The sequence below is a fragment of the Salvelinus namaycush genome, chromosome 40 (genome assembly GCF_016432855.1).
Source record: "Salvelinus namaycush isolate Seneca chromosome 40, SaNama_1.0, whole genome shotgun sequence".
NCBI classification, from domain to species: domain Eukaryota; kingdom Metazoa; phylum Chordata; class Actinopteri; order Salmoniformes; family Salmonidae; genus Salvelinus; species Salvelinus namaycush.
Genome location: NC_052346.1, coordinates 19,715,435 through 19,841,565, shown reverse-complemented (window position 1 = coordinate 19,841,565; position 126,131 = coordinate 19,715,435). Strand labels below are relative to the sequence as shown.

Here is a 126,131-nt window from a genome sequence, read left to right as displayed (position 1 = left end):
GCTCTAAATGACATCACATTATATAACACTACTGCCTGGAGTGGTAGTCACAGTCAGCCTGTCTCTGGGTGGCAGCTCTAAATGACATCACATTATATAACACTACTGCCTGGAGTGCTAGTCACAGTCAGCCTGTCTCTGGGTGGCAGCTCTAAATGACATCACATTATATAACACTACTGCCTGGAGTGGTAGTCACAGTCAGCCTGTCTCTGGGTGGCAGCTCTAAATGACATCACATTATATAACACTACTGCCTGGAGTGCTAGTCACAGTCAGCCTGTCTCTGGGTGGCAGCTCTAAATGACATCACATTATATAACACTACTGCCTGGAGTGGTAGTCACAGTCAGCCTGTCTCTGGGTGGCAGCTCTAAATGACATCACATTATATAACACTACTGCCTGGAGTGGTAGTTCGCAGTCAGCCTGTCTCTGGGTGGCAGCTCTAAATGACATCACATTATATAACACTACTGCCTGGAGTGGTAGTTGCAGTCAGCCTGTCTCTGGGTGGCAGCTCTAAATGACATCACATTATATAACACTACTGCCTGGAGTGGTAGTCGCAGTCAGCCTGTCTCTGGGTGGCAGCTCTAAATGACATCACATTATATAACACTACTGCCTGGAGTGGTAGTTGCAGTCAGCCTGTCTCTGGGTGGCAGCTCTAAATGACATCACATTATATAACACTACTGCCTGGAGTGCTAGTTCGCAGTCAGCCTGTCTCTGGGTGGCAGCTCTAAATGACATCACATTATATAACACTACTGCCTGGAGTGGTAGTTCGCAGTCAGCCTGTCTCTGGGTGGCAGCTCTAAATGACATCACATTATATAACACTACTGCCTGGAGTGCTAGTCACAGTCAGCCTGTCTCTGGGTGGCAGCTCTAAATGACATCACATTATATAACACTACTGCCTGGAGTGGTAGTCACAGTCAGCCTGTCTCTGGGTGGCAGCTCTAAATGACATCACATTATATAACACTACTGACTGGAGTGCTAGTTGCAGTCAGCCTGTCTCTGGGTGGCAGCTCTAAATGACATCACATTATATAACACTACTGCCTGGAGTGGTAGTTGCAGTCAGCCTGTCTCTGGGTGGCAGCTCTAAATGACATCACATTATATAACACTACTGACTGGAGTGCTAGTTGCAGTCAGCCTGTCTCTGGGTGGCAGCTCTAAATGACATCACATTATATAACACTACTGCCTGGAGTGCTAGTTGCAGTCAGCCTGTCTCTGGGTGGCAGCTCTAAATGACATCACATTATATAACACTACTGCCTGGAGTGGTAGTTGCAGTCAGCCTGTCTCTGGGTGGCAGCTCTAAATGACATCACATTATATAACACTACTGCCTGGAGTGGTAGTTGCAGTCAGCCTGTCTCTGGGTGGCAGCTCTAAATGACATCACATTATATAACACTACTGCCTGGAGTGGTAGTTGCAGTCAGCCTGTCTCTGGGTGGCAGCTCTAAATGACATCACATTATATAACACTACTGCCTGGAGTGGTAGTCACAGTCAGCCTGTCTCTGGGTGGCAGCTCTAAATGACATCACATTATATAACACTACTGCCTGGAGTGCTAGTTGCAGTCAGCCTGTCTCTGGGTGGCAGCTCTAAATGACATCACATTATATAACACTACTGCCTGGAGTGGTAGTCACAGTCAGCCTGTCTCTGGGTGGCAGCTCTAAATGACATCACATTATATAACACTACTGCCTGGAGTGGTAGTCACAGTCAGCCTGTCTCTGGGTGGCAGGCTCTAAATGACATCACATTATATAACACTACTGCCTGGAGTGGTAGTCACAGTCAGCCTGTCTCTGGGTGGCAGCTCTAAATGACATCACATTATATAACACTACTGACTGGAGTGGTAGTTGCAGTCAGCCTGTCTCTGGGTGGCAGCTCTAAATGACATCACATTATATAACACTACTGCCTGGAGTGCTAGTCGCAGTCAGCCTGTCTCTGGGTGGCAGCTCTAAATGACATCACATTATATAACACTACTGCCTGGAGTGGTAGTCACAGTCAGCCTGTCTCTGGGTGGCAGCTCTAAATGACATCACATTATATAACACTACTGCCTGGAGTGGTAGTCACAGTCAGCCTGTCTCTGGGTGGCAGCTCTAAATGACATCACATTATATAACACTACTGCCTGGAGTGCTAGTCACAGTCAGCCTGTCTCTGGGTGGCAGCTCTAAATGACATCACATTATATAACACTACTGCCTGGAGTGGTAGTTGCAGTCAGCCTGTCTCTGGGTGGCAGCTCTAAATGACATCACATTATATAACACTACTGCCTGGAGTGGTAGTTGCAGTCAGCCTGTCTCTGGGTGGCAGCTCTAAATGACATCACATTATATAACACTACTGCCTGGAGTGGTAGTTGCAGTCAGCCTGTCTCTGGGTGGCAGCTCTAAATGACATCACATTATATAACACTACTGCCTGGAGTGCTAGTCACAGTCAGCCTGTCTCTGGGTGGCAGCTCTAAATGACATCACATTATATAACACTACTGCCTGGAGTGCTAGTCACAGTCAGCCTGTCTCTGGGTGGCAGCTCTAAATGACATCACATTATATAACACTACTGCCTGGAGTGCTAGTCACAGTCAGCCTGTCTCTGGGTGGCAGCTCTAAATGACATCACATTATATAACACTACTGCCTGGAGTGGTAGTTGCAGTCAGCCTGTCTCTGGGTGGCAGCTCTAAATGACATCACATTATATAACACTACTGCCTGGAGTGGTAGTTGCAGTCAGCCTGTCTCTGGGTGGCAGCTCTAAATGACATCACATTATATAACACTACTGCCTGGAGTGGTAGTTGCAGTCAGCCTGTCTCTGGGTGGCAGCTCTAAATGACATCACATTATATAACACTACTGCCTGGAGTGCTAGTCACAGTCAGCCTGTCTCTGGGTGGCAGCTCTAAATGACATCACATTATATAACACTACTGCCTGGAGTGCTAGTCACAGTCAGCCTGTCTCTGGGTGGCAGCTCTAAATGACATCACATTATATAACACTACTGCCTGGAGTGGCTAGTTGCAGTCAGCCTGTCTCTGGGTGGCAGGCTCTAAATGACATCACATTATATAACACTACTGCCTGGAGTGCTAGTCACAGTCAGCCTGTCTCTGGGTGGCAGCTCTAAATGACATCACATTATATAACACTACTGCCTGGAGTGGTAGTTGCAGTCAGCCTGTCTCTGGGTGGCAGCTCTAAATGACATCACATTATATAACACTACTGCCTGGAGTGCTAGTCACAGTCAGCCTGTCTCTGGGTGGCAGCTCTAAATGACATCACATTATATAACACTACTGCCTGGAGTGGTAGTTGCAGTCAGCCTGTCTCTGGGTGGCAGCTCTAAATGACATCACATTATATAACACTACTGCCTGGAGTGGTAGTTGCAGTCAGCCTGTCTCTGGGTGGCAGCTCTAAATGACATCACATTATATAACACTACTGCCTGGAGTGGTAGTCACAGTCAGCCTGTCTCTGGGTGGCAGCTCTAAATGACATCACATTATATAACACTACTGCCTGGAGTGCTAGTTGCAGTCAGCCTGTCTCTGGGTGGCAGCTCTAAATGACATCACATTATATAATCACTACTGCCTGGAGTGGTAGTCACAGTCAGCCTGTCTCTGGGTGGCAGCTCTAAATGACATCACATTATATAACACTACTGACTGGAGTGGTAGTTGCAGTCAGCCTGTCTCTGGGTGGCAGCTCTAAATGACATCACATTATATAACACTACTGCCTGGAGTGCTAGTCGCAGTCAGCCTGTCTCTGGGTGGCAGCTCTAAATGACATCACATTATATAACACTACTGCCTGGAGTGCTAGTCGCAGTCAGCCTGTCTCTGGGTGGCAGGTCTAAATGACATCACATTATATAACACTACTGCCTGGAGTGGTAGTCACAGTCAGCCTGTCTCTGGGTGGCAGCTCTAAATGACATCACATTATATAACACTACTGCCTGGAGTGGTAGTCACAGTCAGCCTGTCTCTGGGTGGCAGCTCTAAATGACATCACATTATATAACACTACTGCCTGGAGTGCTAGTCGCAGTCAGCCTGTCTCTGGGTGGCAGCTCTAAATGACATCACATTATATAACACTACTGCCTGGAGTGGTAGTTGCAGTCAGCCTGTCTCTGGGTGGCAGCTCTAAATGACATCACATTATATAACACTACTGCCTGGAGTGGTAGTTGCAGTCAGCCTGTCTCTGGGTGGCAGCTCTAAATGACATCACATTATATAACACTACTGCCTGGAGTGGTAGTTGCAGTCAGCCTGTCTCTGGGTGGCAGCTCTAAATGACATCACATTATATAACACTACTGCCTGGAGTGCTAGTCACAGTCAGCCTGTCTCTGGGTGGCAGCTCTAAATGACATCACATTATATAACACTACTGCCTGGAGTGGTAGTTGCAGTCAGCCTGTCTCTGGGTGGCAGCTCTAAATGACATCACATTATATAACACTACTGCCTGGAGTGGTAGTTGCAGTCAGCCTGTCTCTGGGTGGCAGCTCTAAATGACATCACATTATATAACACTACTGCCTGGAGTGGTAGTCGCAGTCAGCCTGTCTCTGGGTGGCAGCTCTAAATGACATCACATTATATAACACTACTGCCTGGAGTGCTAGTCACAGTCAGCCTGTCTCTGGGTGGCAGCTCTAAATGACATCACATTATATAACACTACTGCCTGGAGTGCTAGTCACAGTCAGCCTGTCTCTGGGTGGCAGCTCTAAATGACATCACATTATATAACACTACTGCCTGGAGTGCTAGTTGCAGTCAGCCTGTCTCTGGGTGGCAGGCTCTAAATGACATCACATTATATAACACTACTGCCTGGAGTGCTAGTCACAGTCAGCCTGTCTCTGGGTGGCAGCTCTAAATGACATCACATTATATAACACTACTGCCTGGAGTGGTAGTTGCAGTCAGCCTGTCTCTGGGTGGCAGCTCTAAATGACATCACATTATATAACACTACTGCCTGGAGTGCTAGTCACAGTCAGCCTGTCTCTGGGTGGCAGCTCTAAATGACATCACATTATATAACACTACTGCCTGGAGTGCTAGTTGCAGTCAGCCTGTCTCTGGGTGGCAGCTCTAAATGACATCACATTATATAACACTACTGCCTGGAGTGGTAGTTGCAGTCAGCCTGTCTCTGGGTGGCAGCTCTAAATGACATCACATTATATAACACTACTGCCTGGAGTGGTAGTCACAGTCAGCCTGTCTCTGGGTGGCAGCTCTAAATGACATCACATTATATAACACTACTGCCTGGAGTGCTAGTCACAGTCAGCCTGTCTCTGGGTGGCAGCTCTAAATGACATCACATTATATAACACTACTGCCTGGAGTGGTAGTCACAGTCAGCCTGTCTCTGGGTGGCAGCTCTAAATGACATCACATTATATAACACTACTGCCTGGAGTGGTAGTTGCAGTCAGCCTGTCTCTGGGTGGCAGCTCTAAATGACATCACATTATATAACACTACTGCCTGGAGTGCTAGTCACAGTCAGCCTGTCTCTGGGTGGCAGCTCTAAATGACATCACATTATATAACACTACTGCCTGGAGTGCTAGTTACAGTCAGCCTGTCTCTGGGTGGCAGGTCTAAATGACATCACATTATATAACACTACTGCCTGGAGTGCTAGTCACAGTCAGCCTGTCTCTGGGTGGCAGCTCTAAATGACATCACATTATATAACACTACTGCCTGGAGTGGTAGTCGCAGTCAGCCTGTCTCTGGGTGGCAGCTCTAAATGACATCACATTATATAACACTACTGCCTGGAGTGCTAGTCACAGTTAGCCTGTCTCTGGGTGGCAGCTCTAAATGACATCACATTATATAACACTACTGCCTGGAGTGCTAGTCGCAGTCAGCCTGTCTCTGGGTGGCAGCTCTAAATGACATCACATTATATAACACTACTGCCTGGAGTGGTAGTTGCAGTCAGCCTGTCTCTGGGTGGCAGCTCTAAATGACATCACATTATATAACACTACTGCCTGGAGTGGTAGTCACAGTCAGCCTGTCTCTGGGTGGCAGCTCTAAATGACATCACATTATATAACACTACTGCCTGGAGTGCTAGTCACAGTCAGCCTGTCTCTGGGTGGCAGCTCTAAATGACATCACATTATATAACACTACTGCCTGGAGTGGTAGTCACAGTCAGCCTGTCTCTGGGTGGCAGCTCTAAATGACATCACATTATATAACACTACTGCCTGGAGTGGTAGTCACAGTCAGCCTGTCTCTGGGTGGCAGCTCTAAATGACATCACATTATATAACACTACTGCCTGGAGTGCTAGTCACAGTCAGCCTGTCTCTGGGTGGCAGCTCTAAATGACATCACATTATATAACACTACTGCCTGGAGTGCTAGTCACAGTCAGCCTGTCTCTGGGTGGCAGCTCTAAATGACATCACATTATATAACACTACTGCCTGGAGTGCTAGTCACAGTCAGCCTGTCTCTGGGTGGCAGCTCTAAATGACATCACATTATATAACACTACTGCCTGGAGTGCTAGTCACAGTCAGCCTGTCTCTGGGTGGCAGCTCTAAATGACATCACATTATATAACACTACTGCCTGGAGTGCTAGTTGCAGTCAGCCTGTCTCTGGGTGGCAGGTCTAAATGACATCACATTATATAACACTACTGCCTGGAGTGGTAGTTGCAGTCAGCCTGTCTCTGGGTGGCAGGTCTAAATGACATCACATTATATAACACTACTGCCTGGAGTGGTAGTTGCAGTCAGCCTGTCTCTGGGTGGCAGCTCTAAATGACATCACATTATATAACACTACTGCCTGGAGTGGTAGTTGCAGTCAGCCTGTCTCTGGGTGGCAGCTCTAAATGACATCACATTATATAACACTACTGCCTGGAGTGGTAGTTGCAGTCAGCCTGTCTCTGGGTGGCAGCTCTAAATGACATCACATTATATAACACTACTGCCTGGAGTGGTAGTCGCAGTCAGCCTGTCTCTGGGTGGCAGCTCTAAATGACATCACATTATATAACACTACTGCCTGGAGTGGTAGTTGCAGTCAGCCTGTCTCTGGGTGGCAGCTCTAAATGACATCACATTATATAACACTACTGCCTGGAGTGCTAGTCACAGTCAGCCTGTCTCTGGGTGGCAGCTCTAAATGACATCACATTATATAACACTACTGCCTGGAGTGGTAGTCACAGTCAGCCTGTCTCTGGGTGGCAGCTCTAAATGACATCACATTATATAACACTACTGCCTGGAGTGCTAGTCACAGTCAGCCTGTCTCTGGGTGGCAGCTCTAAATGACATCACATTATATAACACTACTGCCTGGAGTGGTAGTCACAGTCAGCCTGTCTCTGGGTGGCAGCTCTAAATGACATCACATTATATAACACTACTGACTGGAGTGGTAGTCACAGTCAGCCTGTCTCTGGGTGGCAGCTCTAAATGACATCACATTATATAACACTACTGCCTGGAGTGGTAGTCACAGTCAGCCTGTCTCTGGGTGGCAGCTCTAAATGACATCACATTATATAACACTACTGACTGGAGTGGTAGTCACAGTCAGCCTGTCTCTGGGTGGCAGCTCTAAATGACATCACATTATATAACACTACTGCCTGGAGTGCTAGTCACAGTCAGCCTGTCTCTGGGTGGCAGCTCTAAATGACATCACATTATATAACACTACTGACTGGAGTGCTAGTTGCAGTCAGCCTGTCTCTGGGTGGCAGGTCTAAATGACATCACATTATATAACACTACTGCCTGGAGTGGTAGTTGCAGTCAGCCTGTCTCTGGGTGGCAGCTCTAAATGACATCACATTATATAACACTACTGACTGGAGTGCTAGTTGCAGTCAGCCTGTCTCTGGGTGGCAGGTCTAAATGACATCACATTATATAACACTACTGCCTGGAGTGGTAGTCGCAGTCAGCCTGTCTCTGGGTGGCAGGTCTAAATGACATCACATTATATAACACTACTGCCTGGAGTGCTAGTCACAGTCAGCCTGTCTCTGGGTGGCAGCTCTAAATGACATCACATTATATAACACTACTGCCTGGAGTGCTAGTCACAGTCAGCCTGTCTCTGGGTGGCAGCTCTAAATGACATCACATTATATAACACTACTGCCTGGAGTGGTAGTCACAGTCAGCCTGTCTCTGGGTGGCAGCTCTAAATGACATCACATTATATAACACTACTGCCTGGAGTGGTAGTCACAGTCAGCCTGTCTCTGGGTGGCAGCTCTAAATGACATCACATTATATAACACTACTGCCTGGAGTGGTAGTCACAGTCAGCCTGTCTCTGGGTGGCAGCTCTAAATGACATCACATTATATAACACTACTGCCTGGAGTGGTAGTCGCAGTCAGCCTGTCTCTGGGTGGCAGCTCTAAATGACATCACATTATATAACACTACTGACTGGAGTGCTAGTTGCAGTCAGCCTGTCTCTGGGTGGCAGCTCTAAATGACATCACATTATATAACACTACTGACTGGAGTGGTAGTCACAGTCAGCCTGTCTCTGGGTGGCAGCTCTAAATGACATCACATTATATAACACTACTGCCTGGAGTGGTAGTTGCAGTCAGCCTGTCTCTGGGTGGCAGCTCTAAATGACATCACATTATATAACACTACTGCCTGGAGTGCTAGTTGCAGTCAGCCTGTCTCTGGGTGGCAGGTCTAAATGACATCACATTATATAACACTACTGCCTGGAGTGGTAGTCACAGTCAGCCTGTCTCTGGGTGGCAAGCTCTAAATGACATCACATTATATAACACTACTGCCTGGAGTGGTAGTCGCAGTCAGCCTGTCTCTGGGTGGCAGCTCTAAATGACATCACATTATATAACACTACTGCCTGGAGTGCTAGTTGCAGTCAGCCTGTCTCTGGGTGGCAGCTCTAAATGACATCACATTATATAACACTACTGCCTGGAGTGGTAGTCACAGTCAGCCTGTCTCTGGGTGGCAGCTCTAAATGACATCACATTATATAACACTACTGCCTGGAGTGGTAGTCACAGTCAGCCTGTCTCTGGGTGGCAGGTCTAAATGACATCACATTATATAACACTACTGCCTGGAGTGCTAGTCACAGTCAGCCTGTCTCTGGGTGGCAGGTCTAAATGACATCACATTATATAACACTACTGCCTGGAGTGGTAGTCACAGTCAGCCTGTCTCTGGGTGGCAGGTCTAAATGACATCACATTATATAACACTAATGCCTGGAGTGGTAGTCACAGTCAGCCTGTCTCTGGGTGGCAGGTCTAAATGACATCACATTATATAACACTACTGCCTGGAGTGCTAGTCGCAGTCAGCCTGTCTCTGGGTGGCAGCTCTAAATGACATCACATTATATAACACTACTGCCTGGAGTGGTAGTCACAGTCAGCCTGTCTCTGGGTGGCAGCTCTAAATGACATCACATTATATAACACTACTGACTGGAGTGCTAGTTGCAGTCAGCCTGTCTCTGGGTGGCAGGTCTAAATGACATCACATTATATAACACTACTGCCTGGAGTGGTAGTCACAGTCAGCCTGTCTCTGGGTGGCAGCTCTAAATGACATCACATTATATAACACTACTGACTGGAGTGCTAGTCACAGTCAGCCTGTCTCTGGGTGGCAGGTCTAAATGACATCACATTATATAACACTACTGCCTGGAGTGGTAGTTGCAGTCAGCCTGTCTCTGGGTGGCAGCTCTAAATGACATCACATTATATAACACTACTGCCTGGAGTGGTAGTTGCAGTCAGCCTGTCTCTGGGTGGCAGCTCTAAATGACATCACATTATATAACACTACTGCCTGGAGTGCTAGTTGCAGTCAGCCTGTCTCTGGTTGGCAGGCGCTGAGGATAAATTAACGTGTCCCAAATGGCACCCTAATCCCTATCTAGCACTACTTTAGACCAGGGCCCTAGTCCCTATCTAGTGCACTACTTTAGACCAGGGCCCTAGTCCCTATCTAGTGCACTACTTTAGACCAGGGCCCATAAGGTGGCCCCTAGGGTGCCAGTTGAGCGGCATCCTCAGTATAAAGAGTCTGTGTTAAAGCTTTGGCTCAGTCTGGGAGCAGGAAATAAAACACATTCAGGAGAACCAGTGTTGTTAATGCTGCCTGATGCTGTCTGTCAATCTGAAAGGTCCCCTATTCATTCATACTCACTCTCTCCCCTCTCTCTCTCTCTCTCGCTCTCTCTCCCCCTCTCTCTCTCTCTCTCCCCCCTCTCTCTCTCTCCCCCCCTCTCTCTCTCTCACTCTCTCTCCCCCCCCCCCCTCTCTCTCTCTCTCTCTCTCTCTCTCCCCCCCTCTCTCACTCAGCCTAGTCTAATATGTTATTGAATGTAAACCCTGTTTCAGACTCTTGTTGAACCTACTCTGCTAGTCTGACTCTTGTCACAGACAGTACAGGACAGTTGGTTCCCCGGGTGGTATAGGTTGAATTAGGTTGGATAACCAACGTACCAGTTCAGACCTTGTTTAAACTCATGTTGTTGCAGCCTAACTAGCAGACAGCAGGCTGCACTGGGTACACATAGTTATCTGCCAGCCAGGGCATCTTTTCTCTGTCTTTATTGTGTAGTATCCACCTGTTTGTATTACATAGATAGTGTGAAATTGAGTCTAGATAATTGCCTGTCTTTCTCTGAAGAAAGGAACAGGAGAGATGTCATTATAGATGTTTGGTTTTAGAAAAGTGCTCTTCTGGGTGTTTGTGTTAACAACTGAAACATGAAAGCAAGAGAATGACCTTCTTGAAAGTTTCCTCTCTGTCTGTCTCGCTCTGTGTCTCTCTCTCTTTGTGTCTCTTTCTCTCTGTGTCTCTTTCTCTCTGTGTCTCTCTCTCTATGTCTCTTTCTCTCTGTGTCTCTCTCTCTCTCTCTGTGTCTCTCTGTGTCTCTCTCTCTCTCTCTCTGTCTCTCTCTCTGTGTCTCACTCTCTCTGTGTCTCACTCTCTCTGTGTCTCACTCTCTCTGTGTCTCACTCTCTCTGTGTCTCTCTCGCTCTGTGTCTCTCTCGCTCTGTGTCTCTCTCGCTCTGTGTCTCTCTCGCTCTGTGTCTCTCTCGCTCTGTGTCTCTCTCGCTCTGTGTCTCTGTGTGTCTCTCTAATAAAAGAGGTTGCATTGTCCTTAGTAAAAATAACATTTGAGCCTGGATATGGTGTGCCTGGCAGATTCAAGGCTACCCAGCATCCCTGCTGACCCTTTATATAGATGCACCTGGTTCTTATTAGAGAAGACCCTGGTAAAGGATTCATCTGACCAGAGCACTAACCAGAGAGGATGTGGCCTGGTCATGATAACCATGATAACTGTGAGATGTCTGGAACCAGAGAGGATGTGGCCTGGTCATGATAACCATGGTAACTGTGAGATGTCTGGAACCAGAGAGGATGTGGCCTGGTCATGATAACCATGGTAACTGTGAGATGTCTGGAACCAGAGAGGATGTGGCCTGGTCATGATAACCATGCTAGCTGTGAGATGTCTGGAACCAGAATAAATACATTATATTGGTAATACTGATGATAAAAATACACTTTTTAATGTGTCACACGCTAACGTGTCATCTCACTCTCTCTCACTGAGCTGATAAATCTCTCTCTATCACTCTCTCTGAGAGGATTATAAATGACAAGTTCATGGTAGAACGCACTGATGTGAGAATCACACATAACAAGATAAGAGCGTTAAGGATTCATCTCTGAGGTCTCTGTTCAAACAGATTACATGAGCTTTGGGAGGTAAGCAGAAACCCCAGCTCTGTCTGTCTGTCTGTCTGTCTGTCTGTCTGTCTGTCTGTCTGTCTGTCTGTCTGTCTGTCTGTCTGTCTGTCTGTCTGTCTGTCTGTCTGTCTGTCTGTCTGTCTGTCTGTCTGTCTGTCTGTCTGTCTGTCTGTCTGTCTGTCTGTCTGTCTGTCTGTCTGTCTGTCTGTCTGTCTGTCTGTCTGTCTGTCTGTCTGTCTGTCTGTCTGTCTGTCTGTCTGTCTGTCTGTCTGTCTGTCTGTCTGTCTGTCTGTCTGTCTGTCTGTCTGTCTGTCTGTCTGTCTGTCTGTCTGTCTGTCTGTCTGTCTGTCTGTCTGTCTGGAGGAAACACGCTGTAGAATCCTGTGACAGATACAGTTAGAGTCAGTGAGGACCTATAGGTGCAGAACTGAAGGGCACGTTACTGGTAACTAGAGACAAGGCTTCAGATGGACCGTTCTCCAGACCTGTAGGTGCAGAACTGAAGGGCACGTTACTGGTAACTAGAGACAAGGCTTCAGATGGACCGTTCTCCAGACCTGTAGGTGCAGAACTGAAGGGCACGTTACTGGTAACTAGAGACAAGGCTTCAGATGGACCGTTCTCCAGACCTGTAGGTGCAGAACTGAAGGGCACGTTACTGGTAACTCTAGAGACAAGGCTTCAGATGGACCGTTCTCCAGACCTGTAGGTGCAGAACTGAAGGGCACGTTACTGGTAACTAGAGACAAGGCTTCAGATGGACCGTTCTCCAGACCTGTAGGTGCAGAACTGAAGGGCACGTTACTGGTAACTAGAGACAAGGCTTCAGATGGACCGTTCTCCAGACCTGTAGGTGCAGAACTGAAGGGCACGTTACTGGTAACTAGAGACAAGGCTTCAGATGGACCGTTCTCCAGACCTGTAGGTGCAGAACTGAAGGGCACGTTACTGGTAACTCTAGAGACAAGGCTTCAGATGGACCGTTCTCCAGACCTGTAGGTGCAGAACTGAAGGGCACGTTACTGGTAACTAGAGACAAGGCTTCAGATGGACCGTTCTCCAGACCTGTAGGTGCAGAACTGAAGGGCACGTTACTGGTAACTAGAGACAAGGCTTCAGATGGACCGTTCTCCAGACCTGTAGGTGCAGAACTGAAGGGCACGTTACTGGTAACTAGAGACAAGGCTTCAGATGGACCGTTCTCCAGACCTGTAGGTGCAGAACTGAAGGGCACGTTACTGGTAACTAGAGACAAGGCTTCAGATGGACCGTTCTCCAGACCTGTAGGTGCAGAACTGAAGGGCACGTTACTGGTAACTCTAGAGACAAGGCTTCAGATGGACCGTTCTCCAGACCTGTAGGTGCAGAACTGAAGGGCACGTTACTGGTAACTAGAGACAAGGCTTCAGATGGACCGTTCTCCAGACCTGTAGGTGCAGAACTGAAGGGCACGTTACTGGTAACTAGAGACAAGGCTTCAGATGGACCGTTCTCCAGACCTGTAGGTGCAGAACTGAAGGGCACGTTACTGGTAACTAGAGACAAGGCTTCAGAACGACCGTTCTCCAGACCTGTAGGTGCAGAACTGAAGGGCACGTTACTGGTAACTAGAGACAAGGCTTCAGAACGACCGTTCTCCAGAGCTGTGGGCATATAGGACATGTAGAGAGAATGTGGCTTGGTCCAAAATGGCTCCCTATTCCCTACATTTTGCACTACTCCTGCTCTGGCTAAAAGTGATGCACTATATAGAGAATAGGGTGCCAGATTAACCCTGTGGCAGCACCAATTATGTATATAAACCCTGGATTGCTGATGCTATGTATTGGCCAATGAGAGGCCTTGAAGCCATGTGTCGGCCATATTGGTACTCCCCAGTAGGAACAGACGTCCATAGGAATGAATGGAATTATACAGTATTTCAATGAAATGTTTCAAGGACAAAATTACATGTATTTAAGTATTTTTTGTTTTAGTGTGGACAGTAACATTAGTAATGTAACAAATATATACTTTAAGGAAAATGTTTTTATATATAATATGTTTATCTCACATAATATCATTTAAAAGTATGCATTAAGGTGTCTGCAATAGAATAAACGTGGCAAAAACAAAGACAAATGTAGACATTAATAAATGCATTTCTTTAGCTTCCAAAATATTTTGTACACCGGTGTAGGAGTGTCAAGATGGAGGGCGATGGCTTCAACACAGCGTCCCCTGTCAGTCATCCAGCGTAAATATAAATCACTGGTCAGCGTCCCCTGTCAGTCATCCAGCGTGTATATATAAATCACTGGTCAGCGTCCCCTGTCAGTCATCCAGCGTATATATAAATCATTGGTCAGCGTCCCCTGTCAGTCATCCAGCGTAAATATAAATCATTGGTCAGCGTCCCCTATCAGTCATCCAGCGTATATATAAATCATTGGTCAGCGTCCCCTGTCAGTCATCCAGCGTAAATATAAATCATTGGTCAGCGTCCCCTGTCAGTCATCCAGCGTATATATAAATCATTGGTCAGCGTCCCCTGTCAGTCATCCAGCGTATATATAAATCATTGGTCAGCGTCCCCTGTCAGTCATCCAGCGTATATATAAATCATTGGTCAGCACCCTGGCCGACACTCAGCCGGCTCACTGTAAGACAAACCAATAGCAGCGTTTTCCTTTGTGTCCCAAAGGGGGAGCTGCTGAGCCCGTGTCGCTGCAGTGGGTCGGTCCGCTGTACCCATGAGCCCTGCCTCATCAAGTGGATCAGTGAAAGGGGCTCCTGGAGCTGTGAGCTCTGCTACTACAAGTACCACGTGGTAGCCATCAGCACCAACAACCCGCTCCAGGTAGGGACAGTTGGGATGGGAGTCACCAGCTCTTGGACTTGAGTCAAGGGGGAGGGTCTTAGGGGATGAAGAGGAGAGCTCTAATTGGGTGCATATCACACAGCACTGCAGAGAGAGAGAGAGGGTTAATACTAGTGTATAGTGTGTATGAACAGTATGGGATGATGATGTACTCTCTCTCCCCACAGTGGCAGGCCATCTCTCTGACAGTGATAGAGAAGGTCCAGATCGCTGCGGCCGTGCTGGGCAGCCTGTTCCTCATGTCCTCTATCTCCTGGCTGGTGTGGTCCTCCCTCAGCCCCTCGGCCAAGTGGCAGCGCCAGGACCTGCTCTTCCAGATCTGCTATGCCATGTACGGATTCATGGACCTCGTCTGCATCGGTGAGGCCGGCACACAGAGGAACTCCTCCTCCTCCTCTTCTTCTTCCTTGATTTATTGGGGGAAAAAGATACACAACCGAGGGGATCACATGATAAATCAATTCTACTTGTTTGCAACGTAGTCCCCTATGGAATACACCTCCCTCCTCCTCTCCTCCTCCTCTCTTCCATCCCCTCTTCTCCAATCAGGACACTAGAGGTGGGACATATATGACTCCCCAGACAGAGCTCTGGATGACTCCCTGTATGATTTATGAACACTACCAGCGCATGTTGGATTCAGGATGTATTCATGTGTAACTGACAACTTCCCCCTCTTCTTCTCTCTCGTTCAAGCGCTGATCGTCCATGAAGGCCCCTCAGTGTTCAGGATCTTTAACCGCTGGCAGGCAGTGAACCAGCAGTGGAAGGTGCTCAACTACGACAAGATCAAAGACACTGAGGACCACCAGAAATCCAGGCTCACGCCCAGGCACCTGGCCCTGCCCAACCCCAGGACGCGTGCTCCTCCCGGGGCAGAGCCGGGGGATGACATGGTCTCCCCCTCCACCTCCTCCCTCATGGCCGCGGTGGCCGCCTCCGCGCCTGGCTACACCGTGGCAACGGCCGCAACCGCCAGCCTGACGACGGTGACGACGCAGGACTCAATGTCGGAGCAGAGCAACGGGGGGCCACCATCCCTGCCGGACCACCACTGTGCGTACAACATCCTCCACCTGCTCACCCAGCACCTCTGGACAACGCAGCAAGAGCCCCGCCCCACTCAAGTCCAACCCCAGCCTCCGCAGCCCAGCAACAGCAGCCGGGAGCTGGTCATGAGAGTCACTACGGTCTGAGGCTTCAACTGAGGCCAGACACAACAAGAGACAGACATAAGAGAGAGAGAGAGGGGTGTGTGGCCTCGTTTTGGGAGCTTGAATGGAGGACTGGGAGACGTTGCTGCTGCTTCACAGAGATTTACATGAAGTTACTCAATGCTGCCTGGGACATAAAGATGAAGGAGCGAGAGGGAGCGTGTGGGTGAGGGGGGGAGAATGTGGGTGAGGGGTAGAGTGTGGGTGAGGGGGAGAGTGTGGGTGAGGGGGAGAGTGTGGGTGAGGGGGGAGAGTGTGGGTGAGGGGGAGACGATGGAGAGGCGGAGGGCAGAGAGAGAGAGAGATTTGCCAGTTTCCTGTGTTTTGACAGCCTTGATGTAATAAAACGGGATTTACAGATCTGTGTGTGGTGGTCTGATGTAGCAGCAAGGATGTGTGAGGTGGTCTGATGTAGCAGGAAGGATGTGTGAGGTGGTCTGATGTAGCAGGAAGGATGTGTGTGGTGGTCTGATGTAGCAGGAAGGATGTGTGATGTGGTCTGATGTAGCAGGAAGGATGTGTGTGGTGGTCTGATGTAGCAGGAAGGATGTGTGAGGTGGTCTGATGTAGCAGGAAGGATGTGTGAGGTGGTCTGATGTAGCAGGAAGGATGTGTGAGGTGGTCTGATGTAGCAGGAAGGATGTGTGTGGTGGTCTGATGTAGCAGGAAGGATGTGTGTGGTGGTCTGATGTAGCAGGAAGGATGTGTGAGGTGGTCTGATGTAGCAGGAAGGATGTGTGTGGTGGTCTGATGTAGCAGGAAGGATGTGTGTGGTGGTCTGATGTAGCAGGAAGGATGTGTGAGGTGGTCTGATGTAGCAGGAAGGATGTGTGTGGTGGTCTGATGTAGCAGGAAGGATGTGTGAGGTGGTCTGATGTAGCAGGAAGGATGTGTGAGGTGGTCTGATGTAGCAGGAAGGATGTGTGAGGTGGTCTGATGTAGCAGGAAGGATGTGTGTGGTGGTCTGATGTAGCAGGAAGGATGTGTGAGGTGGTCTGATGTAGCAGGAAGGATGTGTGAGGTGGTCTGATGTAGCAGGAAGGATGTGTGAGGTGGTCTGATGTAGCAGGAAGGATGTGTGTGGTGGTCTGATGTAGCAGGAAGGATGTGTGAGGTGGTCTGATGTAGCAGGAAGGATGTGTGTGGTGGTCTGATGTAGCAGGAAGGATGTGTGAGGTGGTCTGATGTAGCAGGAAGGATGTGTGAGGTGGTCTGATGTAGCAGGAAGGATGTGTGAGGTGGTCTGATGTAGCAGGAAGGATGTGTGAGGTGGTCTGATGTAGCAGGAAGGATGTGTGTGGTGGTCTGATGTAGCAGGAAGGATGTGTGAGGTGGTCTGATGTAGCAGGAAGGATGTGTGAGATGGTCTGATGTAGCAGGAAGGATGTGTGAGGTGGTCTGATGTAGCAGGAAGGATGTGTGTGGTGGTCTGATGTAGCAGGAAGGATGTGTGAGGCAGAGCCATTTCTCTCTATATAGGACTCTGCTTAGAGGGAGCTGTGATAGATGGCACTGATCTGATGTGATCTACTATGTAGCCTGGAGCAACACTCCTGTCAGGAAGCTGCAGTCCTCACAGATAAATAGACCTTTCTAATTACTATGATGACAGACAGGAGCACAGTTCAGTACAGTGACAGTCCATAACACTAATACCTTCTTACATTAGCTGTTCACAATGACAATTCAGCTTGCATTCCAAATGGCACCCTATTCCCTACAGAGTGCACTACTTTTGACCAGAACCCGATGGGACCTGGTCAAAACTAGTGGACTGTACAGGGGAACAGGTTGCTATTTGGGATGCAGACTGAGATGAAGTTTCAATACAAAACACAAGCGGTCTCCTTATGAAGAGCTTGAATAGTACGCCACTGACCCGAGGTTAGTTTGGAGTAGCCTAAAGTATGTGGTAACGCATTAACAGTTGAATTATTCATATTGGAATATGATTCCTTCCTGTCAACGATGAGACATGGCAGAGACATCACAGACAGCGTTACGTCTTCCCAGAGTAATTTATATCCAGCTTTACGTCTTCCCAGAGTAATTTATATCCAGCTTTACGTCTTCCCAGAGTAATTTATATCCAGCTTTACGTCTTCCCAGAGTAATTTATATCCAGCTTTACGTCTTCCCAGAGTAATTTATATCCAGCTTTACGTCTTCCCAGAGTAATTTATATCCAGCATTACGTCTTCCCAGAGTAATTTATATCCAGCTTTACGTCTTCCCAGAGTAATTTATATCCAGCTTTACGTCTTCCCAGAGTAATTTATATCCAGCTTTACGTCTTCCCAGAGTAATTTATATCCAGCTTTACGTCTTCCCAGAGTAATTTATATCCAGCATTACGTCTTCCCAGAGTAATTTATATCCAGCTTTACGTCTTCCCAGAGTAATTTATATCCAGCTTTACGTCTTCCCAGAGTAATTTATATCCAGCTTTACGTCTTCCCAGAGTAATTTATATCCAGCATTACGTCTTCCCAGAGTAATTTATATCCAGCATTACGTCTTCCCAGAGTAATTTATATCCAGCATTACGTCTTCCCAGAGTAATTTATATCCAGCTTTACGTCTTCCCAGAGTAATTTATATCCAGCTTACGTCTTCCCAGAGTAATTTATATACAGCATTACGTCTTCCCAGAGTAATTTATATACAGCATTACGTCTTCCCAGAGTAATTTATATCCAGCTTTACGTCTTCCCAGAGTAATTTATATCCAGCTTTACGTCTTCCCAGAGTAATTTATATCCAGCTTTACGTCTTCCCAGAGTAATTTATATCCAGCATTACGTCTTCCCAGAGTAATTTATATCCAGCTTTACGTCTTCCCAGAGTAATTTATATCCAGCTTTACGTCTTCCCAGAGTAATTTATATCCAGCTTTACGTCTTCCCAGAGTAATTTATATCCAGCTTTACGTCTTCCCAGAGTAATTTATATCCAGCATTACGTCTTCCCAGAGTAATTTATATCCAGCTTTACGTCTTCCCAGAGTAATTTATATCCAGCTTTACGTCTTCCCAGAGTAATTTATATCCAGCTTTACGTCTTCCCAGAGTAATTTATATCCAGCATTACGTCTTCCCAGAGTAATTTATATCCAGCATTACGTCTTCCCAGAGTAATTTATATCCAGCTTTACGTCTTCCCAGAGTAATTTATATCCAGCTTTACGTCTTCCCAGAGTAATTTATATCCAGCTTACGTCTTCCCAGAGTAATTTATATACAGCATTACGTCTTCCCAGAGTAATTTATATACAGCATTACGTCTTCCCAGAGTAATTTATATCCAGCTTTACGTCTTCCCAGAGTAATTTATATCCAGCTTTACGTCTTCCCAGAGTAATTTATATCCAGCTTTACGTCTTCCCAGAGTAATTTATATCCAGCTTTACGTCTTCCCAGAGTAATTTATATCCAGCATTACGTCTTCCCAGAGTAATTTATATCCAGCATTACGTCTTCCCAGAGTAATTTATATACAGCTTTACGTCTTCCCAGAGTAATTTATATCCAGCTTTACGTCTTCCCAGAGTAATTTATATCCAGCTTTACGTCTTCCCAGAGTAATTTATATCCAGCTTTACGTCTTCCCAGAGTAATTTATATCCAGCTTTACGTCTTCCCAGAGTAATTTATATCCAGCATTACGTCTTCCCAGAGTAATTTATATCCAGCATTACGTCTTCCCAGAGTAATTTATATACAGCTTTACGTCTTCCCAGAGTAATTTATATCCAGCTTTACGTCTTCCCAGAGTAATTTATATCCAGCTTTACGTCTTCCCAGAGTAATTTATATACATCTTTATATACATCTTCCCAGCATAAGAAACACAAAGGTTAAATCATGATGTGTCTCTAGTAGAACACAGTGAGCAGGTTGAAATGGATTTGACTCAAAACCTGTCTCTTCTGTCAGGTCCATCCATCTTAGTACAGGTTGAAATGGATTTGACTCAAAACCTGTCTCTTCTGTCAGGTCCATCCATCTTAGTACAGGTTGGCATCTCTATGAGAAGTGAATCCATATGATCTTTGATAACACCACCGATGGCAGTAAAAGGGTTTCATGTGTGACATGGACTGCAGCAAGTAGCCTGAGTGAAAACTGAAGAGCAGCAGACGGTGTTGTCTGAGTGAAAACTGAAGAGCAGCAGAGGGTGTTGTCTGAGTGAAAACTGAAGAGCAGCAGAGGGTGTTGTTTGAGTGAAAACTGAAGAGCAGCAGAGGGTGTTGTTTGAGTGAAAACTGAAGAGCAGCAGAGGGTGTTGTCTGAGTGAAAACTGAAGAGCAGCAGAGGGTGTTGTCTGAGTGAAAACTGAAGAGCAGCAGAGGGTGTTGTCTGAGTGAAAACTGAAGAGCAGCAGAGGGTGTTGTCTGAGTGAAAACTGAAGAGCAGCAGAGGGTGTTGTCTGAGTGAAAACTGAAGAGCAGCAGAGGGTGTTGTCTGAGTGAAAACTGAAGAGCAGCAGAGGGTGTTGTTTGAGTGAAAACTGAAGAGCAGCAGAGGGTGTTGTTTGAGTGAAAACTGAAGAGCAGCAGAGGGTGTTGTCTGAGTGAAAACTGAAGAGCAGCAGAGGGTGTTGTCTGAGTGAAAACTGAAGAGCAGCAGAGGGTGTTGTCTGAGTGAAAACTGAAGAGCAGCAGAGGGTGTTGTCTGAGTGAAAACTGAAGAGCAGCAGAGGGTGTTGTCTGAGTGAAAACTGAAGAGCAGCAGAGGGTGTTGTTTGAGTGAAAACTGAAGAGCAGCAGAGGGTGTTGTCTGAGTGAAAACTGAAGAGCAGCAGAGGGTGTTGTCTGAGTGAAAACTGAAGAGCAGCAGAGGGTGTTGTTTGAATGGAACATAACGAGCTAAGAGACAGCTTTTCAGATGCTTCCTGATGTTTTTGGTTCTGAGTGAAGTACCTCCAATAAAAACAGTGTGCATCTGGTAACCATGACGATGACCCCCAGCACCTACCTGACCCCCGAGTTAAGCCAACCACAGTGCTCTGTGAAAAGGACATCGCATGCCTTCAGTCACTGAATACATTGTTCCGTGGGGAAATATTTTGTTCATGATTAGTATAAATATGTTAAAGAAAACTGTTGATATATAAAACAAGGAATTCTATTCTGTGTCAAGCTCTTCTGCCTTCAACAGGAGGTCATCAGTAGACTGAGTCCCAGATCTGTTTAGTCAACTACACATGACATGATGCCAATAGTAGCTGGCTTTACAGCACAAAACAGATCTGGGACTCAGGCTAGGTAAATCAGATAAAATACACATTTTACACTCGAAAGCAATCAAGTCTTAACAGGCGACACAACGCACAGGATATATAAAAAGGTAGGCTTCCTCTAGAGTAACCCCTGGGTAATGATGATGTCACAGAACCATAGGTCCTGTTCTGGTCGGGGGTTTCACCATTACAGTACATGCAGCATCCTCAGTATGGGATGGAAGCACCACACACTGACAAGCAGCATCCTATGAAGTGCACTACTTTTGACCAGGGCCCATAGAGTGCCATTTGGGACATAAGCACAGGCAATATAGAACCAAAACCGATCTATAAAGGTCCACTGGGGTGTATGAGGGAGAGTGAGTGTGTGGGGAGAGAGATCGATACGTCCAGCCCCTCTACCAGTCCCTACAGTACGTCCAACCCCTCTACCAGTCCCTACAGTACGCCCAACCCCTCTACCAGTCCCTACAGTACGCCCAACCCCTCTACCAGTCCCTACAGTACGTCCAGCCCCTCTACCAGTCCCTACAGTACCTACAACCCCTCTACCAGTCCCTACAGTACGTCCAACCCCTCTACCAGTCCCTACAGTACCTCCAACCCCTCTACCAGTCCCTACAGTACGTCCAACCCCTCTACCAGTCCCTACAGTACGTCCAACCCCTCTACCAGTCCCTACAGTACGTCCAACCCCTCTACCAGTCCCTACAGTACGTCCAACCCCTCTACCAGTCCCTACAGTACGTCCAACCCCTCTACCAGTCCCTACAGTACGTCCAGCCCCTCTACCAGTCCCTACAGTACGTCCAACCCCTCTACCAGTCCCTACAGCACGTCCAGCCCCTCTACCAGTCCCTACAGTACCTCCAACCCCTCTACCAGTCCCTACAGTACCTCCAACCCCTCTACCAGTCCCTACAGTACGTCCAACCCCTCTACCAGTCCCTACAGTACCTCCAACCCCTCTACCAGTCCCTACAGTACCTCCAACCCCTCTACCAGTCCCTACAGCACGTCCAGCCCCTCTACCAGTCCCTACAGTACGTCCAACCCCTCTACCAGTCCCTACAGTACGTCCAGCCCCTCTACCAGTCCCTACAGTACGTCCAACCCCTCTACCAGTCCCTACAGCACGTCCAGCCCCTCTACCAGTCCCTACAGTACCTCCAACCCCTCTACCAGTCCCTACAGTACCTCCAACCCCTCTACCAGTCCCTACAGTACGTCCAACCCCTCTACCAGTCCCTACAGTACGTCCAACCCCTCTACCAGTCCCTACAGTACGTCCAGCCCCTCTACCAGTCCCTACAGTACCTCCAACCCCTCTACCAGTCCCTACAGTACGTCCAACCCCTCTACCAGTCCCTACAGTACGTCCAACCCCTCTACCAGTCCCTACAGTACGTCCAACCCCTCTACCAGTCCCTACAGTACGTCCAACCTCTCTACCAGTCCCTACAGTACGTCCAACCCCTCTACCAGTCCCTACAGTACGTCCAACCCCTCTACCAGTCCCTACAGTACGTCCAACCCCTCTACCAGTCCCTACAGCACGTCCAGCCCCTCTACCAGTCCCTACAGTACCTCCAACCCCTCTACCAGTCCCTACAGTACCTCCAACCCCTCTACCAGTCCCTACAGTACGTCCAACCCCTCTACCAGTCCCTACAGTACGTCCAGCCCCTCTACCAGTCCCTACAGTACCTCCAACCCCTCTACCAGTCCCTACAGTACCTCCAACCCCTCTACCAGTCCCTACAGTACGTCCAACCCCTCTACCAGTCCCTACAGTACGTCCAACCCCTCTACCAGTCCCTACAGTACGTCCAACCCCTCTACCAGTCCCTACAGTACGTCCAACCCCTCTACCAGTCCCTACAGTACGTCCAACCCCTCTACCAGTCCCTACAGTACGTCCAACCCCTCTACCAGTCCCTACAGTACGTCCAACCCCTCTACCAGTCCCTACAGTACGTCCAGCCCCTCTACCAGTCCCTACAGTACGTCCAGCCCCTCTACCAGTCCCTACAGTACCTCTACCAGTCCCTACAGTACGTCCAGCCCCTCTACCAGTCCCTACAGTACGTCCAGCCCCTCTACCAGTCCCTACAGTACGTCCAACCCCTCTACCAGTCCCTACAGTACGTCCAGCCCCTCTACCAGTCCCTACAGTACCTCCAACCCCTCTACCAGTCCCTACAGTACCTCCAACCCCTCTACCAGTCCCTACAGTACCTCCAACCCCTCTACCAGTCCCTACAGTACGTCCAACCCCTCTACCAGTCCCTACAGTACCTCCAACCCCTCTACCAGTCCCTACAGTACGTCCAGCCCCTCTACCAGTCCCTACAGTACGTCCAGCCCCTCTACCAGTCCCTACAGTACGTCCAGCCCCTCTACCAGTCCCTACAGTACGTCCAACCCCTCTACCAGTCCCTACAGTACGTCCAACCCCTCTACCAGTCCCTACAGTACCTCCAACCCCTCTACCAGTCCCTACAGTACCTCCAACCCCTCTACCAGTCCCTACAGTACGTCCAACCCCTCTACCAGTCCCTACAGTACCTCCAACCCCTCTACCAGTCCCTACAGTACCTCCAACCCCTCTACCAGTCCCTACAGTACGTCCAACCCCTCTACCAGTCCCTACAGTACCTCCAACCCCTCTACCAGTCCCTACAGTACCTCCAACCCCTCTACCAGTCCCTACAGTACGTCCAACCCCTCTACCAGTCCCTACAGTACCTCCAACCCCTCTACCAGTCCCTACAGTACCTCCAACCCCTCTACCAGTCCCTACAGTACCTCCAACCCCTCTACCAGTCCCTACAGTACGTCCAGCCCCTCTACCAGTCCCTACAGTACGTCCAACCCCTCTACCAGTCCCTACAGTACGTCCAACCCCTCTACCAGTCCCTACAGTACGTCCAACCCCTCTACCAGTCCCTACAGTACGTCCAACCCCTCTACCAGTCCCTACAGTACGTCCAACCCCTCTACCAGTCCCTACAGTACCTCCAACCCCTCTACCAGTCCCTACAGTACGTCCAACCCCTCTACCAGTCCCTACAGTACGTCCAATCCCTCTACCAGTCCCTACAGTACCTCCAACCCCTCTACCAGTCCCTACAGTACGTCCAACCCCTCTACCAGTCCCTACAGTACGTCCAACCCCTCTACCAGTCCCTACAGTACCTCCAACCCCTCTACCAGTCCCTACAGTACGTCCAACCCCTCTACCAGTCCCTACAGTACGCCCAACCCCTCTACCAGTCCCTACAGTACGTCCAACCCCTCTACCAGTCCCTACAGTACGTCCAACCCCTCTACCAGTCCCTACAGTACGTCCAACCCCTCTACCAGTCCCTACAGTACGTCCAACCCCTCTACCAGTCCCTACAGTACGTCCAACCCCTCTACCAGTCCCTACAGTACGTCCAACCCCTCTACCAGTCCCTACAGTACGTCCAACCCCTCTACCAGTCCCCACAGTATTTAAAGAGTAACTTTCAAGACAAAAAACAGGATGTTTGAGGCTTAGTTATAGTGAAACACGTCAATCCTGGACTTCATTTTGACAGTTTGTTGCAAAAGTGATATATTCAGGTCTTTTAGTATTAAATCTAGCTCCTTGTCCCTAGTGGTTCAACTCTACCATTGACATGGTGATGTAGAGGCGCCCCTACGTCATCAAAGGGAGGGGTTCAGTATGAAATCCACTCCCTTCTAGATGCAGGTTGTGGAGTGTGCCAATATATTTAGCATGCCGCTTCCTTGAATACTGACGTTACACAACATACAAAAGGCAGTAAAGGCACATACCCGCATATGACCAAATTCAACGTTTTAGCGTACCGTATCACACATCAATCTGGTTTACCAAGAAAAAATAAGAATTATACGTATATACAGTTGAAGTCGGAAGTTTACATACAATTAGGTTGGAGTCATTAAAACTAATTTTTCAACCACTCCACACATTTCTTGTCAACAAACTATAGTTTTGGCAAGTCAGTTACGACATCTACTTTGTGCATGACAAGTCATTTTTCCAACAATTGTTTACAGACAGATTATTTCACTGTATCACAATTCCAGTGGGTCAGAAGTTTACATACACTAAGTTGACTGTGCCTTTAAACAGCTTGGAAAATTCCAGAAAATTATGTCATGGCTTTAGAAGCTTCTGATAGGCTAATTGACATAATTTGAGTCAGTTGGAGGTGTACCTGTGGATATATTTCAAGGCCTACCTTCAAACTCAGTGCTTCTTTGCTTGACATCATGGGAAAAATCTAAAGAAATCAACCAAGACCTCAGGAAACAATTGTAGACCTCCACAAGTCTGGTTCATCCTGGGGAGCAATTTCCAAACGCCTGAAGGTACCACGTTCATCTGTACAAACAATAGTATACGAGTATAAACACCATGGGACCACGCAGCTGTCATACCGCTCAGGAAGGAGACGTGTTCTGTCTCCTAGAGATGAACATCATTTGGTGCAAAAAGTGCAAATCAATCCCAGAACAACAGCAAAGGACCTTGTGATGATGCTGGAGGAAACAGGTACAAAAGTATCTATATCCACAGTAAAACGAGTCCTATTTCAACATAACCTGAAAGGCCACTCAGCAAGGAAGAAGCCACTGCTCCAAAACCGCCATAAAAATGCCAGACTAAGGTTTGCAACTGCACATGGGGACAAAGATCGTACTTTTTGGAGAAATGTCCACTGGTCTGATGAAAGAAAAATATAACTGTTTGGCCATAATGACCATTGTTATGTTTGAAGGAAGAAGGGGGAGGCTTGCAAGCCGAAGAACACCATCCCAACCGTGAAGCACGGGGGTGGCAGCATCATGTTGTGGGGGTGCTTTGCTGCAGGAGGGACTGGTGCACTTCACAAAATATATGGCATCATAAGGATGGAAAATGATGTGGATATATTGAAGCAACATCTCAAGACATCAGTCAGGAAGTTAAAGCGTGGTCGCAAATGGGTCTTCCAAATGGACAATGACCCCAAGCATACTTCCAATGTTGTGGCAAAATGGCTTAAGGACAACAAAGTCAAGGTATTGGAGTGACCATCACAAAGCCCTGACCTCAATCCCATAGAAAATTTGTGGGCAGAACAGGAAGTGTGCGAGCAAGGAGACCTACAAACCTGACTCAGTTACAACAGCTCTGTCAGGAGGAATGGGCCAAAATTCACCCAACTTATTGTGAGAAGCTTGTGGAAGGCTACCTGAAGTGTTTGACCCAAGTTAAACAATTTAAAGGCAATGCTACCAAATATTAATTGAGTGTAATGTAAACTTCTGTCCCACTGTGAATGTGATGAAAGAAATAAAATCTTAAATAAATCATTCTCTCTACTATTATTCTGACATTCCACATTCTTAAAATAAAGTGGTGATCCTAACTGACCTAAGACAGGGAATTTTTACTAGGAATCAATGTCAGGAATTGTGAAAAACTGAGTTATAATGTATTAGGCTAAGGTGTATGTAAACTTCCCATTTCCAACTGTATTCGTAGCTACATCCATCGTAACAAGAAATAGATGACAGTGGTCATGTTAACTTGACTGATTGGTGGTGCAGTCTGCTACAGTTGGCTCATAGTTCAATGGTTGTGAGTTCTAATCCCAACTGGGGAAGATATATTTTTTCTTCAAATCCTTTATTTCCTATATTCATCCCGTGACCGTGACACACTTGTAATTGTGAAAAGTGAAGGCATAGCTGTGAGAGGGGTCGCCCTGGTAGTAGTTGTAGGTTTTCATACAGTACCCAAGACCAGTCTGTGAGTTCATTTGACCATTGGAAAAAAGAGATACTGTGTAAACACTGCAATGTGGGTTGGATTGAGTTGAGCCCCTTCATTTACAAGGTGATGATTTCACTTTCCTCCCAACACAATACCGCAGTAAATATGAGTCCACATTTAACCCCCCCCCCCCCATAAGGGATTCGAACTTACACTGCAGGTGGCAATAGATGTCAGGAAGTCAGCACATAACAACTGTGTAACTTTCCAGAGCCGTATTCGCTCGCGATGCACATCATGTTATTATCAGAGCATGCCAGTGGACTTCTGGTAAGTATACTTCAGTGAGAGAGTGTTGGGTATCAGGTACAACTACATTTATCCACCCCCAAAATGAATATTCATGAGCAAGTCCCCCCATCCACAACGTCTCACCTGAATGCATTATTTCTTTACAATGTCAAGGGGTTGAGAGATGTCCTTTAAAAAGGAAAACGCAACTCCACCCAAGGGAGTAGCGTTTTACTATAACCAGGTTCCTAAACTCTGATACACAAGTGTTTCATTACATTGAAATGTGAGGCGCTAGCCTGGTCCCAGATGTCCTGGCAAGATGGCACAAACAGATCTGAGACCAGGCTAGCGAGGAAGTACATTACACATGATTAATGACATGTAGCTAAGTGATATATACAGTATTAATCATATTTAACAGGACAATCCTCCTTTCAGAGGCTGAAGGCACTAAAACAGGTCGACAGCGTCCATCTTGTTTTTTAGTTTTTGCGTGGAAAATTCCTAGAACGAGCGAATCCCAGAAGCCAATACTGGAGAGTGTAGCCTACTAGTACCACAGGAAGACCAAAACACCAGAACAAAACAACAAGGACAGACTGGGGAACGGTCCATCTAGTCTACAAGTATCCTGTTCATTCCTTTGTCCCAGAATTCCTTCAACCGGACTTCGAAGCCAATCCCTGGCGAGCGAGGTCAGAGGTGAGAGGGCAGAGGTTAGAGGTCGGAGGTTAGATCCTACTCCAGTTGGACCAGAAGGTCTCCCTCTCCAACCGTCTCTCCTGCTTTACAGTGGACACTCTTCACCTGGGAGGGAACAACAGAAAGGTCTGTTGTCATAGAAACTAGCCGTCTGACTGTGGTGATGTGTAGAGGAAAGTAATTCAGTGCGAGTGTGGTAATGTAGTAGTGTGTGGTAATGTAGTAGTGTGTGGTAATGTAGTAGAGTGTGGTAATGTAGTAGTGTGTGGTAATGTAGTAGTGTGTGGTAATGTAGTAGTGTGTGGTAATGTAGTAGTGTGGGGTAATGTAGTAGTGTGTGGTAATGTAGTAGTGTGGGGTAATGTAGTAGTGTGGGGTAATGTAGTAGTGTGTGGTAATGTAGTAGTGTGGGGTAATGTAGTAGTGTGGGGTAATGTAGTAGTGTGTGGTAATGTAGTAGTGTGTGGTAATGTAGTAGTGTGTGGTAATGTAGAAGTGTGTGTGTAGTAATGCAGTAGTGTGTGTGTGTAGTAATGCAGTAGTGTGTGGTAATGTAGTAGTGTGTGTAGTAATGTAGAAGTGTGTGTGTAGTAATGCAGTAGTGTGTGTGTGTAGTAATGCAGTAGTGTGTGTAGTAATGCAGCTGTGTGTGTGTGTGTGTGTGTGTGTGTGTGTGTGTGTGTGTGTGTGTGTGTGTGTGTGTGTGTGTGTGTGTAGTAATGTAGTTGTGTGTGTGTAGCAATGTACTAGTGTGTGTAGTAATGTAGAAGTGTGTGTGTAGTAATGTAGAAGTGTGTGTGTAGTAATGTAGAAGTGTGTGTGTAGTAATGTAGAAGTGTGTGTAGTAACATAGTAGTGTGTGTGTGTAGTAATGCAGTAGTGTGTGTGTAGTAATGTAGAAGTGTGTGTAGTAACATAGTAGTGTGTGTGTGTGTAGTAATGCAGTAGTGTGTGTGTGTAGTAATGCAGTAGTGTGTGTGTGTAGTAATGCAGTAGTGTGTGTAGTAATGCAGTAGTGTGTGTAGTAACATAGTAGTGTGTGTGTAGTAATGTAGAAGTGTGTGTAGTAATGCAGTAGTGTGTGTAGTAATGCAGTAGTGTGTGTAGTAACATAGTAGTGTGTGTGTAGTAATGTAGAAGTGTGTGTGTAGTAATGCAGTAGTGTGTGTGTAGTAATGCAGTAGTGTGTGTAGTAACATAGTAGTGTGTGTGTAGTAATGTAGAAGTGTGTGTGTAGTAATGCAGTAGTGTGTGTGTGTAGTAATGCAGTAGTGTGTGTAGTAACGTAGTAGTGTGTGTGTAGTAATGTAGAAGTGTGTGTGTAGTAATGCAGTAGTGTGTGTAGTAACGTAGTAGTGTGTGTGTAGTAATGTAGAAGTGTGTGTAGTAATGCAGTAGTGTGTGTGTAGTAATGCAGTAGTGTGTGTAGTAACATAGTAGTGTGTGTGTAGTAATGCAGAAGTGTGTGTGTAGTAATGCAGTAGTGTGTGTGTGTAGTAATGCAGTAGTGTGTGTAGTAACGTAGTAGTGTGTGTGTAGTAATGTAGAAGTGTGTGTGTAGTAATGCAGTAGTGTGTGTGTGTAGTAATGCAGTAGTGTGTGTAGTAACGTAGTAGTGTGTGTAGTAATGCAGTAGTGTGTGTAGTAACATAGTAGTGTGTGTAGTAATGCAGTAGTGTGTGTGTAGTAATGTAGAAGTGTGTGTGTAGTAATGTAGAAGTGTGTGTGTAGTAATGCAGTAGTGTGTGTGTGTAGTAATGCAGTAGTGTGTGTAGTAACATAGTAGTGTGTAGTAGTAGTGTAGTAGTGTGTGTAGTAGTGTGTGTGGTAATGTGTTGTAGTGTAGGTTAGTGTAATGGGGGTGTGTAGTAACATAGTAGTGTGTGTAGTAGTGTAGTAGTGTGTGTGGTAATGTGTTGTAGAGTAGGTTAGTGTAATGGGGGTGTGTAGTAACATAGTAGTGTGTGTAGTAGTGTAGTAGTGTGTGTGGTAATGTGTTGTAGTGTAGGTTAGTGTAATGGGGGTGTGTAGTAACATAGTAGTGTGTGTAGTAGTGTAGTAGTGTGTGTGGTAATGTGTTGTAGTGTAGGTTAGTGTAATGGGGGTGTGTAGTAACATAGTAGTGTGTGTAGTAGTGTAGTAGTGTGTGTGGTAATGTGTTGTAGTGTAGGTTAGTGTAATGGGGGTGTGTAGTAGTGTAGTAGTGTGTGTAGTAGTGTAGTAGTGTGTGTGGTAATGTGTTGTAGTGTAGGTTAGTGTAATGGGGGTGTGTAGTAACATAGTAGTGTGTGTAGTAGTGTAGTAGTGTGTGTGGTAATGTGTTGTAGTGTAGGTTAGTGTAATGGGGGTGTGTAGTAACATAGTAGTGTGTGTAGTAGTGTAGTAGTGTGTGTGGTAATGTGTTGTAGTGTAGGTTAGTGTAATGGGGGTGTGTAGTAGTGTAGTAGTGTGTGTAGTAGTGTAGTAGTGTGTGTGGTAATGTGTTGTAGTGTAGGTTAGTGTAATGGGGGTGTGTAGTAGTGTAGTAGTGTGTGTGGTAATGTGTTGTAGTGTAGGTTAGTGTAATGGATGTGTGCTCATTGGCCTGACCTTGGCAGCTTTAACAGCAATCAAACTGTTCTGCATCTTCATGGCCTCGATCACACAGATCTCCTGGCCTTCAGCCACCTGGGGAACAACAACACATCACTACTACACACAATGATGTAGCGTCTATAGCAGGCATGACACACTCCACACAGACAGACGTATGCATTGACACACTCCACACAGACAGACAGACAGGCAGGCAGACAGACAGACGCATTAACTGGCGCCAGACGCCACATGCAATATTGATAAACCAGCATTCCATCTCCATCATTGAGTGCTAATTTACAAGGTTAAATCATTGATGGATGAGGTGGCGAAACTAATGTCCAGCAACAACATGTATGTAACATCTAATGTCCAGCAACAACATGCATGTAACATGTAACAACTCATGTCCAGCAACATGTAAGTGTTTAATATACATGTCCTTACCACATTATCTCAAGGCTTGACAAACACAGCCACCACAGATCCAGGCATGATGCTACTGCTCTGTTCAGGATGCTCTACGTACCAGGCATGACGCTACTGCTCTGTTCAGGATGCTCTACGTACCAGGCATGATGCTACAGCTCTGTTCAGGATGCTACAGCTCTGTTCAGGATGCTCTACGTACCAGGCATGATGCTACTGCTCTGTTCAGGATGCTCTACGTACCAGGCATGATGCTACTGCTCTGTTCAGGATGCTCTACGTACCAGGCATGATGCTACTGCTCTGTTCAGGATGCTCTACGTACCAGGCATGACGCTACTGCTCTGTTCAGGATGCTCTACGTACCAGGCATGACGCTACTGCTCTGTTCAGGATGCTCTACGTACCAGGCATGACGCTACTGCTCTGTTCAGGATGCTCTACGTACCAGGCATGACGCTACTGCTCTGTTCAGGATGCTCTACGTACCAGGCATGATGCTACTGCTCTGTTCAGGATGCTCTCCGTACCAGGCATGACGCTACTGCTCTGTTCAGGATGCTCTACGTACCAGGCATGACGCTACTGCTCTGTTCAGGATGCTCTACGTACCAGGCATGATGCTACTGCTCTGTTCAGGATGCTACTGCTCTGTTCAGGATGCTCTCCGTACCAGGCATGATGCTACTGCTCTGTTCAGGATGCTCTACGTACCAGGCATGACGCTACAGCTCTGTTCAGGATGCTCTACGTACCAGGCATGACGCTACAGGTCTGTTCAGGATGCTCTACGTACCAGGCATGATGCTACTGCTCTGTTCAGGATGCTCTACGTACCAGGCATGACGCTACAGCTCTGTTCAGGATGCTCTACGTACCAGGCATGACGCTACTACTCTGTTCAGGATGCTCTACGTACCAGGCATGACGCTACTACTCTGTTCAGGATGCTCTACGTACCAGGCATGACGCTACTACTCTGTTCAGGATGCTCTACGTACCAGGCATGATGCTACTGCTCTGTTCAGGATGCTCTCCGTACCAGGCATGACGCTACTACTCTGTTCAGGATGCTCTACGTACCAGGCATGATGCTACTGCTCTGTTCAGGATGCTCTACGTACCAGGCATGATGCTACTGCTCTGTTCAGGATGCTCTACGTACCAGGCATGACGCTACTGCTCTGTTCAGGATGCTCTACGTACCAGGCATGATGCTACTGCTCTGTTCAGGATGTTCTACGTACCAGGCATGATGCTACTGCTCTGTTCAGGATGCTCTACGTACCAGGCATGACGCTACTACTCTGTTCAGGATGCTCTACGTACCAGGCATGACGCTACTACTCTGTTCAGGATGCTCTACGTACCAGGCATGACGCTACTACTCTGTTCAGGATGCTCTACGTACCAGGCATGATGCTACTGCTCTGTTCAGGATGCTCTCCGTACCAGGCATGACGCTACTACTCTGTTCAGGATGCTCTACGTACCAGGCATGATGCTACTGCTCTGTTCAGGATGCTCTACGTACCAGGCATGACGCTACAGCTCTGTTCAGGATGCTACTGCTCTGTTCAGGATGCTACTGCTCTGTTCAGGATGCTACTGCTCTGTTCAGGATGTTACTGCTCTGTTCAGGATGCTCTACGTACCAGTGTCTCGGATCTAGGTGAATTCTATCTAACATGTACGTTCTTACCACGTCTCCAGGTTTGACAGACACGGCGACCACGGAGCCAGGCATGGGAGAGCGCAGGATGCTGCTGGTGTCTTCTGGAACCTTCTCAGGCATGTGAGCGCTCAGCGTGGATACCAGCTGACTGAGAACACGCACCTTAAACTGAACACACAAGAGGCAGAGGTCGGGGGTCAATTCACAGTTATCAATTCATTACATATACAAGCCCACAAAGTAGGCCCATGTTGTAAAACTAATGAAAAAAAAAAAAAAGATGAACAACACTCCACATTCATTATTCTGAAACTCCTATTCTGTTGATGCTGTTCCCCTTTGGGTCCACCGGGTGGCAGCACCCAACATCATTCGTGTCGGTCTATATCCCTGTCCCTGGCTTAGTGAATCAATACTACTGCTACTACTGCATTACTGCCAGTGGGTTCATTCATCAGGCTATTTCATGCCAATCCTTTAATTAGCCCATTAGGCTAATTTATGTCTTACACATAGCTAGCACTGAGTGGCTGGTTTCTCCCTCGTTAAGAGTTGAAACGTCATGAAGCAGCAGGCCTAATAAATATAACAGCCAACGGTCGCTTGGCGCCGGGCAACGAGGTGAGACCGGAGAGTGAGGTGAGGGGGGAGGGAGAGGTACAATACATATCTGCTGGTAGATATCTGTTGTGTGGTGCAATTCAATGAGCAGCTGGATACTGAAGTTTGATAACAACTTGATAACAAAATACTTTCCTAACTCAGTCCTTTTATACAGAACAAAAATATAAAACACAACATGTAAAGTGTTGGTCCCATGTTTCATAAGCTGAAATAAAAGACCCCAGAACTGTTGCCAGAGTGTTCATTTCTCTACCATAAGCCGCCTCCAACGTCATTTTTGAGAATTTGGCAGTACATTCTACATTGAGTGCATACATTTCCATTTGTTTTTTTCTCCATACTGATTCCCCCGTGAGAATTGAACCCACAACCCTGGCGTTGCAACATGCTCTACCAACTGAGCCACATGGGACACAGCAGTACGTCCAACCTGCCTCACAACCGCAGACCACGTGTAACCACGCCAGCCCAGGACCTCCACATCCGGCTTCTTCACCTGCGAGATCATCTGAGAGCAGCCACCCGGACAGCTGATGAAACTGTGAGATCATCTGAGAGCAGCCACCCGGACAGCTGATGAAACTGTGAGATCATCTGAGAGCAGCCACCCGGACAGCTGATGAAACTGTGGGTTTGGAACAACCAAAGACTTTCTGCTCAAACTGTCAGAAACCGTCTCAGGGAAGCTCATCTGTGTGTTCGTCATCCTCACCAGGGTCTTGACCTGACTGCAGTTTGGTGTCGTCACTGACTTCAGTGGGTTAAACGCTCACCTTCGATGACCACTGGCACGCTGGATGAATCCCGGTTTCAACTGTACCGGGCAGATGACAGACAGTATGGCGTGGTGTGGGTGAGCAGTTTGCTGAACATTGTGAACAGAGAGCTCCATGGTGGTGGTGGTGGTGGTGTTATGGTATGTGCAGGTTTAAGCTACAGACAAAGAACACAAGTGCATTTTATCGATGGCAATTTGAATGATACCGTCAGGAGACCCTGAGGCCCATTGACCTGCCATTCATCCACCACCATTACCTCATGTTTCAACATGATAATGCACACTCCATGTCGCAAGGATCTGGACACAATTCCTGGAAGCTGAAAATGTCCCAGCATTGTCCTGGCTTAACACTGGTCTAGGCTGGGGGGGGCATTGTCCTGGCTTAACACTGGTCTAGGCTAGGGGGAGCATTGTCCAGGCTTAACACTGGTCTAGGCTAGGGGGAGCATTGTCCAGGCTTAACACTGGTCTAGGCTAGGGGGGGCATTGTCCTGGCTTAACACTGGTCTAGGCTAGGGGGAGCATTGTCCAGGCTTAACACTGGTCTAGGCTAGGGGGAGCATTGTCCAGGCTTAACACTGGTCTAGGCTGGGGGGGGCATTGTCCTGGCTTAACACTGGTCTAGGCTAGGGGGAGCATTGTCCAGGCTTAACACTGGTCTAGGCTGGGGGGGGCATTGTCCTGGCTTAACACTGGTCTAGGCTAGGGGGAGCATTGTCCAGGCTTAATACTGGTCTAGGCTAGGGGGAGCATTGTCCAGGCTTAACACTGGTCTAGGCTGGGGGGGCATTGTCCTGGCTTAACACTGGTCTAGGCTAGGGGGAGCATTGTCCAGGCTTAACACTGGTCTAGGCTGGGGGGGGCATTGTCCAGACTTAACACTGGTCTAGGCTAGGGGGGCATTGTCCAGACTTAACACTGGTCTATGCTAGGGGGGTGGGGGCAATGTCCTGACTTAACACTGGTCTATGCTGGGGGGGCAATGTCCAGGCTTAACACTGGTCTAGGCTAGGGGGAGCATTGTCCTGGCTTAACACTGGTCTAGACTAGGTGGGGGGGCATTGTCCTGGCTTAACACTGGTCTATGCTAGGGGGGGCATTGTCTAGGCTTAACACTGGTCTATGCTATGGGGGCTTTGTCCTGGCTTAACACTGGTCTAGACTAGGTGGGGGGGCATTGTCCTGGCTTAACACTGGTCTAGACTAGGGGGGGCATTGTCTAGGCTTAACACTGGTCTATGCTAGGGGGAGCATTGTCCTGGCTTAACACTGGTCTAGGCTAGGGGGGCATTGCCCAGGCGTAACACTGGTCTAGGCTAGGGGGGGCATTGCCCAGGCTTAACACTGGTCTATGCTAGGGGGGTGGGGGCAATGTCCTGACTTAACACTGGTCTATGCTGGGGGGGCAATGTCCAGACTTAACACTGGTCTATGCTGGGGGGGCAATGTCCAGGCTTAACACTGGTCTAGGCTAGGGGGGGGGGGGGGGGGGGGGGGGGGCAATGTCCTGGCTTAACACTGGTCTAGGCTAGGGGAAGCATTGTCCTGGTTGACTTTGTAGGTCCCAGTAACACTATTAGTAGCTGGTCCCAGTCACTGACCTGTATATGAAGGTCACAGTACAATAACATTAGGAAGCCACCCACCATGTTAATGACCTCATGCATCCTGGTTTGTTTGTTTACCTTCCTCGCGCGTTAAGACTGTATTTAGCACGCACACGCACGCACACGCACGCACACGCACACGCACACGCACACACGACAGGTCATCCTATTCACAACACCATCATAGTGACTAAAATAACCCCTGGCCGGGATACCCCCAAAGGATACCCCCAAAGGATAACCCGAAACAAACAGTCATTGATTCCCAAGGCCGACAATCCCTTGTTGGAAAACCAGGAGCGGGGAGGGAAAACCAAGCTGGACTCGTAAATCAGGGCTGTAATCCGGAGCATCAGGAGTGTGGGGAATGGGAGCGTTGGGATGGCCTGGGAAAATGCAGACTTCGACAGGATTTCTTCCCAGGAAACAACAGTAACTAACGGCCCTGCTATTACCCCTGCTGACTGTCACCCCAGTTCAGATAGAGGTCAACCAACCAGGTTAACTAGGTGTTGATCTGTAACCAGCTGTACTAAAGGTCTCTTCAACTCCAGCCTGTTAACTAGGTGTTGTTCTGTAACCAGCTGTACTAAAGGTCTCTTCAACTCCAGCCTGTTAACTAGGTGTTGTTCTGTAACCAGCTGTACTAAAGGTCTCTTCAACTCCAGCCTGTTAACTAGGTGTTGTTCTGTAACCAGCTGTACTAAAGGTCTCTTCAACTCCAGCCTGTTAACTAGGTGTTGTTCTGTAACCAGCTGTACTAAAGGTCTCTTCAACTCCAGCCTGTAACTAGGTGTTGTTCTGTAACCAGCTGTACTAAAGGTCTCTTCAACTCCAGCCTGTTAACTAGGTGTTGTTCTGTAACCAGCTGTACTAAAGGTCTCTTCAACTCCAGCCTGTTAACTAGGTGTTGTTCTGTAACCAGCTGTACTAAAGGTCTCTTCAACTCCAGCCTGTTAACTAGGTGTTGTTCTGTAACCAGCTGTACTAAAGGTCTCTTCAACTCCAGTCTGTTAACTAGGTGTTGTTCTGTAACCAGCTGTACTAAAGGTCTCTTCAACTCCAGCCTGTTAACTAGGTGTTGTTCTGTAACCAGCTGTACTAAAGGTCTCTTCAACTCCAGTCTGTTAACTAGGTGTTGTTCTGTAACCAGCTGTACTAAAGGTCTCTTCAACTCCAGCCTGTTAACTAGGTGTTGATCTGTAACCAGCTGTACTAAAGGTCTCTTCAACTCCAGTCTGTTAACTAGGTGTTGTTCTGTAACCAGCTGTACTAAAGGTCTCTTCAACTCCAGCCTGTTAACTAGGTGTTGTTCTGTAACCAGCTGTACTAAAGGTCTCTTCAACTCCAGCCTGTTAACTAGGTGTTGTTCTGTAACCAGCTGTACTAAAGGTCTCTTCAACTCCAGCCTGTTAACTAGGTGTTGTTCTGTAACCAGCTGTACTAAAGGTCTCTTCAACTCCAGCCTGTTAACTAGGTGTTGTTCTGTAACCAGCTGTACTAAAGGTCTCTTCAACTCCAGCCTGTTAACTAGGTGTTGTTCTGTAACCAGCTGTACTAAAGGTCTAATCAACTCCAGCCTGTTAACTAGGTGTTGTTCTGTAACCAGCTGTACTAAAGGTCTCTTCAACTCCAGTCTGTTAACTAGGTGTTGTTCTGTAACCAGCTGTACTAAAGGTCTCTTCAACTCCAGCCTGTTAACTAGGTGTTGTTCTGTAACCAGCTGTACTAAAGGTCTCTTCAACTCCAGTCTGTTAACTAGGTGTTGTTCTGTAACCAGCTGTACTAAAGGTCTCTTCAACTCCAGCCTGTTAACTAGGTGTTGTTCTGTAACCAGCTGTACTAAAGGTCTAATCAACTCCAGCCTGTTAACTAGGTGTTGATCTGTAACCAGCTGTACTAAAGGTCTCTTCAACTCCAGTCTGTTAACTAGGTGTTGTTCTGTAACCAGCTGTACTAAAGGTCTCTTCAACTCCAGTCTGTTAACTAGGTGTTGTTCTGTAACCAGCTGTACTAAAGGTCTCTTCAACTCCAGTCTGTTAACTAGGTGTTGATCTGTAACCAGCTGTACTAAAGGTCTCTTCAACTCCAGTCTGTTAACTAGGTGTTGTTCTGTAACCAGCTGTACTAAAGGTCTCTTCAACTCCAGTCTGTTAACTAGGTGTTGTTCTGTAACCAGCTGTACTAAAGGTCTCTTCAACTCCAGCCTGTTAACTAGGTGTTGTTCTGTAACCAGCTGTACTAAAGGTCTCTTCAACTCCAGTCTGTTAACTAGGTGTTGTTCTGTAACCAGCTGTACTAAAGGTCTCTTCAACTCCAGCCTGTTAACTAGGTGTTGTTCTGTAACCAGCTGTACTAAAGGTCTCTTCAACTCCAGCCTGTTAACTAGGTGTTGATCTGTAACCAGCTGTACTAAAGGTCTCTTCAACTCCAGTCTGTTAACTAGGTGTTGTTCTGTAACCAGCTGTACTAAAGGTCTCTTCAACTCCAGCCTGTTAACTAGGTGTTGTTCTGTAACCAGCTGTACTAAAGGTCTCTTCAACTCCAGTCTGTTAACTAGGTGTTGATCTGTAACCAGCTGTACTAAAGGTCTAATCAACTCCAGCCTGTTAACTAGGTGTTGTTCTGTAACCAGCTGTACTAAAGGTCTCTTCAACTCCAGCCTGTTAACTAGGTGTTGATCTGTAACCAGCTGTACTAAAGGTCTCTTCAACTCCAGTCTGTTAACTAGGTGTTGTTCTGTAACCAGCTGTACTAAAGGTCTAATCAACTCCAGTCTGTTAACTAGGTGTTGTTCTGTAACCAGCTGTACTAAAGGTCTCTTCAACTCCAGCCTGTTAACTAGGTGTTGTTCTGTAACCAGCTGTACTAAAGGTCTCTTCAACTCCAGTCTGTTAACTAGGTGTTGTTCTGTAACCAGCTGTACTAAAGGTCTCTTCAACTCCAGCCTGTTAACTAGGTGTTGATCTGTAACCAGCTGTACTAAAGGTCTCTTCAACTCCAGTCTGTTAACTAGGTGTTGTTCTGTAACCAGCTGTACTAAAGGTCTCTTCAACTCCAGCCTGTTAACTAGGTGTTGTTCTGTAACCAGCTGTACTAAAGGTCTCTTCAACTCCAGCCTGTTAACTAGGTGTTGTTCTGTAACCAGCTGTACTAAAGGTCTCTTCAACTCCAGTCTGTTAACTAGGTGTTGTTCTGTAACCAGCTGTACTAAAGGTCTCTTCAACTCCAGTCTGTTAACTAGGTGTTGTTCTGTAACCAGCTGTACTAAAGGTCTCTTCAACTCCAGCCTGTTAACTAGGTGTTGATCTGTAACCAGCTGTACTAAAGGTCTCTTCAACTCCAGCCTGTTAACTAGGTGTTGTTCTGTAACCAGCTGTACTAAAGGTCTCTTCAACTCCAGCCTGTTAACTAGGTGTTGATCTGTAACCAGCTGTACTAAAGGTCTCTTCAACTCCAGCCTGTTAACTAGGTGTTGTTCTGTAACCAGCTGTACTAAAGGTCTCTTCAACTCCAGCCTGTTAACTAGGTGTTGATCTGTAACCAGCTGTACTAAAGGTCTCTTCAACTCCAGTCTGTTAACTAGGTGTTGTTCTGTAACCAGCTGTACTAAAGGTCTCTTCAACTCCAGCCTGTTAACTAGGTGTTGATCTGTAACCAGCTGTACTAAAGGTCTCTTCAACTCCAGCCTGTTAACTAGGTGTTGATCTGTAACCAGCTGTACTAAAGGTCTCTTCAACTCCAGCCTGTTAACTAGGTGTTGTTCTGTAACCAGCTGTACTAAAGGTCTCTTCAACTCCAGCCTGTTAACTAGGTGTTGTTCTGTAACCAGCTGTACTAAAGGTCTCTTCAACTCCAGCCTGTTAACTAGGTGTTGTTCTGTAACCAGCTGTACTAAAGGTCTCTTCAACTCCAGCCTGTTAACTAGGTGTTGTTCTGTAACCAGCTGTACTAAAGGTCTCTTCAACTCCAGCCTGTTAACTAGGTGTTGTTCTGTAACCAGCTGTACTAAAGGTCTCTTCAACTCCAGCCTGTTAACTAGGTGTTGTTCTGTAACCAGCTGTACTAAAGGTCTCTTCAACTCCAGCCTGTTAACTAGGTGTTGTTCTGTAACCAGCTGTACTAAAGGTCTAATCAACTCCAGCCTGTTAACTAGGTGTTGTTCTGTAACCAGCTGTACTAAAGGTCTCTTCAACTCCAGCCTGTTAACTAGGTGTTGTTCTGTAACCAGCTGTACTAAAGGTCTCTTCAACTCCAGCCTGTTAACTAGGTGTTGTTCTGTAACCAGCTGTACTAAAGGTCTCTTCAACTCCAGTCTGTTAACTAGGTGTTGTTCTGTAACCAGCTGTACTAAAGGTCTCTTCAACTCCAGCCTGTTAACTAGGTGTTGTTCTGTAACCAGCTGTACTAAAGGTCTCTTCAACTCCAGTCTGTTAACTAGGTGTTGTTCTGTAACCAGCTGTACTAAAGGTCTAATCAACTCCAGTCTGTTAACTAGGTGTTGTTCTGTAACCAGCTGTACTAAAGGTCTCTTCAACTCCAGCCTGTTAACTAGGTGTTGTTCTGTAACCAGCTGTACTAAAGGTCTCTTCAACTCCAGTCTGTTAACTAGGTGTTGTTCTGTAACCAGCTGTACTAAAGGTCTCTTCAACTCCAGCCTGTTAACTAGGTGTTGATCTGTAACCAGCTGTACTAAAGGTCTCTTCAACTCCAGTCTGTTAACTAGGTGTTGTTCTGTAACCAGCTGTACTAAAGGTCTCTTCAACTCCAGCCTGTTAACTAGGTGTTGTTCTGTAACCAGCTGTACTAAAGGTCTCTTCAACTCCAGCCTGTTAACTAGGTGTTGTTCTGTAACCAGCTGTACTAAAGGTCTCTTCAACTCCAGTCTGTTAACTAGGTGTTGTTCTGTAACCAGCTGTACTAAAGGTCTCTTCAACTCCAGTCTGTTAACTAGGTGTTGTTCTGTAACCAGCTGTACTAAAGGTCTCTTCAACTCCAGCCTGTTAACTAGGTGTTGATCTGTAACCAGCTGTACTAAAGGTCTCTTCAACTCCAGCCTGTTAACTAGGTGTTGTTCTGTAACCAGCTGTACTAAAGGTCTCTTCAACTCCAGCCTGTTAACTAGGTGTTGTTCTGTAACCAGCTGTACTAAAGGTCTCTTCAACTCCAGCCTGTTAACTAGGTGTTGATCTGTAACCAGCTGTACTAAAGGTCTCTTCAACTCCAGCCTGTTAACTAGGTGTTGTTCTGTAACCAGCTGTACTAAAGGTCTCTTCAACTCCAGCCTGTTAACTAGGTGTTGTTCTGTAACCAGCTGTACTAAAGGTCTCTTCAACTCCAGTCTGTTAACTAGGTGTTGTTCTGTAACCAGCTGTACTAAAGGTCTCTTCAACTCCAGCCTGTTAACTAGGTGTTGTTCTGTAACCAGCTGTACTAAAGGTCTCTTCAACTCCAGCCTGTTAACTAGGTGTTGATCTGTAACCAGCTGTACTAAAGGTCTCTTCAACTCCAGCCTGTTAACTAGGTGTTGTTCTGTAACCAGCTGTACTAAAGGTCTCTTCAACTCCAGCCTGTTAACTAGGTGTTGTTCTGTAACCAGCTGTACTAAAGGTCTCTTCAACTCCAGCCTGTTAACTAGGTGTTGTTCTGTAACCAGCTGTACTAAAGGTCTCTTCAACTCCAGCCTGTTAACTAGGTGTTGTTCTGTAACCAGCTGTACTAAAGGTCTCTTCAACTCCAGTCTGTTAACTAGGTGTTGTTCTGTAACCAGCTGTACTAAAGGTCTCTTCAACTCCAGCCTGTTAACTAGGTGTTGTTCTGTAACCAGCTGTACTAAAGGTCTCTTCAACTCCAGCCTGTTAACTAGGTGTTGTTCTGTAACCAGCTGTACTAAAGGTCTAATCAACTCCAGCCTGTTAACTAGGTGTTGTTCTGTAACCAGCTGTACTAAAGGTCTCTTCAACTCCAGCCTGTTAACTAGGTGTTGATCTGTAACCAGCTGTACTAAAGGTCTCTTCAACTCCAGCCTGTTAACTAGGTGTTGTTCTGTAACCAGCTGTACTAAAGGTCTAATCAACTCCAGTCTGTTAACTAGGTGTTGTTCTGTAACCAGCTGTACTAAAGGTCTCTTCAACTCCAGCCTGTTAACTAGGTGTTGATCTGTAACCAGCTGTACTAAAGGTCTCTTCAACTCCAGTCTGTTAACTAGGTGTTGTTCTGTAACCAGCTGTACTAAAGGTCTCTTCAACTCCAGCCTGTTAACTAGGTGTTGTTCTGTAACCAGCTGTACTAAAGGTCTCTTCAACTCCAGCCTGTTAACTAGGTGTTGTTCTGTAACCAGCTGTACTAAAGGTCTCTTCAACTCCAGCCTGTTAACTAGGTGTTGTTCTGTAACCAGCTGTACTAAAGGTCTCTTCAACTCCAGTCTGTTAACTAGGTGTTGATCTGTAACCAGCTGTACTAAAGGTCTCTTCAACTCCAGCCTGTTAACTAGGTGTTGTTCTGTAACCAGCTGTACTAAAGGTCTCTTCAACTCCAGCCTGTTAACTAGGTGTTGTTCTGTAACCAGCTGTACTAAAGGTCTCTTCAACTCCAGCCTGTTAACTAGGTGTTGTTCTGTAACCAGCTGTACTAAAGGTCTCTTCAACTCCAGCCTGTTAACTAGGTGTTGTTCTGTAACCAGCTGTACTAAAGGTCTAATCAACTCCAGCCTGTTAACTAGGTGTTGATCTGTAACCAGCTGTACTAAAGGTCTCTTCAACTCCAGCCTGTTAACTAGGTGTTGTTCTGTAACCAGCTGTACTAAAGGTCTCTTCAACTCCAGCCTGTTAACTAGGTGTTGTTCTGTAACCAGCTGTACTAAAGGTCTAATCAACTCCAGCCTGTTAACTAGGTGTTGTTCTGTAACCAGCTGTACTAAAGGTCTCTTCAACTCCAGCCTGTTAACTAGGTGTTGTTCTGTAACCAGCTGTACTAAAGGTCTCTTCAACTCCAGCCTGTTAACTAGGTGTTGTTCTGTAACCAGCTGTACTAAAGGTCTCTTCAACTCCAGCCTGTTAACTAGGTGTTGTTCTGTAACCAGCTGTACTAAAGGTCTCTTCAACTCCAGCCTGTTAACTAGGTGTTGATCTGTAACCAGCTGTACTAAAGGTCTCTTCAACTCCAGCCTGTTAACTAGGTGTTGTTCTGTAACCAGCTGTACTAAAGGTCTAATCAACTCCAGCCTGTTAACTAGGTGTTGTTCTGTAACCAGCTGTACTAAAGGTCTAATCAACTCCAGCCTGTTAACTAGGTGTTGTTCTGTAACCAGCTGTACTAAAGGTCTCTTCAACTCCAGTCTGTTAACTAGGTGTTGATCTGTAACCAGCTGTACTAAAGGTCTCTTCAACTCCAGCCTGTTAACTAGGTGTTGTTCTGTAACCAGCTGTACTAAAGGTCTCTTCAACTCCAGCCTGTTAACTAGGTGTTGTTCTGTAACCAGCTGTACTAAAGGTCTAATCAACTCCAGCCTGTTAACTAGGTGTTGATCTGTAACCAGCTGTACTAAAGGTCTCTTCAACTCCAGCCTGTTAACTAGGTGTTGTTCTGTAACCAGCTGTACTAAAGGTCTCTTCAACTCCAGCCTGTTAACTAGGTGTTGTTCTGTAACCAGGGCAACAGTAGACCTACTTCTGGTTTATTTTCTAGCTGGTTATTGATGTTATTGAACCCTGTACTACTGAGGGACTCCATGTCCCCAGCTAGACTAGAACATACCCAGGATGAGCTAGACTAGAACATACCCAGGATGAGCTAGACAAGAACATACCCAGGATGAGCTAGACTAGAACATACCCAGGATGAGCTAGACAAGAACATACCCAGGATGAGATAGACAAGAACATACCCAGGATGAACTAGACTAGAACATACCCAGGATGAGCTAGACTAGAACATACCCAGGATGAGCTAGACTAGAACATACCCAGGATGAGCTAGAGAAGAACATACCCAGGATGAGCTAGACAAGAACATACCCAGGATGAGCTAGACAAGAACATACCCAGGATGAGCTAGACTAGAACATACCCAGGATGAACTAGACAAGAACATACCCAGGATGAACTAGACAAGAACATACCCAGGATGAGCTAGACTAGAACATACCCAGGATGAGCTAGACTAGAACATACCCAGGATGAGCTAGACTAGAACATACCCAGGATGAGATAGACAAGAACATACCCAGGATGAACTAGACTAGAACATACCCAGGATGAGCTAGACTAGAACATACCCAGGATGAGCTAGACGAGAACATACCCAGGATGAGCTCGACTAGAACATACCCAGGATGAGCTAGACTAGAACATACCCAGGATGAGCTAGACTAGAACATACCCAGGATGAGCTAGACTAGAACATACCCAGGATGAGCTAGACTAGAACATACCCAGGATGAGATAGACAAGAACATACCCAGGATGAACTAGACTAGAACATACCCAGGATGAGCTAGACTAGAACATACCCAGGATGAGCTAGAGAAGAACATACCCAGGATGAGCTAGACGAGAACATACCCAGGATGAGCTAGACTAGAACATACCCAGGATGAGCTAGACTAGAACATACCCAGGATGAGCTAGACGAGAACATACCCAGGATGAGCTAGACGAGAACATACCCAGGATGAGCTCGACTAGAACATACCCAGGATGAGCTAGACTAGAACATACCCAGGATGAACTAGACTAGAACATACCCAGGATGAACTAGACTAGAACATACCCAGGATGAGCTAGACTAGAACATACCCAGGATGAGCTAGACAAGAACATACCCAGGATGAGCTAGACTAGAACATACCCAGGATGAGATAGACTAGAACATACCCAGGATGAGCTAGACTAGAACATACCCAGGATGAGCTAGACTAGAACATACCCAGGATGAGCTAGACTAGAACATACCCAGGATGAGCTAGACTAGAACATACCCAGGATGAGCTAGACTAGAACATACCCAGGATGAGATAGACAAGAACATACCCAGGATGAGATAGACAAGAACATACCCAGGATGAACTAGACTAGAACATACCCAGGATGAGCTAGACTAGAACATACCCAGGATGAGCTAGACTAGAACATACCCAGGATGAGCTAGACAAGAACATACCCAGGATGAGCTAGACAAGAACATACCCAGGATGAACTAGACAAGAACATACCCAGGATGAGCTAGACTAGAACATACCCAGGATGAGCTAGACTAGAACATACCCAGGATGAGCTAGACTAGAACATACCCAGGATGAGCTAGACTAGAACATACCCAGGATGAGCTAGACTAGAACATACCCAGGATGAGTGAGAGATAAGGGATACAGGGGTCTTCCATGTCCTCAGGAGAGGAAGCCTTGAAGCAGCTCAGCAGGGGTGTCTCCTACACTCCTACAAAGACAGAGTCCTCCAGCTGACGCAGCAGGGGACAGGACAGAGGTACTTACTGAGCCACTCATCAACCTCCTCCCAACCCCCCATGACCTATCAGACCCCCACGGCCCAGCCCCAGGTCCCTAAAGGAGGAAAGGGAAGTGATGTCACCCCGTGACAAATTCCTGTGGAGTCTGCGTTCAAAGCCCCCCCCCCCCCCCCCCCCCCCCCCAGGGTGTGAGCAGCACAGAGCTGTTTATAGCTGGCTCCCTTCAAAGCCTCTGATACATAACGGATGGTCTTCTCTTCCTGACATTCTGTGTCGTGTGGGGGTCTGGGGGCATTGGGGGTCTGGGACTAGGCTGGATGGGGATGTGTAGGCGGGGAACTGACGATGACTTGGCCCGACATTTAAGAGGAACGTTACTAAATGTGTGTACATACACGAAAACATACACACGACCACTAAGACACAAGATTCATACATTGACCAGAATGAAGGAGAGGCGACTCACCTGTGTGCCCAGGTACTGTAGAGTGATGTCTCCTCCTGCGTCTCTAGACAGACACTGTAGAACCCTGGGGGTTCTGTTGATGGTGACAGGCAGCAGGGCTGAGGCCAGGTTCCACTCTCCACTAACCTCCACCTTAACTCCATCCACCTCCACCTGCCAGGGGGGTCAGAGGAACAGTCATTTCATTACTACACTCTACTTATTATTCTGATACAAGCCATTTGCGTCCCATGTGGAGAGACTGCAGTTTGATATGCTGGAAGAGACAGCCTGGAGCCTGACAGCAGGAGGAGCAGCTATGTTGAACCACTTAGGAAAATAACAGCATCAAAGATAGTACTGTTGGGCAGAGGAAAGACCCAGTATTCACTACTAGAGGAGAGGACCAGGGAAAGACCCAGTATCCACTACTAGAGGAGAGGACCAGGGAAAGACCCAGTATTCACTACTAGAGGAGAGGACCAGGGAAAGACCCAGTATTCACTACTAGAGGAGAGGACCAGGGAAAGACCCAGTATCCACTACTAGAGGACCAGGGAAAGACCCAGTATCCACTACTAGAGGACCAGGGAAAGACCCAGTATCCACTACTAGAGGACCAGGGAAAGACCCAGTATCCACTACTAGAGGACCAGGGAAAGACCCAGTATCCACTACTAGAGGACCAGGGAAAGACCCAGTATCCACTACTAGAGGACCAGGGAAAGACCCAGTATCCACTACTAGAGGACCAGGGAAAGGCCCAGTATCCACTACTAGAGGACCAGGGAAAGACCCAGTATCCACTACTAGAGGACCAGGGAAAGACCCAGTATCCACTACTAGAGGACCAGGGAAAGACCCAGTATCCACTACTAGAGAGAGGAGGACCAGGGAAAGACCCAGTATCCACTACTAGAGAGGGGAGGACCAGGGAAAGACCCAGTATCCACTACTAGGGGAGAGGACCAAGGAAAGACCCAGTATCCACTACTAGAGGACCAGGGAAAGACCCAGTATCCACTACTAGAGAACCAGGGAAAGACCCAGTATCCACTACTAGAGGACCAGGGAAAGACCCAGTATCCACTACTAGAGGACCAGGGAAAGGACCCAGTATCCAGCACCAGTCGTTCCTCTCCTGGGGGGTACTGTTAGTTTGATGTGTGGTTCAGTGGTTCTGGGTGACCAGGAGAGGCTGATTAGGAGCAGATGTTATCATGGTTCAAGGAAAACAGCCCACCAGACCAGGGACTGCAGGTGTCTAAACACCCAGCCACCGAGTGATGTCTGTCGGCCAGGACAACCCCTCCTCCCCCCACCACCTGGACCTCAGCTCCATTCAAGCGCCCTCACAGAGAGAAGGGCCTACTGCCTTCATTCACTTTACCAAACCACAGGGATATATAGTGGGGTCCCAAATGATAGGACACCATTGATAAAGGATCAGCAAAAATGACTGTATAAAACAAATAACTTAAATACTGAGCTATATTGTATGCTCAAATAAAATGGGAAAAGTACATTATTTCATACATTTTGTTTTGTTTATTAACAAGTATTTTTGTCTCTCTAAAGGTAGGGGTCAAGATTATTGACACCTCTGTTTTCAATACTTCACCTAGCGAGGATAACAGTAATGAGCCTTTCTCTAAAATGTTTTAGGAGAACACATTGGGAGGGATCTCGGACCGTTCCTCCACACAGAATCCTTACAGATCTTTGACATCCTTCGTCTGGGCTTATCATCTGCCCTCTTCAACTCAAACCACAGGTTTTCAACGGGTTTCAGGTCCGGAGACTGAGATTGTCATTTCAGAATGTAAATGTTTGTGGCCAATTAACAATGTCTTTGTGTATTTTGATGTGTGCTTGGGGTTATTGTCTTTGCTGGAAGATCCACTTGTGGCTAAGTGTCAGCCTCCTGGCAGAGGCAACCAGGTCTTTGGCTGAAAGGTCCTGCTACTGGGTAGAGTTCATGATGCCGTTGACCTTGAGAAGGGCCCCAGGACCAGTGGAAACATCCCCATAACATCACCGATCCACCACCATGTTGTAAGGGCCCCAGGACCAGTGGAAATAGCCCCATAACATCACCGATCCACCACCATGTTGTAAGGGCCCCAGGACCAGTGGAAACAGCCCCATAACATCACCGATCCACCACCATGTTGTAAGGGCCCCAGGACCAGTGAAAACAGCCCCATAACATCACCGATCCACCACCATGTTGTAAGGGCCCCAGGACCAGTGGAAACAGCCCCATAACATCACCGATCCACCACCATGTTGTAAGGGCCCCAGGACCAGTGGAAATAGCCCCATAACATCACCGATCCACCACCATGTTGTAAGGGCCCCAGGACCAGTGGAAATAGCCCCATAACATCACCGATCCACCACCATGTTGTAAGGGCCCCAGGACCAGTGGAAATAGCCCCATAACATCACCGATCCACCACCATGTTGTAAGGGCCCCAGGACCAGTGGAAATAGCCCCATAACATCACCGATCCACCACCATGTTGTAAGGGCCCCAGGACCAGTGGAAACAGCCCCATAACATCACCGATCCACCACCATGTTGTAAGGGCCCCAGGACCAGTGGAAACAGCCCCATAACATCACCGATCCACCACCATGTTGTAAGGGCCCCAGGACCAGTGGAAACAGCCCCATAACATCACCGATCCACCACCATGTTGTAAGGACCCCAGGACCAGTGGAAATAGCCCCATAACATCACCGATCCACCACCATGTTGTAAGGGCCCCAGGACCAGTGGAAACAGCCCCATAACATCACCGATCCACCACCATGTTGTAAGGGCCCCAGGACCAGTGGAAACAGCCCCATAACATCACCGATCCACCACCATGTTGTACAGTAGGAAGGGAGTTCTTTCTGATCATACATTCTCATTTCGACTCTAAACCCACCACTGCTGTGCCTGGACCAACAGCTCTATTTACACGTCATACAACATGTGTGAACAGCTGCAGTTTGCTGAACGACATTGGCACTTGGATTGGAACCGGTGCTTTGGTCACATGACATGAACATAAAGCTCTTTGGCCACGCCCACCACTGGTGGGTTTGGTGTCGAAATGAGAATTCATAAGAAAATAACCTAAGTCTCCGGACCTGAAACCCGTTGAAAACCTGTGGTTTGAGTTGAAGAGGGCAGATGATAAGCCCAGACGAAGGATGTCAAAGATCTGTATGGATTCTGTGTGGAGGAACGGTCCAAGATCCCTCCCAATGTGTTGACCAACTCAGAAAACATTTTAGAGAAAGGCTCATTACTGTTATCCTTGCAAAGTGAAGTATTGAAATGTATTAAAAACAGGGGTGTCAATCATATTGATCCCTACCTTTGAGAGAAACAAAAAATAACTTGTTAAACAAAAATGTATTTCTGAGTAATTGTATTAGTATAAAATAATATAATCTCCCCTTTTTGTTGCATAAAATAGATCTCAGTATATAAATGATTTACCTTAGAGTTTTTTGCTCATCTTTATCAAGGGTGTCAATAATTTCAGACCCCACTGTGTGTGTGTGTGTGTGTGTGTGTGTGTGTGTGTGTGTGTGTGTGTGTGTGTGTGTGTGTGTGTGTGTGTGTGTGTGTGTGTGTGTGTGTGTGTGTGTGTGTGTGTGTGTGTGTGTCGCTCACAGTGAACGTGGATCCAGAGCGTGACACAGCGACTGCGTGACTTCCCTTCTCCAACTCCACACACAGCTCCCACTGCCTCCGCTCCTGGGGGGTGGTGGACACCCTGAAACACACACACCTTTCCCATTAGTATCAGTCTCAGAGAGCTATTCCCTGAGGGTCAGAGGAAGCTGAATAAACAGAGTCCACTGACTGACAGCTGCTCCCTCTCTCTCCCGACACCAGAGACCAGTCTGCTGATCTGTGACAAAGCTGAACCAAGGAGATCACAGCCAGCTGACCTCATAGAACCTTCCTAATAGAACTTTCATTAAGAAAGACACTGGAAATGAGCATGGTATAAATTAACATAATCAACAGCTCCAACACATACAAGTTTAGCTTTTGAACCAGAAATTCAAGAGATATAAATGTTTATAAATTGTTGATGGCTAACTATAGTGTTGAGGCTTTAATGATCCTGCTCTCTGGAATACTCCACTGTAGAAGGATCTGTCTGGTTTATCTGAGAGAGAGGAAGGGGAGAGGGAGGGAGGAGACAGGAGGGGTGAGGGAGGAGAGAGGAGGAGTGAGAGGAGAGAGGACGGGGAGGGAGGGAGGAGACAGGAGGGGTGAGGGAGGAGAGAGGAGGAGTGAGAGGAGAGAGGAGGGGGAGGGAGGGAGGAGACAGGAGGGGTGAGGGAGGAGAGACGAGGAGTGAGAGGAGAGAGGAGGGGGAGGGAGGGAGGAGAGAGGAGGAGTGAGAGGAGAGAGGACGGGGAGGGAGGGAGGAGACAGGAGGGGTGAGAGGAGAGAGGACGGGGAGGGAGGGAGGAGACAGGAGGGGTGAGGGAGGAGAGACGAGGAGTGAGAGGAGAGAGGAGGGGGAGGGAGGGAGGAGACAGGAGGGGTGAAGGAGGAGAGAGGAGGAGTGAGAGGAGAGAGGAGGGGGAGGGAGGGAGGAGACAGGAGGGGTGAGGGAGGAGAGAGGAGGAGTGAGAGGAGAGAGGAGGGGGAAGGAGGGAGGAGACAGGAGGGGTGAGGGAGGAGAGACGAGGAGTGAGAGGAGAGAGGAGGGGGAGGGAGGGAGGAGACAGGAGGGGTGAAGGAGGAGAGAGGAGGAGTGAGAGGAGAGAGGACGGGGAGGGAGGGAGGAGACAGGAGGGGTGAGGGAGGAGAGACGAGGAGTGAGAGGAGAGAGGAGGGGGAGGGAGGGAGGAGACAGGAGGGGTGAGGGAGGAGAGAGGAGGAGTGAGAGGAGAGAGGACGGGGAGGGAGGGAGGAGACAGGAGGGGTGAGGGAGGAGAGACGAGGAGTGAGAGGAGAGAGGAGGGGGAGGGAGGGAGGAGACAGGAGGGGTGAAGGAGGAGAGAGGAGGAGTGAGAGGAGAGAGGAGGGGGAGGGAGGGAGGAGACAGGAGGGGTGAAGGAGGAGAGAGGAGGAGTGAGAGGAGAGAGGGAGGGAGGGAGGGGGGGAGGAGACAGGAGGGGGGAAGGAGGAGAGAGGAGGAGTGAGAGGAGAGAGGGGAGGGAGGGAGGAGACAGGAGGGGTGAAGGAGGAGAGAGGAGGAGTGAGAGGAGAGAGGAGGGGTGAAGGAGGAGAGAGGAGGAGTGAGAGGAGAGAGGAGGGGGGGGGAGGGAGGGGACAGGAGGGGTGAAGGAGGAGAGAGGAGGAGTGAGAGGAGAGAGGGAGGGAGGGAGGAGACAGGAGGGGGGAAGGAGGAGAGAGGAGGAGTGAGAGGAGAGAGGAGGGGGAGGGAGGGAGGGAGGAGACAGGAGGGGTGAAGGAGGAGAGAGGAGGAGTGAGAGGAGAGAGGGGAGGGAGGGAGGAGACAGGAGGGGTGAAGGAGGAGAGAGGAGGAGTGAGAGGAGAGAGGGAGGGAGTCAGGGAGGGAGGGAGGCCTCTACCACTGACTGCAACTACAAAGACCGACCCCCGGCGGTTCATGAACAACGAAAGGAAACGATCCGAAAAAGAAAGAAGAAAATGTGGCCAGATGTTTAGACAGATGGCAGGGCTGACAGAGAGAATCAAGTCTAACAGTTTGACCAGCAGACTGCTACGCCACGCTACAGCTCTGTTAACTGGTGACATATTGCAGAACTGAGCCGGTGCTACAAACAATGGAACATGTAAAACACTGGTTTAAACAAACAACACAATAATAAACACTGTAAAAACAGACAATGGACATTCAGATACAGTGATACAGCACATTAATTAACACATGAGGAACAATGAGAGCTCTTTCTGATGTCAACTAGAACCTCTTGGTGTTTTTACCTCCTCTCTGTTTGATTTAACCAGGTAAGTCATTGAGAACACATCTTTTACAATATCAACCTGACCAAGATGGTGCTTTATCTATGTGCTGTTCCAGTACCAATTCTTACAAGAAGTTCCCACAGTTATTTGAATTGGTTTAATTTACCTGAGATTACCCAGGAACCTCTGGGAGCGGAGCTGTGCCGAGACGTAGAGAGCGGCTGCGGTGGCGACGAGCTCCCTGCGACCCTCGGAGGTCAGCTGGTGACCTTTGAACCCCTCTGGGTATTCCTCTGGCAGGAAGTTAGTGGTGATGTCACCAGAGATGAAGCGAGGGTGGGTGATGATCTCTCTGAGCAGGGGGATGTTGTGGGTCACACCTGGACAGTCACACACACAGGAACAACAGTCAGAGACAGGTAGAGATCAGACCCCTGGACAGTCACACACACAGGAACAACAGACAGAGACAGGTAGAGATCAGACCCCTGGACAGTCACACACACAGGAACAACAGACAGAGACAGGTAGAGATGAGACCCCTGGACAGTCACACACACAGGAACAACAGCCAAACAGGTAGAGATGAGAACCCTGGACAGTCACACACACAGGAACAACAGTCAGAGACAGGTAGAGATCAGACCCCTGGACAGTCACACACAGAGGAACAACAGACAGAGACAGGTAGAGATCAGACCCCTGGACAGTCACACACACAGGAACAACAGACAGAGACAGGTAGAGATCAGAGCCCTGGACAGTCACACACACAGGAACAACAGACAGAGACAGGTAGAGATCAGACCCCTAGACAGTCACACACACAGGAACAACAGACAGAGACAGGTAGAGATCAGACCCCTGGACAGTCACACACACAGGAACAACAGACAGAGACAGGTAGAGATCAGACCCCTGGACAGTCACACACACAGGAACAACAGCCAGACAGGTAGAGATGAGAACCCTGGACAGTCACACACACAGGAACAACAGACAGAGACAGGTAGAGATGAGACCCCTGGACAGTCACACACACAGGAACAACAGACAGAGACAGGTAGAGATCAGACCCCTGGACAGTCACACACACAGGAACAACAGACGGAGACAGGTAGAGATCAGAGCCCTGGACAGTCACACACACAGGAACAACAGACAGACACAGGTAGAGATCAGACCCCTGGACAGTCACACACACAGGAACAACAGTCAGAGACAGGTAGAGATCAGACCCCTGGACAGTCACACACACAGGAACAACATACAGAGACAGGTAGAGATGAGACCCCTGGACAGTCACACACACAGGAACAACAGACAGAGACAGGTAGAGATCAGACCCCTGGACAGTCACACACACAGGAACAACAGACAGAGACAGGTAGAGATCAGACCCCTGGACAGTCACACACACAGGAACAACAGAAAGAGACAGGTAGAGATCAGACCCCTAGACAGTCACACACACAGGAACAACAGACAGAGACAGGTAGAGATCAGAGCCCTGGACAGTCACACACACAGGAACAACAGACAGAGACAGGTAGAGATCAGACCCCTAGACAGTCACACACACAGGAACAACAGTCAGAGACAGGTAGAGATCAGACCCCTGGACAGTCACACACACAGGAACAACAGACAGAGACAGGTAGAGATCAGACCCCTAGACAGTCACACACACAGGAACAACAGACAGAGACAGGTAGAGATCAGACCCCTGGACAGTCACACACACAGGAACAACAGACGGAGACAGGTAGAGATCAGACCCCTGGACAGTCACACACACAGGAACAACAGACAGAGACAGGTAGAGATCAGACCCCTGGACAGTCACACACACAGGAACAACAGTCAGAGACAGGTAGAGATCAGACCCCTGGACAGTCACACACACAGGAACAACAGACAGAGACAGGTAGAGATCAGAGCCCTGGACAGTCACACACACAGGAACAACAGACAGAGACAGGTAGAGATCAGAACCTCTACATGTGTGTAGCTATACAGAAAATGTCAGAGTCTTGAGGTACTGAAGATGCTTCCAGAAAGCTCTAACACCCAACAGTGTGTGTGTGTGTGTGTGTGTGTGTGTGTGTGTGTGTGTGTGTGTGTGTGTGTGTGTGTGTGTGTGTGTGTGTGTGTGTCTATCTGTGTGTGTGTGTGTGTGCGTGCCTTACCTCTGATGACGTAGTTATCCAGAGCGTCCTCCATCCTCTGCAGGGCTTCAGCGCGTGTGGCGCCATAGGTCACCAGCTACGGCGAGCACAGAGGGACATTCACATTATAGATCAGTAACACATATTGGAAAGGGCAATGTGATTGTGTTGGGCAGTTTGAGGGAGAACACAGCAGCTGACCTTGGAGATCATTGGGTCATAGTAGATACTGATGTCACTTCCTTCTTGGATGCCACTGTCCACACGCACCTGACAGAGAGAAGATTACATGTCAGTAAGACTACGTGTCAGTAAGACTACATGTCAATAAGACTACATGCAATAAGACTACATGTCAGTAAGACTACATGTCAGTACTGACTACATGTCAGTAAGACTACATGTCAGTAAGACTACATGTCAGTAAGACTACATGTCAGTACTGACTACATGTCAGTATGACTACATGTCAGTAAGACTACATGTCAGTAAGACTACATGTCAGAATGACTACATGTCAGAATGACTACATGTCAGAATGACTACATGTCAGTAAGACTACATGTCAGTAAGACTACATGTCAGTACTGACTACATGTCAGTATGACTACATGTCAGTAAGACTACATGTCAGTAAGACTACATGTCAGAATGACTACATGTCAGTAAGACTACATGTCAGTAAGACTACATGTCAGTACTGACTACATGTCAGTAAGACTACATGTCAGTAAGACTACATGTCAGAATGACTACATGTCAGTACTGACTACATGTCAGTACTGACTACATGTCAGTACTGACTACATGTCAGAATGACTACATGTCAATAAGACTACATGTCAGTAAGACTACATGTCAGAATGACTACATGTCAGTACTGACTACATGTCGGTAAGACTACATGTCAGAATGACTACATGTCAGTAAGACTACATGTCCGTATGACTACATGTCAGTAAAACTACATGTCCGTATGACTACATGTCAATAAGACTACATGTCAGTAAAACTACATGTCAGTAAGACTACATGTCAGTAAGACTACATGTCAGTAAGACTACATGTCAGTAAGACTACATGTCAGTATGACTACATGTCAGTCGGACTACATGTCAGAATGACTACATGTCAGAATGACTACATGTCCGTATGACTACATGTCAGTATGACTACATGTCAGTATGACTACATGTCAGTAAGACTACATGTCAGTAAGACTACATGTCCGTATGACTACATGTCAGTACTGACTACATGTCAGTACTGACTACATGTCAGTACTGACTACATGTCAGAATGACTACATGTCAATAAGACTACATGTCAGTAAGACTACATGTCAGAATGACTACATGTCAGTACTGACTACATGTCGGTAAGACTACATGTCAGAATGACTACATGTCAGAATGACTACATGTCAGTATGACTACATGTCAGTATGACTACATGTCAGAATGGCTACATGTCAATAAGACTACATGTCAGTCAGACTACATGTCAGTCAGACTACATGTCAGTACTGACTACATGTCAGTAAGACTACATGTCAGTACTGACTGTCAGTAAGACTACATGTCAGTAAGACTACATGTCAGAATGACTACATGTCAGAATGACTACATGTCAATAAGACTACATGTCAGTAAGACTACATGTCAGAATGACTACATGTCAGTACTGACTACATGTCGGTAAGACTACATGTCAGAATGACTACATGTCAGAATGACTACATGTCAGTATGACTACATGTCAGTATGACTACATGTCAGAATGACTACATGTCAATAAGACTACATGTCAGTCAGACTACATGTCAGTCAGACTACATGTCAGTACTGACTACATGTCAGTAAGACTACATGTCAGTACTGACTACATGTCAGTAAGACTACATGTCCGTATGACTACATGTCCGTATGACTACATGTCCGTATGACTACATGTCAGTATGACAACATGTCAGTATGACTACATGTCAATAAGACTACATGTCAGTAAAACTACATGTCAGTAAGGCTACATGTCAGTAAGACTACATGTCAGTAAGACTACATGTCAGTATGACTACATGTCAGTATGACTACATGTCAGTAAGACTACATGTCAGTCGGACTACATGTCAGAATGACTACATGTCAGAATGACTACATGTCAGAATGACTACATGTCCGTATGACTACATGTCAGTATGACTACATGTCAGTATGACTACATGTCAGTAAGACTACATGTCAGTAAGACTACATGTCAGTAAGACTACATGTCCGTATGACTACATGTCCGTATGACTACATGTCCGTATGACTACATGTCAGTAAGACTACATGTCAGTAAGGCTACATGTCAGTAAGACTACATGTCAGTAAGACTACATGTCCGTAAGACTACATGTCCGTATGACTACATGTCAGTAAAACTACATGTCAGTAAAACTACATGTCAGTAAGACTACATGTCAGTATGACTACATGTCAGTAAAACTACATGTCAGTAAGACTACATGTCAGTATGACTACATGTCAGTAAAACTACATGTCAGTAAAACTACATGTCAGTCAGACTACATGTCAGAATGACTACATGTCAGTAAGACTACATGTCAGTAAGACTACATGTCAGTAAGACTACATGTCAGTACTGACTACATGTCAGTAAGACTACATGTCCGTAAGACTACATGTCCGTATGACTACATGTCCGTATGACTACATGTCCGTATGACTACATGTCAGTAAAACTACATGTCAGTAAAGCTACATGTCAGTCAGACTACATGTCAGTCAGACTACATGTCAGTAAAACTACATGTCCGTAAGACTACATGTCCGTATGACTACATGTCCGTATGACTACATGTCAGTAAAACTACATGTCAGTAAAGCTACATGTCAGTCAGACTACATGTCAGTCAGACTACATGTCAGTAAAACTACATGTCAGGAAGACTACATGTCAGTAAGACTACATGTCAGTAAGACTACATGTCAGTAAAACTACATGTCAGTCAGACTACATGTCAGTCAGACTACATGTCAGTCAGACTACATGTCAGTATGACTACATGTCAGTATGACTACATGTCAGTAAGACTACATGTCAGTAAGACTACATGTCAGTATGCCTACATGTCAGTAAGACTACATGTCAGTAAAATTACATGTCAGTAAGACTACATGTCAGAATGACTACATGTCAGTATAACTACATGTCCGTATGACTACATGTCAGTAAAACTACATGTCAGTAAAACTACATGTCAGTAAGACTACATGTCCGTAAGACTACATGTCCGTATGACTACATGTCAGTAAAACTACATGTCAGTAAAACTACATGTCAGTAAAACTACATGTCAGTCAGACTACATGTCAGAATGACTACATGTCAGTAAGACTACATGTCAGTAAGACTACATGTCAGTAAGACTACATGTCAGTACTGACTACATGTCAGTACTGACTACATGTCAGTAAGACTACATGTCCGTAAGACTACATGTCCGTATGACTACATGTCCGTATGACTACATGTCAGTAAGACTACATGTCAGTAAGACTACATGTCAGTAAGACTACATGTCAGTAAGACTACATGTCAGTAAGACTACATGTCAGTAAAACTACATGTCAGTAAAACTACATGTCAGTAAAACTACATGTCAGTCAGACTACATGTCAGAATGACTACATGTCAGTAAGACTACATGTCAGTAAGACTACATGTCAGTAAGACTACATGTCAGTACTGACTACATGTCAGTACTGACTACATGTCAGTAAGACTACATGTCCGTAAGACTACATGTCCGTATGACTACATGTCCGTATGACTACATGTCAGTAAGACTACATGTCAGTAAGACTACATGTCAGTAAGACTACATGTCAGTATGACTACATGTCCGTATGACTACATGTCCGTAAGACTACATGTCCGTAAGACTACATGTCCGTATGACTACATGTCAGTATGACTACATGTCAGTATGACTACATGTCCGTAAGACTACATGTCCGTAAGACTACATGTCAGTAAGACTACATGTCAGTAAGACTACATGTCAGTAAAACTACATGTCAGTAAAACTACATGTCAGTAAGACTACATGTCAGTAAGACTACATGTCAGTAAGACTACATGTCAGTAAGACTACATGTCAGTAAGACTACATGTCCGTATGACTACATGTCAGTAAAACTACATGTCAGTAAAACTACATGTCAGTCAGACTACATGTCAGTCAGACTACATGTCAGTAAAACTACATGTCAGGAAGACTACATGTCAGTAAGACTACATGTCAGTAAGACTACATGTCAGTAAAACTACATGTCAGTCAGACTACATGTCAGTCAGACTACATGTCAGTCAGACTACATGTCAGTCAGACTACATGTCAGTATGACTACATGTCAGTAAGACTACATGTCAGTAAAATTACATGTCAGTAAGACTACATGTCAGTAAGACTACATGTCAGTAAGACTACATGTCAGAATGACTACATGTCAGTATGACTACATGTCAGTATGACTACATGTCAGTATGACTCAGGTCTTCCAGGAAGATAGAAATAGGACATGAAGTATGTATTTCCATGTTGTTTAATGTTTACTTACGATGAAAAAATAACCTATCAATAACAATTAAAACCATTTAAAAAGCAAATCGTTTTGACATCAGGGGGAGGACAAGGAGATATAAATGACACTATTGTTAGTAGTCATAACAACAAGCATTCTGATGCTGTACATCTGAGGCCTGACGAGAATAGCAGCAGTGTTCCACGGAAATATCCTGTCAGGTTCAGAGGTCAACACACATCACGTCTTCAGCAGAAATAACAGAGAGGTCAACACACGTCACGTCTTCAGCAGAAATAACAGAGAGGTCAACACACATCACGTCTTCAGCAGAAATAACAGAGAGGTCAACACACATCACGTCTTCAGCAGAAATAACAGAAAGGTCAACACACATCACGTCTTCAGCAGAAATAACAGAGAGGTCAACACACATCACGTCTTCAGCAGAAATAACAGAGAGGTCAACACACATCACGTCTTCAGCAGAAATAACAGAGAGGTCAACACACATCACGTCTTCAGCAGAAATAACAGAGAGGTCAACACACATCACGTCTTCAGCAGAAATAACAGAGAGGTCAACACACATCACGTCTTCAGCAGAAATAACAGAGAGGTCAACACACATCACGTCTTCAGCAGAAATAACAGAGAGGTCAACACACATCATGTCTTCAGCAGAAATAACAGAAAGGTCAACACACATCACGTCTTCAGCAGAAATAACAGAGAGGTCAACACACATCACGTCTTCAGCAGAAATAACAGAGAGGTCAACACACGTCTTCAGCAGAAATAACAGAGAGGTCAACACACATCACGTCTTCAGCAGAAATAACAGAGAGGTCAACACACATCACGTCTTCAGCAGAAATAACAGAGAGATCAACACACATCACGTCTTCAGCAGAAATAACAGAGAGGTCAACACACATCACGTCTTCAGCAGAAATAACAGAGAGGTCAACACACGTCTTCAGCAGAAATAACAGAGAGGTCAACACACATCACGTCTTCAGCAGAAATAACAGAGAGGTCAACACACATCACGTCTTCAGTAGAAATAACAGAGAGGTCAACACACATCACGTCTTCAGCAGAAATAACAGAGAGGTCAACACACATCACGTCTTCAACAGAAATAACAGAGAGGTCAACACACATCACGTCTTCAGCAGAAATAACAGAGGTCAACACACATCACGTCTTCAGCAGAAATAACAGAGAGGTTAACACACATCACGTCTTCAGCAGAAATAACAGAGGTCAACACACATCACGTCTTCAGCAGAAATAACAGAGAGGTCAACACACATCACGTCTTCAGCAGAAATAACAGAGAGGTTAACACACATCACGTCTTCAGCAGAAATAACAGAGAGGTCAACACACATCACGTCTTCAGTAGAAATAAGAGAGGTCAACACACATCACGTCTTCAGCAGAACTAACAGAGAGGTCAACACACACCACGTCTTCAGCAGAACTAACAGAGAGGTCAACACACATCACGTCTTCAGCAGAAATAACAGAGAGGTCAACACACATCACGTCTTCAGCAGAAATAACAGAGAGGTCAACACACATCACGTCTTCAGTAGAAATAACAGAGAGGTCAACACACATCACGTCTTCAGTAGAAATAACAGAGAGGTCAACACACATCACGTCTTCAGTAGAAATAACAGAGAGGTTAACACACATCACGTCTTCAGCAGAAATAACAGAGAGGTCAACACACGTCTTCAGCAGAAATAACAGAGAGGTCAACACACATCACGTCTTCAGCAGAAATAACAGAGAGGTCAACACACATCACGTCTTCAGCAGAAATAACAGAGAGGTTAACACACATCACGTCTTCAGTAGAAATAACAGAGAGGTCAACACACTTCTTCAGCAGAAATAACAGAGAGGTCAACACACATCACGTCTTCAGCAGAAATAACAGAGAGGTCAACACACATCACGTCTTCAGCAGAAATAACAGAGAGGTCAACACACATCACGTCTTCAGCAGAAATAACAGAGAGGTTAACACACATCACGTCTTCAGCAGAAATAACAGAGGTCAACTCAGAACATGCATGTGACTCACTTTTGGGAGGTTGATGGGTTCCTGGTACTGTGACAGGCGTCCAATGGAGGGCAGACCAAACGACTTGTATGGGTCCTGGAGAAGGAGAAATATCACCTATGCTTTATAACTGGTTATAACTGCCTAATAAACGCTCAATAACCTCTATAACACACAGGAAGTGTCCAGCAGACAGTGGGGCCCCAGAAACAGCTTTGTAGAGAGAAGTGACACATTCACTAGCCAGCAGAAGATCCACGGTTGACCTGCTTCACTTCAAGGTACAGAGCAGAACAAGTGTTCAGTGTGTTCACCTCAGCGTAGACTCTGCTCTCTATAGCCCAGCCGTTGATGGGGATGTCTTCCTGTTTGTGTAGCAGAGGGAAACCCTTGGCCACCCGGATCATCTGCTGCACCAGGTCCAGACCAGTGATACACTCTGTGATTGGGTGCTCCACCTGAAGGGGGAAAAGGTCAGCGGTCAGTCAACCACTCAGAGGGGAGGACTGGGTTGGTTAAAGGAAGTCACTTGGCAAGTGTCTGACTGTCATGTACAGAAACACACAAAGACTAAACTACAGCTTTCTTCCCATCGCCCCACCTGAAGGCGAGTGTTCATCTCCAGGAAGTAGAAGTTCTTGTTGGAGTCCACCAAGAACTCTACGGTCCCGGCAGAGGAGTACTGGACTGCTTTAGCCAGCTGTACCGCTTGCTCCCCCATCGCACGACGTGTCTCTGGGTCCAGGAACGTACTGCAGAGAGGACAGAAATCACATACACAATTAGAGTGAACTTAGAACCCAAGACATTTTTTTTAATGTAACCTTTATTTAACTAGGCATGTCAGTTGAGAACAAATTCTTATTTACAATGACCACCTACACCGGCCAAACCCGGACGACGCTGGGCCAATTGCGCGCCACCTTATGGGACTCCCAATCACGTATGTGATGCAGCCTGGATTTGAACCAGGGACTGCAGTGACGCCTCTTGCACTGAGATGCAGTGCCTTAGACCGCTGCACCACTCGGGACATACACCAATGAATAAGTTAAAGGTGAAAACATTGACCCCTGACCTTGGAGCCTCCTCCACCACCTTCTGGTTCCTCCTCTGGATAGAACACTCCCTCTCGTTCAGCCACAGAGCATTACCATGCTTATCAGCCAGGACCTGGATCTCAATGTGTCTGGGGTTGTTGACAAACTTCTCTATGAGCAGACGGTCGTCTCCGAAACTAGATGCAGCCTCCTGTGAGGACAAACGAAAACCTTCCCTGGGAAAGACAGAAGGGAAACGGTTTATTCAAGTCTCATTAAATGTCTTAATAAAGTCTAGAAATATCTTATTGCCATTTACTACACAGCGTAGAGACGTATAAATAATTGTATAATTAAAATGCTTTTATTATATTTTAATTGCATTTATTACAGCAATTTTGAAATCTCACCTGGTCTCATCATCGTTCCAGGCGATCCTCATGCCTTTCCCCCCTCCTCCTGCTGAGGCCTTGATCATCACCGGGTAGCCTGATCAACAACACAATATGACCGGGTAGCCTGATCAACAACACAATATGACCGGGTAGCCTGATCAACAACACAATATGACCGGGTAGCCTGATCAACAACACAATATGACCGGGTAGCCGGATCAACAACACAATATGACCGGGTAGCCTGATCAACAACACAATATGACCGGGTAGCCGGATCAACAACACAATATGACCGGGTAGCCGGATCAACAACACAATATGACCGGGTAGCCGGATCAACAACACAATATGACCGGGTAGCCTGATCAACAACACAATATGACCGGGTAGCCGGATCAACAACACAATATGACCGGGTAGCCGGATCAACAACACAATATGACCGGGTAGCCGGATCAACAACACAATATGACCCGGGTAGCCGGATCAACAACACAATATGACCCGGGTAGCCGGATCAACAACACAATATGACCCGGGTAGCCGGATCAACAACACAATATGACCCGGGTAGCCGGATCAACAACGCAATATGACCCGGGTAGCCGGATCAACAACGCAATATGACCCGGGTAGCCGGATCAACAACACAATATGGCCCGGGTAGCCGGATCAACAACACAATATGACCCGGGTAGCCGGATCAACAACACAATATGACCCGGGTAGCCGGATCAACAACACAATATGACCGGGTAGCCTGATCAACAACACAATATGACCGGGTAGCCGGATCAACAACACAATATGACCGGGTAGCCGGATCAACAACACAATATGACCGGGTAGCCTGATCAACAACACAATATGACCGGGTAGCTGGATCAACAACACAATATGACCGGGTAGCTGGATCAACAACACAATATGACCTGGGTAGCCTGATCAACAACACAATATGACCCGGGTAGCCTGATCAACAACACAATATGACCTGGGTAGCCTGATCAACAACACAATATGACCGGGTAGCCTGATCAACAACACAATATGAAAATTCTGCATGGAGGCCAGGCAAATCTTTTTTGAATTAATTAATGGAATTTTGATTCACTTACCGATCTCTCCTGCAATCTTCACAGCGTCCTCCACGTTCTGAGACAGGAGACAGAGTTGTAAGTTCCACCAACCACCAGCAGAGGGAGGGCTCACCCTCATCTCCTTAAACATCCCTTTGTTTCTCTGCGTCTCCCCGCATGTCTGCATCTACCTGCGTGCGCCTGACTGTCTCCCTGCCTGCCTGCCTGTGTCTCCCTGCCTGCCTGTCTGTGTCTCCCTGCCTGCCTGTCTGTGTCTCCCTGCCTGCCTGTCTGTGTCTCCCTGCCTGCCTGTCTGTGTCTCCCTGCCTGCCTGTCTGTGTCTCCCTGCCTGCCTGTCTGTGTCTCCCTGCCTGCCTGTCTGTGTCTCCCTGCCTGCCTGTCTGTGTCTCCCTCCCTGCCTGCCTGTCTGTGTCTCCCTCCCTGCCTGCCTGTCTGTGTCTCCCTGCCTGCCTGTCTGTGTCTCCCTGCCTGCCTGCCTGCCTGCCTGTGTCTCCCTGCCTGCCTGCCTGCCTGCCTGTGTCTCCCTGCCTGCCTGCCTGTGTCTCCCTGCCTGCCTGCCTGCGTCTCCCTGCCTGCCTGCCTGCCTGCCTGTGTCTCCCTGCCTGCCTGCCTGCCTGTGTCTCCCTGCCTGCCTGCCTGCCTGTGTCTCCCTGCCTGCCTGCCTGCCTGCCTGCCTGCCTGCCTGTGTCTCCCTGCCTGCCTGCCTGCCTGCCTGCCTGTGTCTCCCTGCCTGCCTGCCTGCCTGTGTCTCCCTGCCTGCCTGCCTGCCTGTGTCTCCCTGCCTGCCTGCCTGCCTGTGTCTGCCTGCCTGCCTGCCTGTGTCTGGCTGTCTCCCTGCGTCTCCATGCCTGCCTGTCTCTCTGTCTCCCAGCCTGCTTGCCTGTGACTCCCTGCCTGCCTGCCTGCCTGTCTGACTCACTGCCTGCCTGTCTGTCTGACTCCATGCCTGTCTGTCTGTCTGACTCCATGCATGTCTGTCTGTCTGACTCCATGCCTGTCTATCTGTCTGACTCCATGCCTGTCTGTCTGTCTGACTCCATGCCTGTCTGTCTGTCTGACTCCATGCCTGTCTGCCTGTCTGACTCCATGCCTGTCTGTCTGTCTGACTCCATGCCTGTCTGTCTGTCTGACTCCATGCCTGTCTGTCTGTCTGACTCCATGCCTGTCTGTCTGTCTGACTCCATGCCTGTCTGTCTGTCTGACTCCATGCCTGTCTGTCTGTCTGACTCCATGCCTGTCTGTCTGTCTGACTCCATGCCTGTCTGTCTGTCTGACTCCATGCCTGTCTGTCTGTCTGACTCCATGCCTGTCTGTCTGTCTGACTCCATGCCTGTCTGTCTGACTCCATGCCTGTCTGTCTGACTCCATGCCTGTCTGTCTGACTCCATGCCTGTCTGTCTGTGTCTCCCTGCCGGTCTGTCTGTCTACCCCATCAATCATGCCCTGGGGGCAGCATAGGTAGAAGAGATCACCCCATCAGAGGTGTTGTTGCCCCCCTGGCCTGTGACAGCTACGTGACAACAACCATCTTTATCTATTTATCTACTAGCCATCAGCAGGCGAAGTGTTAAACATGGCCCACACAGCTCTATTAGGACCATCACTGTATACAGAGAGAGGAAGACCAGGAGAGGAGAGAGAGGGGAGAAAGAAGGGAAGAATGAGAGAGAGAGACAGAGAGAGAGACAGAGAAAGGCAAAAGGCTGAGGAGAGGGGGGGGAGAAGAGAGAGAGTTGGGAGAGGAGAGAGGAAGAGCAGGAGGAGAGGAGAGAGGGGGGAGAAGAGAGAGGGGGGGGAGAGGAGAGTGGAAGAGCAGGAGGAGAGGGGGGAGAAAGGAGAGAGGGGAGAAAGAAGGGAAGATTGAGAGAGAGACAGAGAAAGGCAAATGGCTGAGGAGACAGGGGGTACAGGAGAGAGAGATGAGGAGAATAGAGATGGGATAGAGTGAGGGAAGGAGAGAAGGGTAGAGGAGAGAGAGATGAGGAGAAGAGAGATGAGGAGAAGAGAGATGGAGATAGAGTGAGGGAAGGAGAGAAGGGTATAGGAGAGAGAGATGAGGAGAAGAGAGATGGAGATAGAGTGAGGGAAGGAGAGAAGGGTAGAGGAGAGAGAGATGAGGAGAAGAGAGATGGAGATAGAGTGAGGGAAGGAGAGAAGGGTAGAGGAGAGAGAGATGAGGAGAAGAGAGATGGAGATAGAGTGAGGGAAGGAGAGAAGGGTAGAGAGAGATGAGGAGAAGAGAGATGGAGATAGAGTGAGGGAAGGAGAGAAGGGTAGAGGAGAGATGGAGATAGAGTGAGGGAAGGAGAGAAGGGTAGAGGAGAGAGAGATGGAGATAGAGTGAGGGAAGGAGAGAAGGGTAGAGGAGAAGAGAGATGGAGATAGAGTGAGGGAAGGAGAGAAGGGTAGAGGAGAGAGAGATGAGGAGAATAGAGATGGAGGAAAACAACTGCCTGTGTGTAGAATGAGGGATAATGAAGAAGAGCAGATCTGAGTGGTACTGTTAAATGTAGATCAAGTTTGATTTGTTGCCAGGACAACCATGTTGACAGTATAGCTCACCTCGACGACCCCGTCGAACCCGGGGATGACGTTGACATTGGCTGCCTTGGCAAGGAGCTTGCTCTCGATCTTGTCGCCCATGGCATGGATGGCGTGTGTGTCCGGTCCTATGAACACCACGTCTTCTGCAGCCTGCAGGAGACCAACAACATCCCCACCATCAGAGAACAACCATACACTGTAACCATTGAGATAGACAATCACACTTGGGACAGGAGAGATGCTACCTATACCAACCTACATAATGAACAGACCTGGGTCAGTATAGAGCTGCTACCTATACCAACCTACATAATGAACAGACCTGGGTCAGTATAGAGCTGCTACCTATACCAACCTACATAATGAACAGACCTGGGTTAGTATAGAGCTGCTACCTATACCAACCTACATAATGAACAGACCTGGGTTAGTATAGAGCTGCTACCTATACCAACCTACATAATGAACAGACCTGGGTTAGTATAGAGCTGCTACCTATACCAACCTACATAATGAACAGACCTGGGTCAGTATAGAGCTGCTACCTATACCAACCTACATAATGAACAGACCTGGGTCAGTATAGAGCTGCTACCTATACCAACCTACATAATGAACAGACCTGGGTTAGTATAGAGCTGCTACCTATACCAACCTACATAATGAACAGACCTGGGTTAGTATAGAGCTGCTACCTATACCAACCTACATAATGAACAGACCTGGGTCAGTATAGAGCTGCTACCTATACCAACCTACATAATGAACAGACCTGGGTCAGTATAGAGCTGCTACCTATACCAACCTACATAATGAACAGACCTGGGTCAGTATAGAGCTGCTACCTATACCAACCTACATAATGAACAGACCTGGGTCAGTATAGAGCTGCTACCTATACCAACCTACATAATGAACATACCTGGGTTAGTATAGAGCTGCTACCTATACCAACCTACATAATGAACAGACCTGGGTCAGTATAGAGCTGCTACCTATACCAACCTACATAATGAACAGACCTGGGTTAGTATAGAGATGCTACCTATACCAACCTACATAATGAACAGACCTGGGTTAGTATAGAGATGCTACCTATACCAACCTACATAATGAACAGACCTGGGTTAGTATAGAGCTGCTACCTATACCAACCTACATAATGAACAGACCTGGGTTAGTATAGAGCTGCTACCTATACCAACCTACATAATGAACAGACCTGGGTCAGTATAGAGCTGCTACCTATACCAACCTACATAATGAACAGACCTGGGTTAGTATAGAGATGCTACCTATACCAACCTACATAATGAACAGACCTGGGTTAGTATAGAGCTGCTACCTATACCAACCTACATAATGAACAGACCTGGGTCAGTATAGAGCTGCTACCTATACCAACCTACATAATGAACAGACCTGGGTCAGTATAGAGCTGCTACCTATACCAACCTACATAATGAACAGACCTGGGTTAGTATAGAGCTGCTACCTATACCAACCTACATAATGAACAGACCTGGGTCAGTATAGAGCTGCTACCTATACCAACCTACATAATGAACAGACCTGGGTCAGTATAGAGCTGCTACCTATACCAACCTACATAATGAACAGACCTGGGTTAGTATAGAGCTGCTACCTATACCAACCTACATAATGAACAGACCTGGGTTAGTATAGAGCTGCTACCTATACCAACCTACATAATGAACAGACCTGGGTCAGTATAGAGCTGCTACCTATACCAACCTACATAATGAACAGACCTGGGTCAGTATAGAGCTGCTACCTATACCAACCTACATAATGAACAGACCTGGGTCAGTATAGAGCTGCTACCTATACCAACCTACATAATGAACAGACCTGGGTCAGTATAGAGCTGCTACCTATACCAACCTACATAATGAACAGACCTGGGTCAGTATAGAGCTGCTACCTATACCAACCTACATAATGAACAGACCTGGGTTAGTATAGAGCTGCTACCTATACCAACCTACATAATGAACAGACCTGGGTCAGTATAGAGCTGCTACCTATACCAACCTACATAATGAACAGACCTGGGTTAGTATAGAGCTGCTACCTATACCAACCTACATAATGAACAGACCTGGGTCAGTATAGAGCTGCTACCTATACCAACCTACATAATGAACAGACCTGGGTTAGTATAGAGCTGCTACCTATACCAACCTACATAATGAACAGACCTGGGTTAGTATAGAGCTGCTACCTATACCAACCTACATAATGAACAGACCTGGGTTAGTATAGAGCTGCTACCTATACCAACCTACATAATGAACAGACCTGGGTTAGTATCGAGATGCTACCTATACCAACCTACATAATGAACAGACCTGGGTTAGTATAGAGCTGCTACCTATACCAACCTACATAATGAACAGACCTGGGTTAGTATAGAGCTGCTACCTATACCAACCTACATAATGAACAGACCTGGGTCAGTATAGAGCTGCTACCTATACCAACCTACATAATGAACAGACCTGGGTTAGTATAGAGCTGCTACCTATACCAACCTACATAATGAACAGACCTGGGTCAGTATAGAGCTGCTACCTATACCAACCTACATAATGAACAGACCTGGGTTAGTATAGAGCTGCTACCTATACCAACCTACATAATGAACAGACCTGGGTTAGTATAGAGCTGCTACCTATACCAACCTACATAATGAACAGACCTGGGTTAGTATAGAGCTGCTACCTATACCAACCTACATAATGAACAGACCTGGGTTAGTATCGAGATGCTACCTATACCAACCTACATAATGAACAGACCTGGGTTAGTATAGAGCTGCTACCTATACCAACCTACATAATGAACAGACCTGGGTTAGTATAGAGCTGCTACCTATACCAACCTACATAATGAACAGACCTGGGTCAGTATAGAGCTGCTACCTATACCAACCTACATAATGAACAGACCTGGGTCAGTATAGAGCTGCTACCTATACCAACCTACATAATGAACAGACCTGGGTTAGTATAGAGCTGCTACCTATACCAACCTACATAATGAACAGACCTGGGTCAGTATAGAGCTGCTACCTATACCAACCTACATAATGAACAGACCTGGGTCAGTATAGAGCTGCTACCTATACCAACCTACATAATGAACAGACCTGGGTTAGTATAGAGCTGCTACCTATACCAACCTACATAATGAACAGACCTGGGTCAGTATAGAGCTGCTACCTATACCAACCTACATAATGAACAGACCTGGGTTAGTATAGAGCTGCTACCTATACCAACCTACATAATGAACAGACCTGGGTTAGTATAGAGCTGCTACCTATACCAACCTACATAATGAACAGACCTGGGTTAGTATAGAGCTGCTACCTATACCAACCTACATAATGAACAGACCTGGGTCAGTATAGAGCTGCTACCTATACCAACCTACATAATGAACAGACCTGGGTTAGTATAGAGCTGCTACCTATACCAACCTACATAATGAACAGACCTGGGTTAGTATAGAGCTGCTACCTATACCAACCTACATAATGAACAGACCTGGGTTAGTATAGAGCTGCTACCTATACCAACCTACATAATGAACAGACCTGGGTCAGTATAGAGCTGCTACCTATACCAACCTACATAATGAACAGACCTGGGTCAGTATAGAGCTGCTACCTATACCAACCTACATAATGAACAGACCTGGGTCAGTATAGAGCTGCTACCTATACCAACCTACATAATGAACAGACCTGGGTTAGTATAGAGCTGCTACCTATACCAACCTACATAATGAACAGACCTGGGTCAGTATAGAGCTGCTACCTATACCAACCTACATAATGAACAGACCTGGGTTAGTATAGAGATGCTACCTATACCAACCTACATAATGAACAGACCTGGGTTAGTATAGAGATGCTACCTATACCAACCTACATAATGAACAGACCTGGGTTAGTATAGAGCTGCTACCTATACCAACCTACATAATGAACAGACCTGGGTTAGTATAGAGCTGCTACCTATACCAACCTACATAATGAACAGACCTGGGTCAGTATAGAGCTGCTACCTATACCAACCTACATAATGAACAGACCTGGGTTAGTATAGAGATGCTACCTATACCAACCTACATAATGAACAGACCTGGGTTAGTATAGAGCTGCTACCTATACCAACCTACATAATGAACAGACCTGGGTCAGTATAGAGCTGCTACCTATACCAACCTACATAATGAACAGACCTGGGTCAGTATAGAGCTGCTACCTATACCAACCTACATAATGAACAGACCTGGGTTAGTATAGAGCTGCTACCTATACCAACCTACATAATGAACAGACCTGGGTCAGTATAGAGCTGCTACCTATACCAACCTACATAATGAACAGACCTGGGTCAGTATAGAGCTGCTACCTATACCAACCTACATAATGAACAGACCTGGGTTAGTATAGAGCTGCTACCTATACCAACCTACATAATGAACAGACCTGGGTTAGTATAGAGCTGCTACCTATACCAACCTACATAATGAACAGACCTGGGTCAGTATAGAGCTGCTACCTATACCAACCTACATAATGAACAGACCTGGGTCAGTATAGAGCTGCTACCTATACCAACCTACATAATGAACAGACCTGGGTCAGTATAGAGCTGCTACCTATACCAACCTACATAATGAACAGACCTGGGTCAGTATAGAGCTGCTACCTATACCAACCTACATAATGAACAGACCTGGGTCAGTATAGAGCTGCTACCTATACCAACCTACATAATGAACAGACCTGGGTTAGTATAGAGCTGCTACCTATACCAACCTACATAATGAACAGACCTGGGTTAGTATAGAGATGCTACCTATACCAACCTACATAATGAACAGACCTGGGTCAGTATAGAGCTGCTACCTATACCAACCTACATAATGAACAGACCTGGGTTAGTATAGAGCTGCTACCTATACCAACCTACATAATGAACAGACCTGGGTCAGTATAGAGCTGCTACCTATACCAACCTACATAATGAACAGACCTGGGTTAGTATAGAGCTGCTACCTATACCAACCTACATAATGAACAGACCTGGGTTAGTATAGAGCTGCTACCTATACCAACCTACATAATGAACAGACCTGGGTTAGTATAGAGCTGCTACCTATACCAACCTACATAATGAACAGACCTGGGTTAGTATCGAGATGCTACCTATACCAACCTACATAATGAACAGACCTGGGTTAGTATAGAGCTGCTACCTATACCAACCTACATAATGAACAGACCTGGGTTAGTATAGAGCTGCTACCTATACCAACCTACATAATGAACAGACCTGGGTCAGTATAGAGCTGCTACCTATACCAACCTACATAATGAACAGACCTGGGTTAGTATAGAGATGCTACCTATACCAACCTACATAATGAACAGACCTGGGTTAGTATAGAGCTGCTACCTATACCAACCTACATAATGAACAGACCTGGGTCAGTATAGAGCTGCTACCTATACCAACCTACATAATGAACAGACCTGGGTTAGTATAGAGCTGCTACCTATACCAACCTACATAATGAACAGACCTGGGTCAGTATAGAGCTGCTACCTATACCAACCTACATAATGAACAGACCTGGGTTAGTATAGAGATGCTACCTATACCAACCTACATAATGAACAGACCTGGGTTAGTATAGAGATGCTACCTATACCAACCTACATAATGAACAGACCTGGGTTAGTATAGAGCTGCTACCTATACCAACCTACATAATGAACAGACCTGGGTTAGTATAGAGCTGCTACCTATACCAACCTACATAATGAACAGACCTGGGTCAGTATAGAGCTGCTACCTATACCAACCTACATAATGAACAGACCTGGGTTAGTATAGAGATGCTACCTATACCAACCTACATAATGAACAGACCTGGGTTAGTATAGAGCTGCTACCTATACCAACCTACATAATGAACAGACCTGGGTCAGTATAGAGCTGCTACCTATACCAACCTACATAATGAACAGACCTGGGTCAGTATAGAGCTGCTACCTATACCAACCTACATAATGAACAGACCTGGGTTAGTATAGAGCTGCTACCTATACCAACCTACATAATGAACAGACCTGGGTCAGTATAGAGCTGCTACCTATACCAACCTACATAATGAACAGACCTGGGTTAGTATAGAGCTGCTACCTATACCAACCTACATAATGAACAGACCTGGGTCAGTATAGAGCTGCTACCTATACCAACCTACATAATGAACAGACCTGGGTCAGTATAGAGCTGCTACCTATACCAACCTACATAATGAACAGACCTGGGTTAGTATAGAGCTGCTACCTATACCAACCTACATAATGAACAGACCTGGGTCAGTATAGAGCTGCTACCTATACCAACCTACATAATGAACAGACCTGGGTTAGTATAGAGCTGCTACCTATACCAACCTACATAATGAACAGACCTGGGTTAGTATAGAGATGCTACCTATACCAACCTACATAATGAACAGACCTGGGTTAGTATAGAGCTGCTACCTATACCAACCTACATAATGAACAGACCTGGGTTAGTATCGAGATGCTACCTATACCAACCTACATAATGAACAGACCTGGGTTAGTATAGAGCTGCTACCTATACCAACCTACATAATGAACAGACCTGGGTTAGTATAGAGCTGCTACCTATACCAACCTACATAATGAACAGACCTGGGTCAGTATAGAGCTGCTACCTATACCAACCTACATAATGAACAGACCTGGGTTAGTATAAAGATGCTACCTATACCAACCTACATAATGAACAGACCTGGGTTAGTATAGAGCTGCTACCTATACCAACCTACATAATGAACAGACCTGGGTCAGTATAGAGCTGCTACCTATACCAACCTACATAATGAACAGACCTGGGTTAGTATAGAGCTGCTACCTATACCAACCTACATAATGAACAGACCTGGGTCAGTATAGAGCTGCTACCTATACCAACCTACATAATGAACAGACCTGGGTCAGTATAGAGCTGCTACCTATACCAACCTACATAATGAACAGACCTGGGTTAGTATAGAGATGCTACCTATACCAACCTACATAATGAACAGACCTGGGTTAGTATAGAGCTGCTACCTATACCAACCTACATAATGAACAGACCTGGGTTAGTATCGAGATGCTACCTATACCAACCTACATAATGAACAGACCTGGGTTAGTATAGAGCTGCTACCTATACCAACCTACATAATGAACAGACCTGGGTTAGTATAGAGCTGCTACCTATACCAACCTACATAATGAACAGACCTGGGTCAGTATAGAGCTGCTACCTATACCAACCTACATAATGAACAGACCTGGGTTAGTATAGAGATGCTACCTATACCAACCTACATAATGAACAGACCTGGGTTAGTATAGAGTTGCTACCTATACCAACCTACATAATGAACAGACCTGGGTCAGTATAGAGCTGCTACCTATACCAACCTACATAATGAACAGACCTGGGTTAGTATAGAGCTGCTACCTATACCAACCTACATAATGAACAGACCTGGGTCAGTATAGAGCTGCTACCTATACCAACCTACATAATGAACAGACCTGGGTCAGTATAGAGCTGCTACCTATACCAACCTACATAATGAACAGACCTGGGTTAGTATAGAGCTGCTACCTATACCAACCTACATAATGAACAGACCTGGGTTAGTATAGAGCTGCTACCTATACCAACCTACATAATGAACAGACCTGGGTCAGTATAGAGCTGCTACCCATACCAACCTACATAATGAACAGACCTGGGTTAGTATAGAGCTGCTACCTATACCAACCTACATAATGAACAGACCTGGGTCAGTATAGAGCTGCTACCTATACCAACCTACATGATTAACAGACCTGGAAACATGACCCACTACCCCTGGAAACATGACCCACTACCCCTTCTACATGACCCACTACCCCTGGAAACATGACCCACTACCCCTGGAAACATGACCCACTACCCCTTCTACATGACCCACTACCCCTGGAAACATGACCCACTACCCCTGGAAACATGACCCACTACCCCTTCTACATGACCCACTACCCCTTCTACATGACCCACTACCCCTTCTACATGACCCACTACCCCTGGAAACATGACCCACTACCCCTGGAAACATGACCCACTACCCCTTCTACATGACCCACTACCCCTTCTACATGACCCGCTACCCCTTCTACATGACCCGCTACCCCTGGAAACATGACCCACTACCCCTTCTACATGACCCACTACCCCTTCTACATGACCCACTACCCCTGGAAACATGACCCACTACCCCTTCTACATGACCCACTACCCCTGGAAACATGACCCACTACCCCTGGAAACATGACCCACTACCCCTTCTACATGACCCACTACCCCTTCTACATGACCCACTACCCCTTCTACATGACCCACTACCCCTGGAAACATGACCCACTACCCCTGGAAACATGACCCACTACCCCTGGAAACATGACCCACTACCCCTTCTACATGACCCACTACCCCTTCTACATGACCCACTACCCCTGGAAACATGACCCACTACCCCTGGAAACATGACCCACTACCCCTGGAAACATGACCCACTACCCCTTCTACATGACCCACTACCCCTTCTACATGACCCGCTACCCCTGGAAACATGACCCACTACCCCTGGAAACATGACCCACTACCCCTGGAAACATGACCCACTACCCCTTCTACATGACCCACTACCCCTGGAAACATGACCCACTACCCCTTCTACATGACCCACTACCCCTGGAAACATGACCCACTAACCCTTCTACATGACCCACTACCCCTTCTACATGACCCACTACCCCTTCTACATGACCCACTACCCCTGGAAACATGACCCACTACCCCTGGAAACATGACCCACTACCCCTGGAAACATGACCCGCTACCCCTGGAAACATGACCCACTACCCCTTCTACATGACCCGCTACCCCTGGAAACATGACCCACTACCCCTGGAAACATGACCCACTACCCCTTCTACATGACCCACTACCCCTGGAAACATGACCCACTACCCCTGGAAACATGACCCACTACCCCTTCTACATGACCCACTACCCCTTCTACATGACCCACTACCCCTTCTACATGACCCGCTACCCCTTCTACATGACCCGCTACCCCTGGAAACATGACCCACTACCCCTTCTACATGACCCACTACCCCTTCTACATGACCCACTACCCCTGGAAACATGACCCACTACCCCTGGAAACATGACCCACTACCCCTTCTACATGACCCGCTACCCCTGGAAACATGACCCACTACCCCTTCTACATGACCCACTACCCCTTCTACATGACCCACTACCCCTTCTACATGACCCACTACCCCTGGAAACATGACCCACTACCCCTTCTACATGACCCACTACCTCTTCTACATGACCCACTACCCCTTCTACATGACCCACTACCCCTTCTACATGACCCACTACCCCTGGAAACATGACCCACTACCCCTGGAAACATGACCCACTACCCCTGGAAACATGACCCACTACCCCTTCTACATGACCCAGTACCCCTTCTACATGACCCACTACCCCTTCTACATGACCCACTACCCCTTCTACATGACCCACTACCCCTTCTACATGACCCACTACCCCTTCTACATGACCCACTACCCCTGGAAACATGACCCACTACCCCTGGAAACATGACCCACTACCCCTTCTACATGACCCACTACCCCTTCTACATGACCCACTACCCCTGGAAACATGACCCACTACCCCTTCTACATGACCCACTACCCCTTCTACATGACCCACTACCCCTGGAAACATGACCCACTACCCCTTCTACATGACCCGCTACCCCTGGAAACATGACCCACTACCCCTTCTACATGACCCACTACCCCTTCTACATGACCCGCTACCCCTGGAAACATGACCCACTACCCCTTCTACATGACCCACTACCCCTTCTACATGATCCGCTACCCCTGGAAACATGACCCACTACCCCTTCTACATGACCCGCTACCCCTGGAAACATGACCCACTACCCCTTCTACATGACCCACTACCCCTTCTACATGACCCGCTAACCCTGGAAACATGACCCACTACCCCTTCTACATGACCCACTACCCCTTCTACATGACCCGCTACCCCTGGAAACATGACCCACTACCCCTTCTACATGACCCGCTACCCCTGGAAACATGACCCACTACCCCTTCTACATGACCCACTACCCCTGGAAACATGACCCACTACCACTGGAAACATGACCCACTACCCCTTCTACATGACCCACTACCCCTGGAAACATGACCCACTACCCCTTCTACATGACCCACTACCCCTTCTACATGACCCACTACCCCTGGAAACATGACCCACTACCCCTTCTACATGACCCGCTACCCCTGGAAACATGACCCACTACCCCTTCTACATGACCCACTACCCCTTCTACATGACCCGCTACCCCTAGAAACATGACCCACTACCCCTTCTACATGACCCGCTACCCCTGGAAACATGACCCACTACCCCTTCTACATGACCCACTACCCCTGGAAACATGACCCGCTACCCCTGGAAACATGACCCGCTACCCCTGGAAACATGACCCACTACCCCTTCTACATGACCCACTACCCCTTCTACATGACCCGCTACCCCTGGAAACATGACCCACTACCCCTTCTACATGACCCACTACCCCTGGAAACATGACCCACTACCCCTTCTACATGACACACTACCCCTGGAAACATGACCCACTACCCCTGGAAACATGACCCACTACCCCTGGAAACATGACCCACTACCCCTGGAAACATGACCCCCTACCCCTTCTACATGACCCGCTACCCCTGGAAACATGACCCCCTACCCCTTCTACATGACCCACTACCCCTGGAAACATGACCCCCTACCCCTTCTACATGACCCGCTACCCCTTCTACATGACCCACTACCCCTTCTACATGACCCACTACCCCTTCTACATGACCCACTACCCCTTCTACATGACCCACTACCCCTTCTACATGACCCACTACCCCTTCTACATGACCCACTACCCCTGGAAACATGACAGTACTTAAGGTATATAAACAGGGAAAGAGGGACGGGAAGAGGGGCGCTTGTTCTCTCCCCCGTTGTCTTTGTGTTGAATAGAGCCCGTTGGATATTGCTTCCTGCCTGACACACAGTGGCAGAGCCTCAGGGCCCATCGTCAGGCCTTACAGCAGGGCAGTAAGGCTGTGGCCCAAATGGCAACCTATTCCCTATGATGTGCATCATCTTTGACTGGGCTCTGGTCTGAAATAGTGCACTATATAGGGAATTGGGTTCCATTTGGGTCGTAGCTTAAGGGCCTGTTATTAGTATGGAGATTCACCCTCAATGACTCCCAATTCAGCACCATTAAAGTGAATGGGCCCTGGTTCCCATAGCATGACACACAGGACAAAGGCAGAGAAGGAGAAGAGGGGGACTCGACCCAGAGATAATTCTGCTGTTTGTAAATAATAAGCTTAGCTGAGAGGGACAAAGAGAAGCCCGGTGAAGAGAGAAAACAGATGAACAAAACCCCTACTTTAGTGAAATGATTTAAGTTTTACACAAAAGGTACCTTCATTCTCATTTCATCAGTAGTCTTCCTTGTTAGACTTTGACTTGGTTGTAGAGATCACTGTTTGAACAATATATACAAGTCCTCCATCTTGGTTGTAGAGATCACTGTTTGAACAATATATACAAGTCCTCCATCTTGGTTCCAGATCACTGTTTGAACAATATATACAACTCCTCCATCTTGGTTCCAGATCACTGTTTGAACAATATAGACAACTCCTCCATCTTGGTTCCAGATCACTGTTTGAACAATATATACAAGTCCTCCATCTTGGTTCCAGATCACTGTTTGAACAATATATACAAGTCCTCCATCTTGGTTCCAGATCACTGTTTGAACAATATATACAAGTCCTCCATCTTGGTTCCAGATCACTGTTTGAACAATATATACAGCGCCTTCGGAAAGTATTCATACCCCTCTGCATTTTGTTGTGTTACAGCCTGAATTCAAAATGGATTAACACATCTACACACAATATCCTGTAATGACAAAGTGATAACATGTTTTTCAAATGTTTTGCTAATTTATTTTAATACAAACACACAAGTATTGACTCACACCCCTGAGTCAATACTTTGTAGAAGCACCTTTGGCAGTGATTACAGCTGTGAGTCTTTCTGGGTAAGTCTATAAGAGCTCTAAATTCTTCAAGCTCTGCCAAGTTGGTTGATGATCATTGCTAGGCAGCCATTTTCAAGTCTTGCCATAGATTTTCAAGCTGACTGAAGGGGTGTGAGTCAGGAACATTCAATGTCTTCTTGGTAAGGAACTCTAGTGTAGATTTTGCCTTGTGTTTTAGGTTATTGTCCTGCTGAAAGGTGAATTTGTCTCCCAGTGTCTGGTGGAAAGCAGACTGAACCAGGTTTTCCTCTAGTACTGTGACTGTGCTTAGCTGTATTCCGTTCATTTTTATCCCCCCCAAAAAACCTCTATAGTCCTTGCCGATGACAAGCTTACCCATAAAATGATGCAGCGACCACCATGCTTGAAAATATGAAGAGTGGCACTCAGTAATGTACTGGATTTGTCCCAAACATCACACTTTGTATACATTTTTTGCTGTTTTACTTTAGTGCCTTATTGCAAACAGGATACATGTTTCAGAATATGTATTTTGTACAGGTTTCCTTCTTTTCACTCTGTCATTTAGGTTAATATCGTAGAGTATACAATGTTGATCCATCCTCAGTTCTCCTATCACAACCATTAAACTCTGTTTTAAAGTAACCATTGGCCTCATGGTGAAATCCCTGAGCAGTTTCCTTCCTCTCCAGCAACTGAGTTAGGAAGGATGCCTGTATTTTTGTAGGGACACCATCTAAAGTGTAACTAACAACTTCACCATGCTCAAAGGAATAGGTAATGTCTAATTGTATTTATTTTTTTACCCATGTACCAATAGGTGCCCTTCTTTGTGAGGCATTGGAAAACCTCCCTGGTCTGTGTGGTTGAATCTGTGTTTGAAATTCTTTGCTGGACTGAAGGGACCTTACAGATAATTGTATGAGTTGGGTACAGAGATGAGGTACACACTATTATTGCACAGAGTCCATGCAACTTATTATGGGACTTGATAAGCACATTTTTACTCCAGTACTTATTTAGGCTTGCCATAACAACGGGGTTGAATACTTATTGAGTCAAGACATTTCATCTAAATTTTTTATGAATTAAAAAAATGATCTACTTTGACATTATGGGGTATTGTGTGAAGGCCAGTGACACACTCAATGTAATCCATTTTAAATTCAGGCTGGAACAACAAAATGTGGAAAAAGTCAAGGGGTGTGAATAATTTCTACAGGCGCAAAGTATTCACACCTGACTCAATACTTTGTAGAAGCACCTTTGGCGGGGATTACAGCTTTGAGTCGTCTTGGCTGTATCAGCTTTTCACATCTGGATTTGGGGATTTTCTCCCATTCTTCCAAGGAGATTTTCTCAAGCTCTGTTTAGTTAGATGGGGAGCGCCGGGGAACAGCAATCTTCAAGTCTTTCCACAGATTTTCAATGGGATTCAAGTCTGGGCTTCTGCTGGGCCACTCAAGGACTTTCATATTCTTGTTCTGAAGCCATTTCAGTGTTGCTTTGGCTGTATGCTTGGGGTCGTTGTCCTGTTGGAACGTAAATCTTCGCCCCCAATCCAAGGTTGTTTGCATTCTGAAGCAGGTTCTCAAGAATTTGCCTCCATTCATTGTTCCCTCTATCCCTACCAATCTCCCAGTCCCTGCCGCTGAAAAGCATCCCCATAGTATGATGCTGCCACCACCATGCTTCACGGTAGGGATGATGTTAGATGGGTGATGAGCTGTGCCCGGTTCTCTCCAGACATAGCGCTTTGCATTCAGACCAAAGAGTTCAATTTTAGTCTGATCAGACCACCAAACCTTTTGCCTCATGCTCTGTCTTTCACAGGCCTTTTTGCAAACTCCAGGTGTGCTGTCATGTGCCTTTTTCTCAGGAGTGGCTTCCGTCTGGCCACTCTCCCATAAAGCCCAGATTGGAGAAGTTCTGTAAAGACAATTGTCCTTCTGGCAGATTCTCCCATCTCGGACAAGGAACTCTGTAGTTCTGTCAGAGTGGTCATTGGGTTCTTGGTCACCCCCCAGACCAAGGTCTTTCTTGCCCGGTTACTCAGTTTGGTCAGACGGCCAGCTCTAGGCAGAGTCTGGGTAGTTCCATGGTCCTTCTTGCCCGGTTACTCAGTTTGGTAAGACGGCCAGCTGTAGACAGAGTCTGGGTAGTTCCAAGGTCTTTCTTGCCCGGTTACTCAGTTTAGAGCTGGCCGTCTGACCAGGCAGAGTCTGGGTAGTGCCATAAGTTTTCAATTTCCCAATGATGGAGACCACGGTGCTCTTTGGAAACTTTCAACACTCTAGAACTTATTTTATACCCTTCCACAGATATATGCCTCATCACAATTCTATCTTGGAGCTCTACGGACAGTTCCCTGGACTTCCGGGTATAGTTCGTGCTCTGACATGCACTGTCATCTGTGGGACCTTATATAGAGAGGTGTGCTTCTTTCTAAATCATGTCCAAACTGGTGACCATAGGTGGACTCAGGTCAAGTTGTAGTGACATCTCAAGGATGATCAAAGGAAATTGGATGCACCTGAGCTCAATTTAGAATGTCATAGAAAAGGGGTGTGAATACTAATGTCAATTAATATCTGTATTTCATTTGATACAATTGCAAGAATGTCTAAAAACATGTTTTCACTGTCATTATGGGGTATTGTGATGTCATTGTGGGGTATTGTGATGTCATTATGGGGTATTGTGTGCAGATGGGCGAGAAAAAACATTATTTAATCAATTTTTGAATTCAGGCTGTAACAACAAAATGTGGAATAAGTCAAAGGGTATGAATACTTTCTGAAGGCACTGATACAACCCCATCTTTCTCAACTATTTGAACCATATCTAGACATCATTTAGATGGCAGACAATGACAAACACACAACCTATCATCCTTAAGACGAGGACACACAATGACAAACACACAAACCTATTTGTATTTATTATGGATCCTTATTAGCTGCTGCCAAGGGGTCCTGTGGTCAAGCAAAATTAAGGCAGTTTATACAATTTTCAAAACATTACAAAACATTCACAACACACTGTGTGCCCTCAGGCCCCTACTCCACCACTACCCCATATCTACAGTACTAAATCCATGTGTGTGTGTGTGCATGTGTCTATGTTTGTGTTGCTTCACAGTCCCTCTATTCCATAAGGTGTTTTTTATTTGTTTTTTAAATCTACATTTTACTGCTTGCGTCAGTTACTTGATGTGGAATAGAGTTCCATGTAGTCATGGCTCTATGTAGTACTGTGCACCTCCCATAGTCTGTTCTGAACTTGAGGACTGTGAAGAGACTTCTTGTGGCATGTCTTGTGGGGTATGCATGGGTGTCCGTGCTGTGTGCCAGTAGTTTAGACGGCTCGGTGCATTCAACTTGTCAATACCTCTCAAATACAAGCAGTGATGAGGTCAATCTCTCCTCCACTTTGAGCCAGAAGAGATTGACATGCATATTATTAACATTAGCTCTCTGTGTACATCCAACGGCAGCCGTGCTGCCCTGTTCTGAGCCAATTTCAATTCTCCTCATTCCTTTTGTGGCACCTGACCACACGACTGAACAGTAGTCAAGTTGCGACAAAACTAGGGCCTGTAGGACCTGCCTTGTTGATAGTGTTGTTAAGAAGGCAGAGCATCACTTTATTATGGACAGACTTCTCCGCATCTTAGTTACTACTGTATCAATATGTTTTGACCATGACAGTTTACAATTTAGGGTTACTCCAAGCAATTTAGTCATCTCAACTTGTTCACTTTCCACATTATTTATTACAATATTTAGTTGAGGTTTAGGGTTTAGTGAATGTTTTGTCCCAAATACAATGCTTTAAGTTTTAGAAACATTTAGTGCAAACTTATTCCTTGCCACCCACTCTGAAACTAACTTCAACTCTTTGTTAAGTGTTGCAGTCATTTCAGTCGCTGTAGTAGCTGACGTGTATAGTGTTGAGTCATCCGCATACATAGAAACTCTGGCTTTACTCAAAGTAAGTGGCATGTCGTTAGTAAAAATTTTAAAAAGCAAGGGGCCTAAACAGCTTCCCTGGGGAATTCCTGATTCCATTTGGATTTTGTTGGAGAGGCTTCCATTAAAATAACACCCTCTGTGTTCTGTTAGACAAGTAAATCTTTATCCACATTATAGCAGGGGGTGTAAAGCCATAACACATATGTTTTTCCAGCAGCAGACTATGATCGATAATGTCAAAAGATGCAGTGAAGTCTAACAAGACAGCCCCCACAATCATTTTAGCACAAATTTCTCTCAGTCAATCATCAGTCATTTGTGTAAGTGCTGTGCTTGTTTAATGTCCTTCCCTATAAGCTGATAGCCAATCAATATTTAAAAATCACCCAGAAAATATACTTCTGTTGATATCACATACATTATCAAGCATTTCACACATATTATCCAGATACTGACTGTTAGTACTTGGTCTATAGCAGCTTCCCACAAGAATGGGCTTTAGGTGAGGCAGATGAACCTGTAGCCATATTACTTCAACAGTATATAACATTATATCAGACCGAGGCTCTGCCTCAGACCGAGGCTCTGCATCTGTCCTCGTGCTACTAGACCTTAGTGCTGCCTTTGACACCATCGATCACCACATTCTTTTGGAGAGACTGGAAACCCAAATTGGTCTACACGGACCAGTTCTGGCCTGGTTTAGATCTTACCTGTCGGAAAGATATCAGTTTGTCTCTGTGAATGGTTTGTCCTCTGACAAATCAACTGTGCATTTCGGTGTTCCTCAAGGTTCCGTTTTAGGACCACTATTGTTTTCACTATGTATTTTACCTCTTGGGGATGTTATTCGAAAACATAATGTTAACTTTCACTGCTATGCGGATGACACACAGCTGTACATTTCAATGAAACATGGTGAAGCCCCAAAATTGCCCTCGCTAGAAGCCTGTGTTTCAGACATAAGGAAGTGGATGGCTGAAAACTTTCTACTTTTAAACTCGGACAAAACAGAGATGCTTGTTCTAGGTCCCAAGAAACAAAGAGATCTTCTGTTAAATCTGACAATTCATCTTGATGGTTGTAAAGTCGTCTCAAATAAAACTGTGAAGGACCTCGGCGTTACTCTTGACCCTGATCTCTCTTTTGACGAACATATCAAGACTGTTTCAAGGACAGCTTTTTTCCATCTACGTAACATTGCAAAAATCAGACATTTTCTGTCCAAAAATGATGCAGAAAAATTAATCCATGCATTTGTTACTTCTAGGTTAGACTACTGCAATGCTCTACTTTCCGGCTACCCGGATAAAGCACTAAATAAACTTCAGTTAGTGCTAAATACGGCTGCTAGAATCCTGACTAGAACCAAGAAATTTGATCATATTACTCCAGTGCTAGCTTCCCTACACTGGCTTCCTGTTAAGGCAAGGGCTGATTTCAAGGTTTTACTGTTAACCTATAAAGCGTTACATGGGCTTGCTCCTACCTATCTTTCCGAGTTGGTCCTGCCGTACATACCAATACGTACGCTACGGTCACAAGACGCAGGCCTCCTAATTGTCCCTAGAATTTCTAAGCAAACAGCGGGAGGCAGGGCTTTCTCCTATAGATCTCCATTTTTATGGAACAGTCTGCCTACCCATGTGAGAGACGCAGACTCGGTCTCAACCTTTAAGTCTTTACTGAAGACTTATCTCTTCAGTAGGTCATATGATTGAGTGTAGTCTGGCCCAGGAGTGTGAAGGTGAACGGAAAGGCTCTGGAGCAACGAACCGCCCTTGCTGTCTCTGCCTGGCCGGTTCCCCTATCTCCACTGGGATTCTCTACCTCTAACCCTATTACAGGGGCTGAGTCACTGGCTTACTGGTGCTCTTTCATGCCGTCCCTGGGAGGGGTGCGTCACTTGAGTGGGTTGAGTTACTGACGTGATCTTCCTGTCTGGGTTGGCGCCCCCCCCTTGGTTTGTGCTGTGGTGGAGATCTTTGTTGGCTATACTCGGCCTTGTCTCAGGATTATAAGTTGGTGGTTGAAGATATCCCTCCAGTGGTGCGGGGGCTGTGCTTTGGCAAAGTGGGTGGGGTTATATCCTTCCTATTTGGCCCTGTCCGGGGGTATCTTCGGATGGGGCCACAGTGTCTCCTGACCGCTCCTGTCTCAGCCTCCAGTATTTATGCTGCAGTAGTTTGTGTCGGGGGGCTAGGGTCAGTTGGTTATACCTGGAGTACTTCTCCTGTCTTATCCAGTGTCCTGTGTGAATTTAAGTATGCTTTCTCTAATTCTCTCGTTCTCTCTTTCTTTCTCTCTCTCTGAGAACCTGAGCCCTAGGACCATACGTCAGGACTACCGGGCATGACGACTCCCTGCTGCCCCCAGTCCGCCTGGCCTTGCTGCTGTTCCGGTTTCAGCTGTTCTGCCTGCGGTTATGGAACCGCCACCTGTCCCAGACCTGTTGTTTTTCAACTCTTAATGATCGGCTATGAAAAGCCAACTGAAAATTATTCCTGATTATTATTTGACCATGCTTGTCATTTATGAACATTTTGAAAATCTTGGCTCTCTCTAATTTTCTCCTTCTCTCTTTCTTTCTCTCGGAGGACCTGAGCCCTGGGACCATACGTCGGGACTGCCGGGCGTGGTGGCTCCTTGCTGTCCCCAGTCCGCCTGGCCTTGCTGCTGTTCCGGTTTCAGCTGTTCTGCCTGCGGTTATGGAACCGCCACCTGTCCCAGACCTGTTGTTTTTCAACTCTTAATGATCGGCTATGAAAAGCCAACTGAAAATTATTCATGATTATTATTTGACCATGCTTGTCACTTATGAACATTTTTGAACATCTTGGCATAGTTCTGTTATAATCTCCACCCGGCACAGCCAGAAGAGGACTGGCCACCCCTCATAGCCTGGTTTCTCTCTAGGTTTCTTCCTAGGTTTTGGCCTTTCTAGGGAGTTTTTCCTAGCCACCGTGCTTCTACACCTGCATTCTAGCTGTTTGGGGTTTTAGGCTGGGTCTCTGTACAGCACTTCGAGATATTAGCTGATGTACGAAGGGCTATATAAAATAAACTTGATTGATTGATTAGATCTTCTCTATGCTTTCCAGGAATGTGGTTCTGAATATAGACCGCAACACCGCCTCCGTTGACATTTCTGTCTTTTCTGTAAATGTTATAACCATGTATTGCTACCACTGTATCAAAGGTATTATCTAAGTGAGTTTCAGAGATAGTCAGAATATAAATGTTACAATCAAGTTATTGACTTCATGGACCTTGTTTCTTAGGCTACATATGTTAATATGGGCTATTTCTTTGCACTTTCCTGGGTTGCTTGATGTTTTTAACGCTTTACTGGGAAGTTTGTCAGAAGTAGACTTACTCATGTTATTTACATTGGAGCTGATTGTGCAGGGTGAGCTGCACAAAGTAGTCTTCCTACTAGGACACCGCCTCAGTGCTAACAGTGTAACTCTGGTTCATAGTCTCATGATTACTGCTTACAATAGCTGTAGGATTAACAGAAGTATTCGGTGTAATTAGGGGTACATAAATTAAATGACTTACATTGTGTTTGCCAATGCCCCTTGGATCATGTACATTTGATGCAGCATTATGACAACTCATTGTCACAATGGTAGGGATTAACAACCAGTCAGTGTTTCAACGCAGCATTGAAATGCGTGGACAGAGTCCAGGAGCCAAGATCATTTGGATGGACTCCGTCATTCCTGTAGAGTATCTACGGTTTCCAGAAGGTGTCAAAGTTATCTATAAAAAAGTGACTCCAGCAGAGCTACAGTAGTCTTTTAGCCAGTTGTGTAATGCCAGCAGTCTGCTGAATTTTTCACACCCGCGGCCCAACGATGGTACTGGACCTGAAATGATTGGCCGTTTTTTGGAATCTTAATGCTAAAATCAGTTCTTTAAAATACATTTTCAAATGTTCCAAGCTAGCCCTCCTGATGTCGTTTGACCCCACATGGACTACGACAGTGTCAGCTCCTGGCATCGGTGGTAGAACAGTCGGAAGCAGCCTTGTGATGTCCTGTACTCGTGCTCCTGGGTAGAACAGTAGGAAGCAGCCTTGTGATGTCCTGTACTCGTGCTCCTGGGTAGAACAGTAGGAAGCAGCCTTGTGATGTCCTGTACTCGTGCTCCTGGGTAGAACAGTGGGAAACAGCCTTGTAGCCTTGTGATGTCCTGTACTCGTGCTCCTGGGTAGAACAGTAGGAAGCAGCCTTGTGATGTCCTGTACTCGTGCTCCTGGGTAGAACAGTAGGAAGCAGCCTTGTGATGTCCTGTACTCGTGCTCCTGGGTAGAACAGTAGTAAGCAGCCTTGTGATGTCCTGTACTCGTGCTCCTGGGTAGAACAGTAGGAAGCAGCCTTGTTATGTCCTGTACTCGTACTCCTGGGTAGAACAGTAGGAAGCAGCCTTGTGATGTCCTGTACTCGTGCTCCTGGGTAGAACAGTCGGAAGCAGCCTTGTGATGTCCTGTACTCGTACTCCTGGGTAGAACAGTAGGAAGCAGCCTTGTGATGTCCTGTACTCGTGCTCCTGGGTAGAACAGTAGGAAGCAGCCTTGTTATGTCCTGTATTCGTGCTCCTGGGTAGAACAGTCGGAAGCAGCCTTGTTATGTCCTGTACTCGTGCTCCTGGGTAGAACAGTAGGAAGCAGCCTTGTGATGTCCTGTACTCATGCTCCTGGGTAGAACAGTAGGAAGCAGCCTTGTTATGTCCTGTACTCGTACTCCTGGGTAGAACAGTAGGAAGCAGCCTTGTTATGTCCTGTACTCGTGCTCCTGGGTAGAACAGTGGGAAGCAGCCTTGTGATGTCCTGTACTCGTGCTCCTGGGTAGAACAGTCGGAAGCAGCCTTGTGATGTCCTGTACTCGTGCTCCTGGGTAGAACAGTGGGAAGCAGCCTTGTGATGTCCTGTACTCGTGCTCCTGGGTAGAACAGTGGGAAGCAGCCTTGTGATGTCCTGTACTCGTGCTCCTGGGTAGAACAGTGGGAAGCAGCCTTGTTATGTCCTGTACTCGTGCTCCTGGGTAGAACAGTAGGAAGCAGCCTTGTGATGTCCTGTACTCGTACTCCTGGGTAGAACAGTGGGAAGCAGCCTTGTGATGTCCTGTACTCGTGCTCCTGGGTAGAACAGTGGGAAGCAGCCTTGTGATGTCCTGTACTCGTACTCCTGGGTAGAACAGTGGGAAGCAGCCTTGTGATGTCCTGTACTCGTGCTCCTGGGTAGAACAGTGGGAAGCAGCCTTGTGATGTCCTGTACTCGTGCTCCTGGGTAGAACAGTCGGAAGCAGCCTTGTGATGTCCTGTACTCGTACTCCTGGGTAGAACAGTGGGAAGCAGCCTTGTGATGTCCTGTACTCGTGCTCCTGGGTAGAACAGTAGGAAGCAGCCTTGTGATGTCCTGTACTCGTGCTCCTGGGTAGAACAGTGGGAAGCAGCCTTGTGATGTCCTGTACTCGTGCTCCTGGGTAGAACAGTCGGAAGCAGCCTTGTGATGTCCTGTACTCGTGCTCCTGGGTAGAACAGTAGGAAGCAGCCTTGTGATGTCCTGTACTCGTGCTCCTGGGTAGAACAGTCGGAAGCAGCCTTGTGATGTCCTGTACTCGTGCTCCTGGGTAGAACAGTAGGAAGCAGCCTTGTGATGTCCTGTACTCGTGCTCCTGGGTAGAACAGTGGGAAGCAGCCTTGTGATGTCCTGTACTCGTGCTCCTGGGTAGAACAGTAGGAATCAGCCTTGTGATGTCCTGTACTCGTGCTCCTGGGTAGAACAGTAGGAATCAGCCTTGTGATGTCCTGTACTCGTGCTCCTGGGTAGAACAGTGGGAAGCAGCCTTGTGATGTCCTGTACTCGTGCTCCTGGGTAGAACAGTGGGAAGCAGCCTTGTGATGTCCTGTACTCGTACTCCTGGGTAGAACAGTAGGAAGCAGCCTTGTGATGTCCTGTACTCGTGCTCCTGGGTAGAACAGGGTTTTTGCCTTGGGGACCGAGATGTTTCTCACCATAGTGCTGCCTATGATGACAGCTGGTGATGTTGAATGGACCGGTCTCTCAGGCAGCCTCACGGTCTGTTGAGGGTGGGAGCTCCGAGGATCTGAAGCTGAGATAGGAGCGACCGGAGAGGGAGACAGGACCGAGGACGAAGACGCAGGTACCTCCGGATCCGATCTTGATTGGGAAGCCCCCAAGGAAGAAGGCGCCGGAACCTCTGGATCCAGTGCAGCAAAGCCGTTTCTGGTCTGTGTCAGTTCTGGGCTCAACATCTCCATGGAGACCCCCGTTGTCAGAGGACGCCTCTTTCAACTTCCACGGCGAGTGACGTACCTCCGTGGCTGGTTAGTTGGGTCGAGAACAACGCCGTTCTCCAGGGAAGGGGGAGACCCCTTCGGGGATGGAACCCTGCCGAGCACCGGCCAATCGGCTGTGGAGAGCCGACACGGCGGCGAAACTTCCACTAGAACAAAGCAGCGTCCGGCTAATGGGGTGGAAGAAGATGAAAGAGTAGGCGGGTTCCCCAGTAGCTTGTGTAGGTTTGCTACTTGCTTGCTAAAAGTAGCTACTTTGCTCCTGTAGGCTTCCGCAAGCAAGCAGTTGCTACATTGAAAGTCAGCCTGGTCCACATTGTCCCGGAACAAAGTCAACATAGCTCCTGCAGCGCTGGAAACATTCAATAGCGGCCTCCATTTGAGACCGCCAAGACAGCTAGGCTAGCTGGGCTTTCGTGTCTCGAGACCGATAGCAGCGCTCACAGCAATTTAGCCCAACAGAGCCGCAGGATCCAAAATAAAATAAATGTATATTAAAAACACTGTCAGATTTTAAACCAAGGTTTTTAGTTCAGGTTTCAGCGATCAACAGCGTTTAACAACAACAAACATCTGTCCTTTATACGAGGACCCAATGAAAAACACACAACCTATCATCCTCTAAATCAGTGTTTCCCCAACTCGGTCCTGGGGCCCCTCCCCCGGGTGCACGTTTTGGTTTGTTACGCTGATTCCAATAACCAACTCATCATCATGTTTGATTATTACCAAACATACTCCCAGGGGGGCAGGACTGAGTTGGGGAAACCTGCTCTAAATGAAGACACACAATGACAAACATCTATCCTCCCTCCCTCCTCTGGTACCATGTTGTGACATCTCACTATTTAAATCACAATAAACCCGGCTGAGCCTTTTCAGACCTGCCTCATCCTCTCACGTCCAAACGGCTGTTCTTAACACACTAGTGAGCGGAGCACCACGCGCCATTCTGCCAGGCGCAAACAAATGAGTCTCCAACAATAAGAGGTGGTGTAATCGGACCCCTGAGTTAAGTGGGTGCATGTGTCCTAGAGCGCTCAACACAAGTGTGAAATGCTCGTGTTCATCTGCAGAGACCAAAAATAATTACACATTTATTTTAAAATGGAAGGATCCACCGACACATTGAGGGACAATACATTCTACTATACTCCAACCCCCGTATCCCTTCAGCTCTATTCAGCCTGAGGTGCTTTCTCATGCTAACAGAACCCTTACCCTAATCCCCCCCCAGCTTTACCCCTCACCCCCAGAGCGTTTTGCAATGCGTAAATCTGGCACTAACTATTCACCCACTGTTACAGGAGGGGGAGGCCCATTGACTTGCTAATGTAATGACATCTCCATTTCCACAGCAGGCTCCCATCAGGCAGCGGACGACCCACTCACATACAGAGCAAGAGCCTTGTTCCAGGGCAACACAATAGGAATGGGGGATACTGGGTATTGGGGATGATTCAAATCATGGGAGATGTTTTAGTTCCAATGAAGGAAATTATGCCATTTACCTGTGGGATTAGCTTCAATGTACTATGGCCCACCTTCGGGTGCCTTGCATGATACGCCACAACGGAAAGGAAAAAGGGGAATACCTAGTAAATTGTACAACTGAATGCATTCAATGGGAGTGTGGAATGGGAGGGAGCGATGTCAGGGTTGTTTTAGGACATTGAATGATGGTGGGAGAGGTACTTAGTTAACCATGAGGTAAATATGCATGTTGTTATTTTCCTGTGGAACTAGGTGAGTTTTAGATTTGCCGTACCAACACAGCCTTGCATAACGGCATGGTTCCACGTGTGTCATCAGCTAAACGTACCAACACAGCCTTGCATAACGGCATGGTTCCACGTGTGTCATCAGCTAAACGTACCAACACAGCCTTGCATAACGGCATGGTTCCATGTGTCATCAGCTAAACGTACCAACACAGCCTTGCATAACGGCATGGTTCCATGTGTGTCATCAGCTAAACGTACCAACACAGCCTTGCATAACGGCATGGTTCCATGTGTCATCAGCTAAACGTACTAACACAGCCTTGCATAACAGCATGGTTCCATGTGTGTCATCAGCTAAACGTACCAACACAGCCTTGCATAAAGGCATGGTTCCATGTGTCATCAGCTAAACGTACCAACACAGCCTTGCATAACGGCATGGTTCCATGTGTCATCAGCTAAACGTACCAACACAGCCTTGCATAACGGCATGGTTCCATGTGTCATCAGCTAAACGTACCAACACAGCCTTGCATAACGGCATGGTTCCATGTGTCATCAGCTAAACGTACTAACACAGCCTTGCATAACGGCATGGTTCCATGTGTGTCATCAGCTAAACGTACCAACACAGCCTTGCATAACGGCATGGTTCCATGTGTGTCATCAGCTAAACGTACTAACACAGCCTTGCATAACGGCATGGTTCCATGTGTGTCATCAGCTAAACGTACCAACACAGCCTTGCATAACGGCATGGTTCCATGTGTCATCAGCTAAACGTACTAACACAGCCTTGCATAACGGCATGGTTCCATGTGTCATCAGCTAAACGTACCAACACAGCCTTGCATAACGGCATGGTTCCATGTGTCATCAGCTAAACGTACCAACACAGCCTTGCATAACGGCAAGGTTCCATGTGTCATCAGCTAAACGTACTAACACAGCCTTGCATAACGGCATGGTTCCATGTGTCATCAGCTAAACGTACCAACACAGCCTTGCATAACGGCATGGTTCCATGTGTGTCATCAGCTAAACGTACTAACACAGCCTTGCATAACGGCATGGTTCCATGTGTCATCAGCTAAACGTACTAACACAGCCTTGCATAACGGCATGGTTCCATGTGTGTCATCAGCTAAACGTACCAACACAGCCTTGCATAACGGCATGGTTCCACGTGTGTCATCAGCTAAACGTACCAACACAGCCTTGCATAACGGCATGGTTCCACGTGTGTCATCAGCTAAACGTACCAACACAGCCTTGCATAACAGCATGGTTCCATGTGTCATCAGCTAAACGTACCAACACAGCCTTGCATAACGGCATGGTTCCACGTGTGTCATCAGCTAAACGTACCAACACAGCCTTGCATAACGGCATGGTTCCATGTGTCATCAGCTAAACGTACTAACACAGCCTTGCATAACGGCATGGTTCCATGTGTGTCATCAGCTAAACGTACCAACACAGCCTTGCATAACGGCATGGTTCCATGTGTCATCAGCTAAACGTACCAACACAGCCTTGCATAACGGCATGGTTCCACGTGTGTCATCAGCTAAACGTACCAACACAGCCTTGCATAACAGCATGGTTCCATGTGTCATCAGCTAAACGTACCAACACAGCCTTGCATAACGGCATGGTTCCACGTGTGTCATCAGCTAAACGTACCAACACAGCCTTGCATAACGGCATGGTTCCATGTGTGTCATCAGCTAAACGTACTAACACAGCCTTGCATAACGGCATGGTTCCATGTGTCATCAGCTAAACGTACCAACACAGCCTTGCATAACGGCATGGTTCCATGTGTGTCATCAGCTAAACGTACCAACACAGCCTTGTATAACGGCATGGTTCCATGTGTGTGTCATCAGCTAGACGTACTAACACAGCCTTGCATAACGGCATGGTTCCATGTGTGTGTCATCAGCTAGACGTACTAACACAGCCTTGCATAACGGCATGGTTCCATGTGTCATCAGCTAAACGTACCAACACAGCCTTGCATAACGGCATGGTTCCATGTGTGTCATCAGCTAAACGTACCAACACAGCCTTGCATAACGGCATGGTTCCATGTGTGTCATCAGCTAAACGTACTAACACAGCCTTGCATAACGGCATGGTTCCATGTGTCATCAGCTAGACGTACTAACACAGCCTTGCATAACGGCATGGTTCCATGTGTCATCAGCTAGACGTACTAACACAGCCTTGCATAACGGCATGGTTCCATGTGTGTGTCATCAGCTAGACGTACTAACACAGCCTTGCATAACGGCATGGTTCCATGTGTCATCAGCTAAACGTACCAACACAGCCTTGCATAACGGCATGGTTCCATGTGTGTCATCAGCTAAACGTACTAACACAGCCTTGCATAACGGCATGGTTCCATGTGTCATCAGCTAAACGTACTAACACAGCCTTGCATAACGGCATGGTTCCACGTGTGTCATCAGCTAAACGTACTAACACAGCCTTGCATAACGGCATGGTTCCATGTGTCATCAGCTAAACGTACCAACACAGCCTTGCATAACGGCATGGTTCCATGTGTCATCAGCTAAACGTACCAACACAGCCTTGCATAACGGCATGGTTCCATGTGTGTCATCAGCTAAACGTACTAACACAGCCTTGCATAACGGCATGGTTCCATGTGTGTCATCAGCTAAACGTACCAACACAGCCTTGCATAACGGCATGGTTCCATGTGTGTCATCAGCTAAACGTACCAACACAGCCTTGCATAACGGCATGGTTCCATGTGTCATCAGCTAAACGTACCAACACAGCCTTGCATAACGGCATGGTTCCATGTGTCATCAGCTAGACGTACCAACACAGCCTTGCATAACGGCATGGTTCCATGTGTCATCAGCTAAACGTACCAACACAGCCTTGCATAACGGCATGGTTCCATGTGTCATCAGCTAGACGTACCAACACAGCCTTGCATAACAGCATGGTTCCATGTATCATCAGCTAAACGTACCAACACAGCCTTGCATAACGGCATGGTTCCATGTGTCATCAGCTAAACGTACCAACACAGCCTTGCATAACGGCATGGTTCCATGTGTGTCATCAGCTAGACGTACCAACACAGCCTTGCATAACGGCATGGTTCCATGTGTCATCAGCTAAACGTACTAACACAGCCTTGCATAACGGCATGGTTCCATGTGTGTCATCAGCTAAACGTACCAACACAGCCTTGCATAACGGCATGGTTCCATGTGTCATCAGCTAAACGTACTAACACAGCCTTGCATAACGGCATGGTTCCACGTGTGTCATCAGCTAAACGTACCAACACAGCCTTGCATAACGGCATGGTTCCATGTGTGTCATCAGCTAAACGTACCAACACAGCCTTGCATAACCGCATGGTTCCATGTGTGTCATCAGCTAAACGTACCAACACAGCCTTGCATAACGGCATGGTTCCATGTGTGTCATCAGCTAAACGTACCAACACAGCCTTGCATAACGGCATGGTTCCATGTGTCATCAGCTAAACGTACCAACACAGCCTTGCATAACGGCATGGTTCCATGTGTCATCAGCTAAACGTACCAACACAGCCTTGCATAACGGCATGGTTCCATGTGTGTCATCAGCTAAACGTACCAACACAGCCTTGCATAACGGCATGGTTCCATGTGTCATCAGCTAAACGTACCAACACAGCCTTGCATAACGGCATGGTTCCATGTGTCATCAGCTAAACGTACCAACACAGCCTTGCATAACGGCATGGTTCCATGTGTCATCAGCTAAACGTACCAACACAGCCTTGCATAACGGCATGGTTCCATGTGTCATCAGCTAAACGTACTAACACAGCCTTGCATAACGGCATGGTTCCATGTGTCATCAGCTAAACGTACTAACACAGCCTTGCATAACGGCATGGTTCCATGTGTGTCATCAGCTAGACGTACCAACACAGCCTTGCATAACGGCATGGTTCCATGTGTCATCAGCTAAACGTACTAACACAGCCTTGCATAACGGCATGGTTCCATGTGTCATCAGCTAAACGTACCAACACAGCCTTGCATAACAGCATGGTTCAATGTGTCATCAGCTAAACGTACCAACACAGCCTTGCATAACGGCATGGTTCCATGTGTGTCATCAGCTAAACGTACCAACACAGCCTTGCATAACGGCATGGTTCCATGTGTCATCAGCTAGACGTACCAACACAGCCTTGCATAACGGCATGGTTCCATGTGTGTCATCAGCTAAACGTACCAACACAGCCTTGCATAACGGCATGGTTCCATGTGTCATCAGCTAAACGTACCAACACAGCCTTGCATAACGGCATGGTTCCATGTGTCATCAGCTAAACGTACCAACACAGCCTTGCATAACGGCATGGTTCCATGTGTGTCATCAGCTAAACGTACCAACACAGCCTTGCATAACGGCATGGTTCCATGTGTCATCAGCTGAACGTCGGAGGGGTCTTTAATTTAACCTTTATTTAAGTTGTCAAGTCTTGTGTCTGTCTGCAGGACATTGGGCCCGTGTAATGTGGAGGTATAACTGCGAAAACATTCTTCTTTAAGTAAATTACTTCAAATAATTTGAAAGATGTTACATTTTCTTATCATGAAGTGAGCCTTTTGGCGTCTGTGTGTTAAGTTTCCATATCAGGTTTTCACCCGGAGAATCACACCCTTAATAAAATTAACTTCAGGGGGTGCTGAAGCCTGTTGATAAGGGAAACAGAGGGGGAAATACAGAGAGGTGTGTGTGTTCCCAACAGTTGTAAATCCCAGCACTACTCACCAGTCTCTTGGCAAACTCTTTATTTTCAGACAGAAAGCCGTAGCCTGGATGCACCTTCAGACACAGAAGAGAAAAGGTTTCAAACACATCAGCAAACACAACCGTGTGTGTGTTCAAATGTTGGTGTGTGTGTTCAAATGTTGGTGTGTGTGTTCAAATGTTGGTGTGTGTGTTTAAAAGTTGATGTGTTTGTGTGTGTGTTATGTGTGTGTGTGTGTGTGTGTGTGTCAACGTGTGTCGTAAATCTCACGGCCTGGGATCCAGTCTTCCTGATAGCGTCCATGATGGCGTCCATGTTGAGGTAGCTCTTGTTGGTGGGGGCGGGGCCTACACACACTGCCTCGTCAGCCATCTTCACATGGACCTGAGGTGGCACAGAGAAAAACAAGTATTTATTCAAATGCGGCCAAAGCGGCAAGCCTCAATCATATGGTTCACAGACACTGGCGCACACGCAGCCACTACCGCAGACGCAGCAGACACTACCGCAGACGCAGCAGACACTACCGCAGCAGACACTACCGCAGCAGACACTACCGCAGACGCAGCAGACACTACCGCAGACGCAGCAGACACTACCGCAGACGCAGCAGACACTACCGCAGCAGACACTACCGCAGCAGACACTACCGCAGCAGACACTACCGCAGCAGACACTACCGCAGCAGACACTACCGCAGACGCAGCAGACACTACCGCAGACGCAGCAGACACTACCGCAGACGCAGCAGACACTACCGCAGACGCAGCAGACACTACCGCAGCAGACACTACCGCAGCAGACACTACCGCAGCAGACACTACCGCAGCAGACACTACCGCAGCAGACACTACCGCAGCAGACACTACCGCAGCAGACACTACCGCAGACGCAGCAGACACTACCGCAGACGCAGCAGACACTACCGCAGACGCAGCAGACACAACCACAGACACAGCCACTACAGCAGACACAAGCACTACCACAGACGCTGGCACTACCACAGACACTACCACAGACACTGGCACTACTACAGACACTACCACAGACACTGGCACTACCACAGACACGGGCACTACTACAGACACTGATACAGACACTACTACAGACACTACCACAGACACTGGCACTACCACAGACACGGGCACTACCACAGACACGTGCACTACCACAGACACTGGCACTACCACAGACACAGACACCACTACAGACACCACTACAGACACTGATACAGACACTGATACAGACACATACACTACTACAGACGCATATGCTACAGACACAGACCGCACTACAGACACTAGCACTACTACAGACACTACCGCAGACACAGTACTACAGACACAGGAACTACAGACACAGACACTACTACAGACAGAGCCACTACTACAGACAGAGGAACTACAGACAGACAACACTACAGACACAGACAACACTACAGACACAGACAACACTACAGACACAGACAACACTACAGACACAGACAACACTACAGACACTGGCACTACAGACACTACAGACAGAACGGGATCTTAAGCACTTAGATTTTTTTTTTTGCAGGACCCAACGTATCACAGGAAATGGATGAGGTTTTGGCTCGAACGCTACTTTCAAAACTACTGGCTGAAATTATACAACATCTATGTAGCATCATTTTAAATAACTAAATATTCAAGAGGACAAAAACTAGCCAGAGCATCAACTGTGGTCCATTCATCTGACACAGACCTTTTCTGTTAAATTAAACAAGTTGTAAAACAAGGAAGAAATGTTTCATTGGGTGAGAGTGGTATTCTGAAAACACAACATCAAGGCCAAGCAGCCAATCATCTTCTGAATCTCACATCACCATCCCCCCCCCCCCACGGAGCCAGACCCTCAGCAGATTGAGTGACAGACACTGTCACCACCAGGACACATTCCACAGGATTAACATCAACATCTGGATCAACAAGGTGGCAGAAGGAGAGTGTGTGTGTGTGTGTGTGTGTGTGTGTGTGTGTGTGTGTGTGTGTGTGTGTGTGTGTGTGTGTGTGTGTGTCTCGGGGGGGTGGGAAGGGGGTTACAGGCCAGTTGGTTCCCTGCGTCTCTTAACAAAGAAGTGTTAAGGGAGGCATCATGTCTGCTCCACAGCTAAACACCACTTCAAAACCTGTCCAACACATCCACAGGTCAATGGGACTTCACTATTACCTGGTCCATCTTACGGGTCGTCCTTTGTCCATTACATTGACACACATCTGGTCCATCTTAGGAGCTGTACTTGGTCCATTACATCTGGTTCATTGACATACAACAATATTAACATCAACCGTAGAGCCTCCGGAGCACATCAACAGTCCCCCATCTACCCCTGTGTCCTGGTCAACGTTTTGGTGGGTACTCAACAGTCCCCCATCTACCCCCTGTGTCCTGGTCAACGTTTTGGTGGGTACTCAACAGTCCCCCATCTACCCCCTGTGTCCTGGTCAACGTTTTGGTGGGTACTCAACAGTCCCCCATCTACCCCTGTGTCCTGGTCAACGTTTTGGTGGGTACTCAACAGTCCCCCATCTACCCCCTGTGTCCTGGTCAACGTTTTGGTGGGTACTCAACAGTCCCCCATCTACCCCCTGTGTCCTGGTCAACGTTTTGGTGGGTACTCAACAGTCCCCCATCTACCCCTGTGTCCTGGTCAACGTTTTGGTGGGTACTCAACAGTCCCCATCTACCCCGTGTCAGGGTCAACGTCAACGTTTTGGTGGGTACTCAACAGTCCCCATCTACCCCGTGTCAGGGTCAACGTCAACGTTTTGGTGGGTACTCAACAGTCCCCCATCTACCCCCTGTGTCAGGGACAACAATAACGTTAATGTTTTGGTGGGTACTCAACAGTCCCCCATCTACCCCTCGTGTCATGGTCAACGTCAACGTTTTGGAATGTTAGTCACCTTGGCAACTAGAGGAGTCCAATAAACAACCGTGTCTACCCACCCGTCTGACCAAGAGGCTCTCAGTGCTGGAAAGTCAATATCACACCCAGTTAAAGGCCTACTATGTGATTTTACCAGCCTGTAAATACATTTACATTTACATTTAAGTCATTTAGCAGACGCTCTTATCCAAATACAACTAACCTTCTCATTTAGCCATCATTATAACACAATACCTCTGGCTGTATGGGGTCATTATAACACACCGCCACAATACCTCTGGCTGTATGGGGTCAATATAACACACCGCCACAATACCTCTGGCTGTATGGGGTCAATATAACACACCACCTCAATACCTCTGGCTGTATGGGGTCAATATAACACACCGCCACAATACCTCTGGCTGTATGGGGTCATTATAACACACCGCCACAATACCTCTGGCTGTATGGGGTCATTATAACACACCGCCACAATACCTCTGGCTGTATGGGGTCAATATAACACACCACCTCAATACCTCTGGCTGTATGGGGTCATTATAACACACCGCCACAATACCTCTGGCTGTATGGGGTCAATATAACACACCGCCACAATACCTCTGGCTGTATGGGGTCAATATAACACACCGCCTCAATACCTCTGGCTGTATGGGGTCAATATAACACACCGCCACAATACGTCTGGCTGTATGGGGTCAATATAACACACCGCCACAATACCTCTGGCTGTATGGGGTCAATATAACACACCACCTCAATACCTCTGGCTGTATGGGGTCAATATAACACACCGCCACAATACGTCTGGCTGTATGGGGTCAATATAACACACCGCCACAATACCTCTGGCTGTATGGGGTCATTATAACACACCACCTCAATACCTCTGGCTGTATGGGGTCAATATAACACACCGCCACAATACCTCTGGCTGTATGGGGTCATTATAACACACCGCCACAATACCTCTGGCTGTATGGGGTCAATATAACACACCACCTCAATACCGCTGGCTGTATGGGGTCAATATAACACACTGCCTCAATACCTCTGGCTGTATGGGGTCAATATAACACACCGCCTCAATACCTCTGGCTGTATGGGGTCAATATAACACACCGCCTCAATACCTCTGGCTGTATGGGGTCAATATAACACACCGCCACAATACGTCTGGCTGTATGGGGTCAATATAACACACCGCCACAATACCTCTGGCTGTATGGGGTCATTATAACACACCGCCACAATACCTCTGGCTGTATGGGGTCAATATAACATACCGCCACAATACCTCTGGCTGTATGGGGTCATTATAACACACCACCTCAATACCTCTGGCTGTATGGGGTCATTATAACACACCACCTCAATACCTCTGGCTGTATGGGGTCATTATAACACACCACCTCAATACCTCTGGCTGTATGGGGTCAATATAACACACCGCCACAATACGTCTGGCTGTATGGGGTCAATATAACACACCGCCACAATACCTCTGGCTGTATGGGGTCAATATAACACACCACCTCAATACCTCTGGCTGTATGGGGTCAATATAACACACCGCCACAATACGTCTGGCTGTATGGGGTCAATATAACACACCGCCACAATACCTCTGGCTGTATGGGGTCATTATAACACACCACCTCAATACCTCTGGCTGTATGGGGTCAATATAACACACCGCCACAATACCTCTGGCTGTATGGGGTCAATATAACACACCGCCACAATACCTCTGGCTGTATGGGGTCAATATAACACACCGCCACAATACGTCTGGCTGTATGGGGTCAATATAACACACCGCCACAATACCTCTGGCTGTATGGGGTCAATATAACATACCGCCACAATACCTCTGGCTGTATGGGGTCAATATAACACACCACCTCAATACCTCTGGCTGTATGGGGTCATTATAACACACCACCTCAATACCTCTGGCTGTATGGGGTCAATATAACACACCGCCACAATACCTCTGGCTGTATGGGGTCATTAAAACACACTGCCTCTGGCTGTATGGGGTCAATATAACACACCGCCACAATACGTCTGGCTGTATGGGGTCAATATAACACACCGCCACAATACCTCTGGCTGTATGGGGTCAATATAACACACCACCTCAATACCTCTGGCTGTATGGGGTCAATATAACACACCGCCACAATACGTCTGGCTGTATGGGGTCAATATAACACACCGCCACAATACCTCTGGCTGTATGGGGTCATTATAACACACCACCTCAATACCTCTGGCTGTATGGGGTCAATATAACACACCGCCACAATACCTCTGGCTGTATGGGGTCAATATAACACACCGCCACAATACCTCTGGCTGTATGGGGTCAATATAACACACCGCCACAATACGTCTGGCTGTATGGGGTCAATATAACACACCGCCACAATACCTCTGGCTGTATGGGGTCATTAAAACACACTGCCTCTGGCTGTATGGGGTCAATATAACACACTGCCTCAATACCTCTGGCTGTATGGGGTCAATATAACACACTGCCTCAATACCTCTGGCTGTATGGGGTCAATATAACACACCGCCACAATACCTCTGGCTGTATGGGGTCAATATAACACACCGCCACAATACGTCTGGCTGTATGGGGTCAATATAACACACCGCCACAATACCTCTGGCTGTATGGGGTCAATATAACATACCGCCACAATACCTCTGGCTGTATGGGGTCAATATAACACACCACCTCAATACCTCTGGCTGTATGGGGTCATTATAACACACCACCTCAATACCTCTGGCTGTATGGGGTCAATATAACACACCGCCACAATACCTCTGGCTGTATGGGGTCATTAAAACACACTGCCTCTGGCTGTATGGGGTCAATATAACACACTGCCTCAATACCTCTGGCTGTATGGGGTCAATATAACACACCGCCTCAATACCTCTGGCTGTATGGGGTCAATATAACACACCACCTCAATACCTCTGGCTGTATGGGGTCAATATAACACACCGCCACAATACCTCTGGCTGTATGGGGTCATTATAACACACCGCCACAATACCTCTGGCTGTATGGGGTCATTATAACACACCACCTCAATACCTCTGGCTGTATGGGGTCATTATAACACACCACCTCAATACCTCTGGCTGTATGGGGTCAATATAACACACCGCCACAATACGTCTGGCTGTATGGGGTCATTATAACACACCGCCACAATACGTCTGGCTGTATGGGGTCATTATAACACACCACCTCAATACGTCTGGCTGTATGGGGTCAATATAACACACCGCCACAATACCTCTGGCTGTATGGGGTCACTATAACACACCGTCACAAGACCAGACAGACTTACCGCGCTGGCGTCGACATCACTGTGCACCGCCACTGTTTTGATACCCATCTTCTTACATGTTTTCATCACCTGCCAGAGGCAAAGAAGAAGACGTGGTATCAACTTTTATTCAATACATCAATAATAATAGCCTATAATGTTTACTAGGTGCTATAGACCTGCTATAGGCGCAGTAGAGAGATGTGGCACGGTATGGCTTAGGAGGGCTTTCATCCTCTGTCTTTTAACTAAGCACCACTGGCTCTCAGGTTAACATAGCACACAGTCTTACCCTGCAGGCGATCTCTCCTCTGTTTGCAATAAGGATCTTATCAAAGGTCTAGTAGGGTGAAAGGGAAGAAAGAGATTAGTTTGGGAACTCATTGTCACAACAAATCATTTGCTCCTGTGTGTGTGTGTGTGTGTGTACCAGTAAACACGTAGAAACACAGTAAGTGAAAGCGTCTGGTTCTGTCTTTCCGTTCCTCTGGTCTGAACACCTTATTAAATGGAGCGTCTTTCCTCTGTCCCCTCTTACCCCCCCCCCCACTCACAGCTCAACCCCCTGCCTGGCCTACTGCTAAACACTATGGCCAGAGGCACGGTTGGCATGGCGGTTTGGAGATCAAACAGCAGCTCGGAGGATGTGACATGTTGTTTATATTGGGGATGGAGGGAAATGAAGGTTTCCCCTTGTAACATTTAGAGAGAGAAAAGGTAATACTCTGCAAGCAACAAATAAAACACATTCTGTGTTACTCAGGTTCATGTTGACAAACCTCCGCAAGTCATGACAAAGTTCTGCATTTAAATCAGATGTCTGTCAACACAAAGTACTGTATTTAATCAGAGGTCTGTCAACACAAAGTACTGTATTTAAGCAGAGGTCTGTCAACACCTTGGTCAGGGAGGTGACCAAGAACCCGATGGTCACTCTGATAGAGCTCCAGAGTTCCTTTGTGGAGATGGGAGAACCTTCTGGAAGGACAACCATCTTTGCAGCACTCCACCAATCAGGCCTTTATGGTAGAGTGGTCAGACAGAAGCGACTCCTCAGTAAAAGGCACATGACAGCCCGCTTGGAGTTTGCCAAAAGGTACCTAAAGACTTTCAGACCATGAGAAACAAGATTCTCTGGTCTGATGAAACCAAGATTGAACTCTTTAGCCTGAATGCCAAGCGTCACTTCTGAGGAAACCTGGCACCATCCCTACGGTGAAGCATGGTGGTGGCAGCATCATGCTGTGGGGATGTTTTTCAGTGGCAGGGACTGAGAGATTCTTCAAATAGCCACCCTTTGCCTCGATGACAATACCACCCATACCTTGTCACAACATAACTGACTGGCTCAAACACATTAAGGAAAGAAGGCAAAGGGTGGCTACTTTGAAGAATCTCAAAAATAAAATATATTTTGATATGTTTAACACATTTTTGGTTACTACATGATTCCATATGTGTTTTTTCATAGTTTTGATGTCTTCAATATTATTCTACAATGTAGAAAATTGTAAAAAATTAAGAAAAACCCTTGAATGAGGAGGTGTTGTAAAACTTTTGACCGGTAGTGTATGTAAATGTGATTTCAGTTTTTTATATTTTTTTTAATTAGCAAAACAAATTCTAAAAAGCTGTTTTTGCTTTGACATTATGGGGTATTGTGTGTATATTGATGAGGGGGGGAAACGATTTAATCAATTTAGAATACAGCTGTAATGTAACAAAATGTGGAAAAAGTCAAGGGGTCTCAATACTTTCTGTGATCAAATCAACATTATATCAGCCCCTTTTCAATGTAATAAGCCAAAACAAATCTAACTTTGCAAGATTGAGTCTGTGATGTTGTAGGCGGAGCCAGAGCACAACGGAGTAGAATTCTATTGGTGGGGGAGTAGCCCACGAGCTGTCTTTCAATCCCCTGTAGGCTATATATCAAAAGCTATTTGCATGTTTAAATGTTCTGGGATTTGCTCCATTGGATTTGTTGGTAGGCCTACATTATGCTCCAATAGCCTATCTGTCTAAAACTGTAAGGGTACAACCTCTGTTCACTGTAAACACTCGCCGGAAGTTGCACAACATTCTCACAACTTTCAAGTTTCCACTCACAAGACCTGAAATGTGCTCAGTGCCCCCCCAAAATTGAGGGAACATTGCTCCTAGCCTTCCATGCATCATTGTGACAGCCCTGCACCCTGTGAATCATATGTTACCTTCTCATTGGAATCATAAACGGTGGAGTACTGTACTCGACTGGACGCCACACAGCATCTGGACTGGAAAGAGGCATGCTGCAGGGAAACATTTCAGAAACATGAACGTTATAGTACCACACGCAAACATCAGAAACATGAACGTTATAGTACCACACGCAAACATCAGAAACATGAACGTTATAGTACCACACGCAAACATCAGAAACATGAACGTTATAGTACCGCACGCGAACATCAGAAACATGAACGTTATAGTACCACACGCGAACATCAGAAACACCACTCTTCGCTATTCTTTATAATGGGCACATGCCGAACATCACAAAGAGGTGAAGGTTAAACGTGATGGCTGCTGTGTTGTTTCTAGTACACCAACAGCGCCCAGAATTGCTGAGCTGGAAAGAAGGCATATCCCGATATACGATAGCTGTTCAGGTCACAACGTTACATTCAAGGACCGTTTTTCATTCAAAGACAGTTACATTTAGTCATGTGGTGAAGGTTCAACCAGTTCACGATTGTGTTATGAAGTGTAACAACTTATTAGCAAGATGCTAACGGTTTGGACGCTTTGACATTGACAGAGGAGGAATGGACGAAGCTGTACATTCTCTAATACAAATATAACAAACATTTATACCGCGAAATACAACATTTAAATGTCAGATATGTAAGCATTCTCTACTCTCTTACAAACTTCAAAAGAAGAGAGACGGCTTGAGAGAAGGTGTGTGAGTGGCAGACGGACTTGCTAGCTTGGCAGGCTAGCGAAAAGATGTCCGATTGTGTGGTGCTAGAAACTTGTATTAAAAGCATATATTTTCGGGTGTTTCGGTTTTGCAAGAGCTCTACATGAATTTGAAATAACTACAAGATTAAGGTTGCAATAACTGACAGCTCACCTTAGCAACAAGCAAAACTCTTTGCAGGGTTGAAGTGATCATGTACGCCGCCATGTCTGTCCGGGTGAGGGGAGCGCAGTAGTGACGTATGACAGGGGAGTGTGCTCCGTCTTCCAATCAAATCGAGTGACCAGAAGGACGTCCGTAGAGCTTGAGGGGTTCAATGTATTTAGATTTAATGGATCATACAGTAACCTAGTTTTATAATGCAAGTCTCGTCTTACTTCTTTGTCCATCTGTTTTCTCACCTTTTCAAATGATATGAACAATGATGTTGAATATTATCAACATAGTAGGCATTTCGAGTGGAATTTGTGGACTTTTACAGATATACGCCTAGAAGAAATCCATTATAACTATATTTTCTAAATGTAATTTTAGTGTCATACAGTGTCATACAGTCATGTACAATATCAATGTATCTTCATTATTCTCTGGAAATGGGGAAGAAATCTATAAAAACTGAAATGATGGAATTAGGTCTATAGATGGAATTAGGTCTATGTTAGCCTATAGTCTTCTTTCCCCAACTCTTTTACCGTTCTTTCCTGTTGTGTAGTATCTCGTTATTGTCCACTGCAATGACAGGAATAAAAACAGAATACAGCAGGCCGTGTACACTCCAACCTGTAAGAAATGACTGTCGCTGTGTTAAAATAGTCATACTAACCGCACTATTTGCGATGTAAATTGAGTGTGTAGTACACGGTATGTTAGCATGGGTATTCGAACACAGCGCCAGACTTTGTTCTCCTCGCTGATTTTACTCGTGTTGTTTGTTTTTTAAATGGTCGAATTAATAAACTAAAGGGGTCTCATTTCAATGACCTTTTTTTTTTTAAACTAACATGAAATAACAAAAGAAGTTCTATTTCTCATAAACAATAGTTTGGTGGTGATCAATCCAAGTTGTCCAGCCATATTAAGGATTAAGACATTACTTTAAAAAAACCATTGGAGCTCCAAATAAATAATTAATCACTGAATTGATGATTCTGAACAGAAGACCCATGATAATTTATGCATACATGTCATTTATTATCTTACATATCATTAGGGTACATACAGAATTTAGACTTCCATATCATACTTGTTGGTGCAGGGAGTCGTTCAAACTGAACTTTCTTTTAATGCAAAACATTTACAGAGAGACACGAATTTTAAAAAAGGAATTAAGACAGGCATTTTAAACATCAGATTCATTTTATTAACAAGTTTCGAAACATAATAGACTTACAGCAAAACAAAACAGCAACTTTCTTTTTATATAAATTATGTCTCAACTGGGCATCTCAAGAGGTCGTTCATGGAGGACAACGCATATTCAACCTGTTCAACTTCAACCAAAACTTGTTTCCAATAAAAAAAACACGTGCACAATTAAACTAAGGTTAACTTTGGCACTTATTTAAAATATTTAATGTTCAGTCTCAAACTCACAATCAACTATAAAAAATAAGCGATCTCAAAATGACAGCGAAAGACTGATATGAGAATCATAATACTGATAATTAAACAACCATCGAAAGAAAGATAACGTTTGTTATTTTACATAAGACATTTTCTTCTTTGGCTTCCAATGTTTTAGTGCAACGTTCTTGATTCATATTTCAATCGCGCGTAAAGCGTCCATTTAGGCCAGTCAGATGCTCATTGTATGTTTTGCCGTCGTTTTCCCGTTAGTCTTGAGTGTGGTCTTCAGACATACCACTCACTGAAGTTGGACGAGAGGTTGCTGTGTCCGCTACCGAGGACCGCAGAGTCCGGGGACATGTTGCTCTGGGTCTCCGAGACAGGGGACACTAAACTCGGGGGCGTCGAGGACTCATACCCGCTGCTGGCTCCGGGCGAAGTGTCTGCTACTGACAAAGAATCGTGCACCTAAAATAAATAAAAACAAATCTGTCAAAAAACACTCTCAAAGATGACTACAATGTAGGCACAAAAGTTTCCCCAATTTTGTCACAGAACAAAGCTGTCCAGGATAAGTATATTTTGGCACAGAGAGAAAACTGACCTTCATATGTTTTCTCAGAGAGCTTGGGTGTGTGTAGGACTTGTCACACTTCTTGCACAGATAGGGCTTGTCAGACGTGTGAACGTGCAGGTGTTTCTTGCGGTCACTGCTGTTGGCGAAGCGTCTGTCGCAGCCGAAGAAATCACACATGAACGGTTTCTCCCCTGGAAGAGAACAGAATGAGGAGATTAGTTTAAATGTGTTTGTTGGTTTAAATACAGTCACAGTTGTTTTCAAATATCTGATACGATTTAGCTATAGGCCCTACCGATAAAACCCAAAGCACATCGACAAATAAAAACATGGGAGAGTTATGAATCATTTTTGAAGGACACACGCAGTACACCAGCCTGGGGACACTTACTATAGACCTTCTAAACGACCTCACTTCATACAAAAGTCAAATCAGATATCTAAAAGTGACGTTTATATCCATGAGATATTCAACCTGCAGACATCAAATCAAAATCAAATCAAACTTTATTCGTCACATACAAAAAGTGTAGACCTTACCGTGAAATGCTAACTTACAAGCCCTTAACCAACAGTGCAGTTCAAGAAGAGTTAAGAAAATATTTACCAAATAAACTAAAGTTTAAAAAAATTATAAAAAGTAACACAACATAACAATAATGAGGCTATATTTCGTTTTAAATTACCTGTGTGAGTTCTCTTGTGTATCTTCAAGTTCTCAGAGCGCGCAAAGACCTTGCTGCACGCGGGGAACGGGCACGCGAAAGGCTTCTCTCCAGTGTGCACCCGAATATGATTCACCAGCTTGTATTTGGCCTTGAACGATTTGTTCTCGCGCGGGCACTCTTCCCAGAAGCAGGTGTGGCTACTCTGCTCGGGCCCACCGACGTGCTCCACGGAGACGTGCGTAACCAGTTCGTGCATGGTGCCGTAGGTCTTGCCACAGCACCGGCTCGCCCCGCCGGGCTGATCCGGGTCTATCCACTTGCAGATCAACTCTTGTTTGATGCACTGCTGCCGCATGAAGCGGAAGAACGCGGCTGGGTGATGGTGGTGGTGAGCTGCCATGCCCATGTTGTGACCCATGGCCCCATATTGGCCGTAAGGGTCGCCCCTTGGACCGGAAACATGGTGATACTGGTCCGCTCTCCCGAATACCTCCCCTGGTAGTCCCAACCGGCCGCCCAGCACGTTAGCAGAACCATGAGGCTGGTCGTGCATCCCGGGAAAGAGGAGGTGTCCATGCCCGTGGCCCTGGCCCTCTACGTGTGAGTGATGGAGAGACCCAGCCATAGTCCTGAGGAGAGAGTGCTGATCGCTGGCAGGGGAAGAGTCTCCGAATCCCCGGTTACGCAGGATAAAGTCCCGTGAGGAGTTGGCGTAGGATGGGCCATACCCGGGTCCCTGGCTGGCGATGTGGACCGACTCCATAAAGCTGGGGTCTCTCTCCTGCATCTCGACTGGTGAATGCGCTGAGTGGTGCCTTTGGAACGCGCTCGCACTGACCCCTGTGCCTGATTGCTGGTGACCTCCCTCCAACAGCATCACAGCACGAGCCTGGGCTCGATGAATGGAATGATGCGCAAAGTAAATATTTGAACTGTAGGCGTGCGTAGAAAGCGGTTGAAGAAGTGTCCAAAAGCTCTAAATAAAAATATGTTTCTTTCTCAAATGAGGACTCAATATCTTCCTGCAAAACACATTCCAGATAATTCCTAAGCACCCCAAGGAGAAAAAAACTTCCCCAAACTGTCAATGGATAGTTTTGCAGGAGTCTCAACAGGAATGTGCCAGGTAATTTACCCGGGAATTAATAAAGGTCTTGTTGTGTATCTTCAGAATGCTGTTTGTAAGTATGACTGTTCACTACAACGTGAAAATGCTTATCCCAGGGTCTTCAATGGGCACTTCTTACCTCCCCTTTTTACAGAACCCCGGGTGTTCACCAAACGCACTCTAATTGGCCACTGCAGCTCATCCCGATCCCAGCCATTCCACCAATTACAGGCAAGCGTCTCATGACTAATCGATGCTTGCTCCGCCCATGTTTTATTACTATGGAAAGTCTTAACGGGAAAATTACAAATGTTAGGTGAAATCTTGAAAGTGAAACGAGTCACATCCTTTACGTTGCTTGAAAGCTGAACAGTGATGGGAAAAAATATGCATTCAGTTGTGTGGAAAGTATATATTTTCACTCACACAAGCGTTTAATACATTTTGCAAGCTAACCATATGTTATGGCAGATCAAAGCTCAAATCTGTTTTAACTGATGCACCTCAGCCATACAATTTCGTTAGGCCTAAATAAAAAACCCAAGGATATTTATGTTTAAAGTGAATAAGATGGAATTACAGCAAGGAGAAGAATGACCCCAAAAAGTTCCATTCTCCATGGTTACAGTTACGCACGGGCCTACCTCTTTTGTCCCGCTGGCCACACCACAGGAGTGAGTCGAGTTCAAAGGCAGCCCTGCAGCTCTGGGGTTGGAGGGGAAAAAACAACCCTTCAGTCTGAGAGAATGAAGTGTCTCTGTGGAAACATAAAACATTAACCCTGTCCTGTTAGAGGCTCAGAGGAAAACACAACAGAACAGTTATAGGACCAAAATAGCATTGGAAATGTTTGAAATCCGATTCCAAATTATTAGCAGAATCTTCAAGACTTTTAATTTCGGAACATAACATGGCATCCCATGTTCCTTACTATCCACTGAATGTGTTAAACCATATACAGAATGAAAAGTGGATATTCTGCAAACGAAATATTTGATATTCTACTGTGAATTCAATTATGTGACAAATGCCCAAGGAAAAGTTTTATTTCTTACAATTCCACGTTTTACATTTTGTAAATATATGGTTGTGGCCACAACTATCAAATGATTTAGATAGAAAGGATTTAGTTTGTAACAAAACCAAACGTGGCAAAAGAAAACAACGTTTATTTTTGCTAATCGGGGGAGAAAAAGCCCATCAGCCAACATTGATTAAATTTGAAGTAAGCCTGGCTTTTCATGATAGGCTATAGAGGGCATTGACATTATGCATATGTGGGCCCGGCCTATAGATGCCACAGATGTTCACTTGGCGAGCGTCCTCGTGCTTACCACTGGGGGGCGCATCTCAATAATTACGAGTATATTCTCATCTCCTTTCCTTCTAATCCACTGATCTGAAAAGACTGGAGTGAGGAAATAAATAACCCTCATCCGCCATATTGCTTTCTTCTGTTTTTCAGATCAGTGCCGCCTGAGCGGAGGAAGAGGTGATGAAGAGAGGACGCCATTTTACACCATTGGGATACAGTCACAGATCTGCCAGTTTTTCTTACAACTATGTGGGGACGGACCACCTGGTTCTAACCGGGTTTACGGCCAATTTACAGAATATGCCTCATGCTACTCGGTAGTCCAAAACCTGGGCGGACCGCGTTAAAATCAACGTGGTTTCCCCAAATCAGCGCGGTTTCTATCTGCAGCTGCAGGAAGCATAAAGGACAGAGAAAGGCAAGACAGCCAGCTCGAGGCCCGTCTCTACTACCATGCAGCGGCCGGGTGGTCGCCATCGCCACAATGGCCACTCTCTGCTCCGCAATAACAATTCCATGATCTCATACATCGCTTCTCCTCCACCGCGCGCTTCCTCCACGGGCGCCTATACGGAATACTCCACCAACAACAACAGGCCGATAAAGCCCGAGCTGGTCTGCAAATGGACGGACCACGAGCACCGTGACCGAACTTCAAAACAAAGGATATGCGACCAAACTTTCAGCTCCATGCACGAGCTGGTGGACCACGTAAGCACCGAGCACGTCGCTGGGCTCGAGCCCCTGAGCCATGTTTGTATGTGGGAAGAATGCCTGAGAGAAGGAAAGGCGTTTAAAGCCAAATATAAACTGATAAACCACATCAGGGTACACACTGGGGAGAAACCGTTCTCCTGCACTTTCCCAGACTGCGGGAAAGTGTTTGCTCGGTCGGAAAACCTCAAGATTCACACGCGCACGCACACAGGTATGTAGATTATGTTCCATAAAGGACACTGGGAATGCCAACAAAGAACCTACCCCTTCGTCTCCTTCATTCCATAGTGAAAGGTCATGTTATTCTACATGGCGTCATTGGGCCTATACTAAAACTAAACAATGGGACAACATTTCTGATTTATATACAGTAGGTTAGTCACTGCTTGCCAGACAGGCAGAGCACGTCATCGTGTTTACATGTTCCACCACAGTGCTATTCAGGAAGTAGCCTGTTTGTGGAGTAGTAGACTACACTGTGTGGTGGGGTTTGGCCATTGACAAGAAGTGAAGGACCTTTTAAAGGGACGGCCCAGGGAAGAAAGCTGTAGAAAAGGGACATTGTTCTCCATCAGTGAAGTGACACTGTTTGACATATTTCATGCAGCTACATCAACTCAAGGCTGACAGATGGAGCATGGGACACACAGTAGGGTGGACCTTGTATGTTGTGTTGAAGATGTTTAGTCCTGTGACTGATATCATGTGACATTCTATTTCTTCCCCATAACATCTTTCACCTCTTTTTCTAGGTGAGAAGCCATTTCGGTGTGAGTTCCCCGGCTGCCTGCGGAAATTTGCCAACAGCAGTGACCGTAAGAAGCACTCGCAGGTCCACACCAGCGCCAAACCGTACGACTGCAAGTCCCACGGCTGCTTCAAGTCCTACACACACCCCAGCTCCCTCCGAAAACACATGAAGATCCACCTCAACGCCCTCAAGTCCTCTCCCACCTCCGAACCCATAGACCTGTCATTCACAGGGATTCTTGGGAAACGTAGTTCCCAGGATTACGTAGCTTCACGGACTAACTGCTCCTCCTCCAGGCTCTCGCTGCCTCCGGCGGTGTCCAACATGAAGGAGTGGTACGTGTGTACCAGGACCACAGGTCAGGGACAGAACTACCTCCAACTCACAGCAGACCAGATCAAGTCAGAACCGTGTAGTGGTGATGAGAAGTATTATAACACCACGTAGCAGCAGCAGAATGCGTTGCATTATGGACTGTGTCAACTACAATGAATCCTAAGTACATGGATAGAAGCTGGAAGAACATAACATACGTCCCGTATCAATATGGCAATTATTTAAAACACTTATTATTATTTTAACCTTTATTTAACTAGGCTAGTCAGTTAAGGACAAATTCTTATTTACAATGACGGCCTACACCGGCCAAACCCGGCCAATTGTGTGCCGCCCTATGGGACTCCCAATCACGGCCGGATATGATACAGCCTGGATTTGAACTAGGGACTGTAGTGACGCAACTCTTGCACTGAGATGCAGTGCCTTAGACTGCTGCGCCACTCGGGAGTGATGAACATAACATACTTCCCCTGTCAATATGGAGATGGACAGATGTAATGGAGACTTAGTGTATGTGTGAATGTCTGTCTGGGACAGTGTTCATAAAGCGTCATGTCAGAGTGCTGATCTGGGATCAGTTTAGCCTTTTAGATCATAATGAATACCAGAGAGGACCAGATCCTAGTGCTGATCTGGGATCAGGTTAGCCTTTTTTAAATCATATTGAAAAAGATTGCATTAGACAAGGAGGACCTGATCCTGGATCAGCACTCTGAGTCGCTTTATGAGTACAGGCCCTGATGTCAGTGTATTATCTAATGAGAAGCCGTAGCCATGAAATGTATTGCCATAAGAGATTAAAGACAACATCCCTCTGATTGACACCCAGGGACCCGTATTCACAAAGCGTCTCAGAGTAGGAAAGCTGAACTAGAATTTAAAAGACAAAACTGCTTTGTAAATACGGGGCCTGATCCGAGTTAGATTCTTAAAGATATTTGAGCTGCGCTTGATTTACCTTTTGGAGTTGGCACTTTTATGATTACGGTAGTTCATTGGTTCCTGTGTACCAGGCAAACTAAATCAAGCGCATCTCAAGTATTTGACAAATGTAATGGACTCATGTCTGGTTGTATAGCTACGCATACTGAAGCAGAGCGTCAGGTGAGGTAATGTAAATGTAACGGATGTGAAATGGCTAGCTAGTTAGCGGTGGTCCGCGCTAATAGCCTTTCAATCGGTGACGTCACTTGCTCTGAGACCTTGAAGTAGTGGTTCCCCTTGCTCTGCAAGGGCCGCGGCTTTTGTGGAGCGATGGGTAACGATGCTTCGTGGGTGACTGTTGTTGATGTGTGCAGAGGGTCCCTGGTTCGGGGGCGAGGGGACGGACTAAAGTTATACTGTTACATAAAGGTACCTCTGAGACTGTAGCTACGCATACTAAAGCAGAGCGTCAGGTGAGGTAATGTAAACATAAAGGTACCTCTGAGACTGTAGCTACGCATACTAAAGCAGAGCGTCAGGTGAGGTAATGTAAACATAAAGGTACCTCTGAGACTGTAGCTACGCATACTAAAGCAGAGCGTCAGGTGAGGTAATGTAAACATAAAGGAACCTCTGAGACTGTAGCTACGCATACTAAAGCAGAGCGTCAGGTAATGTAAACATAAAGGTACCTCTGAGACTGTAGCTACGCATACTAAAGCAGAGCGTCAGGGGCGGTAATGTAAACATAAAGGAACCTCTGAGACTGTAGCTACGCATACTAAAGCAGAGCGTCAGGTGAGGTAATGTAAACATAAAGGAACCTCTGAGACTGTAGCTACGCATACTAAAGCAGAGCGTCAGGGGCGGTAATGTAAACATAAAGGAACCTCTGAGACTGTAGCTACGCATACTAAAGCAGAGCGTCAGGGGCGGTAATGTAAACATAAAGGAACCTCTGAGACTGTAGCTACGCATACTAAAGCAGAGCGTCAGGTGAGGTAATGTAAACATAAAGGTACCTCTGAGACGGTTTGCTCCGTTCAATAACTGTCAGATAGAATCTCTAAAGACTACTTCCAATGGAAGAAATGGTTAACGTTCCCTTTACAGCAGCTCTGGCCCTATAGAAGCCATGTTATGATGTAGTTCATGACTTGGGTGTAAACCGTGCTGGGTTAAGTTGAATTGTGAATGTGAGAAATGTTGCCAGGACCTCATGATGAGTCACTCTGTTTACATGTGACTGTACTGATCAATGTGGCGCTCGTTGCTGTGTTGACTTACAGTGACGAGGTTTATTATATTTTTGGAACATTTTATTGTGTTTTACATCTATTTTCTCAGCCTTTCATAGTGCCTCATTAAACCCTATTCCTACATTGATATGTCTATTGTTTAGCTGTTAATTACCACACAACAGATTCATCCTATATCTATGCTAATAACAGCCCATTTCAGTCAGACAAATATGTTTTCTATGTGGTCAAAGTGAATAGAATCTGTGTGTATAAATAAATAATAATAAATACTCATAATTTCCCCCAGAAGTAACAAGTTGTCATTGCTTGTTTTAAAGCAGTATTGACAAAGGAATCATATTGACTATATAAGGGTCCTCATCATTTGTTCTGGGAAGCACTATGAATGACCTTTCTCTGTTTCTATTCACTTTGAAAGTGGAAAATGCTACTTTATCGTTTGCATTATATACAGGAAGTGCCTTTGTGAATGATAGGAATCAACCAGATAAAGAGACTTGAGTAAAATAGTCAAACCTGACAGACAAACTCCAGCCGGTTGCAAGGCGTGTGTGGACCACAAGGCAGCTGCCAGTGAATGAGTAAGAGGGGGCTTTTAAAGTGGACCCTACTGGGGGAATACCGTTCTGTTGTCCTAACAACACTGCTGAGCTGAGAAGACTTGTCTTATGTGGCTGATTTGGACGCTGACTGGAAATAAAGTGACATTCTTAGACCCGGTGACGCCACTCTGTCTCAGTGGACATAGTCTGGATCCTAAATCACACCTTCTCTATACAGCCCATAGGAGTGGTCGAAAGTAGTGTACTATATAGGGGGCCATCTGAGATGAGCCTACAAAGTGTGAAAGAGAAAATAGCATGGCCTTTAGTACCCTATCCATTCTCCATCAAATAGCATGGCCTTTAGTCCCCTATCCATTCTCCATCAAATAGCATGGCCTTTAGTCCCCTATCCATTCTCCATCAAATAGCATGGCCTTTAGTCCCCTATCCATTCTCCATCAAATAGCATGGCCTTTAGTCCCTCTATCCCTTCCATTCTCCATCAAATAGCATGGCCTTTAGTCCCCTATCCATTCTCCATCAAATAGCATGGCCTTTAGTCCCCTATCCATTCTCCATCAAATAGCATGGCCTTTAGTCCCCTATCCATTCTCCATCAAATAGCATGGCCTTTAGTCCCCTATCCATTCTCCATCAAATAGCATGGCCTTTAGTCCCCTATCCATTCTCCATCAAATAGCATGGCATTTAGTCCCCTATCCATTCTCCATCAAATAGCATGGCCTTTAGTCCTCTATCCATTCTCCATCAAATAGCATGGCATTTAGTCCCCTATCCATTCTCCATCAAATAGCATGGCCTTTAGTCCTCTATCCATTCTCCATCAAATAGCATGGCCTTTAGTCCCCTATCCATTCTCCATCAAATAGCATGGCCTTTAGTCCTCTATCCATTCTCCATCAAATAGCATGGCCTTTAGTCCCCTATCCATTCTCCATCAAATAGCATGGCCTTTAGTCCTCTATCCATTCTCCATCAAATAGCATGGCCTTTAGTCCCCTATCCATTCTCCATCAAATAGCATGGCCTTTAGTCCTCTATCCATTCTCCATCAAATAGCATGGCCTTTAGTCCCCTATCCATTCTCCATCAAATAGCATGGCCTTTAGTCCCCTATCCATTCTCCATCAAATAGCATGGCCTTTAGTCCCCTATCCATTCTCCATCAAATAGCATGGCCTTTAGTCCCCTATCCATTCTCCATCAAATAGCATGGCCTTTAGTCCCCTATCCATTCTCCATCAAATAGCATGGCCTTTAGTCCTCTATCCATTCTCCATCAAATAGCATGGCCTTTAGTCCCTATCCATTCTCCATCAAATAGCATGGCCTTTAGTCCCTATCCATTCTCCATCAAATAGCATGGCCTTTAGTCCCTATCCATTCTCCATCAAATAGCATGGCCTTTAGTCCCCTATCCATTCTCCATCAAATAGCATGGCCTTTAGTCCCCTATCCATTCTCCATCAAATAGCATGGCCTTTAGTCCCCTATCCATTCTCCATCAAATAGCATGGCCTTTAGTCCCCTATCCATTCTCCATCAAATAGCATGGCCTTTAGTCCCCTATCCATTCTCCATCAAATAGCATGGCCTTTAGTCCCCTATCCATTCTCCATCAAATAGCATGGCCTTTAGTCCCCTATCCATTCTCCATCAAATAGCATGGCCTTTAGTCCCCTATCCATTCTCCATCAAATAGCATGGCCTTTAGTCCCCTATCCATTCTCCATCAAATAGCATGGCCTTTAGTCCCCTATCCATTCTCCATCAAATAGCATGGCCTTTAGTCCCCTATCCATTCTCCATCAAATAGCATGGCCTTTAGTCCCCTATCCATTCTCCATCAAATAGCATGGCCTTTAGTCCCCTATCCATTCTCCATCAAATAGCATGGCCTTTAGTCCCTATCCATTCTCCATCAAATAGCATGGCCTTTAGTCCCCTATCCATTCTCCATCAAATAGCATGGCCTTTAGTCCCCTATCCATTCTCCATCAAATAGCATGGCCTTTAGTCCCCTATCCATTCTCCATCAAATAGCATGGCCTTTAGTCCCCTATCCATTCTCCATCAAATAGCATGGCCTTTAGTCCCCTATCCATTCTCCATCAAATAGCATGGCCTTTAGTCCCTATCCATTCTCCATCAAATAGCATGGCCTTTAGTCCCCTATCCATTCTCCATCAAATAGCATGGCCTTTAGTCCCCTATCCATTCTCCATCAAATAGCATGGCCTTTAGTCCCCTATCCATTCTCCATCAAATAGCATGGCCTTTAGTCCCCTATCCATTCTCCATCAAATAGCATGGCCTTTAGTCCCCTATCCATTCTCCATCAAATAGCATGGCCTTTAGTCCCCTATCCATTCTCCATCAAATAGCATGGCCTTTAGTCCCCTATCCATTCTCCATCAAATAGCATGGCCTTTAGTCCCCTATCCATTCTCCATCAAATAGCATGGCCTTTAGTCCCCTATCCATTCTCCATCAAATAGCATGGCCTTTAGTCCCCTATCCATTCTCCATCAAATAGCATGGCCTTTAGTCCCCTATCCATTCTCCATCAAATAGCATGGCCTTTAGTCCCTATCCATTCTCCATCAAATAGCATGGCCTTTAGTCCCCTATCCATTCTCCATCAAATAGCATGGCCTTTAGTCCCCTATCCATTCTCCATCAAATAGCATGGCCTTTAGTCCCCTATCCATTCTCCATCAAATAGCATGGCCTTTAGTCCCCTATCCATTCTCCATCAAATAGCATGGCCTTTAGTCCCCTATCCATTCTCCATCAAATAGCATGGCCTTTAGTCCCCTATCCATTCTCCATCAAATAGCATGGCCTTTAGTCCCCTATCCATTCTCCATCAAATAGCATGGCCTTTAGTCCTCTATCCATTCTCCATCAAATAGCATGGCCTTTAGTCCCCTATCCATTCTCCATCAAATAGCATGGCCTTTAGTCCCCTATCCATTCTCCATCAAATAGCATGGCCTTTAGTCCCCTATCCATTCTCCATCAAATAGCATGGCCTTTAGTCCCCTATCCATTCTCCATCAAATAGCATGGCCTTTAGTCCCCTATCCATTCTCCATCAAATAGCATGGCCTTTAGTCCCCTATCCATTCTCCATCAAATAGCATGGCCTTTAGTCCCCTATCCATTCTCCATCAAATAGCATGGCCTTTAGTCCCTATCCATTCTCCATCAAATAGCATGGCCTTTAGTCCCCTATCCATTCTCCATCAAATAGCATGGCCTTTAGTCCCCTATCCATTCTCCATCAAATAGCATGGCCTTTAGTCCCCTATCCATTCTCCATCAAATAGCATGGCCTTTAGTCCCCTATCCATTCTCCATCAAATAGCATGGCCTTTAGTCCCCTATCCATTCTCCATCAAATAGCATGGCCTTTAGTCCCCTATCCATTCTCCATCAAATAGCATGGCCTTTAGTCCCTCTATCCATTCTCCATCAAATAGCATGGCCTTTAGTCCCCTATCCATTCTCCATCAAATAGCATGGCCTTTAGTCCCCTATCCATTCTCCATCAAATAGCATGGCCTTTAGTCCCCTATCCATTCTCCATCAAATAGCATGGCCTTTAGTCCTCTATCCATTCTCCATCAAATAGCATGGCCTTTAGTCCCCTATCCATTCTCCATCAAATAGCATGGCCTTTAGTCCTCTATCCATTCTCCATCAAATAGCATGGCCTTTAGTCCCCTATCCATTCTCCATCAAATAGCATGGCCTTTAGTCCCCTATCCATTCTCCATCAAATAGCATGGCCTTTAGTCCCCTATCCATTCTCCATCAAATAGCATGGCCTTTAGTCCCCTATCCATTCTCCATCAAATAGCATGGCCTTTAGTCCCCTATCCATTCTCCATCAAATAGCATGGCCTTTAGTCCCCTATCCATTCTCCATCAAATAGCATGGCCTTTAGTCCCCTATCCATTCTCCATCAAATAGCATGGCCTTTAGTCCCCTATCCATTCTCCATCAAATAGCATGGCCTTTAGTCCCCTATCCATTCTCCATCAAATAGCATGGCCTTTAGTCCCCTATCCATTCTCCATCAAATAGCATGGCCTTTAGTCCCCTATCCATTCTCCATCAAATAGCATGGCCTTTAGTCCCCTATCCATTCTCCATCAAATAGCATGGCCTTTAGTCCCCTATCCATTCTCCATCAAATAGCATGGCCTTTAGTCCCCTATCCATTCTCCATCAAATAGCATGGCCTTTAGTCCCCTATCCATTCTCCATCAAATAGCATGGCCTTTAGTCCCCTATCCATTCTCCATCAAATAGCATGGCCTTTAGTCCCCTATCCATTCTCCATCAAATAGCATGGCCTTTAGTCCCCTATCCATTCTCCATCAAATAGCATGGCCTTTAGTCCCCTATCCATTCTCCATCAAATAGCATGGCCTTTAGTCCCCTATCCATTCTCCATCAAATAGCATGGCCTTTAGTCCCCTATCCATTCTCCATCAAATAGCATGGCCTTTAGTCCCCTATCCATTCTCCATCAAATAGCATGGCCTTTAGTCCCCTATCCATTCTCCATCAAATAGCATGGCCTTTAGTCCCCTATCCATTCTCCATCAAATAGCATGGCCTTTAGTCCCCTATCCATTCTCCATCAAATAGCATGGCCTTTAGTCCCCTATCCATTCTCCATCAAATAGCATGGCCTTTAGTCCCCTATCCATTCTCCATCAAATAGCATGGCCTTTAGTCCCCTATCCATTCTCCATCAAATAGCATGGCCTTTAGTCCCCTATCCATTCTCCATCAAATAGCATGGCCTTTAGTCCCCTATCCATTCTCCATCAAATAGCATGGCCTTTAGTCCCCTATCCATTCTCCATCAAATAGCATGGCCTTTAGTCCCCTATCCATTCTCCATCAAATAGCATGGCCTTTAGTCCCCTATCCATTCTCCATCAAATAGCATGGCCTTTAGTCCCCTATCCATTCTCCATCAAATAGCATGGCCTTTAGTCCCCTATCCATTCTCCATCAAATAGCATGGCCTTTAGTCCCCTATCCATTCTCCATCAAATAGCATGGCCTTTAGTCCCCTATCCATTCTCCATCAAATAGCATGGCCTTTAGTCCCCTATCCATTCTCCATCAAATAGCATGGCCTTTAGTCCCCTATCCATTCTCCATCAAATAGCATGGCCTTTAGTCCCCTATCCATTCTCCATCAAATAGCATGGCCTTTAGTCCCCTATCCATTCTCCATCAAATAGCATGGCCTTTAGTCCTCTATCCATTCTCCATCAAATAGCATGGCCTTTAGTCCCCTATCCATTCTCCATCAAATAGCATGGCCTTTAGTCCCCTATCCATTCTCCATCAAATAGCATGGCCTTTAGTCCCCTATCCATTCTCCATCAAATAGCATGGCCTTTAGTCCCCTATCCATTCTCCATCAAATAGCATGGCCTTTAGTCCCCTATCCATTCTCCATCAAATAGCATGGCCTTTAGTCCCCTATCCATTCTCCATCAAATAGCATGGCCTTTAGTCCCCTATCCATTCTCCATCAAATAGCATGGCCTTTAGTCCCCTATCCATTCTCCATCAAATAGCATGGCCTTTAGTCCCCTATCCATTCTCCATCAAATAGCATGGCCTTTAGTCCCCTATCCATTCTCCATCAAATAGCATGGCCTTTAGTCCCCTATCCATTCTCCATCAAATAGCATGGCCTTTAGTCCCCTATCCATTCTCCATCAAATAGCATGGCCTTTAGTCCCCTATCCATTCTCCATCAAATAGCATGGCCTTTAGTCCCCTATCCATTCTCCATCAAATAGCATGGCCTTTAGTCCCCTATCCATTCTCCATCAAATAGCATGGCCTTTAGTCCCCTATCCATTCTCCATCAAATAGCATGGCCTTTAGTCCCCTATCCATTCTCCATCAAATAGCATGGCCTTTAGTCCCCTATCCATTCTCCATCAAATAGCATGGCCTTTAGTCCCCTATCCATTCTCCATCAAATAGCATGGCCTTTAGTCCCCTATCCATTCTCCATCAAATAGCATGGCCTTTAGTCCCCTATCCATTCTCCATCAAATAGCATGGCCTTTAGTCCCCTATCCATTCTCCATCAAATAGCATGGCCTTTAGTCCCCTATCCATTCTCCATCAAATAGCATGGCCTTTAGTCCCCTATCCATTCTCCATCAAATAGCATGGCCTTTAGTCCCCTATCCATTCTCCATCAAATAGCATGGCCTTTAGTCCCCTATCCATTCTCCATCAAATAGCATGGCCTTTAGTCCCCTATCCATTCTCCATCAAATAGCATGGCCTTTAGTCCCTCTATCCATTCTCCATCAAATAGCATGGCCTTTAGTCCCCTATCCATTCTCCATCAAATAGCATGGCCTTTAGTCCTCTATCCATTCTCCATCAAATAGCATGGCCTTTAGTCCCCTATCCATTCTCCATCAAATAGCATGGCCTTTAGTCCCCTATCCATTCTCCATCAAATAGCATGGCCTTTAGTCCCCTATCCATTCTCCATCAAATAGCATGGCCTTTAGTCCCCTATCCATTCTCCATCAAATAGCATGGCCTTTAGTCCCCTATCCATTCTCCATCAAATAGCATGGCCTTTAGTCCCCTATCCATTCTCCATCAAATAGCATGGCCTTTAGTCCCCTATCCATTCTCCATCAAATAGCATGGCCTTTAGTCCCCTATCCATTCTCCATCAAATAGCATGGCCTTTAGTCCCCTATCCATTCTCCATCAAATAGCATGGCCTTTAGTCCCCTATCCATTCTCCATCAAATAGCATGGCCTTTAGTCCCCTATCCATTCTCCATCAAATAGCATGGCCTTTAGTCCCCTCTATCCATTCTCCATCAAATAGCATGGCCTTTAGTCCCCTATCCATTCTCCATCAAATAGCATGGCCTTTAGTCCCTATCCATTCTCCATCAAATAGCATGGCCTTTAGTCCCCTATCCATTCTCCATCAAATAGCATGGCCTTTAGTCCCCTATCCATTCTCCATCAAATAGCATGGCCTTTAGTCCCCTATCCATTCTCCATCAAATAGCATGGCCTTTAGTCCCCTATCCATTCTCCATCAAATAGCATGGCCTTTAGTCCCCTATCCATTCTCCATCAAATAGCATGGCCTTTAGTCCCCTATCCATTCTCCATCAAATAGCATGGCCTTTAGTCCCCTATCCATTCTCCATCAAATAGCATGGCCTTTAGTCCCCTATCCATTCTCCATCAAATAGCATGGCCTTTAGTCCCTCTATCCATTCTCCATCAAATAGCATGGCCTTTAGTCCCCTATCCATTCTCCATCAAATAGCATGGCCTTTAGTCCCCTATCCATTCTCCATCAAATAGCATGGCCTTTAGTCCCCTATCCATTCTCCATCAAATAGCATGGCCTTTAGTCCCCTATCCATTCTCCATCAAATAGCATGGCCTTTAGTCCCCTATCCATTCTCCATCAAATAGCATGGCCTTTAGTCCCCTATCCATTCTCCATCAAATAGCATGGCCTTTAGTCCCCTATCCATTCTCCATCAAATAGCATGGCCTTTAGTCCCCTATCCATTCTCCATCAAATAGCATGGCCTTTAGTCCCCTATCCATTCTCCATCAAATAGCATGGCCTTTAGTCCCTCTATCCATTCTCCATCAAATAGCATGGCCTTTAGTCCCCTATCCATTCTCCATCAAATAGCATGGCCTTTAGTCCCCTATCCATTCTCCATCAAATAGCATGGCCTTTAGTCCCCTATCCATTCTCCATCAAATAGCATGGCCTTTAGTCCCCTATCCATTCTCCATCAAATAGCATGGCCTTTAGTCCCCTATCCATTCTCCATCAAATAGCATGGCCTTTAGTCCCCTATCCATTCTCCATCAAATAGCATGGCCTTTAGTCCCCTATCCATTCTCCATCAAATAGCATGGCCTTTAGTCCCCTATCCATTCTCCATCAAATAGCATGGCCTTTAGTCCCCTATCCATTCTCCATCAAATAGCATGGCCTTTAGTCCCCTATCCATTCTCCATCAAATAGCATGGCCTTTAGTCCCTATCCATTCTCCATCAAATAGCATGGCCTTTAGTCCCCTATCCATTCTCCATCAAATAGCATGGCCTTTAGTCCCCTATCCATTCTCCATCAAATAGCATGGCCTTTAGTCCCCTATCCATTCTCCATCAAATAGCATGGCCTTTAGTCCCCTATCCATTCTCCATCAAATAGCATGGCCTTTAGTCCCCTATCCATTCTCCATCAAATAGCATGGCCTTTAGTCCCCTATCCATTCTCCATCAAATAGCATGGCCTTTAGTCCCCTATCCATTCTCCATCAAATAGCATGGCCTTTAGTCCCCTATCCATTCTCCATCAAATAGCATGGCCTTTAGTCCCCTATCCATTCTCCATCAAATAGCATGGCCTTTAGTCCCTATCCATTCTCCATCAAATAGCATGGCCTTTAGTCCCCTATCCATTCTCCATCAAATAGCATGGCCTTTAGTCCCCTATCCATTCTCCATCAAATAGCATGGCCTTTAGTCCCCTATCCATTCTCCATCAAATAGCATGGCCTTTAGTCCCTATCCATTCTCCATCAAATAGCATGGCCTTTAGTCCCCTATCCATTCTCCATCAAATAGCATGGCCTTTAGTCCCTATCCATTCTCCATCAAATAGCATGGCCTTTAGTCCTCCTATCCATTCTCCATCAAATAGCATGGCCTTTAGTCCCTATCCATTCTCCATCAAATAGCATGGCCTTTAGTCCCTATCCATTCTCCATCAAATAGCATGGCCTTTAGTCCCCTATCCATTCTCCATCAAATAGCATGGCCTTTAGTCCCCTATCCATTCTCCATCAAATAGCATGGCCTTTAGTCCCCTATCCATTCTCCATCAAATAGCATGGCCTTTAGTCCCTATCCATTCTCCATCAAATAGCATGGCCTTTAGTCCCTATCCATTCTCCATCAAATAGCATGGCCTTTAGTCCCCTATCCATTCTCCATCAAATAGCATGGCCTTTAGTATGTGGTCTACACAGGTATGGTACAGCTAATACAGTTGTGGTCTACACAGGTATGTAGCAGGCTAATACAGTATGTGGTCTACACAGGTATGGTACAAGGCTAATACAGTATGTGGTCTACACAGGTATGGTACAGGCTAATACAGTATGTGGTTAACACAGGTATGGTACAGGCTAATACATTATGTGGTCTAAACAGGTATGGTACAGGCTAATACAGTATGTGGTCTACACAGGTATGGTACACTAAACAGTATGTGGTTACACAGGTATGGTACAGGCTAATACAGTATGTGGTCTACACAGGTATGGTACAGGCTAATACAGCATGTGGTCTACACAGGTATGGTACAGGCTAATACAGCATGTGGTTTTACCCAGGTATGGTACAGGCTAATACAGCATGTGGTTTACCCAGGTATGGTACAGGCTAATACAGTATGTGGTCTACACAGGTATGGTACAGGCTAATACAGTATGTGGTTTACACAGGTATGGTACAGGCTAATACAGTATGTGGTTTACACAGGTATGGTACAGGCTAATACAGTATGTGGTTTACACAGGGTAGGTACAGGCTAATCAGTATGTGGTCTACACAGGTACGGTACAGGGCTAATACAGTATGTGGTTTACACAGGTATGGTACAGGCTTACAGTATGTGGTCTACACGGTATGGTACAGGCTAATACAGTATGTGGTTTACACAGGTATGGTACAGGCTAATACAGTATGTGGTTTACACAGGTATGGTACAGGCTAATACAGTATGTGGTCTACACAGGTATGGTACAGGCTAATACAGTATGTGGTTTACACAGGTATGGTACAGGCTAATACAGTATGTGGTCTACACAGGTATGGTACAGGCTAATACAGTATGTGGTTTACCCAGGTATGGTACAGCTATACAGTATGTGTCTACACAGGTATGTACAGGCTAATACAGATGTGGTCTACACAGTATGGCGGCTATACAGTATGTGTTTACACAGGTATGGTACAGGCTAATACAGTATGTTTACCCAGGTATGGTACAGGCTAATACAGCATGTGGTTTACACAGGTATGGTACAGGCTAATACAGTATGTGGTCTACACAGGTATGGTACAGGCTAATACAGCATGTGGTTTACACAGGTATGGTACAGGCTAATACAGTATGTGGTCTACACAGGTATGGTACAGGCTAATACAGTATGTGGTTTACACAGGTATGGTACAGGCTAATACAGTATGTGGGTCTACACAGGTATGGTACAGGCTAATACAGTATGTGTCTACCAGGTTGGTACAGCTATACAGATGTGGTTACACAGGTATGGTACAGGCTATACATGTGGTCTACACAGGTATGGTAGCAGGCTAATACAGCATGTGGTCTACACAGGTATGGTACAGGCTTAACAGCATGTGGTTTACACAGGTATGGTACAGGCTAATACAGTTGTGGTCTACACAGGTATGGTACAGGCTAATACAGCATGTGGTCTACACAGGTATGGTACAGGCTAATACAGTATGTGGTTTACACAGGTATGGTACAGGCTAATACAGTATGTGATCTCCACAGGTATGGTACAGGCTAATACAGCATGTGATCTCCACAGGTATGGTACAGGCTAATACAGTATGTCGTTTACACAGGTATGGTACAGGCTAATACAGTATGTCGTTTACACAGGTATGGTACAGGCTAATACAGTATGTGGTTTACACAGGTATGGTACAGGCTAATACTATGTTGTCTACACAGGTATGGTACAGGCTAATACAGATGTGGTCTACACAGGTATGGTACAGGCTAATACAGTATGTCGTTACCCAGGTATGGTACAGGCTAATACAGTATGTGGTCTACACAGGTATGGTACAGGCTAATACAAGTAGTGTGTTTACACAGGTATGGTACAGGCTAATACAGCAGGTGGTCTACACAGGTATGGTCAGGCTAATACAGTATGTGGTTTACCCAGGTATGAGTTACAGTAATACAGTAGTGGTTACACAGGTATGTACAGGCTAATACAGCATGTGGTCTACACAGGTATGGTACAGGCTAATACAGTATGTGGTTTACCACAGGTATGGTACAGGCTAATACAGTATGTGTTTTACCCAGGTAGGTACAGGCTAATACAGTATGTGTTTACCCAGGTATGGTACAGGCTAATACAGTAGTGGTTTACAGGTATTGGTACAGGCTAATACAGTATGTGGTTTACCCAGGTATGGTACAGCTAATACAGATGTGGTTTACCCAGTATGGTAACGGCTAATACAGTATGTGGTCTACACAGGTATGGTACAGGCTAATACAGCATGTGGTCTATCACAGTTATGGTACAGGCAATACAGCATGTGGTTTACACAGGTATGGTACAGGCTAATACAGTATGTGGTCTCACACAGGTATGGTACGGCTAATACAGTATGTGGTCTACACAGGTATGGTACAGGCTAATACAGTATGTGGTCTACACAGGTATGGTACAGGCTAATACAGTATGTGGTCTACACAGGTATGGTACAGGCTAATAATTATGTGGTCTACACAGTATGGTACAGGCTAATACAGATGTGGTCTACACGGTATGGTACAGGCTAATACAGCATGTGTCTACACAGGTATGGTACAGCTAATACAGCATGTGGTCTACACAGGTATGGTACAGGCTAATACAGTATGGTGGTTTACACAGGTATGGTACAGGCTAATACAGCATGTGGTCTACACAGTATATGTACAGGCTAATACAGCATGTGGTCTACACAGGTATGGTACAGGCTAATACAGTATGTGTGGTCTACACAGGTATGGTACAAGGCTAATACAGTAGTTGGGTCTACACAGGTATGGTACAGGCTAATACAGTATGTCGTTTACCCAGGTATGGTACAGGCTAATACAGTATGTGGTCTACACAGGTATGGTACAGGCTAATACAGTATGTGGTTTACCCAGGTATGGTACAGGCTAATACAGCATGTGGTCTACACAGGTATGGTACAGGCTAATACAGTATGTGGTTTACCCAGGTATGGTACAGGCTAATACAGTATGTGTTTTACACAGATATGGTACAGGCTAATACAGTATGTGGTTTACACAGGTATGGTACAGGCTAATACAGTATGTGGTTTACACAGGTATGGTACAGGCTAATACAGTATGTGGGGTGTACGCACAGTATGGTACAGGCTAATACAGTATGTGGCTACACAGGTATGGTAAAGGCTAATACAGATGTGGTCTACACAGGTATGGTACAGGCTAATACAGTCATGTGTCTACACAGGTATGGTACAGGCTAATACAGTATGTGGTCTAACAGGTATGGTACAGGCTAATACAGTATGTGGTCTACACAGGTATGGTACAGGCTAATACAGTATGTGTCTACACAGGTATGGTACAGGCTAATACAGTATGTGGCTACACAG

General features: G+C 46.3%; 4 protein-coding genes across 4 annotated transcripts; 2 read left to right on the top strand and 2 right to left on the bottom strand.

The window, feature by feature from the left end:
* Positions 1-14,069: 14,069 nt before the first annotated feature.
* On the top strand, positions 14,070-15,936 carry march4l (membrane-associated ring finger (C3HC4) 4, like). The gene is made up of 4 exons (XM_038979830.1): positions 14,070-14,102; positions 14,564-14,719; positions 14,908-15,100; positions 15,437-15,936. The coding sequence occupies exons 1-4, from the start codon at positions 14,070-14,072 to the stop codon at positions 15,934-15,936; spliced, it is 882 nt and encodes a 293-aa protein (XP_038835758.1).
* An 11,400-nt stretch (positions 15,937-27,336) lies between these two features.
* On the bottom strand, positions 27,337-104,041 carry pcca (propionyl-CoA carboxylase subunit alpha). The gene is made up of 21 exons (XM_038979658.1): positions 103,966-104,041; positions 103,061-103,138; positions 101,140-101,187; positions 100,869-100,937; positions 94,845-94,958; positions 94,595-94,648; positions 65,434-65,565; positions 62,890-62,926; positions 61,784-61,862; positions 61,412-61,609; positions 60,935-61,085; positions 60,648-60,791; positions 60,355-60,429; positions 53,863-53,931; positions 53,683-53,758; positions 51,660-51,873; positions 49,250-49,352; positions 45,595-45,747; positions 32,679-32,819; positions 30,560-30,637; positions 27,337-28,075 (listed from the first exon to the last, which is right to left on the bottom strand). The coding sequence occupies exons 1-21, from the start codon at positions 104,017-104,019 to the stop codon at positions 28,007-28,009; spliced, it is 2,136 nt and encodes a 711-aa protein (XP_038835586.1). The 5' UTR covers positions 104,020-104,041; the 3' UTR covers positions 27,337-28,006.
* Positions 104,042-105,157: 1,116 nt separating this feature from the next.
* LOC120033769 (zinc finger protein ZIC 2-like) lies at positions 105,158-110,122 on the bottom strand. Its single transcript, XM_038980226.1, has 4 exons — positions 110,028-110,122; positions 106,642-108,488; positions 105,983-106,146; positions 105,158-105,846 (listed from the first exon to the last, which is right to left on the bottom strand). The coding sequence occupies exons 2-4, from the start codon at positions 107,498-107,500 to the stop codon at positions 105,664-105,666; spliced, it is 1,206 nt and encodes a 401-aa protein (XP_038836154.1). The 5' UTR covers positions 107,501-108,488; positions 110,028-110,122; the 3' UTR covers positions 105,158-105,663.
* Positions 109,242-110,987, top strand: LOC120033768 (zinc finger protein ZIC 5-like). Its single transcript, XM_038980225.1, has 2 exons — positions 109,242-109,974; positions 110,516-110,987. The coding sequence occupies exons 1-2, from the start codon at positions 109,500-109,502 to the stop codon at positions 110,959-110,961; spliced, it is 921 nt and encodes a 306-aa protein (XP_038836153.1). The 5' UTR covers positions 109,242-109,499; the 3' UTR covers positions 110,962-110,987.
* The last annotated feature ends 15,144 nt before the right edge of the window (positions 110,988-126,131 follow it).

Excerpts from the sequence above, each read along its gene's own strand:
- march4l (XM_038979830.1), top strand. The coding sequence starts at position 14,070 with ATGGAGGGCGATGGCTTCAACACAGCGTCCCCT. Across the intron at positions 14,103-14,563 it reads GCTTCAACACAGCGTCCCCT|GGGGAGCTGCTGAGCCCGTG; the intron begins GTCAGTCATCCA and ends TGTGTCCCAAAG. Across the intron at positions 15,101-15,436 it reads CATGGACCTCGTCTGCATCG|CGCTGATCGTCCATGAAGGC; the intron begins GTGAGGCCGGCA and ends CTCTCGTTCAAG.
- pcca (XM_038979658.1), bottom strand. The coding sequence starts at position 104,019 with ATGGCGGCGTACATGATCACTTCAACCCTGCAAAGAGTTTTGCTTGTT. Across the intron at positions 101,188-103,060 it reads TTTATGATTCCAATGAGAAG|ACCTTTGATAAGATCCTTAT; the intron begins GTAACATATGAT and ends TCACCCTACTAG. Across the intron at positions 51,874-53,682 it reads GGATAACTACGTCATCAGAG|GTGTGACCCACAACATCCCC; the intron begins GTAAGGCACGCA and ends GTGACTGTCCAG.
- LOC120033769 (XM_038980226.1), bottom strand. The coding sequence starts at position 107,500 with ATGCTGTTGGAGGGAGGTCACCAGCAATCAGGCACAGGGGTCAGTGCG. Across the intron at positions 106,147-106,641 it reads ACACAAGAGAACTCACACAG|GGGAGAAACCGTTCATGTGT; the intron begins GTAATTTAAAAC and ends GTTCTCTTCCAG. Across the intron at positions 105,847-105,982 it reads CTCTGAGAAAACATATGAAG|GTGCACGATTCTTTGTCAGT; the intron begins GTCAGTTTTCTC and ends TATTTATTTTAG.
- LOC120033768 (XM_038980225.1), top strand. The coding sequence starts at position 109,500 with ATGCAGCGGCCGGGTGGTCGCCATCGCCACAATGGCCACTCTCTGCTC. Across the intron at positions 109,975-110,515 it reads TCACACGCGCACGCACACAG|GTGAGAAGCCATTTCGGTGT; the intron begins GTATGTAGATTA and ends CTCTTTTTCTAG.